Here is a 135,197-nt window from a genome sequence, read left to right as displayed (position 1 = left end):
GTATTTATAGACAAAGGATTTACCAAACAAAGCCTAGATTACCTCTTTTGATGTACTACACCCATATTTTACATCACTTTTTTTTTTTTTTTTTTTTTTTTGGGGGGGGGGGGGGTGGGGGTATTCCACATGCAGTGTGTGTGCTTTTCAGGATGACATTTTGTTTTTTAACAACAAAATAAATATAAAAATATTAAAAAATAATTCAAAAACTATTTTTAGATTTGCAATTTAAAAATAAAAACCATAATTGTAAGACTTAATGGTCTCATAAGAATTGTTTGGGCCTATTGGGTCCGTGCAGAGACGATAAACCTTAGCCTGTACTATTTTCTTTAAAAAAAATTGCTATCTAGGCAGACTAGGCTGCATGAATTTGGGACTCTAGGTTTAAATGATTAGAAATACTACGCATAACCTGTTACATTTGGTGGATAAGGTTCTCTTTCATTTATTTTTTTTATTTTTATTTTTTAATAATATGTTATTTTAAACTATTTCCATAATTATTGATTTTTTAATCTATAACTTTAACTTTCTTCCTACAAATTTTGGCCATTTTTCTAATGTAACCATTATGAAATTATAAATTTACCCTACAAAATTTAAAATTAAAAACAAAAGAAAAAAAGGGTTGGCACTGGATGAACAAACGCAAGGTCGTAGAACAAAGAGCATTTGAGTTAGTGTGACTCATAACATCAGCTTAGTCATTGTCGTAAAACAAAGAGCATTTGAGTTAGAAACATTAAATTCATGCGAGATTTTAGAACAGCCAGTGCTTATGTTAGTACATTTTTAAATGTGCAGGCCAGTATTTTTTCTGGTTCTTGTCACGGAGTAAGTAATGTGGGCTCTATTCATCCTGTAATAGGCTATGATACCATGAAGAAATTCATGGGCTTAACTCATCTCATAAAACCGGTTCAATAAAAGAGGGTTGTCAATTCCTTATAAACATACCCAAGATCTTGTCCACAGGCAATGTGAGATCATTTCTCAACAAATGATTGTATTATATCATTACTCTTGTATATAATGTTTATGCTTTGGAGCTATATATAGTGTTTTATTATGTGATGTTATAGTTTGTTAGACCAAGGTCCGGCCTAGTAGAAGAATCGCCGACCCTAAAACATCCTACATTGTAGAAGGCCCAAATCGTTCGCAAGGCCTAGGACGCACACGACTTAAGAACCCTATCCACGGTATAAGTCGGCCCAGGGACCCAAAGATGTGAGTCCAGACGGCCCAAAGCCGCTCGTGCCTACATCCGCCTCAAACAGTGGAACACCGATGTTTAGGTTCGCATATCAGGCCCGTCGCTTTGGCGAGCCTTGAAGCCTTCAACCAAAAATCCAATTCCAGCATCACCATCTTAAGACGGGGTCGTTAAGTGAGGTTCGCTCAACCTCGATAAAAGAGAAAGTAAACGTCTAATCAAAATAAAGGGGTCGTCACGTCAGACGAATTCCGTCACGTCCCTGTCCTGCCATACTCAAAAGGGTCGCAGTGGTACGAGAGTCAGGCGGACCTAACCTGCTCGCCCAGCTTTTGATCCTCAGACGACATGTGTCGTGCTCCGAAGTAGTTGTGGCGCGAATCTCGAGAAAGAGAGATATAAGTAGGAAAAAAAAATTTAAATGAAAGAGAGGAAGAATTGTAAGAAAAAAAAATAAAAAATAAAAATAAAAGAGAGTTTTTCTTGAGTATGTTGGTGGATTTTGTATAATTCTCCGGTGAGATTTGAGTGAGTGGCTGGCAAACTGTGTGAACATAATTCATAAAATATATATATATAGGGGATGCATTACAACCTTTCTTTTAGGTTGTCCAAATTTCTTTCAAATTCGGACAACTTAATTTGAGGAGATTCAAATCCATTTGTTGTGTCATAATATATTTTCTTTAATTTTGACCTAGACACTACCACGAGCCCCATCGATTTGTCATTCGACTCATTCTCATAATATATTTTCTTTAATTTTGACCAAGACACTACCACAAGCCCCATAAATTTCTGTCCATCCATTTGTGATTTGTCATTCTTGATTTCCAACTCATGCGTCATGTTTGGTACACAGGAAGGGACCCAAATGGAAAAGTTATTAAGTGCTTTTATTGCACACTATTATGGGAATAACAGATAACTATTCTCCTAAAATGAAAAATATCTATTAATTTCTTTAAAAAATAAGAATAATATTTATTCTTGAAGGAATAAATTAATATATTTTCCAAAACACTAATTATTGTTTTTTAAATCATAATAATAATAATAAAACTCTGTCCCCATCCCTTTGGGTGGTTGACCAACTTCGGTGTTCTCTTAACGTGGATGACAACCCGGTCCACCCCCAAGGTGGTCAGCTAGGCAACCATGGCCATGGGATGATATTTTTAAAAAAAAAAAAAAAAATCTTTGGTTGTAAATTATTTTTAAAAATATATATTTTTAGAGTTATGATATTTTAAGAAATTCCTTACGATATCACCAAATAAAAGAATAGAAATAAATAATCATTCAATTAATTAATCCAACTTTCGATATTTTTAATAATCCTCATTTCTATTCTCTATGGAATTTACCTTCCAATGTACTAATTCTATATCAACAGAAGTAGAAAGAAAATTGGTTGTAGCACTCTAGGAAAGACCGGAGAAAACGACGTAGGATTGTCGGCAGTGAGTTGGCGCAAAACATAGAGCTCCAGCATCTTTTTTTTTTTTTTTTTTTTTTTTACGCTAATAATGGCTTCTTTAATTAAACACAACTACCAACCATTAATGGACTGCTAAAATACGTAGCTCAATTGATACATCTTAAAATTTTAAAGGACATATCCTCAAGAGGTAGTTCAATTGGCTGAGATCACGCTTAATGAAGTGAAGGTCATTAGTTCGAATTTCCTTTCCCCTCTTGTGCAGACATGTAAAAATAAAAAATAAATGACATGACATCATAAATAAAATAAAATATTAATCATCAAATAAAAGGCCTCATAAGTCATAATGGCATTACTTATTTGTTTTGGTCATTAATGGCATTAATTAAAGTATGGTTCCGCCCATTGCTTTTTGAGGTGTAAAATTGTTATTTCACTTTTTTGCAGATAATTTTACTCCTCAAATATAAAGGATCGACTCATCTCTATTTCAATGAGGATATATATATTTCCGATATGGACCTAAAAGAAGATGGTGTTGAAAATATTGTTCATTATGAAATCATTTAAAAAAAAAAATTTATAGGGCCTACGAAAAAAAAAAAAAAAAAGGGAAAAAAAAATATACAACTTGTGTCAATGGCCCAACAGGGAAATTGATAGAATTAATAGTTTGTACTTTGTAGGAGACATTAACAATGAAGTTGCAATTTGTACCTTCTTTTTCTTCTTTAATTTCGAATTTGACGTTGCCAACTTGCCACAAGCCTCATCCATTCGTCTTTCTGGATCTCCAACATAAACCATGAAAAATAATAACTATTCTAAAATCCTCCAGCATGGATTTTTTTTGTTTTTTTGTTTTTTTTTTTAGGCTGATAATGGCTTTCATGAAAGATACCTCCCAACTGTGAATAAGCTGCCTATTAGAGGTGGGCCGATTAACCGGTTATCGATTATTGGCCGTGTATCGGTTTCGATCGAACTGATATTAACCGTAACCGATATACTGATATCCTTATCAGTTAAATTTTTTATACCGGTATGCTTATCGGTTCGGTTCGATCCGGTTAGAAATTTCATATTGGTTAACCGTTTAACCGATATAAACCGTTAAGTAGGGATGCCAAAACGACATAGTTTTGAGATTATATATATACCTATGTAACCTTATTTTAATTTGAGATTAGGTAGGTTTGATTTTTTTTTTTTAGTGATAGCATTGGACGAGATTTCTTTGCCTTTGGTGAAAGCATTTTTCATTAACTAGTTTTGTTTGTCTAATTAGCATTCATTATGTTAATTAGTCCATTTGCTTTGGAAAAATGTATTTTATAATATATAAAAAAAAAAATTAGGTGGATCAATATAAAAAAGCTTCAATTTGTCCGAACAAAAAGTATTTATGCCCTAAGACAACTCATTTTTAATAAGTTATTTTAGTCCAACAAAAAGTATTTGAGCTCTCAAAAGTAAAAAAAAAAAAAACTCATTTTTTGCCCAACAAAATAAAAGAATATAAAGCCCACGGTTAAATCGGTTAATCGGTTTAAATGAACCATTTAACCGTGTACCGTTATAACCAATAATTTCGGTTAAAATTCTTATTGGTTCAGTATCGGTTAATAAACCGTTTAACCGAAAATTATTGGTTAATAATCGATAAGAGCCAAAACCAGACCGTTTTGACCGATACCCTGGCCTATTGCCTATTAAATACGTTTAAGGATATTGATGCAATATTAGTATGAAGAGGCACATGTATTTTTCTTTTTCTTTTTTTTTTTTTTAAAAAAAAAAAAACTTATTTCATGCATTTAGCTAAATATGTTTATCCTTCTCAAATTTGACTATAACAATCCCAACCCAAGGATTATGATAATCTTATGTCTGTATTCGAGCCGAGTCGAGTCGAGCTTTAAAATTTTAAGACTGGCTCATTTATGAAGATGCTTATTTGAGCCGAGTCAGGCTCAACTCAAACTCGAGCTAAGTTATTGAACTCTTTAATGTATGATCCGCGTAGAGTGTAAGCCTGAATTTTAAAACATCTAAACATTAATTATCTATAGCATAAATATAAATATTAATTAATTTATATTACATATATTACTAATATACATACTTAAATTTCTATAACTAATTTTCAGTTTTATACACACACACACATATATATATATATATATATATATATATATATATGAACAAGTTAACGAATTGGGCAAACTAACCGATCGAGCTTTAATTTAGCTGAGCTAGAGAGCCCTTATCGAGTTTTCTTGAGCGAGTCGGGTTTGTATCATTTACTAATTAAGCAGGTTTCTACCATATCAAGCTCAAGTTCGAGTCGAATTAAACTAAGCGGATTGTCGAATGAACTCGTTTATTTACGGCCCCTAATCGTCTATAATGTTTTTTTGGCCATTATTTATATCAATTGACTTGAAACATACTACCTATTAAAGGAGTGGCATGTTGTTCGTATAATTTTCTAATATTACAAGAGTTGATTATTATCTGCCGGAGTATTACAACTTACAAGAACAGCTCTGTGTTGGTTCCATACCTGTCAGAAGAAAAATATCTGGCGACAACTACACACCGCCATTAAAGCAATCAATGCCACGCAGTCTACTGGTCATCGAAAAATTCTAATCATTTCAAAATCAGAAGGATTTTGAAATGGAGATATCCTTTTCCATCGTTTCGGGTGACACCAATTGCAATTTAATGGCCCATCAAAACTCCCACCGGTCACGGAAGCCTCCCGTCCCCTCTCAACCCCTACAAATACGCTGGAGCCTCTACAACTACTGAGCAAAACACAATATGGTATCTTCCAAAGAGGAAAGCCCGGTCTACGGGGTTCGCCTTTCCTCCGTTGGTCCGAGCCGGTGGACGGGGTCCGGCGTGGTTCACGAGCTGAGTGGCATGGACTTGGCCATGAAGCTCCACTATCTCAAATTGGTCTACTTCTTCAGCAGCCATGCAGCTGAAGGTGTAACCGTGGTGCGTTTGAAGGAAACCATATTCGAGTGGCTCAATCACAACTACTACACTAGTGGGCGCGTGTGGAGATCGGAGGAGTCTGGCCGGCCCTACATCAAGTGCAATGACTGTGGCTCCAGGTTCATCGAGGCCCAATGTGACAAAACCGTTGACCAATGGCTGGAGACCAAGGATTGGTCTCGCGACAACCTGCTTGTGTCCCAACAAGTCATTGGCCCTCAACTCTCTTTCTCTCCCCCACTTCTCATACAGGTACTATTTTCGCAAATTTTCCTTTGAAAAACGATGAAGAAAACTACTAATCATATATATTTACCATTTTGTTTTGCGCAGGTGACCCAATTCAAATGTGGGGGGATGTCACTGGGCCTCAGCTGGGCACATATCCTTGGAGATGCATTCTGTCTTTCAGATTTTATAAACGGATGGGGCCGGATCCTGGCTGGTATTCGGGCCAACAGCCCATCCAACTTTCACAAACCAGACCCACAGATTGAGAGACCCAAAAACCCGCCACCGCTTTCCGTGAAGCAGGTCGACCCGGTTGGAGACCATTGGATAACTGCCAATAACTGCAAAATGGACACATTTTCATTCCATGTAACCGCCAGCCAGTTAGCCATCCTTCAATCAAGCCCAAACCAAACGGACGAAATTCCAATATTTGAATCTCTTTGTGGCGTTATTTGGCAATGCTTTGCCAAAGTTAGAGAGGGGAAGGGTGAACCAAAAACGGTGACAATATGCAGAAAAGATCCGACCAGACCCACCAATGGGATTGTAACAAACAGTCAAATTATAAGCTCGATTAAGGCGGATTTTTCTGTAATGGAGACAAGCCCAAAGAAATTGGCAAAGTGGATACTTAATCAAGCTGTGGATGAAAGAAGGCAGATTGAAGAATTGGTGGAGAGCGATGGTGGGGTTTCAGATTTCATTGTATATGGAGCAAATTTGACGTTTGTGGACTTGGAAGAGGCTGAGTTTTACGGGCTGGAGTTGAATGGGCATAAACCGGATTGGGTGAGTTTCAGTGTACAAGGCGTGGGAGACGAAGGAGCTGTTTTGGTGTTCCCAGGGCGAACAGCTTGTGGCGAAGCAAGGGTCGTCACAATAATTCTTCCAGAAAATGAGGCATGGAAGCTGAAATCTGAGCTGGTGAAGAACGGGCTACTGTCTATTGTTTGAGGGTAATCTTGGTTAAGTGTGTGTTTATGTAAAATATCAAATCTTCTACAAAGTGACAGCTATTAAAATTGTGTAAACAAATCAAATTTAGACTTGAGTGTATTATTATATATTAATAATACTCTTTTCTAATCTTTGAAGGAATTAACTTCCAATGTTGTACCAATTATTTATTTATTTATTATTATTATTATTTGAGTACAATGAACAAAGAAACAACAACAAACGAAAAAGAAAAAATTAAAAAAGCCTAGTCTAAAGAACTGAAAGAAGGGGGTCGTTCCACCGACAACATGAATCGAGTTGAGAGGAGGGGGATAAAGGAAAAGTCAGAAAAAGATATGACTGCAACTCAGTGTGTCGCATAATAGGGGCATAATGTTGCACTTCTCTTAATTAATTAATCTTTGTAGCTGTCTAAAAACAAGAAGCTGAGATAACATCAGAAGTATAAAAAATAACAGAGAAAATCTTCCTGTCCTAGAAAAATGCCAGATGCTAGGGTGTAGTAAAGCCAACATACCAATTCTAGGACAGAAATTTCTGAAATTTTTTTTCTAACCTACTTTAATAAGTATCAAGTATATCTCTCATATGAGGTAGCACTTGTAGTTTTCACCGTATAGACTCTTTATGTGCAGCTCTCAACGAATAGGTGCTCCTATGATCATGTCTAGGTAAAATAGCTATAATTGGTCTCCCCGGCCTACCTTTTTTAAATAGAAAATATATATATATCATCTCTCACATATTTTTTTAATATTTTTAATAATCATTTATTGTCATTCTATTAAGTTAATAACCCAAGCGTCATTCTACTACAAATGTTCTCCAACTTCCACAAAAGACGGAGAAAACGATGCTGGTAGAGGTATAGCATGCTTTCTTTCTTGTTTTTTTTTAGCTGATAATCAAGTGGCTTCCTTAGAGCACTAGGAGCAACTTCCATTTGATCTTCCCTAAGTTTATGGAACATAACTACTTTTTGCTTCTTTATCAAAATACATTTCCCAATAGCTTACATTACTTTTCCGTATATCATTAAAATATTATTTATTTACAAAATATAAGTTTTTTACATACCCTCACATTTTTTACAAAAGTTCAACACAATCTTCAATGAAAAACAAAAATTTGAAAGAGGGGAGAGGAAAGAGAAATGTTTATATTAAAATAATATATAGAGAACTACTTTTGGTTCCCTACACATTGGGAAACACCATAGCTACCCAACGGTAGTGGTTAAATTTAAGGAAACTGATGTAGGCGAATTTTTGTTTTTTGAAATTTTTCTTAAATATAAGGAAGGAAATGTGCTATAGGACACCAATTGCTAGTGTTCTAAAAACAACTCCCAACCGTTAGCGTCTACCTAATAAATATGTTTGAAGTCGTCGATGTAATTTTTAGTTGATTTGGAAAGATATTGCAACAGATAGGTACTTCTACTAAAACAAAATTAATTTCATGCATTTATTATTCTGGTTAATGCTTTAAATGTGCTATTAAATATGTTTGTGCCTCCTCAAATTTTCCCATAACTAAGGGAATAGGATGCTATTCAGTTTAAAATGGATAAGGGGATATCCAGTTTATGGTTAAAATTTTTTAGAAGAAATCCTATAGTCACAAATTGGACACATGTCTTATTAACAAAAAATCATAATAAGCCACCCCCAATGGCATGCCAGGGGTGGCCAGACCACCCCATGTGGTGGTCCGGCCACTCCTAAGGGCCAACCCATTATTATTATTTTAATTTGACCCTTGGAGGTGGTCGGATCACCCTCGTTGGGCCTGGGGTTGGCTGGCCACCTATATATATATTTTTTATTATTTTAGTTTTTATTTATTTTTTAAGTATTAATTAATATTTTTTTATTTTTTTTATTAGTAGGACACGTGATACATTTGTGGCGCTAGGATTTCCTTAATCAACATTATGATTGCCTTACAACAACAGCTCTCTTTTCTTTTGTTTTGGTCCTAGGAGATGTAATAAAGCGTACATATATAATGATCAATTGCTATCAGATTAAATATGTTGGTGCGCGATTAGGATTTTTTACAGTTTTTTTTTAAAAAAAAAAAAAAATTGTAATTTCTAAATTACCTAAATTCAGATCTTTCGCTGCATCTAATGATTCAAAAAAAAAGCTAATTAAAAATGTGTTATTAAGAAAAAAAAATTGTTTCTAAACTTTTAAAGAGACGTTTTTCTTTAAAAATGAAAAAAAGCGTCAACTTTTTGCTTAAAACTTTCTATAACATAAAGGGCAAGAAGCAATATATTCAATTCTCATTGCTAATCTGGCACTTTTCTAATAAATAGTATTTTTCAAGCTATTTTATGCAATAAACGACTTGAATTTACGTAATTTTAAAAGTAAATTTTTTTTAAGGATTTTATGTTTGGTGGCTTCCTTCTTAAAATATAGGGATAAACACAAAACTAGTCTATATGATTAATCTAAATTACAACACCCTCGCTATAGTATTAAAATGAACTTAGATGTCATAGGGAATGTCCAAAAAAAAAAAAAAAAGTTAGTCCTTAGAGTCAAATTATGTTAAAACATTTCACGGATTCTGTTAGATGTCATTTTGAAATAATGCCTAAAATTTTAGAAATGATATTTAGTAGACTCTTGTACAATTATGAGAATGTGACAGTGAATATCAGTCATTAATTTTTATTTTTACAAGTCCTTGTTAATCCAAATGTTAATTTTCTCTCTCACACTAATAAAATTGTATAGCAATAGTATAAAAGTCTACTAAATAACATTCATAGTAAAATTTAGATCAACTAGTCCTGAATCCTCTGTATTTCCTTTGAAATTGAGAGGAGTTGGTCCCTTATTTTGCAATAATAGAATGATTATTACACCCTTTTTTTTTTTAAACCATTCTACTCTTTTAAAAAGGAGGACCCACTCCGCTCCGTTTCAATTGAAATGAAAAGGATCCTTCTCCGGTGTAGAAATGCAATAAATATGTGCCCAATCGTGTTGCGTACAGGTGCCGACCAATTGCAATACAACCCGCAATAAAAAATAGAAAGATTTTGAAATGGAGATATCCTTTTCCATCGTTTCGGGTGACACCAATTGCAATTTAATGGCCCATCAAAACTCCCACCGGTCACGGAAGCCTCCCGTCCCCTCTCAACCCCTACAAATACGCTGGAGCCTCTACAACTACTGAGCAAAACACAATATGGTATCTTCCAAAGAGGAAAGCCCGGTCTACGGGGTTCGCCTTTCCTCCGTTGGTCCGAGCCGGTGGACGGGGTCCGGCGTGGTTCACGAGCTGAGTGGCATGGACTTGGCCATGAAGCTCCACTATCTCAAATTGGTCTACTTCTTCAGCAGCCATGCAGCTGAAGGTGTAACCGTGGTGCGTTTGAAGGAAACCATATTCGAGTGGCTCAATCACAACTACTACACTAGTGGGCGCGTGTGGAGATCGGAGGAGTCTGGCCGGCCCTACATCAAGTGCAATGACTGTGGCTCCAGGTTCATCGAGGCCCAATGTGACAAAACCGTTGACCAATGGCTGGAGACCAAGGAATGGTCTCTTGACAACCTGCTTGTGTCCCAACAAGTCATTGGCCCTCAACTCTCTTTCTCTCCCCCACTTCTCATACAGGTACTATTTTCGCAAATTTTCCTTTGAAAAACGATGGAGAAAACTACTAATCATATATATTTACCATTTTGTTTTGCGCAGGTGACCCAGTTCAAATGTGGGGGGATGTCACTGGGCCTGAGCTGGGCACATATCCTTGGAGATGCATTCTGTCTTTCAGATTTTATAAACGGATGGGGCCGGATCTTGGCTGGTATTCGGCCCAACAGCCCATCCAAATTTCACAAACCAGACCCACAGATTGAGAGACCCAAACACCCGCCACCGCTTTCCGTGAAGCAGGTCGACCCGGTTGGAGACCATTGGATAACTGCCGATAACTGCAAAATGGACACATGTTCATTCCATGTAACCGCCAGCCAGTTAGCCATCCTTCAATCAAGCCCAAACCAAACGGACGAAATTCCAATATTTGAATCGCTTTGTGGCGTTATTTGGCAATGCTTTGCCAAAGTTAGAGAGGGGAAGGGTGAACCAAAAACGGTGACAATATGCAGAAAAGATCCGACCAGACCCACCAACGGGATTGTAACAAACACTCAAATTATAAGCTCGATTAAGGCGGATTTTTCTGTAATGGAGACAAGCCCAAAGAAATTGGCAAAGTGGATACTTAATCAAGCTGTGGATGAAAGAGGGCAGATTGAAGAATTGGTGGAGAGCGATGGTGGGGTTTCAGATTTCATTGTATATGGAGCAAATTTGACGTTTGTGGACTTGGAAGAGGCTGAGTTTTACGGGCTGGAGTTGAATGGGCATAAACCGGATTGGGTGAGTTTCAGTGTACAAGGCGTGGGAGACGAAGGAGCTGTTTTGGTGTTCCCAGGGCGAAAAGATTGTGGCGAAGCAAGGGTCGTCACAATAATTCTTCCAGAAAATGAGGCATGGAAGCTGAAATCTGAGCTGGTGAAGAACGGGCTACTGTCTATTGTTTGAGGGTAATCTTGGTTAAGTGTGTGTTTGTGTAAAATATCAAATCTTTTACAAAGTGACAGCTATTAAAATTGTGTAAACAAATAAAATTTAGACTTGAGTGTATTATATATTAATAATACTCTTTTCTAATCTTTTAAGGAATTAACTTCCAATGTTGTACCAATTATTTATTTATTTATTATTGTTATTATTATTATTTGAGTACAATGAACAAAGAAACAACAACAAACGAAAAAGAAAAAATTAAAAAAGCCTAGTCTAAAGAACTGAAAAAAGGGGGTCGTTCCACCGACAACATGAATCGAGTTGAGAGGAGGGGGATAAAGGAAAAGGCAGAAAAATATATATATGACTGCAACTCATAGTGTCGCATAATAGGGGCATAATGTTGCACTTCTCTTAATTAATCTTTCTAGCTGTCTAAAAACAAGAAGCTAGATAACATTATAAGTATAAAAAATAGGAAAATGTTAAGGTCACAACATAAATCTAATTTATGGTCAACTTCTCTTCTACGCGTCATTTTATAAAAATAAAAAAAATTGATAGAGAAGATTTTGGGATTTTGAAAATTTGGGAAAAAAAGACAATTTGTTTGGTTTAAAATTCAAATTTTTTTTACACGTAGGAGAGAAGTTGGCCATAAGTTGGGTTTGTGCTGTGTCCGTATCAAACCTCTAAAAAATAACATAGAAAATCTTCCTGTCCTAGAAAAATGCTAGATGCTAGGGTGTAGTAAAGCCAACATACCAGTTCTAGGACAGAAATTTTTGAAATTTTTTTTTTCTAACCTACTTTAATAAGTATCAAGTATATCTCTAACATGAGGGAGCACCTGTAGTTTTCACCGTCTAGGCCCCTTCTGTGCGGCTCTTAACAAATAGGTGCTACTATGATCATGCCCAGGTAAAATAGCTACAATTGGTCTCACCGGCCTACTTTTTTTGAATATATATATATATATATCATCTCTCACATATTTTATATATATATATCTCTCACATATTTTTTTAATATTTTTAATAATCATTTATTGTCATTATATTAAGTTAATAACCCAAGAGTCATTCTACTACAAATGTTCTCCAACTTCCACAAAAGACGGAGAAAACAATGCTGGTAGAGGTCTAGCATGCTTTCTTTCTTGTTTTTTTTTTTACGCTGATAATCAAGTGGCTTCCTTAGAGCACTAGGAGCAACTTCCATTTGATCTTCTCTAAGTTTAGGGAACATAACTACTTTTTGCTTATTTGTCAAAATATATTTTATAGTAGTTTACATTACTTTTCTCTATACCATTCAAATATTATTTATTTATAAAATATAAGTTTTCTAGATACCCTCACATTTTTTACAAAATTTCAACATAATCCTTAATGAAAGACAAAAAGATGAAAGAGGAGATAGATGAAAGAGAAATGTTTATACTAAAATAATGTATAGGAAATCAAAGGTTCCCTATACATTATTTTAATATAAACATTTCTATTTCGTCTCTTCTTTTATCTTTTTGTCTATACATTGGGAAACACCGTAGCTACCCAACGGTAGTGATTAAATTTAAGGAAACTGATATTGGTGAATTTTTGTAATTTTTTTTTGAAATTTTTCTTAAATATAAGGAAGAAAATGTGCTATAAAATGCCTGCTGCTAGTGCTAGTGTTCTAATTAAAAACAACTCCCAACCGTAAACGTCCACCTAATGTCCACCTAATAAATATGTTTGAAGAAGTCGATGTAATTTTTAGTTGATTTGGAAAGTTATTGCAACAGATAGGTACTTTTACTAAAACACAATTAATTTCATGCATTTATTATTCTGGTTAATGCTTTAAATGTGCTATTAAATATGTTTGCGCCTCCTCAATTTTTTCAATAACTAAGAGTATAGGATTTTCTCTAGTTCAAAATGAATCGGAGAATATCTAGTTCATGACAAGAATTTCTGAGAAAAAATTATAGAGTCATAAATATGACACATATCCCATTAACAAAAAATCATAATAAGCCATCATCAATGGCTTATTATGATTACCTTACAACAATAGCTCTTTTTTCTTTGTTTTGGTCCCAGGAGATGTAACTTAGGAGTAATTTTAGATGGTTTATTTGTGTCACATTAAGAATGATGTAGCTATTAAAATCACACTTTAATCAAAATTCAATAATGATCAATCACAAGCCCAATGAGAATTTTAATAGCCACATCATTCTTAGTAGGCCATTTAAAATTACTCGCAACTCAGCATATATATATAATGATCAATCGCTGTCAGATTAAATATGTTGGTGTGCAATTAGGATTTTTTACAGTTTTTTTTTTAATATATATATATATATTGTAATTTCTAAATTACCTAAATTTAGATCTTTCGTTGCATCCAATGATTCGAAAAAAAAAAAAAAGCCAATTAAAAATGTGTTATTAAGAAAAGAAAAAAAAAATTGTTTCTTCACTTTTAAAGAGACGCTTTTCTTTAAAAATAAAAAAAGTGTTAAAACTTTCTATAACATAAAGGGCAAGAAGCAATATATTCAATTCTCATTGCTAATATGTCACTTTTCTAATAAATAGTATTTTTCAAGCTATTTTATGCAATAAACGACTTGAATTTATGTAATTTTAAAAGCAAAATTTTTTTAAGGATTTTATGTTTGGTGGCTTCCTTCTTAAAATATAGGGATAAACACAAAACTAGTCTATATGATTAATCTAAATTACAACTCGCCCACTATAGTATTAAAATGAACTTAGATGTCATAGGGAATGTCTTTAAAAAAAAAAAAGTTAGTCCTTAGAGAAAAATTATGTTAAAACATTTCACGGATTCCGTTAGGTGTCATTTTGAAATAATGCCTAAAATTTGAGAAATAATATTTAGTAAACTTTCGTACAATTATGATAATGTGACAGTGAATATCGGCCATTGATTTTTATTTTTACAAGTTCTTATTGATCGAAATGTTAATTTTCACTCTCACACCAATAAAATTGTATAGCAAAAGTATAAAAATCTACTAAATAATATTCATCATAAAATTTAGACCAATTGGGCCTGGATCCTCTTTATTTCCTTTGAAATGGAGAGGTACTGGTCCTTATTTTACAAACAATTTCTTTTTTTTGGACCATTGTACTCTTTTAAAAAGGAGGACCAGCTCCGCTCTGTTTCAATTGAAATAGAAAGGATCCTTCTCCGATGTAGAAATGCAATAAATATGTGCCAATCGTGTTGGGTACAGGTACCGACCAATTGCAATAAAACCCGCAATAAAGGCCCATAAAAACTCCCACCGGTCATGCAAATATCAAATTTCTCTTGCCCGCTCAACCCCTCTACATATATGCTACAGAGATCTTCATCGACAGCTGAGACACACAGCAGAAGCCAAACCATGGTATCTACCAAAGAAGAAGACCTGATCTATGGCGTTCGCCATACCTCCGTTGGACCGAGCCGATCGACGGGGTCCGGCGTGGTTCATGTGCTAAGTGGCATGGACTTGGCCATGAAGCTCCACTATCTCAAAGGGGTCTACTTCTTCAACAGCCACGCAGTTGAAGGACTAACCGTGGTGCGCTTGAAGGAAACCATGTTCGAGTGGCTTAATCACTACTACTACACCAGTGGCCGGCTCTGGAGATCGGTGGAGTCTGGCCGGCCGTACATCAAGTGCAATGACTGTGGGTCCAGGTTCATCGAGGCCCAATGTGACAAAACGGTTGAGGAATGGCTGGAGACGAGGGATTGGTCCCTTGAAAAGCTGCTTGTGTCCCAACAAGTAATCGGACCTGAACTCTCATTCTCTCCCCCACTTCTAATGCAGGTACTATTTAGTATTTTCGCAAATTTTACTTTGAAAAACATAAACTACTTTTTAGATTCCATTTGTTTGAAAAATATCTTTCGTATATTCGGGTGTTCGGTGCCGTGTAAAACAATAATCAATGAAAAATATTTTTCATTTGAACAATTTTTGTTTTTTTTTTTAAAAAAAGATTTTGAAAATGGTTTCCATTTTTTAAAATCGTAAACTATTTTTCGAGTTTGAGCATCCCATTCTCAAATCAACGGACTCTACCAAGACCCGCTTGGGACCTACCGCGACTCACTCAAGACCTGTTTGGGACTCGCCTGGGACTTGCCCAGGACCCGACATCGGACAACGTTTTGGACAAAAAACATTTTCTTGAAAAGTGTTTTCTTAGAAAAGATATTCTAGTATTTGGCATGTACAATAAATAGGGCGGGGTTCTAGTCAGGTCGGAAAATGTTTTCAGTATATAGAAAACATTTTCCTATATTTAATGTGTATACAAAATCATATTAAACTCTAAATTATAAATCTCTTTTGGGTCTTGGTGAGGTCCTGGATGGATCCTGGTGAGTCCTGATCGAGTCTCAGGCAAGTCACTATGGGTCCCGGCGAGACTCGTTTAGGACACTTCTAAGACTTGGTTCGAATATTTTTGTAATTTTGAGTTTAATATGATTTAATGAAATTAGACTATACATATTGGCACGATATGTATAGTCTAATTTTTCGTATGCGACAAATACCATAAAATGTTTTTCAGAAAAATTCTTTTCTAAGAAAATATTTTCTGTATTTTTCAACGAAAGGCATCTTACGTCGAAACAAATGGAGGCTTAGTATACAAATCATATTTACCATTTTGTTTTGCACAGGTGACCCAGTTCAAATGTGGGGGGATGTCACTGGGCCTGAGCTGGGCACATATCCTTGGAGATGCATTCTGTCTTTCAGATTTTATAAACGGATGGGGCCGGATCTTGGCTGGTATTCGGCCCAACAGCCCATCCAAATTTCACAAACCAGACCCACAGATTGAGAGACCCAAACACCCGCCACCGCTTTCCGTGAAGCAGGTCGACCCGGTTGGAGACCATTGGATAACTGCCGATAACTGCAAAATGGACACATTTTCATTCCATGTAACCGCCAGCCAGTTGGCCATCCTTCAATCAAGCCCAAACCAAACGGACGAAATTCCAATATTTGAATCTCTTTGTGGCGTTATTTGGCAATGCTTTGCCAAAGTTAGAGAGGGGAAGGGTGAACCAAAAACGGTGACAATATGCAGAAAAGATCCGACCAGACCCACCAATGGGATTGTAACAAACAGTCAAATTATAAGCTCGATTAAGGCGGATTTTTCTGTAATGGAGACAAGCCCAAAGAAATTGGCAAAGTGGATACTTAATCAAGCTGTGGATGAAAGAAGGCAGATTGAAGAATTGGTGGAGAGCGATGGTGGGGTTTCAGATTTCATTGTATATGGAGCAAATTTGACGTTTGTGGACTTGGAAGAGGCTGAGTTTTACGGGCTGGAGTTGAATGGGCATAAACCGGATTCGGTGAGTTTCAGTGTACAAGGCGTGGGAGACGAAGGAGCTGTTTTGGTGCTCCCAGGCCCAAAAGATTGTGGCGAAGGAAGGGTCGTCACAATAATTCTTTCGGAAAATGAAGTCCGGGAGCTGAAATCTGAGCTGGGGAAGAATGGTCTACTGTTTGAGGGTAATCTGTAGAGAATGGTATTTCAGTAATTTGCAGGTTTCGGGGAGGGATAGGAAATTCAGTAATGGGCCTTTATCCTTGGGCTACTTCAGTCTGTATCCAGAATTGTTTGTATAATTAAATCCACACACATATTATCTTGCCAACTCTCCAACCACCAAGAGAGTGCCCCACCAAATGCTTTCTTATGAGTCCTAACACACTTCATTTCACATCTGCCGACTGCAACTTCCAAGAGCCAAGTCAATTTCTAAAAGGCTGACAAGTTTCCTTCAAGTTGTTGGACGACATGGATCGATATCTCCTTCCACTACTTTAAATTAAATGGTTTATAAAGAATTACGGTTTCATACGAGAATCTCATACTTTAAATAATTAAAGAGAATCTCTTCTTACGGTGCAGTAGAAAAATGAGCTTCTAGATATTACGGTGCAGTAAAAAAGAAAAGAAAAAAAAGTACAAAATTAAATGGTAGAAGACGAAAGAGAGTTTTTCAGCCAAAGATATACTGCCAAACTAATGATTTGACAAGTAATAATAATAGACAGATAGGATAAGGATCCACAGGGACAAACATAGAGCACAAAACGCAGAGACATCAGTAACTTGATTCAGACTTTGGGTACCCAAGTTGCCCAAACCAGACAAATACATGTACCTCAAGGAATGAGTCAAGAAGATCATCCTCATCCTAGTATCAAGCTTTGGTTTTAAAATGATTTTGAGTCAAAACGGATTAAAAGCTTGGTTTTTTTAAATGGTAATTATCATGTTTAAATTAGGTAATTTAATATTTATCATTTTAATATTATCTACAAGAACCTTTTGCAAGCTGACATAAAGCATTTACTATAAAAGAGCTAAATATTATTTTTATTTAAAATGACTCTTCAAATTTATAAAAAACTTTCTACATTGGATTAGCAAAAAAAGAAAAAAACTAAATCTAACAGCACTTTTCAATGAAACTATTTTATTTTTTATTGTTTCACTCATCTGTTTTTTTTTTTTTTTTTTTTTTTTCTCAAATATTTTCTCACTTTTCAAGGAGTGATTGGTTGTTTTTTGTGTTTTTTTTCATGGAAATGGTTTTTTGAATTAAAATTAATAAAAAATTTAAAATGAAATATTATTTTAATAGAATAAATAGAAATATAGCTAATCGGATGTAGATGCATTTAAAAATTTATTAGCTAAACTAGATAAAAGTGAGTTTGAAGAGCCATTTTACATAAAAAATTGGTTCCTCCATTGTGAATGCTCTTAGCAAATAAAACATCTTCAACCTGACCTCAATTATTAGGGGTGGATGCCGGTCGATTTTTGGCCTTTTCGACAACCAGACCCGACCAGACCCCAATGGGTTTAAAAAACCCTACCGGAAAACCGGGGATTTGCCCACTCCTAACAATTATTTTGTCCTTTCTTCTCTTGTATAAATGGAAGACAATAAACTAGATCGAATTAAATAACAAAAACAGATTATCATTCATTAAAGTGTTGCTCACGTGACGAAGAGTTATTCAAGTCCAATTATATTGCCATTTGCATACGATATGACAGCTCAAACGTAGGCCATGTAAATCTTTTTCTTTTTTTTTTTTTTGGTAAAGTCCACATACCCCCCTCAAACTACCACTCAATTGATAATGTCCCCCCTAAACTTTCAATTGTGACAATGTCCCTCCCAAAGTACCCAAACATTGTCAATGTCCCCCCCAAGACTAGCCATAGGACAAAAATGCTCCTATAGATTTCTCATTAAGACAAAAATACCCCTATAAAGTCAAAAAAAAAATTGATTTGTTAATAAACAAAAAATTTTAATTGAAAGATAATATTTAAAAAAAAAAAACAATTTTTTTTAAACAAAATTTTTTATTTTTTTTTAAACGGAAATTTTTATTCTTAAAAAAAAAAAACTAATTTTTTTATTTAGTTTTAAAAAACAAAAAATTTCATTTTATTAAACGAAAATTTTATTTTTTTAAACGTAAATTTTTATTTAAATAAAATTATAAAACAAAAATTTTTTAAAAAAAAAAAACGAAAAATTTCAATTTTTATAAAAAAAAAAAAAAAATCGAAATTCTTTTAATTTTTTTCTTATAAAATTGATTTTTAAAAAAAAAAAAAAAAAATTGGCCATCGTTTGGATTTTTTTTTTTCTTTTTTTTTTTTGGTTAGTTTTAGGTTTAATTTTTCTAGAAGTTTTAGTTTTTTTTTTTTCTTTTTTTTTTTTAAATTTTACTAAGGGTAATTTTGTCATTGGGGGGAACATTGACAATTTTTGATAATTTGGGGGGGACATTGTCACAATTGAAAGTTTGGGAGAGACATTGTCAATTGAGTGGTAGTTTGAGGGGGTTAAGTGGACTTTCCCTTTTTTTTTTTCTTTTTCTTTTTAAGGTGTAGGCCATGTAAATCAAATTGGTAGGACTTGACTTTTTTGAAATTGTGTGTGAAAACAAAACCTATGTACGTAGAAAAAAAAAACAGTTGGCCATTTTGAGAGAAAAAAGTAAAAAAAAAAGTATTTTGAATTTTTTTTATCAAGCATGTAAACTTTTTATTTGGCACAATTTTTGAAGTATTTAAAATACTTTTTATCTTCCATTCCAAACATGCTCTTATCTTAGCTTTCAGGACGAGAATGATAAATTTTTGCTTTCAGAGCCAAGGAATAAGAGTTACTTATACATTTGTATGAGTCTGTCTGGTGCACATTTGTTATCTAAACTGAAATCTAGTCATGAGATAATAGATTATTAGATTCTGGATTGTTATACGTTATCTTTGACGCTTGTAATCTTGTAGTTTCGGCTATGACTGTCTCAGAGGTTTGCTCTGTATTATATGAGTTTTATGCTCGTGTTATCAATTAATGAGACTATATATTTTCCTTTAAAAATGACTAGTATTGTTGTTAATTTTTTTTTAAGTAATCAAAGTTATATTAAAAAGCAAAAAAAGAGGAGTTCCATAGAATATACAAGTAGCTAAAGGAGAAGCATTGTCGTTAATTATACAAGGTTAAGTGTCAAATTCAACCCTACAAACACATAAACCAAAGGGAATTTTAAAGAAAAAGAAGAAAAATTGTTATACCTAATTAACTATTTGGTTGGCATAATCAAGGAGGTAATTGGATGATTACCCAAATGACAACTTTGAATTTCCGTGTGCTCCATAAGGTTAGAAGAAAATATATATATATACATACACAGAAAAACCAAGAGAAAGCAGAGCAGCTATATATATTTATTTATAATTCGTTGGCTGATTCATCCCTTCGCCTGCGCATTCGAGCTCCCCAGGACAGATTTCCTCTTGCAATATCCTTGTTCATGCTTTTTCTCTTCAGCTCTGACAGCTGAGATTGCCATCGGTTCTTCCACTCGCCTCTCTCTTCCATGCCCTGATCACCATGAAAAAAGCCATCAAAGATTTGCAAATCTTCGATTCCAGAGCAAAGGCCAGAACCATACTACATATTTATACCATTTCTTTAAATAAAGTAAATCAAATAACTAGAATAAAGTACATCAGAATCCAGAGAATACGCACACAATCATCCATGGCGTCCTAATTTTTTTATTATTTTTGTAATATTAAATCCCTGGGTAGTCCAACAGAGAGAGCAGGGAAGAAAAAAAGTTTTTAAAATACACACAAGAAAAGAAAAAAAACAAAAAACAAAAAACAAAATTAACGCCTGAAGATCTAACTCATAATAAATGATGATATGCACTGAAATCAAGATTACCATGAATGCAAAAGCAGAGTTCCCAAATTTGCCAAAAGTCCAGACCCCATCGAAATCCGTACAGAGATACAGATTAACAAAACAGATTATATACCCAATTATTAAAATATCAATATAGCAATTTCCCCAGAAAGTAAAACAATTAAAACAACGGCTCAGACACCCACATCGATTCAGAACAAAAATGGTCAAATCCCTAGATTCCCACTAAAGAATCAACACAGAAAAAAAAAATAAACAAACAAAAAATCATCTTTATTATTATTTTTTTTCTAAAAAATTAAACCAATTAAACAAAATCTCGAAAACCCACATCAATTCAGGCAAGAATTTACACAGAAGAAAAAGCCAGCATAACAAAAATTGGAAAATACCAAATATCCTGAAGAAAAAAAAAAAAATCCCACAGAAAACACAAACCTCGTCGCTCTGGTAGCGTCTTCGAGCCGAGAACGCGAGCTGGAGACCCTTGGCCATGTCTCGATCATAGAGAGCTCTGCTTCTGGGATCCGACAAGATCTCGTAGGCCTCCTGGACCAGGATAAACCGCTTGGTGTACTCCTCGACCCGACCAGGCGGCGACACGTCCGGGTGGTATTTACGGGCGAGCTGCTTGTACGCCTGCTTGATTTCCACCAAGGATCCGGACTCGGGTATGCCCAGCAGCTCGTAGAAGCTCGACCCGGCGGCGGCCTCTTCGGTCACGAACCCATCGTTGATGGTGGCCCTGGCCTTGGCCCTGAGCGACCCAGGACGTCCCCGGGGCGATGATACGAGTTTGACGGGGAAGAAATACGTGGAGGAGAATGGTAAGCGTGTTTTCGGGTCGGATATGGATATGGGTGTGGGTATTGGAGCCAATCCACAGCAACGCATCTCTTCGCTTTTCTGTATTTCTGTGTGTGTGTTGAGACGATGGGTTCTCTTTCGTATTGTTTTGCCTCTTCTTTATATGTTTACCACCGAATTATTTTCTTTTTCTTTTTCTTTTATTTTATTTTAATTTTTGTGTTGGGTAAAGTTGGGGGCAGAGAAGTGGGGACAGGAAGTCGCTTTATGGGGCAGCCGGAAACGAAAGGCATTTATACTGTGTTTGTTTGTAAATTAACCATCACAAGTATGAGATTCCAATGATTTCTAATAAGGGTTAAATACTCTATATCTCACAGGTTTTTTAACTTTATTTTTTCTTTCTTGAGATTTCATTTTTATTACAGGAGATCCCTATAGTTTTGATAAGTGATCAAATTAGTCTATTCGTTAGTTAACCGTTAGGATTGACACGTAGACCAATCAGATGTCGACACGTGGCACATATTTAATTTAAAAAAATTTTAAAAAAAAAATTAAATATGTGCCACGTGTCGACGTCTGATTGGTCCACGTGTCGATGTCTGATTGGTCCACGTGTCAGTCCTAACGGTCAACTAACGGATGGACTAACTTGGTCACTTATCAAAACCACAGAGACCTCCTGTGATAAAAATGAAACCACAAGAGGAAAAAAAATAAAGTTGGAAAACCTTAGAGGGGTATGGAGTATTTAACCCTTCTAATTCACTGGATTCTATCAACTTTTAATTTATCTTTTTTATTCCCATTAACATGATAAAATTGAATTATCTTATCCTTCTTTTGTAACGGTTTTATAACAATTTGAATTGATTGTTTATGATACCTAATTTCGTGCTATTGAACCAAGCGATGAGTCTCCTGCAAAACAAAGATGTACCTTTCACTTTTAGAGATTATCTTCTATTTGAAGCTTTTTAAAGACACTTTGGGCTTTTGGAAAAAATATACTCTTGTTTAAATTGGGCCTTCAGCTTTGAGCCCTAACCCTTTTTTTTAAAAAAAAAAAAACTAAGGATATAGGCTTATAGCTAAATGAATAAATATGAAATTAGGGTTTTAATGAAGTCAAGATGTTTAATTATGTCTCGAATACAAGCTGAGATTAAACTCATCATCGAACTAGATTACATGATCAATCTAATTGATTTGTTTTTCCAAATTACTTCGAACGTATTTGCGAGTTTGTACGATTTACTTACTTAATCTCGAGTATATATAATTAAAAATAGGATTTTCTCTCATCTTTTAAATGACTATAAAATTTATATGAGTTTACATGAATTGATCGGAATTAAGGTATTTGTTTAAACTTGATTGGTGCTCTTAAAATAATAATCTCTAATGGCAATTAAGGGTTAAAATCATCTCTTAAAGTTGTTAGCAAATTGCCTTTTCAAGTCTTCAAGAAGACAAATAGGATTAAATAATTCATGCGCAAAAAGGCATTTTGCCATTTTAATAATCTTCTTTCTTTGGTCCGAGGAGGTGGTGGGTCTCTTGGTTGATGGTAGCCCATCATCTACCCCAACAAATTAAAGAATAAATAAGAATTAGAATGATAATCCATCATGCTTTTTGTTGGTTAAACTACTCATACTTGTTGATTAGTATGGCGGCTTAGAAGTAGTAGGAAAAGGATGTTCTTCAATTCATTGTTAATTAGCTTTTTTTATGCCGCCGGAACACTTGTTGTGGGAAAAGGGTGTTCTTTATTTCAAGTTGGTATATATATATATTATTTATTTATTAGGTATGGATTAGGATCTCTTACAATTTTAAAGAAATAGTAGATTATTAAATTATGCTATTTTGGTCGTTTTTAGGCATCGAAATGCTTGAAAAATACTATCTATTAAAATTGTGGTATATTTCAGTTGAAAATTGAGTATATTTTCTTCACGTTTTTGCTCTCTATGCTATAAAAAAGCTTTAAGCAAAAAATTGTCTTTTTATTTTACGAAGAAGACGCGTCTCTACAAAAGTGTAGATGAAGCATTCTAGGAAGAAAATTCTTTTTGGTTACCTCTAGAACATGCCACATTTTCAATAAGTAGTATTTTTCAAACGTTTCGATGTCTAAAAATATCTAAATTATGTAATTCAAAAATAAAAAAATTGTAAGAAATCCTAATCCTCCTTAGCTTACCAAACTTATCATATTTTCTATACAAACGGACACCCATGAAGCAATTATATTGATGTCATAAAATAGAGACCTAGTCCTATCATACACTTTTTAGGGTAGGTATAGGCTTCTAAGGTCGAACCATCCCAAATCTCTGTTTCTCGTTCCCTACTTCTGCTCTTTCTTAAATTAGTTTAATATTTTAACATGGTATCATACCAATTTTTTATTGCATTATTTAAGGTGTTTGAAAACCATTACTATGTTGTTTTTCTTAAATTTCATGTGCTTTTGTGCTTGTTAGAACATTCCCAGCATACTCCTTATAAAAGAGTCTATTTTTTAAGTTTAGGAAATATGTCCAAAAAATCGCAAAAAAATTCAACGGCAGACTCCCTAAATGAACCTTAAACATTATGATTGCTACAGTGGAACCCAATGTTTCGGGTTCCACTATTGCAATCCTTATGATTATTAAAATAAAAACATGATTCTTTCTCTTCTTTTCTCTCTCTTCTCTCCTCTTATGTCTCATAATTATCTCTCATCTGTTCTATCATATATATATATATATATATAATATAAAAAAATAAATAAATATTTTAATGGTATAGAGAATGATTAAGGAAAGCTATTGGGGTATATTTTAACATAGAGAAGCAAAAAATAGTTTAAGGCCTCGTTTGGTTCGCGGAATGTCTAGTCCATTGAAAAATGATTAGCTACTACTTGGAATAGAAGAGTATGGAATAGATTAGTTATTCATATTCCATTGTTTGGTTGTAATGCTGGAATAGACTTGCTAATCATATTCTTTCGTTTGGTACAATGCAATATGTTGGTGAATAGAATGATATTGTGATCAAATTTCATAAAATACCTTATAATACAAATACAATTTATATTATTAAGAACTTTCATTTTTTTTAAAAAAAAATATATATATATAAACAACTTTACTATAATTTCTTTTTCTTTTTTGTTTTTAATTATGTCAAGTATGTGGCTTTTTTTTTTTTTTTTTTGCAATTATGCTACAAAATTATTTATATAAAAAAAATATATAGTTGGAGAAAAAAGAATCAAACTCAATCTTGAAACCAAAAAAAATATAGTTGGAGAATGTACAGATTATATATTTGTATTTTATAAAAACCTTGCAGATTTTGTTTCTCCGTCAAAGAAAAAAAAAAACTGAGAAGAAAGAGATACGGAGAAACATAATAATAATTTAAAAAAGATACATAAATAAAAAAAATAGAGAAACAGAGAGAAGAAAATCAGAGAGAAACGGTACAGAGAATCAAAAGAAATAAAAAAACAGAATTAACCAAAAAAAAAAAAAAAAGAGAGAGAGAGAGAAACGGTACAGAGAAGGGAGACGGCATAGAGAAAAAAAAAAATTGTTTGCACTTGCAGAAAAACTGTACCAAAAGAAAGAAAATAGAAAGAGAGATAGAAAAATAGAGAAAACAAAATATAGAGACAGAGAAAAGATAAACGGAGATATATATATATATATAGAGAGAGAGAGAGAGAGAGAGAGAGAAATTTAATCCTACAAATGGGGTTTTTTGTAATAATTTATACAATTAATTTAATCTCACAGAAAATGATTAGCTAAACCACTCATTTTTAGTGGCTTAGCTAACCCTGTGTGTATGAGATTAGTAGTCAAATGAGAATAGGTTATTCTCAGGAATAGAGTATTACCAAACAAAGGACTAGATATACTTAGTGTTAGCTAATCCAATTCAAAAGCTTATTCCAGAAACCAAATAGGGCTTAAACCTTAAATATAAAAAAACAACAAAAAAACTTCTGAAAATACTCTTAAGATACAAAAACTACACCTACAAGTTCCACAAGCCCTTGTCTACACGTTGTTGGCCTAGCGAAGATATTTTAAGCTCAAACCGACCCTCATGTGCCCCTAAAAGATTTGCCTGTCTGTCGGACCCTCATGAGTCATGTGCCCCTAAAAGATTTGCCTCTATGGTCCACGCACGCACCTCTGGAAACCCTTTACACGTCATCGCCATTAGTCGTTTTTGGCGGTATCAACCCTAGAAAGTAGAAACAAGCATCATTTGAAATAGTAAAAGGAAACTTGTACAGCCGTCAAAGCTTAATCCAATGAACGACAAAAGTTACAAAAGGATAAAAAAACTTGTCGGAACAAATTAACTTACTTACTGTCAACAAACTTAATTTACAGTTTTTTGCAATGATTAAACAATTCAAAAAACAGTGATTAGTAAAGTGAAAGGGAAATCTGAAGCTGCTCCAACTTAAAAAAAAAAAAAAAATAATAATAATAATAATAATAATAAGACAATTTTACATCAGGGTTGAGTGATTTTGATTAAAGATAATATTATATACTCCAAACTTGCTTTACAGTTTACACAAATGAAAAGAAAAGAAAAAAAAAAGAAGTCAAATAACTTTTGAAAACTTTTTAATTTACACCAATAACATAAAACCTTGTCAAATCAAAATAATAATAATAATAATAATAATAATAATAATTATGCATGCATGTGATGTCACCAATCATCAGTTCATTGAACAAACCCAAGGAATTAAGAATTTGAGTCCTAGTTGTATTGCATTAGAGCATTCCCAGCAGCTACCCGGTCATATTCCCTAAATTTAAGGACCCAAACTACTTTTTGCTTCCCTATGTCAATTTACACCTCAATAGCTTCCTTAAATGCTTCCCTATACCATTAAAATATTATTTTTTTATTTTACTTTTTTTTATATTTTATTCCTATAATTTATACTTTCTCTCTCTCCCTCATATTTTCTTCTTCTTTCTTCCGACAGTACCCATTTCTTCTTCTCTGTGATTTTGCCATTTTCTTCTCAAATGGTTCAAGTTGTGGCTTCTATTTCTTCTTCGATTTGCGTCTACGATTTCTTCTCCGAATTCTTCTCCGATCTGCGATTTCTTCTCCGATTTGCGTCAAGTTTGAGGACTCGGAGTGGTACGTTTATGGATGGAAATCTGATCGTGAACAAGGATGGGGTTCAGATCGTCTCTCAGACCGAAATTGAAGCAATAAAATTTGATGGTTTCAGTCTCTGATTTGCGATTTGCAATTTCTCCTCTGATTCACCATGTTCATTCCTTCTCTTCTCCTCTGAAACCTCAAGAAATTCTCCACCTTCTTTGATGTTGTTGCTGGCCATTGGAAATGATTTGACAAAATCAGAGGTCTTTTGAGATTAAGCTTGCAAAGTGGGTCAGGAAAGGCCTCTCTTCTCCTTCTGCGTTTGCTTGAACGGAGAAGAAGAAAAGAAAATGCTGGGGAAAGAAGGGGAAGACGAAGAGAGGAGAGAGGAGAGAGAGCATCAGTTTTATCAATATAATAATCATATGGATTGCTACAGTTGAACCCAAAACATTGGGTTCAACTGTAGCAGCTGATGGTTTAAGGAACCATATAGGGAATCTGCTGTAGGACGTTTTTTGTGATTTTTTGGACATATTCCCTAAACATAAGGAACAGACCCCCTTATAGGGAGTCTGCTGAGAATGCTCTTACTTGTTTCTGCCCCCCCTCATAGAGTATCAATATACACCACTATATATATATATATATATTTTTTTTAAAAAAAAAAAAAAATCATTTTTATCTGCTCATTCATCTACCTGGATAGCTTAATTTAATGATGAAATTGTTTCATTAGTTGTTTTATTAGTAGTTCAATTTATTATTTATTTTATTGTTTTATTAATTATTGTTATGTGGGTAGCCAGGGTAGGACTCTTAGAGTTAACTGTGAGTGTGAAATATGAATAGATTTAATTATATTAGTAGTTGAGTTATAGTCCACGTTGAAGTTTGTTTCTCAACTGACTCTTTTATTGTTATTCAAGTGTTATATTGTTATAGAGTAAGAATCAATTAAGTAAATTATTCAAACATGGAATTTGTAAGAGTTGAGAGCACGCACCTCTAATTGCTTATAGAAGATTTAGGATTCTTCAAAAATTCTATCAGATCTCTCATTTGTGTATCCTACGTACATAATAATTTTTAATTTTTGTTTGAGAAAAAATAATAATAAAATAAAGAAGAGATGAGAAGAAATTGTTACCAAACGGGCACCAGTAGCAATTATTTTAATTACAATCCAAATTCGTACAATAGTATTCCTTATTAAAATCCATGATATATATTTGTTAGGGTTTCCATTGTTCTTGCAAAATGCTGGAGCTGCATGCATAGAATTACTCGCATAGAATTTTGGTGTTATTGAATTATTGGAAATACGTAAGTCGGTGGGGAATCTCACATTGAACACGCGTGCATGTTGAGCTATTAATTAAGCAATATAAACAATTAAGAGATTTGATGTTCTGAATCTTCTTGGGATGTCAGATGTAAATCACGACAATGACTCTTTGAAATTAATAAAAACAGGAGAATATATATATATATATATATATATATATATAGAATAACTTCTATAGGGTCGTGACACAAATTAAGGCTTTTGTGCCCTCCAATAAGAAGACGACACATCAGCGTGGAACACTGTAACAAAAATATGGTGTTCCACCTAATCTTTTTTCTAGAATACTTAAAACAAAACACCTTTTAGAATAACCTTTTCATATTTTTGTCAAAAACCGCTCCAGCCACCAACCTGCCACCAGAGACGCCGCCGGCCGGTACAAAAAAAGCCGGAGATGACGGATATAACCCCTACAGAAAACGCCGGGTAAAAACCAAGCTCCTCCTCCCTCTCTTCGGCGCCCCTCTCTCTCACCGGCGGCAGTAGAGAATTTTTTTTTTTTTCTACTGCCTTTTTTCACTGCTGCAGGGCAACAGAAATTTTTTTTTTTCTCTGTTCTCTATTGCCCGGCAGCAGAGAACAGAGAAAAAAAAAAAATTTGCCACGAGAAAATATTTTTTCTCTGTTCTCTGTTGCCCGGCATTTTTCTCTATTGCCCGACAGCAGAGAAAAAATATTTTCTCTGTTGCCCGACAGCAGAGAAAAAATATTTTCTCTGTTGCCCGGCGGCAGAGAACAAAATTTTTCTCTGCTGCCGGACAACAGAGAAAAAAAAAAAATTATGTTGCCCGGCAGCAGTGAAAAAAGGCAGCAGAGAAAAAAATTCTCTACTACCGCTGGTGAGAGAGAGGGGCACCGGAGAGAGGGAGGAGGAGCTTGGTTCTTACCCGGCGTTTTTTGTAGGGGTTATATCCGTCATCTCCGGCTTTTTTTGTACCGGCCGGCGTCGTCTCCGGCAGCGTCTCCGGGGACGTCTTTGGTGGCAGGTTGGTGGCTGGAGCTGTTTTAGAGAAAAATATGAAAAGGTTATTCTAGAAGGTGTTGTGTTTTAAGTATTCTAAAAAAAAGATTAGGTAGAACACCATATTTTTGTTACAGTGTTCCACGCTGATGTGTCGCCTTCTTATTGGAGGGCACAAAGGCCTTGGTTTGTGCCATGACCCTATAGAAGTTATTCTCATATATATATATATATATATATATATATATATATATTGTAATTAAATAAAATAAGATATCATAATTAAATAATTATGAAAAAGACATTCTTGGAGAGGAAGATTGTTGCACATCAACACCATCTGTCTAAATTAATATATATATATATATATTAAGTAATAGAGAATCAGTCAACCTTTTTTGTATGCTAAACAAATCATAATGTCCCTCGTGCTTGCAAAGGGCCAACTGGCATATAGATAGAAATTAGAATCAAGTGTTGTCTCTAATACAGAAGGGGGCCCTAAGAAAAGGAATAAATTCGTTTCTAATTGCAGTTTAATATCTAATTAATTATGCCTATAAACAAATAACTATTTTCAAATATCTTAATTTCATCTTGATCAACATAAGGGACACGTCACACAAAACAAGTTAAGAGCCCATCTATTACGATTAGTAAAACTCATTTTACAGTTTTCAATAGAAATTTGACACATTAGGTAAAAACACTAAATACAATGAAAATGAAAACAATATATCTTGCCTCCGAACCCTCAACATTGGAGTCTCCAAAACCAACAAAAACAATGGTTTTACTAATAGATATTTTGTCAAAAGAAATCAAAATATTTAATGTAAAGAGTTATATTATTTTTTGGTATTTTAAGCTTTACTTTTTATTGAAAAAAACAAAACAAAACACTCTATTTACACTGCGACATGATCGGCAGTGATTGAAGTTATTCTCCAACAAAATTATGTTCGGTGTTAACATGCTTATTATAATATGTTGGGCTCCTGATAAAGTAGACGGTAATTCAGCTTGAACGGTGCTTATATGATTATATAACCGACTGTTGATGGGGAGATGAAGTGGTCGGTTATGGTCCAGACGGCCGGCGTTGAACTTCATCAATAAAGTTGTGGACTCCATTGTTGTTGTTATGCTTTCTAAATTCTGATTGGTGCTGCATGCACAGCTTATCCAACTCCACAAACACCCTAATAAAATCAGCATATTACTCGATTGAAAACATAAAAATTTAAAATGGGCAAAAAAAATTGATTCGATTGGTCGGTATATGGACCTACAAAAACCTCAAGCTTCCTTCTAGAGAGAAAATATACAAGAGAAAGAGAATAAGTATAACAGTACACCAATAAGAATATAAGATCAAGTGAAGGAGAATTTAAAGAGAGTTTTGTTAGGGTTGGAATTGCAATAATGGGTGATATCCAAATGTGCCTAGCATTAAGTTGATGATTATTGATGTGAAGATTTTCTTCCTAAGTTTGTCGGGAAAGGACTGCATAGCTTGAGCATTCTGTTGGCTAAGCTAGCAGAGGAAAAATCTTAAATGTTATCTTTGGGTGATGGTACATTCGAATCCTAGTAGCTAACCGAGTTGTGGGCCATCGAATCCCTATGATGTCGGCCGGATGAACCCATGATTCTTTATACTTTGAGTCTTTGAGAACTTAAGAGGGCATTATATTTTATATTGAAAAAGAAAGGGAACATCTTGACCAAAAGACCAAAAGGCCAATTATAAGATTAGGGCCAAATAATCCCGAAAATGACGCTCATAGAAAGTAACATCTTAGACCCAAAAATAATAAGATTAGTACGGACACTTTATTAAAATAATAATAATAATAATAAGCTAATTAAAATCAAGATATTTTATATTAACAGTAATAATATTAAGATATTTTATGTGGGTGATCCTCATGGGAAGAGAAAGACCAAAATAGGTCGTGTTTAAGACAAAAAAAATATATTATAAGATTATGGATAAGAATAATTTATAATTCTTTGAATATATATATATATATATATATATATATATATATATTTCAAATTTAACAAGTGCATCAACTACTTGCTCAAAACCCCACCTTCTTAGAGAGTGACGAGGTCCACGAAGGCACTTTTCAGTAACTTTTTTATTTTGCAAGTTCTACCAAGTATAAAAAGTAAAATTTGAACTAGTGACTTTTATTTTGTGAGGCACTACTGAATGAGCTTACTTTGCTCTTGAGACAACATCCAAAATGTAAAATATATTTAAATCCAAGTTATTATACCTTATATCTTTTTCTTTAAGACTAGTAAAGACACAGGAATCAGGATAAATGTAGTTAATCAAGGGTTTCTTGTTATTAAATAGGTTCATCATCACCTCACAAATTATTATTATTAAGTTCATATCCGATTAACGGCGACTGTAAGTCAACAAAAACGTTAATCAATTGATGGGATAAAATATCTTCCCCCTCCACTTTTCTACAAAATCCAAATTGAGACAATGAAAAAAGTGAGATTAGATATTAATCAATTACCACGTGATGGATAAAATATCTTCACCCTCCACTTTTCTACAAAATCCCAATTGAGACAAATGAAAAGGGTGAGATTAGACATTCAACCAACAAATTAAACTTGTTCGCCTTTTCATAAGCAACATGTACTACACGTTTCTTCTCTTTTTTTTTTTTCTTGCCACTTCGGTTTACTGGTTAAGCGTCTGTAAAACTTCAAGTCAACATCAAACCCCTTGACAGCTCGCAACCATAGATCTCAAGAAATGCACTCTACCGCCCCCCCCCCCCCCCCCCCCCCCCCCCCCAAAAAAAAAAAGAAAAAAAAGGTCAATAATTTGCAATATATTATTATTATTATTATTATTATTATATTGTACGTAACAAAATAACGTCTCCTTTCATCAATTATATAAGATCTTTTGACCCATTAAAAAAATGTATAAGATCTTGTGAATAAATCCTGGATACACAAACACCTTAAATAAATAAAATGTTCAAGATAGGACCAACAATAGAAGTAAAGATTTCAAATTATTACACTTTTGATCATAAAAAGCTTTTATGGGTAAACCCAAAAAAGTAAATAAAAATAATATAAATCACAGTTATTGATTGTATCGTCCTAATAATACTACTACGTATTTACCATTACGTATCTCATATTGTATCCTACAATACACTTGCACATCTAAAATACACCTATAATATAGGAACACATCGTGTATTGCAAGAAACTAACAATGATCATTTGATTTAGTTTAACAATCCTGATTTAACCTAAACGCCCAAAAAAGAAATAAGTACAAATTACATACATTTACAAGATAAAGCATGCTATTGGTGTGCTAATCTCCCCAGTGCTAAACGCCCAAAAAACATATGGTAAGGATTTTAAGATAATATGAAAACAAAACAAAAAGGAAAAGACGAAACCTAGGAAAATCAGGAAGATACTTTTTGATATCCACTTCACGCATAATTCATCCCAGAGTCGAGCCCCAAAGTATGCAGCTCTTAAACCATCCTATCCATTGCTTTACCATACTGGGGGCAAAAAGGAAGAGAGAGAGAGAGAGAGAGAGAGAGAGAGAGAAGACAAGCAAAAGACACAGGAATTGCCGCTCTAACAAGCAAATGCATATAAAAATAAAAAAGGCATCAGCACCTAAGAAATAACCATATGCACAAGCACAACTGAAGCTTCTATAAAGAAAACCGAACACAACCCAGCAGCTGCATGAAAACTTACCTGATAAAAATCAACATTCGCATTTCACCACAAGTTTTAAGCAAACACTGTAAAGTGAGCCTGGCAATCTGCTATACTGATCACAGGAATTTTGATGCAATTCATCCAGCAACATCTGGTTTTGGTCGACCTTAAGAGTACCTTTACCTAACCAAGACATCTTCTCCGGAAGGGAAAAAAGAAAAAGAAAAAGAAAAAGAAAAGAAAAGGAGAGAGAGAGAGAGAGTGAGAGAGAAAGAGAAAGAGAAAAATGAAGAAAGATGAGGCAAGGAGTAAGACACCAGGATTGTAACATACTTATAAAAAGTATTGGCAAACGGTATCAGAGAAACGTGTTTATTCCATACTACATTAACCAACACTCCCATAAACTTTCAAAACTTGCATGGAAGCTTAACTACATAAGCTCGCCATTGTTGAACAATCTAAATCTATGACGACTGCATACCTTCATTTACATCAGAGAAAATCAATCCTGTCAAACTGAATGTCAGAAAGCTCCAATGAAAAATCACCATGATACCTGCATGTTCCCAGAATACGCCCAAAAAGAAGGGAAAAAAAAAAAGAAAAAAAGAGTTCTGAATAATTACAGTCCCGCCACACCATGAAAAGTATATGAAAGTGGACTATTATCAGCCACATCAAAGAGCAAGTTTTCACCCAAAAAGAGAGAAAGAAAAAGGGAAAGAGTCAACAAATAGAGATTGCCAAAAACAATGTAGACCTAAGAGACAAACTTGCAAAATGACAATAATCCATTAAATCGAAAAATTCACCACAGAGTTATAGAAATAATAGTCCAACATACATCAAGCAGTAAAAGAAGCTTGCTACAAACATTGCATGGCCGCTTGGATGAAAGCATGACACTTCTTGAAACAATTAAACCACAGCAAGACCAGCTTCAGGACTATAGTTCCGGTCTATTACACAAGGACCTGCAAACAAGAAACAAACACAGAAAGCGTGTTTATAAAGAACCACCAACCGGCAGAAATTTCCAAGCACCAAAGAAACACTAAGCAATCTTTCATGGAAACAAGCTTCTCAGATTAGACTGAGCTTTTGCCCAAGAAATTGCACCCATCACTCAGCATGGAAAGTCTTAAATCAAAAGCAATTCCAGGGCCCGTGTTAAACTTTTAGCATCAGTTTATATCTTCTGCACTGGAAACCATCTCTGCCTCAGGTGAGACAGAGCTTCTCTGGTGAGCCTTCAGCACTGGGGAAATTGAAAACCCGGCTCCATTCATCAACTCCGATTCATCATTAATGCATTCCAGGTTCTGGATTGAGCCAGTTCTGTCACTACTGTAGACGTTTGTTGGCTTCTCGCAATTATTTTGATATCTCATTCCTGTAAACCAGAAAAGGAAATATATTGAGATACTTTCAGTCATTAACACTGAAAAATCAAATTTTCATGTTTAAAGATATTACTAGCTGCACCTAGCTCTGAATGCATAGTAGTAGACACTTCATGTTCCCTTAGCTCCCCTGCAACCAAGGAAACTCTATAACTTTCCAACATTGAACCTCCTCTACCGTTAACATTTGTCAAATGCGTGCTTTTCAGATCCTGGTCATCTTCCACTGTCATACTTTCCATTGATTCCTTCGAGTTACAATCCTCGTGTTTTGCGATTAGCATCCCATTGTCATTCATTCTCGTTGAATCCTTCAAACTGGAATCTGGTTCCTTTTCAGCATCTTCATTAGGCTCTAAAATTTCACCACTGTTTTGATCCCTTCCATCATCTGAATGAAACTTCCCTTCAGCAGATTCTGACCTGGATTGCCTCAAGTGTTTTGATTTATTTTCCTCCAAACTTACTGGCGACAAACTACTGCCTCTATAATGTTTGTGCTCTGCTGATCTTGACCTGGATCGTGATCTCTCACGATGCTTTGATTTTTCAGGTCTACTCCCATCTGCTCTATCATGCGACCGATGCTTCCTTTCAGCAGAATTTGACCTAGAGCGCCTCCTATGTTTTGATTTACTATCACGTAAACCTTTTGGGGATGACCTGCTTCCTCTAGGATGATTAGCCTCTACAGATGCAGACCTTGACCGTCTTCTATCACGATGCTTTGATTTTCTGTCCCTGCTTTCATCTGCTTTCCCCTTGGAGTATCGCTTACCTTCTACAGATCTTGATCTGGACCGCCTTCTTTCACGATGTTTAGATTTTTCATCTCTTGTTTCATTCACTTTCCCATCAGAGTGGTGCTTACCTTCCAAAGACCTTGACCTAGACCGCCTTCTATTACGATGTTTTGGTTTATCATCTCTGGATTCGTCCAACTTCTCACTGGAGCGATGTTTAACTTCTAAAGACTGAGACCTGGACCGCCTTCTGTGCTTATATTTGCTTTCATCCAAACTTCTTGGGGATGACCTACTGCTTTTATGATGCTTACCTTCTGCAGATACTGACCTCGACCGCCCTCTGTCACGATGCTTTGATTTTTCATCTCGAGACTCATCTGTTTTGTCGGCAGACTGATGCTTACTTTCAGCAGATTTCGATCTAGACCGTTTTCTGTGTTTTGATTTGTTTTCATCATCAATTCTTGGAGATGACCTACCTCCTCTGCGTTGAGTGGGTGATCTTGAACGGGCATTAGATGATTTCCTTGATCTATGCAGTGAACTTTCTTGGTTACGTTTTGGTGAGACTGAATCATCTCGATATGATTTTCTTGTTAGAGGGCTAACACTTCTCCTATTTCTCCTTAAAGCAGATGAATGACGATCATGTGATCTTTCAGAATCCCTATGTGATCTTGCTGAATCTTGCCTTCTAGTTCTCTCACTACCATCTCGGATGTCTCTATATGACCGCCTTTCATCGTCATAGCTGAAATGATGGCGAGATCTCACTGGAGATCTGGATCTATGATCCCTTGGGTGGCGGAATGGAGGTGAGTAAGAACGAGACCTCCGCCTTCGTCGAAAATTGATTGGTGATCTAGACTTGGACCTTGACTTTGCACGAGAAGTGGATGGTGATCTGTAAATTGGAGTAATTAGTTCAACAACTTAATTATATCAAAATATTTATGTAAAACATGCCCTTCTGAGTTAAATAAAACAATATAAAATCGTTGGACAATAATACTCGGCGACTATGTGATACAATTCCAGCCCTAGAGGCACATCTAAGTAATCAATGTGTGATGCCAAGAAATTTCCTTCACCCATCTATTCCCTTTTACTTTTCTGCACTTGAACCAATTCAATCAACAACCAGACCTTAATTAAGCTCCCAACCCTTAATAAACCATACTGTTCTGTCTTTTCTGCAGAATAAATTAAAAGGCACAAGCCTTTGTCAAGATCTACCAGATAATAGTTCTACAGAATCCTATGATATTAACTAGAAAGTTTGGACAAGTACATGAGAAGACTGAGCCCAAAGAAGCCATAACATGTTCTGCTTGACTAGCTTCACTAAAACTATAATTCGCCAGAAAACTCCACTAATTAGATGCAAAATAAATAAATCCTTGATCAAGTACATTAATCTTTTGGGGAACATTAATAATAATATTAATAACCTCATGTGCATACCAGGATGACAATTCCCCAGCTTGAACTAGACCTTCTCTTAAAGCCACTTGTTCTCAAAGACAAAAATTTCATTTACAACCCTAACCCATCGCAACCTTGATTAGTATCCAAAATGCTATTAAACAACAAATTCCCCATTAGACCATACTAAAACTTAAATTTCCATCTACCATCAATTTCAAACCCTTCACTTTGTTGCATTGTTACAAACTATAATCCATGTCTTTCTTAATGTTTCACCCTAAAAACCTAGGGTTCAGGAAAATATCTGAAATCCAAAATTTCTGTAATGTAAATTCAAAAGTTCCTGCAACCTTTCAATCATCAAAATTAATCCTTTACCATTGCTCTTCAATAGATAACCCTAAAGCCTCCATCATCCTTCAAAAGACCAATATTAAAAAGCATTCGAACATAGTCCCCCCCCCCTCCCCAGAGTAATTTTAGAAGTCACTCTGGTGTCTCTCTAAGAATGAGGTGGCTTTTAAAATCACCAATTGATCAAAATTCAATAATGATCAATCGCAAGCCCAATGGTAATTTTAGAAGCCACATCATTTTTGGAGTGACTTCTAGCATTACTCCCCCCCCCCCCCTCACAAAAAAAAAAACAATAAACAAAACAAAACAAATACATTATTGTCATACTCGGTTTGGGGCTGAAGAAATCCATACCATATCAATCCAAGAATCCTACCCAAACTCAAGCCATCTGCTGAAGAAATTTTAATTCGCAACTGTAACCCAGCTCACAAACAAAACAGATTGGGCACAGAATAAGTAAGAAGGTCAAACTTGACGCTAGTTGGCAGGTTGGATCAGAAAAGGCCACTATAGAATATGCATTGAGACCATTAGAATGGTTTTGCTAGTTAGGTTAGCATAGACAAATATAGTAGAAAATAAAACAATAAAACAGTTTCACAAATACATTTACCTGAAACTAATGTTAGTTCCAATAAAAAATGCATCATAAAGAAGATAAATTAAAGTCTAACCGATCATGTATAGATCAATCTTGACCAAATGAAGATATTACCAGCTGGTTTTCTCAATTATTTCTGCTAGAAACTAAAATTCCATTAATGAAATATCACACTACCAACTTCAAATCAGCAATATCATGTATGCAATCTAAAGACCCATACCCCAATAATGTGAGGATACAAGTAAGTTCTAACAAACCTAGCTTTCCAACTCATTTAAAAAGCATAATCCAGCTACCCCTCAAAAAATGAAAAAGTCAATTTGGTAAAATCTTTGCATCCTGACAAACCTATGTATGACGTATCCAACACAATCGTTTTTCAAAATGCAAGCTCAAAAATTCAGTATCACAAAATTCATGAACCTATTATGAACTTACTGCAGTATTTCAAGAAGTTTCATGATTTCCAAATCAGATATTAGAAAAGGCAGTTGACACAATATATAACAAGTGATATACTTCTCACATAAATTTGAAAAATGTAACGCACCTTGATTTTCTGTCTGTTTCCTTCTCTTCAGTTACAAGTCCATCAGCTTTTAATTTCTTGCTTATTTCTGCAGCTCTGGCTGCAGCTAACTCTGTTGCAGACTTCATTGTGGCAGCTCGGTTTGCCGCCTGCTGAGCATTCATAGTTTGTTGCATAAGCAAAGCCTGCTGGAATTGCATCTGCTGCATGGCAACAGCTTGCTGCATCATCATGGGCAGAGAAGATGACGCCAGTGGAGAATTCAAAATAGCTGGTTTTTGAGGAAGAGATTTTGCCATTTCAACATTCAAAGGGCGACCTCCGACATCCATATTATTCATTGCCAAAGCTGCAGTTGCTTCTTCAGGTTTTGAGTATTCTATGTAAGCAAAATGCTTTGAATCAGTAATTGTACATTCAAGAACAGTCCCACAAAAGCTGAAGAGTTGTTTAAGTTGTTCCACTGTGAGAAGTGGGCTAAGGTTGCTAACTTGAAGTGTTTTCTTCAGTGCCTCAGCCTTCCCAGCTTTATCAGGTGAACCTGATAAGCACAATATTCAATCAAAAGAAGAAGAAGAGGATAATGGTGGTGATAATAATGATGCTATTATAAAAACCAGAAACAAGAGAAAACACATTCTAAAACAAGGGTAAAGTAGAAGGAGCACGAGATGAAAGAAAGTAGCCAAATTTAAACAATATGGTAGAAGAAGGACCAGGTAACAAGAGATAATGATACCAGATGACTCTTTGGCTGACTGCGATTGTGCTTGCACTTGAGCTGCATGGGCTTGAAGAGCTTGGGCAGCAACAATTGCCTGAGCAGCAGCCATTGCAGCTGCAGACGGTGCCATGGGAACTTGACTGACAGTCCCCATCGATGTCGTTGCAGCTAATGCAGTCATTAGCAAATTGTGAGGTGGGTGGTTCAACTTACAATCAGTTTTGGCACACCGACCATTAAGGTATTCTCGACAAACTTCCCCGAGAGATGCACCAATTCCAGGCAAAATAGCACCCCCTGAGGCACCAGGTACTATGCCTGGAATCATTCCCAATAATCCTGGGAACGCCCCCGAGACAGACCCTGAATAATTTGGCATATTGGGCATGGTTTGATTAACTAGATTTGGGAATGTAGAGGCAGGAGCCAAACCCAGCAGTCCTCCAGTGCTAGAACCTGTACGACAACAAATCAATTTTTAGAAGTTAGCCACTTGGGAAGATGACTAGTAAGTAAATCTATATGTAAAGTAAATAGGTTTGATATGTAGCTAACAGAGCATAGAGCAATGCCATTATTAGGAAGTTAAAGACAACAATTTTCCTCATTTTATGCTCTTTCTTAGGGGTGAAATTTAATACCGCCGCTAACCGCTATAACCGTTAACCGCCTAACCGCCTAACCGCTTTGAAAGCGGTTAGTAAAAACCGCTAACCACCTAGGCAGTTGCGGTTAGCGGTTAGTGGGTTTTGGAAATCCGCTAACCGCTTTTTTTTTTAAATATAATATATATTTATATTATATATATATAATAACAATAAGTCGTGAGTTTATGAACTTTTTTTTGTTGATTGAAATGGGCCTCAAGCTTCAAGTTTAACCATGTTGGTTTTTTTGGTTGCTTGCGAGTTTATGAACTTATTTGTGTTTTATTTTATTTATATGTGCAAGTTTATGAGTTTATGAACTTGTTTGAGTTTATGTATAAGACTACAAGTGAAGTGATGATTTTGTTGTAATTTTATTTGTATATTATATGATGTGTAGATTTTGTAGAAGGTGGCCAACAAGATTTTGGTATATAACAATTTTTAATGCTAAAATGGCCATGAAAATGAAAATGAACAAAAAAAAAAGAAGTTTAAAATGAACAAAAAAAAAGTTTAAAGTGAGCCCAAAACCGGTCCAAAACCGGCCCAAAATCAGTCCAAAGAAAAAAGCCCAAAAAAAAGCCCAAAAAAGCGGTTAGAAAAAAGCGGTTATCCCAAAGCGGTTAACCGCTAACCAGGCGGTTGCAGTTAGCGGTTTTAGCCACTAACCGCAACCGCTATTTCACCCCTACTCTTTCTAGTTAGGTGATTCATTTTATATACTTCTTGTGTACTTAGGGGCGCCTTACGCTTTCAATGAGATTGGTTTATTAATTATTAAAAAAACAAATTCCTCATTTTAAAATCGTTAACCATCTATCAAGAAGCATTCCACCTCTTCCCCTCTCTGCAGGAGCTCCCTTTTCTGTGATTTAAGGATATTTAGCCTTCAAACTTTTGTTTAGTTACTCTTGTGCTTAAAAACAATTGCTTTAGTATGTTCATTTGAGTAATAAACTACAGATTACTCACAGCATTCTATACACTCACAATTAGGTGATGCATAATGTGTAATTTAATCATACAAATCGGATTTGAGTTAATAACATTCAAAATAATTCACAAACTCAGGTTATGCACGACAAAGAAAGTATTCACATATAAATACGGTAAATTATAAACATGAGTACCTGCACTGAAGAACACTGGGAACGGGCTACCCATGATGGGTTTCCCATTGCACTCAACATTCACCATATAATTCCCTCTCTTTGGCACCACATAAGAAACCGTATACGTCCCATCACTCATATCCTTCACAATCCCTTCTTGCTCCGATCCTCCAACACCCACTCCGGGTGACACCTTCACCTTAATCTGTGCACCTCCATTGGACACCTTCCTCCCATCTGCATCTTTCGTTACCACCATAAATGAAGATGGGGCACACGCCGTGCCACCCGCTATGCCAGCCCCAGCTGCTGTGCACTTTGCAGGGTCCACCGGCCCAATCGGCTTGTTTGCCAAGTCCTCAGCTTCTTCGGATTCACTATCAGACAAAGCCGGTTCTTTTTCACGATTTTTCTCTACATCTTTGAATGTGGCTTCGAAAGCAGCTTTTGCAGCTGCGGCTTTCTCAGCTTCACTCTTGAGCTTCGCCTCTTCTGCTTGCTTCATCCATATAGGCTTAGCAAGCGCAGTATTCCGATCCGCCATTAAACCTCAACTTCCACGCACTACTGGAACTCACACAAACCCTTAAACTTTTCAATACTCAGAATGCCAAAACCCTAATATAGTCAATCAATCAACCAAAACCTCCATTAATACCGTTCTTCGAATCAAAGCCTTCAAAACCCTAAAACTATACCAAAAAAGAAGAAGAAATTTCTCAGAATCAACGCACAATAATCAAAATTCAGAGCAGATCCAACAAAATTACGAGGCATTATTACAAACATTTGCGTCCTAAAAGAACTTCAGAAAACCTAGCTTACAGATCCCTGTTTGGTCACCGAAAATTTTGCGGAAGATGAAGAAACAAATATTCAATTTTAGATTCTAGGAAGTAACTGACAAATCATAGAGTAGTTTCCAAATTATTGTGAGAGAATAAAAACCGACGGGGTTGGGTTTTTCTTTATGAGTTTTCTTAGATTTCCTCAGCAACCAAACGAGGGACAATGAAATTTGTTTAGAATCTGTTTGATAAATTTGCTCATAGAGAGATAACGCAGAGAATATATGATGCGAAGAATAAAACAAGTGGAAAGATAACGTAAATACCTGCTGCGGTCTCTGACTGCGAAGTTTGGGTCTGGGGTCTGTTGGTAGGTCGCGACTGGGTTTGGGGATTATATTGGATTTGGGATATTGCGTTTTGCAAGTTGGGGGAAGGGAAAAAGAGAAAATTGTAAAAGGCTTTGCAAAAAGAAATTCACGTGACTGCAAAATCAGTGTCTAATTAGGGCACAATAATTGAAATTTAATAAAATAGAATTATAAATTATTTGAACAAATGTAATTACATACAAAACCCATAATCCATCTGTACTGGTACACTGAAGAGGAAGTTGATAATCTTTCTGATAATCTAAATTAATTATAATCTAAGCGCAGAGTTCAGCAATTTTAACTCTTTTAACTGCCATTCTGTTTTACATATTATTAAACCATTTTTAGAAAACAAATTGTTAAATTGGTCGTGTGATTTGATGTTGTGACAAGCAAATCGTTGTCATCTCAAAATCAAATTATCTTTGTTGTTTCAAAAAAATCCGTATTATAAATTCACACTCAAATAGAATATGATAAAAATAAAAATTGGTGTGAGGGTGGTCGAACATCCCTATAAGTCGGTTTTGGGGTGGTTGATCCACCCCAAAAGGTATTGAGGGTGGTTGGTGTTGGAAATTGCATTTAATTAATCAAGCCATGAATCCCATATGTGTCAAATGGTTGGTGGAGTTTCACCAACCAAGTCGTCAAAGGAATAGTGAAAGGTTATTGCACCAACCAAGCTGTCGAAGGAATAGTGCATGGTTGTTGCACCAACCATGGACTTTCATGTTTTCTCACCAACCCTTCTATATCTATATAAGGAGCATCAAGCTTCAATGTTTAATTGTGCTAAGACAAGAAGAATATAGAGAGAGAAAAAGAAGGAAAGGTTGAGAAAAAAAAGATATAGAGAGATAAGTCTAGTGTTAGGCATATAAGAATTGCAAATCACAACATATAAGAGTTTTGTGTAATCTCTTTCTAAAATATCTCTTGTAAAGTCTCCCCGTTATTTTATCCTAAAGTAGTGAAATCTCTGCAACTTGGTGGATGTACGCAGTATTGGCCGAACCACGTATAAATTTCTTGTCTTGTGTATGTTTGTGCGTGTTTATAGTATTAATAAAAAATACACGTGCATGTTCTGTCTAGGAAATATTGGATTTTAAGTGAGACCGGTGTGACTCCTCCAATCTTACCTGGGAACGTACCGAGCTGTATCTTTGGTAAAATACTATTTACCGTACTTATGTGTTGTTGTTTTCTTGACAGATTTGATCCAAAAATCCTAGAGAGGAATTAGCGGCGCCTAATTTCCTAACAATTGGTCACCTCTAAAACGGGTAAAGTTAGTAGCCAACTACTCTTAAACCAATTATTTTCATTTTTAGTTTTTTTTTTTAAAGGTAAAATTACAAATTCATAAACTTTATATGAAAATTTGACATAATTTGTTCGGATAAATCCTTTTGTTACAAGGCATACCACATAGAATTATAAGTTCATTTTGAAACTATAGGAATTTATTTGTTACAAACTTACAATGTCAAACAATAGGATGACCTAGGTCCTTGGCAAGGTACAATCAACTAGTAGTTATAAGAAGTGTCTGGGGTTTTTGGCTGTAGTTGGCAAATAAAAAACTCCAACCTTGAAAAGCATAAAGGATTGGATTTGGAGCAAACTTAATGGCTACAAGGAAACAAATTTGTCACAAGCACCAAAATATATTATACTCAAAACAATAATCCCAAGTTATTATAATATGAATAATGTTATTTAGTAGACTTTCATACTACTATTATACAATTATGATGATGTGTCAATTAAAAACAACCTTTAGATCAACAATGTATTGTAAAAATAAAAATCAAAAGATAATATTCACTACAACATTATTATAGTTGTATAATAGTCGTATGCGAGTCTAATAAATTAGAACATATAGTACAAGTGTGTTTCAATTGTTAAAATCTATATGTAAGGATATTAACTCAATGATGCTTGTATTATGACGGGGACACAAGGAAATTGAGTCAAAAGTAGCTTGGACGAGTTGGGCTAAATTGGGACGACTCTTAAAATATTTAGGGGGGTTGGGATTTTGAGAATTGTAATGTTTTTAATAAAACTCTGTTGGTAAAGTAAGAGCATTTTGAAATTGGGTTAAGAGGTTTAAAAATTAATTTTAGTGCATAAAAATGTTGTACCAAGCAAAAAAGGGTATATTTGTAAAAAACTTAAAAATATTTTTTGTTTTGTTTTTGTTTGTTGTTTTTTGTTTTGTTTTTCTTTTTTCTTTTTTTTGCTCTCAAACAGCTTGAAAATAATGTTTTTTCTATAGACAAAAGCTGTATTTCTCAATACAATCTCAAGCAAGCTTTAAGAATGAAGGTTGTTCCAAAAGCCGGACACATGGGTGGCATTGGACCATTGGTTTTCTTGCTTACCATTTTTACACAAAGAAAATGCAAGCATTTATTTTCAGGACCTCACACGCAACGACATCCATTTATACCATTCAAAGGAAAAAGACATTGTTCAACTAATTTTCTAACTATTGTAATTGAGGAGTGCTAGGCTTATAAACAAATTTTACAGAAAAAATTGTACAAATTGATGTGACACAACATGATTAGATTTTTCAAAATTTGAACTTATCTTATATCCAATCATGTTGTACTATATCAGTTTGTAAATTTTTTTTTGTAAAATTTGTTTGTAAGCCTAGCATTCCTCATTGTAATTATTTATGCGTTTTAGTTTGTTTTGGGTATGCTGTTGAGGAGCTCACCCTATTTTCGATTTTAGCATCACTAATTTATTATTTCTTTCTGATCATAAGTAGAAAAGATCATCCCCTATAACCCTTTTTCTTATTCAGTTAAAAACAAAGAAAGGGAAAAAGACATTAATGGGTACACAAGCCATATCCATGTGCTATTAGAAAAAAAAAAAAAAAAAAGAAAAAAAGAAGAAGAAGAAGCCATATCCATGTGCTATTAGAAAAAAAAAAGAAAAAAAGAAGAAGAAGAAGCCATATCCATGTGCTTTTTGGCATCTAGCTATGGAGGTGATGAACATGCCATATTTGATGGCTTTTCTATACTTGCTTAGACTTTAAAAAGCGGATGGATATTTTTGTTATAAAGTTTTTTCCTTTCTTCTAAAGTTATAGTAAGTAAGAATATTATAATTAATATACGGGTTGTCACTTGTCAATAATAAATCTCATGCGAAATTTTACATTAATCCTTATCAAAATCTAAAATCTCTAGAGTTACACATGATGTAATTCTTTACACTAAACCAACAATTTCGATTAGATTAATATTTGTAAGTCCTTATTGGATTATATCTTCTCCATATATTTATCAGGTGTGATGAAATTCATGTTAATCCGATCTCATTTACCCCGTCAATCCGAAACTCATTTTTTTACTAGATTTTAAAATAATCAAAAACTTTTAACTATCTTTTAGAATTTAATAGTAATTTTCACTGTCGTAGTATATGCACTTGGCAGTGTGAGAGTAAAAGTATGTTTGTAACATTTCTCATAATCTAAAGGCGAGTTCCATGAAAATATTCATATTATTGGTAATTACCCAATATCCATCTCTTTTATTATTAAATATCCTCGATCTCGTGCATGTAACTTTTCCCTTATTTGCTTTAAAAAAAAAAAGAAAAAAGAAAAATTCCTCTAGTTTTGTGCAAAAATAAACGTGAACATTGTCCTCAGCAAAATTTATTTTTGCAACAAGAAAATGTCACATGAGACAAGCCGAACACCATAATTAAATGAAAGTTACAAGAAAGAATAATGTCATTCCTCTTGATCAGGGACATTTAGGATGGTTAATGGGCCTATCCTCTATAATAGTGTTTTTTAAATTTCCTTGAGCAATTAGAATTTAAGTGGACATAACGGGAAATATGTAAAAAGAACATGCACCGGCAACATTAATTAATGTAAGGCTTGAAGGGAGAAGGCGGGATATTCGGAGGCCATCTTAAAGTTTTGTTATGTTTTTCATTCGTTTCTGATACGCAATGTAACGGACTTTTAACGTTGTATCTATCCGCCTCCGATCTCAAACACCCTCTCTCTCTCTCTCTCTCTCTCTCTCTCTCTCTGTGTCTCTCTCCCCATGAACATATAACCTAAAACCTATCAAACATCATCAACTAGCATCGTCATCGGATTTAAACCAGTTGATTTTTTTTGTTTGTTAAATGAATTAGACCAACCAAACCAATCGATTCTTGAAATGATCATGGAGATGGGATTTTAGCCCCATTCCCGTTTTGCAGTGTGCCAAGAAGGTATAGTTCTGGATTCAATTTCTATGTTTCTTTCATTTATTTTTTCGTTCAATTTTTTTTGTTGGGCTATATATGTAAACAAAAAAAAAAAAAAAAACAATTGAGCCAACAGATTCTTTACGTGTAGCGGGTTGACATCTGGGAACAAGGGTAGTACTATGTTAAAAAACCCTCCTGAGTCGTGGCGTGTGATATATATATATATATATATGCACCTATGTATTTGTGTATCATGTGTTTGTCTTTGTGTCTTTTTGGGATTGTGTTGGTGATTGGCTTTATCGGATTTGACAGGGATTACTTGGATTGGATATCTTGGCCCTGCAAGATTTATTTTTTCGTCTATTATCTTTTCTGATCAATGGGGATATCATCCGACAATGTCCATGGACTTGTTTTGGCCGTCTCATCAAGCATTTTTATTGGGTCTAGCTTCATTATCAAGAAGAAAGGTCTTAAAAAAGCTGGGACTACAGGAACTAGAGCAGGTTCAATATCCCTTTCCTTCTTTTTCAATTTTGTTTCTTTTTGTTATTTTTAATGTATTTATAGATTACCCAAAAAGCAAAAACAAATATATATATATATGCATGTGTGCATGTGTATATGTAATTTCCTATATATGTTCTTCGCATGTAAGTTTGTTTTGTATATGCAGACAATTGAATAAGTAGCATTTTGCTGACAATGATAGATTTTCTTTTTACTGTATTGTGATCAGGATCGGGAGGGTACACGTACTTGTATGAACCTTGGTGGTGGGTTGGAATGATAACAAGTAAGTAATTCGTAAACTTCAATCTGAATGATCTTTTGTAATTTTCTCTCAATCAAAAAAATCAGCCTCGTAGCTTTCTGTTTATTCTTTTTCTATGAAGCCAAATTGTTTCATGTTTAGTGTTTGAATACTTCACGAATATGGGTACCAAATATTTGCAACTCTATATTAGCAGGCGTTCTCAATGACATTCATATAGAACCTGTCACCAGATAGAGCTGATTTTGGTGAACAGAGTTGTGTGCAACTAAGCTCAAGTAGTTTAGATTTGGGTCTCTTCTTGTTTTGTCTTTTTCATTGTAATGGTTTTAAGGTGTTACTAACTATATATACTTCAGAAGTCCTAAGTTGTTATCAAGCTTTTAGATCCAAGAGGGGCTTGATGTGATGCTTTAACTTAGAGGTGACAATTTGTGTTTGCGTGTTAAGGTATAACTATAAAATTATGTAGGCCAGGCCGAATTAATTAAACCAGTTAGTCTCCTTAACCCTAATACAACCTACTTAAATGGCGTGTGACCCAACTTGACTCGCAGCAGTTTATTAACTCATTTTCATTCATTTTGGTTACTCTTGTTGGGGCTGTCACTGCATCTACATATTTTTTTTTTCTAAAAAAAAAAAATTTTGAATTTGTTTTTTTTATTAAGGATATATATATATATATATATATATATATATATATATATATATATATATATATATATTTATTTATTTATTTGGGGGACATTGATACATTATTTAGCTTGAGGACATTGCAAATTGTGTTAGTTTGAAGGGAGTAAGTGTAATTTTTCAAACAAAAAAGAAGCTTTCTAAAAACTTATGTATTCTCAATATTTAGAGTTAAATTGAGATTCAATGGCTTGAGTGGTTGAAGCAAGGCAGATTGGAATCAAATGTATTCTTTGAATCATTTTGCTCTTGATCTCTGGATGGTCTGCTTTGTAGTAAGGCAACTAAGTAGGGGATTTTTTTTTTTTTCAAGTGGTTGTTGTTCCTCATTTTTGTGGAATATGAGACAAATAGCAAACATGTCTTGATAAAACCTATCCTGTTTCACTCCTATGAAAGAGAAGAACTGTGATGTCAGTGTTTGGATCTGCATTAGGGTGATACTTGTGACTTGTGAGGGGCTTGTCTGATGTGTCACTAGACATGAACCTTGCATAATGATAAGGATTTCAACTTAGTGGATGGCTATTTTATTTTTGCCCTTCTTTTTCACAATGAGCGGGCAAGTCTTGATGAAGTCTGATTTTTCATACTGAGTTTTCACACATTATTAATGAGGATTTTTTGGGAGCTACAGGAAGCAGCCAATCTATGCTGAAGATATAATCTCCTGAGATTAAGAATTTGAGAGCATTGGTGCAGTATGTTTTAGTAAAGCGCAGGGACTATGCAGGGAAAAAAGGAAAAATTAAAAATAGAATAATCTGTGTAGAGCTTCAAGGGAATATAATAACTTGCTAGGTGTTCTTTTGAATAATCTCTTGATTGCTTTCAAAAAATGCCACTTGCTATCCAGAAAGGCACATCCCTGGATTATATGCCTGTGCTAGCTGCTATGATCTGTCTGCAGCATATCACCATCAGGGTCTTACAAAATCATACAGTTTTGTGCTCATTTATTATTCTCTCCTGTTGCTTTTAGCTTGTGGGGTTCCCTGAGGAAATTATTTCTTTGGAGTTGCTACATTGTAATGATGAATTTAACTCTCTTACAGTGATTATTGGGGAGATAGCGAATTTTGCTGCTTATGCATATGCGCCTGCAATTCTTGTAACCCCCTTGGGAGCTTTAAGTATTATTTTCAGGTGGGTCTTAATTTTGAATTGCATTTAGTAGATTTAAGAGAGGATTTTGATATTCTTTTCATATAAATAACACTAAGAAAATGTCACTATTCAGTGCAGTGCTAGCTCATTTTATTTTAGAGGAGAAATTGCATGTCTTTGGAGTGCTGGGATGTGTTCTCTGTGTGGTTGGCTCTGTAAGTATTGTCTTGCATGCTCCTCAGGAGAAAAATATTCATTCTGTTAAGGAAGTGTGGCATCTCGCTACAGAGCCAGGTATTTGAGAATAACTAATCTTTTTGTTGCTTGGTTTTATATTCTGTTTGGAGTTTTCTGGTTATTTTGTCCGTGTAATGTGCATAATTTTTTTTTTTTTAAATGAGCTGTGAATAACTAACTAAAATAAACGGAAGATTAGAAAAATGCAAGCGTCGTCGTGGGTAAAGAAAAATAAAATATGAAACTTGGCTAAGAAGAGGAAAGAAGCACACCCATGAATCTTGTTCTTAAGAGTGCCTGGAGGCACCTTCTCAAAACCAATCCAAGCTCTATTCATCTTTTAGAAAAATATAGCAAACCCCATTTATCAAAATCTAACAAAAACGATTCTAATAAATGAAGATGCATACAAATTTCTTCCAAACTAATCTAGATGATTTTTTTCTGACCCAGTTTTTAGAAGTGTCAAGTATTTCTTAGCATGTGAAAAGCACATGTTTTGTTAAATACGTAACACTTTTAGAAACTAGACAAGAATCAGCCACGCAACAAAACACAAACTCCATGAGTTTCCATTTATGTTTTGATTTTGTAATCTCACTTCTTGTCTATATATTGCATGTTATAAGTAAAATGCAATTGTGCGGAAAACTAATTCAAGAAAATACCTTTATTTCTATAAGATGTTATAGTATGTCGAGGGGTTGATCTTGATGAGCTCAAATAAAACAGTATTACATAATCATTTGTCTGTACATTATTCTCTGTTGTCGTGACTCCACTGGGTTCACCAAACATGTTTTTGTTATTTACAGGATTCATTGTTTACACTTGCTTGGTCGTGATTCTGGTTGGTGTTCTCATTTTTCGGTATGTCCCACGCTATGGGCAAACACATATGGTGGTGTACATTGGAATTTGTTCTCTCATGGGCTCTCTCACGGTCTGTTTATTATTATCTTACAAAGTTTTTGTACAAATTATAACTTTGACTCTGCTCCCTGTAGTTCTGACTTTGTTCCTTTTTCATTTGTAGGTTATGTGTGTCAAGGCAGTGGGGATCGCTTTGAAGCTTACATTTTCAGGAATGAATCAATTTACTTACTTCCAGACATGGTTTTTCACTGTGGTTGTGGTAGCGTGTTGCCTTCTGCAGATCAACTACTTGAACATGGTAACCTTTCCAATTTTATTTGTCAAAGGCATATGCATTAGACCTCCAAAAATTGGAAAATATAGTAGGAAAAATGCTATTAAAATTGTCCTGTTCTTATTTGTTTCAATTAGTACTATAATAATTGCATTGTCCTTATTTATTTCAATTGATGAAATTTAGTCAATCTTGTTAGAGTCTGTTTGAGATTGCATTTGAGAAAAGAGTTTTTAAGTCTAAAAGTGCTTTTCGGCAAAAGCTTCATTTTTAAGCTTTTGCCAAAAGTGGATTTTGGCAATTTTTAGGCTTTTTGGACACTTACAAGCGCTTTCAGTATTTTTTTATCAAACGAGTATTGTTTTATTCAAGCGGACTTTTTGAGTGTTAAACACACTTTTAAGCCCCTCAAACGCACACCCAAACAGACCCTTTGTATTCTTTCATAGAAAAAAAAAAAACCAAAAGGAACATTTCTTAACTAGTTTACATGTGCTGTTGTGCATCGTCTTCTTCCAATGAGAGGGGGACCAATCTTGCCTTTAGTTATGTTTCTTGTCTCCTAAGTTCTTAGTAAGCAACTCATGTAAGCTGTGTTTTTTAGGCAAGTGGCATAGCAGGTACCCGACCCAAATTTTCATGATACTTTTACTTCAGTCTTGGGATTTTGAAGATAATCTGCTTATATGATAAGCAGTGCTTATGTTATCAACCAAATCAAATTATCTCTTTTACACTCAACTATGCATTTCTCATTCCATTTTGTATTGTGGAGGGTTTTGTATCGCTGGTTGTTGATAAGTTGTGTGAAGTTTTACATTATAAAGTACCATCAAGAATTGGAAGATTAATAATTTTGTGTGAGATGTGCAGCCTTTAATCTACTTCAAGTTCTCTAATTATGGTATCAGGAGAATGCTTAATCTATAATCTGGATCCTTCTTTGCAGGCTCTGGATACCTTTAACACTGCCGTCGTATCTCCTGTTTACTATGTCATGTTCACATCGCTCACCATATTTGCGAGCATGATCATGTTTAAGGTGATTTAATACACATCTTTCATTCTTCTTTGGAATGCTTTACTTTTCTTCAAGTCAGATGAATTCCACTATCCTTACATGTCGTAGACTTACCACTTTGTCATGAATTGGGCTTGAAATTAATGACCAAATGGGGTAGGAAGGAACAGGGAGACGAGAAATGAAAATGCAGCCTGAAAGAGGATTTGGCAGTGGCCCAATATGCCACATGGTGGCATAGAATTTTGCACTTCTGTTAATTTTTCTAACTTCTTAGGAGGAAGATGAATGGATTGTTGAGATAATATCCTAGATGATGGGAGAGATCTGCCAATCTTGGGTGATGTAAAGTTAATCAATAGTTGGGTGTATATATATATGGGGTCAGAAGTATATTAGTCAACTGAATTTTGTATGCTTGTTACTGCATCATAATCTGGTCTCTCCTCTGTTTTCCTTGCAACTTGCAGGATTGGGACTCACAAAATGCATCACAGATTGCAACTGAATTGTGTGGCTTTGTAACGATATTATCAGGGACATTTCTCCTTCACAAAACCAAGGATATGGGAAATAGCAAAACTTTGGAATCCCCTGTTTTTGCAAGCCCAAGCATCCGCAGTTCAAACTCAATTTCAGGATAGAAACATATGTATGAGGTTTAGGCAACACTATGGTCGTCTCTTAGCTATAACCCCCCGGGGTAAAAAGTACTTCTGAAATTGACACAAGTTTGATGTGATGCACACATGGGAGATTGAGGGTAGAACATAAATTTGTAAAGCTTGTGACTTGGCAAAGTGGGTTGTTTTTTATTTTGGGGTTGGGGGGGTGAGGAAGATTTTGTCAATTTAAAGATTTTGGGATTTGTTCTGAAATTTGTAGGAATTCTGCCATAGGTAGTTATTTATTTATTTATTTATTGTTGTTGCACAGAGTTTTAGCATGTGAATATGTTGAGCAACTATTGTTATTCAAGTGGCGCTTTGTACTCACCATATTTGCTATTATACAATACTCTGTGTGGTGGTGGGGGTGTTTAAGATGATTTTCAGGCACAAGCTTATGGTGGACTTCATCCCCAATCGCTCGACTGCTGTATTTGTGGCAAAAAATAACGTTCATTTGAAAACACTTTTTAGAGAAAAGACGAAAGTAATTTTAAGTGTTTTGGGAATGTTTTGATTTGTTTATTAATACTTTCACTAAGCTATCATAAAAGGTGTTGTCAAACGAGCCCATGACAAAGGAAACGAAGGGCTATAATACAAACAACGAGAAAATGTTTGCTGCTAAAGTGCAAGAGAAATATCACTAGCAAACGAATAAAAATTTATCAACAACAAAATTTCTTCTCTTGATGTGTTGAATAAAATACATTAGCAATGAAACAAACTTGTCTTCAAAGGCTGTAACATTAACAAATAAACTAAAAGTTTCACATTTTCACACTTTCCCTTTTTGGCAATGTACATTATTGTTCATGGCCAAAAGGTAAGTTTAAGCTACAAACCGCAATTCATTGTTAATAAACTTGTTACAACTAAAGTTTAGACTAGGCTTGGCATATATATACCATACGGCTTCAGCCTAATCCTTTTCTTCACATATTTATTTAGAGCGTGGAGGGGTAATCCGACCACCACCCTCTTTGGCAGGGACGGAACTGGGGGTGGCCAGTGTAGGATTGTTTTATTTTTTTGTTGTTGTGGCTATTGGCTCCTACCCGCTAACTGTTGGCCTCCGAAATATGGCTTCGTCCCTGCTCTCTGGGATTAGTGTGGCTGGTCGGCTTCTTTTCCCACTTATTTTATAACTCCATGACATGCCGACACAACCATAAGCTTGGCCCCCACCCCACCCCCCAAAAGTTTCCTTTCCTATGGAAACTGTTTACTTGGAAAAAAAAAAGAATAAAAAAAAGGTAAAAACCGTGAACAGCAGGATTCGAACCTGCGCGGGCAAAGCCCACATGATTTCTAGTCATGCCCGATAACCACTCCGGCATGCTCACTGGATGACCGACGTTTTATTTAAATTAATAATAGTTCCATTTTAAAACTCACACACCATCTTTTGGACCAACAAAAACATTTTTCGTGGCCACCTATATTTCCTCCTCCGGAAGATCCCATAAAAATTCCCAACATTTGCACTTGCTGGTTTAAGCCTAACCCATTAACCGAACACAAGAAAAAGCCCAACTGTTCCAACTCCTAACTACTAGTAGGAACAATTCACTCAGATTTTTTTTATTTTTCTTTTTTCTTTTGCTATAAAATCCAGTTTTCCTCTTTCTTTCTCTTTCTCTCTCTCAATTTTCCCGAGAAAATCCCCCTCCGGAGCTTCCACCGGTCTCTATCCAACCCACCCATCACCTCAAGGTAAGTAAGCCCTTTTCTTCATTTTGCTTCTCAATTTTGTTATTTTCGTCATCTGGATTCTGGGTGCGCTTCTTAAATGCCACACAATTCCCTATGCTGTGATAATAGTACTAGTAGTAGGAATCTAATTTTGGGAAGAATTAGGGGTACTCAACTATTGGTATCCAAATGATGACTCCTCCAAGAAGAAAGAAATGGACTGAGGCAGAGGAGAAAACCCTAATCCTAAAGTACGGCGAAATGGTCTCCGAGGGGACCCTTGCCAAGATGAAAACCCGTGAGAAGAAGTTCAAACCCATTGCTTGTTATGTCAATTCGGTGCACCATGCTCGCGATCCTATCACGTATCCTTGGCAATGGACATGGAAGGACGTGTCCACCAAGGTCCAGAACATGAGGCACCAGTACTTGCTTGTCAAGCAAAAGATCAAGAAGCCTGACTTGGATAATTCCGGCGGCGAGGAGTGTAATAATAGGGAGGAGTTTGATTGGATAGAGGGGCTTACGCATTGGTCAAATTTTTTGAGGTATAAAGAGGTTTTTGGGGATGTGGCGGTTGGGACTGGTAATAGTAATGATTTGGTGTCGGTTATGAATGGTGAGAATGGTGGAGGTTATGTGGGGAGGGGGATGGATATGGTGGTGTTTGGGGAAATGGGTAATGATGGGAATGGGGACTTTGCAGTGGCGGGGATTAATGGGGTTGAGAATGGGGTTATGGCTTTGGGGTTTGAGTATGAAGGGGAGGAAGCTGAGGAGAATTATTATGGGAACGATCGGATGAGGGAGGGGAGGGATGCTGGTTTTTCTTATGGAGTGGAAATGAATGGGTCTAATTCGAAGAAGAAGAGGAAGGTGTTGAAGGGGTTGGAGAAGAAGGCATGGGGGTTTCTTGCAAACCAGTTGGGGCAGTTGAGGGAATTGGAGGCTCGGTTTGAGCAGCATGAGGTGGAGAGAGAGCAGGAGAGGCAGAGGAGAGAGAACGTTCGGGTGGAGATTGAGAAAGAATGGGAATGGAAATGGGAAGAGAGGGAAAAGGAGAGGGAAGAGCAGGAGAAGGCTAGGGAGAAGTTGAGGAAGCAGAGGATTCAAGAATGGGAAGCTATGGAGAGGGAGAGTGAGGAGAGGGAGAGAAGAAGAAGAGAGGAAGAGTTGCTTCATGAGAGAGAATGGCAGGATAGGATGAATAGGAGAAGGTCGGAATGGAAGAAGAGGATTGATGAGATGCTGAGTCAGCACCGGGCAGAAATGGGCCAAATTCAGACCCGAATTCTTCATGAGCAACAGAACCTTACTAGCCAGTTGCTTGGGATTGTCTCTCAATGGACTGCTCACCCGGCTGGGCTTTCTGATCATACTAGCGCTAGCAACCATTATCTTTCACAAATGATGCAGAATTTGCACCATGTGAATGGTATGGTTCATGGTGATACTAGGGTTGAGGGAGATAATCAAGATGATCAATTCATTGTTGATGCTTAAGGTGTTGTTTGAAAGAATATTTTCTGCTTGCTAGGCTGAAGTTATGAGAGGTTTTGCCTGAGTGATTATGGTTATGGGAAGCAGTGTAAAGGTCAGAGAATTGTTGAATTCTAATGTGTACTTTCTTCAATTAGTTACTGTTGTATACTGATCTATGTACTTTGGATTCTAGTCAATAAGGACATAAATTTATCTATTTATATTTTTTATGTAACTATATTTTGTTTTAGTAAAAAAAATCTTTTTGATATAATCCGGTGCCAAAATGGGTACAGGTTCAGATGGTTGTTGAATGTATTCTAAGGTTAGTGGATTTTGACTATTATATAGTTTTTTGTTAGTTTCTAAATTACACACATATGCAGTGGAACTCCAACTCACCCTTTACTTCTTTATGGGGAAGTGTCATTTGAGTCAGAACTCATTGGCTTGAATGTTACTTGTATAGTCAAAGCTATAACTCTCAACCTCAACTCATGTAAACTTTAATCTTAATTAAATCAGAGTCAGTTATAGTCGAATAAGGCTCATATTTGCCCTAATGATCTATCTATTGTTTTTCACTTTTTGCTGGGTGTTTGTCCTATTCAGATGTGTAGATACATTTGTGGACATGCTTATCACTAGGCTTTCAATATGTAAATTTACCTGGCAGTATATTCTTAGATATATGCGTGAAGGGTGTTGTTGCATTACTTCGGCAGAGAACACAGCCAATTTAACATGTAAATGCATTGTGGGAATGAATTGCTTTGTAAAGGTAATCATGGCATTCCACCTGCACTGTGAGTGTCTGCTTGTGCGAGCAAAGGGACCAGTTAGCGTTATTACGGTTTGTATCACTGAGTTGGGTAGCAATAGTCTCTATATCTCTTCCCTACCAGGCCAGGTTGAACCAGGCACCACTTGGAATGGGGATGGCACAGCCCACCCACATCATTTGATGAAAGTGACTCAATTAAACTGGTGAGGTAACACCTCTAACTTATATGATGAGGTGAAAGCTATGGACTTATATCATCAAGTTTCAAATACAATTTATTTCCTTTTTCTCTTTTGCGATATGGCCTCATGCTTTTGTACATCAGTTAAGCATTTTTTTTTTCTTTCTTTTCTTGTTGGACTCACTTGCACATACAAAATTTTATGTTAAAATTCGATGCCGTGTGAATCTTTATGTTTTTTTTTGTGATTAGACTCGAATATGAATCATGGTGTCTGCTTCATGACGTTGCAAATTGCTTCCTCTAGAAGAATTTTATCTTGCAATTTAAACAAAAAAAACCTGGATTGAACAGAACAAACACTCAGTTGTGTGCGCATAGAAGAGTGCTTCAACATGTATAAAGCTCTTAAAGAACATATTACTTTGCACCTAGATAAAATTCGAACCTTATGATTAAATCTACTGCAATATGTAGTGCTCTGTGCAAATGTTTGGTTATTTCATTGAAATAGTTATATGCAGTAATTTTTGTCTGCACTAGTGTGTGCAGGCGGATCCTTAGTACTTAGTACTCTATTAACACTTGACTCCATAAGGTACTCCTATCACCTGAGCAAATTTGAACTCTAGCCCTCAGTTTTTCGTTAACGAATCTGCTTCTGTACACATGTTAAGGTGTTTTGTTTTTCTTATTGTTTTCTTTTTGAATTCTTTTTGTTTTTTTTTCATTCTCTTGTTTTTGTTTAGGGAGGGGTGATACTCTGCCGGACACACATTACAAATATTGATTTTGACTCACTATGGTGTGGAATTTTGTGTTGTAGCAGTTCTAGAAGAATTTTTTTTGTAAGCTACATATTTATGAGGACAGAAGTATGCTGGATTCCGCACACCAATACTGATGTTGAACTCATTACAATGTGGCGTTAGGAGTAAAGCTGTTGTTGCAGAAGAATTTCATATTCAGCAAAGACTGATCAAAAGGCTTATGCTGGATACACTTATACATGCACGTATTGATAAGTGTGGTATGGAAGCACTTTCTTTACGAGCTATACAACAGGCAACCGACAACCGTTTCTGAACACCCACACGCATGCACGGGCACATGCATGTAATGGCATACACAGTCAAGTTTCTTTACAGTTAAAGAGTTCTAAAAGCACAAGTTACAGGTAACCTACATTAGGATCCAGCTTTTCTAGTTGCTCTGCTTTTGGTTCTGTTGTTGCAAAATATGTTGAATTCAAATTTTTTTTTTTTTTTTTGTGAATTCATAACGTGTATCTCCAAAAAGAGTACACAGGAGAATAATTTGATCAAATCCCTGTGCCATCTACTTTTTCCAACCCCTGTTTGTCAATCAAAAGCCATTTGGATATATTGGGTTACAGTACTGTACATCCCTGGGAAGACAGGAGTCGGTGTCTTCAATACGTACTTTCTCATCCACTCTCCAATATATACTTTTCAGCTGATTTAAACTTTTTACATTACCTCCAGGCATTGCTGGGTCATCAATAATTCCATTACATGGTGTCAGAAATTGTTTAGGTAAGCTCATTTCATCTTGGTCTACCGTTTGTATGAGAATCTTGAGGTCATTTTCTAGTTTTAATGGGGCAGATCAATCAGCTATGGGCCGCACCTCATGAAGCACATGTCACTAATTCAAATCTTTCATTACCCTTCCCTTTAAGGCCAATTACTTACTTACAAAAGAGAAAAGAAGATGTTTTCGAACTTCTTGGTGTCATAAATGTCATTGTCTACATTATGTCATGCACCAAAAAGCAACCTTCTGAGTTTACTGTTATAGTCACGCACAACGTTTGTAATTGTGACTTGAAAAATTATTTATTGTTTGCGCGGAGCGGTTTTTTGCACGTGAACTTTGTTATAAGAGCATTCCTAGCAGCTTTTTCGTCATTTTTTCCAAGTTCAGAAAACCAAACTACTTTTTACTTCCTTATCTACATACATTCCACAATAACTTTTCTTTATCATTCTCTATATCATTAAAATATCATTTTTATTTTTACTTTTTTTTTTTTCTCTTCATGTATTTTCTCTTCTTTGTCTCTCTCATCGTCTCATCTTCTCCAAGCTCCCCTCTCCATTGGAAAACACAATAAAATAGAACATCCAACCAAACAAACCAATTTCTATAAAAATCAAGCTTCAAGCCCCAGATCTAACTCTAATACAGGTCTCCAGTCTCTCTCGGAGTAAGCTCCCTTCTGTCAATAAAGAAGTGAGGAATCTCTTAGAATCTCGCTCGGTGAAGGCAGGCTTCTTTAGCACAGGCAACTACAGAAAGAAGCCCTATTGCTGAACTCGAAAAGAGGCTTTCTCGATGAACTCCTTCCTTTCCTGCGCAAGCGAAGCGTCATAAACTCATTGCTTGGTTTTTAAGAGATAGTTAGGAAAGGAGCTAGCATAGTTTCAGTTCCAGGGGTCGTAGAATAAAGAGAATGATTGTGGTTTAGGGGAGACGAAATTTCTATAAATCAAAATCAAGGTTCAACGGGTGGTCCTTCCCCCTTTTGGGTTTACTCCATCATCTTCTTTGGTCTTCTTATTTGATCTCTGTTTCTCTCCCACACTGTCTTGTCTCTTTCTAGCGGTCCTCTCTTCCATGTCTTCTCTCTTTAGCAAGCAAGCAAGCAAGTTGAGGTAGCTCTTCACCTCATGCCTTGGAACCAATCACATCTACGATCCAAAAAAGAAGACCTAGTTGATATAATTTATTCAAAAAGTTTAAATCAAAGCTGTATAGTTAGAGAGTGCAGTGAAGCAGTGACGAACGTGGAACACTGCGGAGGTTGAGATTCTCAAGCTTAAGATTGAGATGGTGAATGGAGGTCCTAGCTGCGAAGGAGCGAGAGATCCAGAGATTGTTGTCTAGATGAAGAGGAATGGACGGAAAAGAAGAAGAACGAATGAAAAAGAACAATGGAGATAACACTGCACAAAAAGATGTGAGAGGAGAGAGATTACCTCTCCTTTTTTTTCTTTTTTCTTTTTTCATTTTAATAATCACAAGGATTGCTACAGTAAAATTTACTGTAGCAATCATAATGTTTATGGCTGATTTAAGGAGTCTACTGTGTGTGATTTTTTGACATTTTTCCTAAACTTAGAAAAGGAAACCTCATATAAAGAGCCTGCTACGAATGCTCTTGCATATTCAATCACTTGATCATCTCCCATAGTAAATTTGAAGAGAATCTTTAATCCACATCCCATTTGATTTTATATTTAGAATTGATTCATCAAGATTGAGCTCTTAAATTTTGATTTGATGAAGCAGAGAGCTCAAATGTTAGTGGAAACTATTCCCTTCCTTTTGAGCTAACAAGTTCTTGGGTTTATAATTAATTTAGGAAAATTAAATGCTAAAAGATATACCGCAAAGCATGGGATTCATGCCTCAGATATTGATTGGACTAGTACTACGGATTGAAAGCACCATTTAAGAAACTCAAAAAATAATTAGTGACAGTAAAACTTTGGTCAATCAACTGTGCCAAATATTCTTGTCTAACCTTAATAACGATATATTTTTGGCAACTGCTTCACCAGTTATTTTGTTAGAATTTCATCAAAGTAATAAGTTAATTTCAAATTTATACGCACAACATAAAAATCCTGAGTTCTTGACATTTTTGAATGATAATCGAGAATCATAGCAGTCGTTTTTCTGAACCATCTGAATGAAGTTCTAAGCGCATTTGTTCTACAAGTATCTTTTCAACAGCATCGACAAAGGTGGACACATCCTGCCGTAATTGTATGGTTAAGGAGTTCGCCACTTCCTAATGGATCAAAATTAAGCAACCAAAAAAGGGTTAAAATCAATTAGAAAATTAATCAAGCACATGTAGAATCAATCAGATTCAGATTCAGATTCATAGGTCCAAACAAAAAAGAAAAGTTGTTATGGTCTTCATAAGGTTTCTTTCACCATTTACAAATGTATCATCTCCACCACAATTGTCAAATTTGCTCTTGATTTTCAAAATAAAGGGTAAAGATGAGACGTCATGAATGGATTTGAAAGAAACCTTGTAAAATTAACTCTTTTTTTTTTTTTTTTTTTTGATAAGTAATAATGTTATAAAAAAAGTGCAGAGGAGCACAACCCATATACACGGGAAGTATAAAAAGAGAGCGCCTAAGAGGGAGAGAAATGAAAGAGGAAGTCAGAGAAACTAATCACTAAAAGAGCTAGCCAAACGGCCGTCCAAGAGTAAAGAGTAAAGAAGAAAAGATGAGTCAGTTCCTCTATAGTCCTAGTAGAGTTCTCAAAACATCTAGCATTTCTTTCAATCCATATACACCACATAAGACACAGAGGGGTCATCTTCCACACTACCGTGCTTCGAGCACGTCCTCCCGACCACCAGCAATCGAACAAATCCCTCTTTGCAAGGCATGACCCAATGCAACCCAAACTGACTAAAAATAGTATGCCAAAGAGTACTTGCAATTTCACAGTGGAGAAGAAGATGATCTACTGACTCTCCTATCTTCTTGCACATACAACACCACTCCACCACCACAAGGTTCCTCTTACGCAGATTATCTTGAGTCAAAATTTTGCCTAGAGCCGTGGTCCACCCGAAAAGAGCCACTCGCAAAGGCACCTTTGTGCACCAAATACTGTTCCAAGGAAACACCTCATGGTCAAAATTGGACAAGACCTTGAAGAGGGACTTAACCTCGAACTTGCCTTTCTTAGACAAGGACCAGCGAACACGATCCATAGTACCTCTAGAGATCTTGTAAGAGTACAACTGATCAAAAAAATGAGAAACCAAATCCATCTCCCAGTCTTGAACGGGCCATACAAAAATGACATTCCACTCCACAACCCCATTCCTCCAAGTAAAATTATCCTTCACTTAAGCTTCTTTGTGTCTAGCGATACTGAACAAGGACGGGAACCTCTTGACTCATTAATATTAGACAAAGAGCCTAATTCCCTTCCAGGTATAGAAGAATAGCCTCACAAAAACCGTTTGAAATCATGTGATATTGAGTTTTGCTAAAATCGAAAGGTAAAAAATGTATAGAAAAAAAAATACCTCATAGAAGTTCCCCCACATTAGTGCGTGTCAACTAAGGGCCTTTTACTCCGTATATACACTTCTATATACATACATAAATGTCGATATATTCATATAGTCATGTACAAAAATATAAATACAAAGATATATCTACGTAAAAACATATTGTTTTGCTTCGTTTTTTTTTTTTTTTTTATCGTCTTCACTTTCTTTTCTCTTCTCTGCAATTTGGCACTATCAAACAGACTATTTAATCATCTATCTTACAGCCAAGATGCCACCTAGCATTTTGATTTTGCCTCTGCTCCATAGATATGGTCTTATTAAAAGAAAAATGTGAAAAGAGGTATGAGTTAATGATACAAAGCCTCCAGGAATGTCTATGCTTGTCTTAGAAGCCTAAACGACGGTAATTGCTCTTTCCAGAAACCATGGGCAGGCTTGTGTCTTTCAAAATGTGCCTACTTTATACTAATGAAGTCATTTTCCTATTGTAGGGACAAATCCTCTTAGAGTTCAAAATTTTGAAACTAGGGGAACTTTCTTTCATCCGAAAGCTATAATGTAAAGCTTAAAAAAATCAATATGTGGAAGCAAAACAAAAACAAAGAAAAAATAACACTTACCTCGACTTTGCAAAGAAAAGTTAAGGAAATCTCCTTTGAATGATCTGAGCTCTTGAGAGATATCAGCTTCAACGGAGAACTTAATACTGGCCAACCTTGAGGGATCTGTATAAATGCATCAACTCCCCCAACCATATGAGCTACTATATTCTCAACTCTATCCAAGTACTCAAATGAGTGTCTGCAACAGGAACTACATTTGTTTAAAACTCCATATGACAAAGATGGTATGGTATAGTCTACTGAAAATTGATCAAATAATTTTACCTTTTCTACAAATGACAAAATATCAGAACATCAGAACTACAGACTTGTGATAGGTAACAGTCTCACCTTGATTTATTTGCACTCTTTACCACAAGTCGCCTTAGAGTGCAGAGAGTAATTCTATCTTGTGTTTTTGTTAGAAACCACTGCAATGAAGACTTACTGCAGAGTAGAATCCATGAATCAAATCAGAAAAAATGCTGATTGGTTTTGTTTCACCAAGTAACATCTCATGTTTATGAAAAGTAATGCAGTTTGTGGGACAGTAAACCATTCAGAAAGCCTTTGCAGAAAGAGATCTTGCTAATAACAAACAATAGATAAAAGAAACAGAGCATCATCTGTAAAATTGATATTATCAAGTAAGGTCAAACTTTGACATTTTGTGGTTACAGGAGATGAACTTGACGTGAGTTAAAGTTTTGAGATACTGAAGCTTTTAATTGCTAGAAGGATAATAGTCTCCGAAGTATGGCTTCTGAAGATTCAGGCACTAGCTGACACCAGTTAAGCAAAACCGTTATCACCATAAACATGGGACTCAAATTACTGTCCTACAAACCATAATTTGAGATTGCTGGATCAAAAATGTGGTGAACTTGAGTCCCAATAAGCTCGTTTGAAAAATTAGCTTCTCTTTCTTCCCTTGTTTAGCCCTTTTTGAAAGGTGATGAAAACATTACTTATATTAGGTAGATTATAAAACTTTGGGCAAAGCTAGGCAAAAACATTAAGACCACTTTATCATATTCTGACTTCTTTTTTTGATGGGTAATGAGTCGTTTTAATTAATAAGAGGAGAATGGTCAAGTACACCAGAACAACTACTAAAGAATTAGAAGGAAACTTCACAAAATTGTCATTGACAAGAAAGAAGCATATGAATTGTGAAAGATGCCTGAAGAGATAATCTGTCATGAATTCAAAAATTAATGACTTCAGCAGACATAAGACATGATAAAAAAAGCAAGTTAGTATGCAAACCATAGAAGACTGCAATGAACGAAAATAAGTTTCCAGTTCCAGTTTTGTCAGACTGGGAGTTTAGTTTAATCCACAATTATCTTCGATCATAACATTGATTGCTCATTTACAGAATGAGGATTTCCAGTGTATGTGCTCCAAAATTTGTTTACATTAATCAGACTAAGGAGAGACACACTGCAGCATGATTTAGAATCCAAATAGCTAGAAAAGGTTAAGACAATTAACAAGAGTGCAGTTTTACAATAACGGTTAAGAGATATGGTACAAGTTGAAAAACACCCTAAGTTAACCCATAGTAACCAACTTTGTTAATTTAACTAAGCGAGAGTCAGAAAATGCATTGCCATTACAAGAATAACGCAACATCTAATCTATATGGCTTTAAGTATTCTAACTGACATCTCTACAGAAAGTAAGATACAATTAGTATACTTTCATACTCTTGGAATGAGGTTTTCATCCCAAAAACAATCATTCTCTATAGAATCGGTCCCCTGACCCCAAAAAACTGATATTTAGCTAGTTTTGGATATGTGAACCTAAAAAAGATGAAGCATAAGGTCTAAATAGGCGATTCTCTTGCATATTTCTTGTGCACCTGAGTTGCGTTTTGCGCTCTTAATGATATTTAAAACTTAAAAGAGAAATACCGAATACAAACCTGAGAGACTTTGCAGCATCAAGAATGTCAGTTATGTATACATCATTCGGAAATATCTGGACAAAAATACTAAGAGCATTAATTAACCGACATAAACAGAATGAAGTTTGTTTTTTGATAAGTAATAATGCATTAAAGAGCGCAGAGGGGCGCAACTCAAGTACACAGGGAGTATACAAGAGAGCGACTAAGTAGGGGAGAAAAAACAAGAGAACATAAAAAGAAAATCAGGAAAATTGATCTCTAAAGGAGCAAGCCAGCCTATAGTCCATGTGAATAAGGTGTACAAAAATAAATGTATAAGGTACTATCCACTAAACAGAATGAAGTTTGTGACTGGTGCTGAATTGATATACAATTTTTTTTTTTTTTTTTTACCCAAAAAAAAAAAAAAAACTACTTATTAACCATAGGAAGTGGTAACTAAGAAACAAAATCATGGATAATGCGTCATAGAAACAAATTGTGAGAACCTACACTTGAAATCCTGGGCCGCTAAGGGCAACTCTTATTACTAAGAAAATCAAGTTACAGTGTGTGCAAAAATTAAGAGAGCACAATATTTAAAGGATAATGCGTAATGGCAATTTAAGAAGTAAGAGACTTATAGACACAAAAATTTGATCCATAGTCTGATACCTCCACACTCTTTAGCTCCATAGTCCCCTCCCGAACTCCTATTAGTAACTCATGATTCATTTCAGATGGTTCAATGATGTTTTCAGTAGTATGTTGATACAAAAGGCCTTCTAATTTTGGGATGTATGTCCGCAATGACAACCTAATGCAGTTTTCAGTGAATGCAATGACCTTTAGACCTGTCAACACATCCTCAATCTGTTCTACGGCATCAAACCTAAAACAATTGACAGAACAAGCATATATAAGGCATGTGTATAAGATAAAATGCAAGCAAAAAAAAAAATTGTGAGCCCACAGTGGCCGAATTACCATCTGTACATATAATCAAGATCCTGCAAAGACTTTAAATTCTTTTTCTTCCTCTCAATCTGATCTTCGAGTTCTAATAGCTGCAAGGTAAAAACAAATCTCTTTATATGGCATTAATGGCCACAAGGTCAACAGATGATTAGTGAAGTATGACATATATGAAAAATAGAATGCTCCAATTTTTTGTGTATTAGCACACACTATTTTCACACCATTGCATGCAAAAACTAATGAGATATGTTAAAGCAAATTACGATTACAGATCATACAGAAACCATGAAGTTTGGAATTTGAATGAATGGGATTGTGAACTCTCAACTAAAAGATACAAATCCAAATTACAATAACTGCCAAAAAGTAAACACTATCAAATAAAATGATTCAGTGAATGAAACCTCAAACTTGTGATCCACACAATCATTCCTCAAATTTAACTGATCTTCTGCAGATGAAGGGCAAATAACAGCTTTAGTTTTCTTCAGTCCCTACAAAATGGCACAGAAAATAAGATGTTAAGGGTTCAAATAGCTTAAAGAGCTTAACACAAAAGTATAATGAGATGACTAGAATTAAAATTTTGACACACCCATTTAAGATGTTTACTCACATTGTCAATGTTATAATGAAAAATTATGTCTATTCTCTCTCTCTTAGTGGGTTTACACTTTTCTTCCCTTTTCTCATTTGAAGGAAGAAAAAATTTGTTAATCCCTCCAAAAACTATGATATCCTGAATTGTGAAGGCGTTCTCTTAAGTCTCATATTGGATGGGTGGATTGTCAAGGCGTAACATGGGCATGTACTAAATCTCATATTGGTTGTGTACTAGGTAGAACTGGGATATATAAGTTATTCCATGTAGCTCCAGTGATGACTACATTGACTAGTACATTTTAGGTATCACACAGATGTAGCTAGCACTTCCCTAAGTCATGACAAAAACCTAATGACATTGCTTCAGAAAATATGCCCATCAATAAAGAGCAATTTACACATTACCAGATTAAATCTATTTTTTAAACATGCATACTATGTTCTAAGAAATTTATGATAATAAGCATATGTAATGACTATTGGCGAGAGTTTTTAGTTGATGAAATCTAGCATAACATTTAAAATCAATATCAGTGAGAACTCTTTTTGATAAGTAACATCAGTGGGCACGTTCTTAACAAGATAAATACCAGATTATAATAAGAACAGAAACTGTCCGTCTCTGTTGATATGCAATGTCAGGGATTCCCAACAAACTCGACTCAAATCAGCTAAACAAAGCCATACTCCCAACAATCTGGGTCAGCTTCTGTTCTGATGCCACTCAATCTAGGACCATACTTTCAGTTAAACGATGGATCAGCATGACTTCCTCTTACCACCAAAGAAGTCCAAACTAGAAGTTCTAAAAATTTATCTATTTTAAAGAACTGACCTGTGATGCTATAAAATCTAAAGCATATTCCAACCCTTCAAGATCTGTCTCCAATCGATTAGAATCTGCAAACAGAAGAAAACAAACTTAATCAGCAAAAAAGGAAGTGTACGCACATGTTTGTGTAAAATGTCAGTGCTACTCTTACCTTCCACATTAGTTCTAGTAAGAATCTCAATCTCATTGGAGAACTCAGTACTTTCGGCCTCCACCATGTTAAGCTCCTCTTTTAGACATGCCAAGTATGCATCTATATTAAAATCGATCCAATTCAGAACCAAGAGAAAGTAAGAGAAATAGACAACGGGCAAAATGAATAAGAACCCAAAGAACTTATCCTACATTTGGTTGCTCAAGAAAATAATTTTTTTTTTTTTTTTTTTTGATAAATAATGAACCCAATTGACTGATTTTGAAAACAAATGCTCAAGAAAATAAAATCCATATATCATAATCTCCATACCCTTTTATTTTCCAGAAATGCTTATACCTGACACAATTGCACAATAAATTTTACAATCTAGGATTATCCTAGGTCACACAATTGCACAATAAATTTTACAACCTTGGATTAACCTAGATCGTCTTCTTTTGTTAGCCATAGTAGAACCCAAAACACAAGGCTCTCTAAGGTACCATTTCATATAAAATTTTCCTTTCGCAGCGCATTTTCTCATTTGTTGGCGCAGGCCTTCACTTGATTTTCAGAAAACTAGCTCACTGAGTATATATCTTTCGATCATTTTATTTCTTTTTTAACCTTATAAAATCCAGAAAATCTGTTCTAAAAAGTGCATCAAAAACGAATCCAAGCAATTACATTTATCATTCAAAGTTAAGGACAATTAGACACTACTAGTCTACTACCGCTTGAAAATAACTTCAAAAAAAAAAAAAAAATTTAAAAAAACAAAATCAATTTTTTCTTAAAGTGCTTGTACATTATATTATAGGAAGACTTACCCAAGTCGTCAACCCCTAAGGAACTAACATCGGAGCGCTCTGACACAATTTGCTTCACTCTGCTCTGCATAAATCAACAAGCTCAAACTAACAACGTCAATATATTCTAATATAAGAAATGGACGAAAATGTAGGAGGCACTTTCAGCAGTACCTCGAGATCGAGAGCGCAGTCTGTCAGTAATTTCTCCGAATCTGAAGGGCTTAGTTCGGTAATATTGTCTCCGCTGCATGTGTGGATATCTGCGAGCTCTCTTATTCGACTGAAAACCAAAAACCAAAGAAAAAAAAAGACATTAAAAAGATGCAAAAACAAAAAAAAATACACACTATACGCAGAGAGAGAGGAGAGAGAGAGAAAGAGACCTGTGAATGGCATGGAGGTCGAGGGGCTCTGAAGAGAGATTGGTTTCCATTGGTTCTGCCATTTTGTTTTCTCTGTCGCACTGAAATGCCTGAAACTCCCGCCCTAAGCTGCACGAGGACTACGGGATTCACAACGTTTTGTTTTGAGGGAATTTCAAAATGAAGTTAATGGGCTCAAATCCGCACGGATTGGCCCACAAGAAAGAGGGATGGCTAGGCCCATAAACTGAAACTACGCTCTTTTCTCACCGTCTGTTCTTTCGGCCGAATGCATGGGGAGGGTCGTCTCGTGTTACTTAGGACAGGAAGAGGCTGAAGACCAATCACAATTGTTTATGTATTTTAGAATATATATTTTTTTTTTTATGTAAAATGATTAATTTTTTTTTTTAAATAACTTTTTTATCCAGTTTTCTGGACCAAATATATTTTGCATTTCATCAAAAGTATTTATCCAAATATATTTTGCATTTCTTCCACCCTTTTTCAAAGAACTAAAGAAGGTGAATGAATAAAGCTTTGGCTGTCATCCCTATAAATAATTTTATTTTACAAGATAGCTAGAAAAAAATTTAAAAAAATTTACTGTTAACATAAAAAATATATTTCCATGGGCAAAATGTTCTCAAGACAATTTCCGGAAAGCTTCTCAAGAATTTTCAAAGCATTTCGTGAATGAATCTTCAACCAAAAAGCCTTAGATTTTTTAACCTCCTTCTAATGTCTATAGAGAAAGTACTGAATAATTTCTTGATCTTGGGGAAGCGTATTGTTAATGAGAATTTATTGGGTTAGCTTGAACTTGGGGTGCAAAGTCAACTAGGATGAGTTCCGTCCCCTTGTGTATTTTCAAAATTATTATGGCTTTTAAAATTACCATTATATTTGTATTAGATTATTATTACATTTTAATCTAGTAGTGATTTTAAAAGTCACATTAGTTTTGGGAGGGATATAGTGAAAACATAGGGGTGACATTTAATATTTACTAAAATCCTCCTAGACCATTTTGGCCTAAAACCTTTACCAAACCTAAACCATAATATTGTCCCATTGAAAGTCAGATCAAAATATGGATTTAGCAAAGAGAATGATTTACCAGCACCTCATTTGCCTAGTAACCAGCTAGGAGTACTCCACAAGGGCTCTAAGTGGTGGCACATCCAATTTCAAAGCATCACCACACCTTTTTCTTCAATAAAGGTTGAACTCCCTTACATGATCGATCTTTTTCAATCTGAGGGTTCAGAATTTTTCTCAAATATTCTAAGATTGTACATCTGAAACTTTCTAAGGATGTTCAGAGCCTGCCTTATGTTTCCAACTGATTTATTCTAGTAAAACCATGAAGATGCCAATATTGCTCTCTGAAGCACTGCCTCTGCAACCAAAGCTTTACACTAATTCCATAACATACAGAAATCAACTTGGCTTTTGAACCGAACAGGCAGGATCAAACAGATATTCTCAACATTTAAGAGTGTTGTTCTAACTTCTAAATACGGTATAACCCAAGCCAACAATCTATAGTACCTAATGCTTCATTACCTTAAAACACATCCAACTTCCGCAGAATGACCTGCCATGCTCTGCAAAATTTCTTGTGTGACTAAGATAAACACAAGGTATATATAGCATGTTAGAGAACCGTGACAAAACCCAAAAACAAACAAGCCCTAGACTTTGTTAAAGCAACAAACAGGAACATCACATGCTAATCCTGCGCATATTAATCAGGAACATCACATGCTAATCCTGCGCATATTAATTAATGTCATGTCTGTTAACGACTTTGTTTTATGTCTTTTGTTTTCTGTTTTGAAATCAAAGACATTAACAACTCAAAAACACAAAAACTGTTCGCATTTATCCATCATAAGTTCATAACACTTTTTCAAACCAGAAACAAAACAACCCCCAATCACATTAACAAACATACAATAGCCACTGATTTTAAATATAGGAATTTCATAAATCAGGTTGATTTTACAACTAGATGCTTAGGCTTGCAACCTAAGAATCAGGAAGCATTGTTTTTAATCTCATTAGGACTTGGTGCAAAGTGAAGAACCAGCCTTGAGCCCCAAACCAGGACCAGCTGGATCTGTAGACCATTATATCCACTAGCAAGATCCAAAAACGAGTAATCTTGACAGGTTCACAATCACAGCTGCCCATAACTGAACCCATTGGTGAACCCTAGCCATCTGCATGAAGATAAAATAAAATAAAATTAGGTGCATTCATAAATCAAACTTTCTTCCCATCAACAGATGTTAAGCATATCCAATATGCATGTATAGACACATGCACACACGCAGAGGCAGAGTGATGCCAGAGGGAAATCTTTGAAGATGTACAAAGCCAATATGAGATTCCCAAATAGATTCCAAATTAGATCCTATGTAATTAAAAACCCTACAGCAGAGCAATTAACAAGAACTCAGAGAAAATACATACAGTTTGCTATCACGCAGTATAAAGTTCAATTAACTGGCAGTTGGAAGGTAGACCCTGAAGATGTCTCGCTTTCTAAGTTTATGCCTACAGGTAGGGCATTTGTGCTGAGTAGCTATTGCCACCTCAATGCATTTCTTACAGAAGATGTGACCACATTTTGTCGATGTCTCTTCAATCAACTGGCCCATGCAGATCGCACAACTGAAGATAGGTCTTTCATGCTGGGGTTCAGAATGAGGCATGGGAACATCACTTTTCTGCCATCAAAAACTGCAAGGGTTAGTTTTAACGTTATGATTGCAATATTGCTTGTACACTTGCTAGTATTAGAAACATCCAGAATCTGACGCTAAGACTTCTAACTAACCCTTCACAACCAATGCTTAGCAAGTTATTCATGACTGGTCAGATGATTCAGGCTAAGAATCCAAACTAAACTTAAGGCCATCATGCATAATTTAATACTTAAGAATGAATGGTCCTACTTATCAAAAAAAAAAAAAACTTATCAAAAAGAATGAATGGTCCGGAAGAGTATCACTTGGAATACATGTGCCTGAATAATGGGGCATTATTCAACACATTTGACAGCATTTTTAAGTTTCACTAGGAGTTGGCCCTCAAAAATGATCTTCATACAGAATATCATACCCCACCCAGGCAACCAGTTCACAGAGATCGATGGCATGAAAATGTTGTTTACACATGCATGTGAGCTACATAAAGAAAAACAACTTTAACATCAACTAGCTTGATGCCTAACAAACCTTGTACACTACCTGATAAAGTATACTTGTGTACCTGATCAGCGATTGCTAGTAACATTTTTCTCTCATTTTCAATTTCCTTTTTGAGTTGTCCAGTGTTTCTAAAAATCACTAAGGGTTAACAGATGATATGGAATGGAGAAGGACAGTCATTTTTTAAATGTTTGGACACACATCATGGAGTCCAAATAAAAAATGAGTGGAATGGAGAAGAATGGTCATTTTTTAAATGTTTGGATACAAATCATGGAGTCCACATAAACATTAATCATATTTTAGATGAAGAGAAATCTGCTGAAAACAATAAATATAAGCCAAATGAATCTAAATAAGGGGTGAAAATATGAGGCATCAAACAGCAGAAAGGAAGAAACACATTGACCTACACTATCCTTTTTCTTCAATTATAAAAAATTCTCCTTCTTTTTTATTTTCAGGCCACTCTATTCTGAAGAGGCGGGCACTCTCTAGCGTTCATTAGCCAATATAATAATAGGTCTAATCTCATAGTACCTCTGAATGCACACACATGTACATATTCATGCATGAATATAATAGGAAAAAATCAACTGATAAGTCAAACGTGAAGAGAAGTCAGACCCGTGTTTTGACAATTTTAATTAAAACTTATGCTAATTGTACAATTTCAAAGTTTCAACTCATATAAGGGAAAAATAAATACTGAAGAGCATATCAGTATATCATGACAAAGACCAACAAAAAGGGCAGATCCCAAAAGGGAAAAAGAAAAAGAAAGAAACATATAGAGATAAATAACAGCATAATCAAGCAAAAATCAATATCATAGCAAAAAAATTGCTACAGTACTGACCTTGATTTTGTCAGTGACTTCCGCGTTCATGTAAAGTTCCCAGTTAAGAACTGCCTTGCCTCGTTGATTTCTGTGCTTGATGTGGCTAAGAGCGACTAATTCTGTCCATTTACAAATTAGAAATTATTTCAGTGCACTTCTGATAACAAGAAACAACATATAAAATGCATTTCTGACACATGCACCTGTCACTTTTTTCACAGAAAGGAAGTGGAGAACAACACATTCCAAGGTACATTTCGATATATTGGAAAAGATGTGAAGAATAGTAGACTACTAAAAAAAAGGACCAAGAAATGCATTATAGTTTGTATGGCAGAAAGAAACCAAGATTCAAGTAGTCATGAATTTTTAAGGAACTGATTACAGCAGAGCACCATTTGAGAACTTATAAAAAGAGGAGTGGGAGGGCAGCTAAAAAAACAAGCTCCTAATAAATTATCAAATGGAGGCAAAAATTGACAGCGATATGTTAATTTCACTGCTACTCATGTTGCCCTTGCTACTATGCACCCACAACAAAATAACAAGATTCTGAAAGAATAATAATGTCAGGATGAGCAATGTGTAAGCACAAGTCAAACATGTGATGTGACTGACATTCAGTATAAACTTTGTGGCAATGGCATGTAAGCAATCATGGTGCTCGTGTGTGTGTGTGTGTGTGTGTGTGTGAGAGAGAGAGAGAGAGAGAGAGAGAGAGAGAGCATTCTAACAATGTAAACATTCATGTACGCAGTTTATCAGTCAAGCATAGAGCTACTAAGATATAGTGTGGACACTGAAACACTAACTAGAATTTAGAGTTGTGAAGTTGAACAATAATGGAAGGACAAGCTACAGTTATTATGGATAAATTGCTCAAAGTTAATTTCATGCATTCAGAGTTCCTTTTATTACATTATTTAGTAGGTTGAGACTTTTGGGAGTTTGAAGTTGAAGTCAATTGCTCAAAGTTGATATCCAATGCTTTCTGAGTCTCACAGAAAACTAACATTAAAAGGATATTTGATTCTCACCAAAATAAATGTTTTCAAGCAAATGCCTCAATCAAATAAAATGACAAGGAAAAAAAAGAAAAGAAACAGCCCTATAGAGAGAAAAACTCGGCAATCATTGCATCTCAAGAATAAGGAATACACACATTTTTTTATTTTTTGATAAGTAAGGAATACACACACATTTAACACAAGCATATAGGGGAAAAAGAGCCAATTGACCTGAAACATGACTGCATGCTTCTGCAGGTTCATGGAGCCTATCTATAACTCCACAGCTTCTCTGAGAACGGTTTCTTTGAGAATTGTTCTTTGCCTAACAACAGGAGAAACCCATTTAGAACATTTCAGTTAAAAAACATGTAAGTTCACATGAAATGGTAGATATCATAAATACTATAATACATACTTCCGCAAATTTCCTTGGGGAGATCACAACAACTTCTTCATCAATGAACTCGGCATTAAGCAGAGCTTCTCTTTGTGAGTGTTCATTCTCTCGAGGTCGTACATCTCGAAGATCAATTAGAGCTGTGTTCTCCTCAGGAGGCGGATAATTAAGGTCCAAGTCTAATACCATCGTTCTCCTCTTAGAGTCTCTTGTCCCTTCGGGACATGCACTTGATCCATTTAAGCTCATGCTAAGAATCATAATTGCTGGTTTCTAAAGTCTTGTGACCCTAAACATCCAGAGACATTTATAGCTTATTAAGGAAGGAATCATATATCTGATTTCTTTCAAGAATCTATAATTTAGGACAGCCTATTTAACCACCCAATTTACTGAGAATTTGATCGAAAAGACGACATACCTATTGCTTCAAGAAAAAACACACACACACACGCACTCACACGCACTCGACGCAATGTTTGGATATTGTTCTTGAAAACTCAAAAACAAAATATGCAAAAAGATAAGAACACGTTTGGTGGGTAATCTCATTAATAGAAACTCTTCCAATAAATATTAATTACAATGCATTATTCTCACAATAAATATAAATAATCGTGTTTTACGAGAAGAATGGCCAAAGAACTAATAAATGTTGTTCGTATTTATTTCACACTTTTCGAAAACACACATAAAGGGCCTGTTTGGGAGTGCGATTTCAATAAGTGCGATTTTAAAAATTGCGTTTTTAAAAATTACGTTTTTAAAATCGCTACTTTTTAAAATTACACAGGCGTTTGGTAAAACATACTAAAAAGTACTTTTTTTATCAATTGAGTGTTTGGATAACATTAGCATATAATTGAGGTTTCATGACCAAATTACCAATAAGGATAAACAAGACAAAGAGGATGAAGAAAAAAAGAAAAGAGAAAAGAAGGGTTTTAATATATTTTAGGTGGGTATTCTTGATATTTTTTTCATTCCCGTTCTAAAAAAGGTAACTATTACGTCAAATATCTTTTTAATAGAAATTGTAATTTTGTTTTAAATTCGCACTTTTTCAAATAAGCACCCTCTAATCAGCTTATGGAAATCGCAGATTTTTTTGCCATTTTAAAATTTGCGTTTTTAAAATCGCAATCCCAAACACCCTAAAGTTGCGATTTGGTTTAAAATCGCATATTATTTTTTTGAAAACGCACTCCCAAACGCACCCAAAATCCAAACCGAAAATGATCCTTAAACTAATTGATTCTCCATCTAACGAAGAACTAGAGAAGAATTCTTCAGACCTGGTTCAGCCAAACCAAACGGGCTGTAAGGTTTCAACCAAAAATGAATATGCGAGAAAGATGGGAGAAAAACAAAGTAGCACAAGAAATCAAATTGGAAATTAATCGATTCGTACACACACGGCACACCCATGTTCAAATGCTAAGAATGAATACCCAATAACGAAATTCTTCTGATAATCCAACAAACAAAAGAATGAAGAAAAAAAAAAAAAAAAAAAAACCAATAAGCCTTAACCAATCAAACATAAATTTTCATTGACTTACACATACCCAATACATACATAGACAGGAGAGGATCATACCTGTGGATATAAAATCAGAATCTGCGGTGAGATTCAAAGAATAGATAATAGAGTTGACAACTATCTTATCGAAGAAGAGAAAAGGAGAAGATAAGAACAAGGAGGCTCTTCTCTGCCTTTCCATATATATGCGTACGCGTTTAGAATACAATTGCAGCCCAAAGTCTTCCTTTATGGTTTCCTCGTCATTTTCCAGAAAATTTAATAGTATTGCTGCCGTTTCAATGTCTTCGAGCGTGCTCTCATTTTCACATTTTGGCCTGCCCCTCTCTCTCTCTCTCTCTCTCTCTCTCTCTCCCGCTCTAACAAGGCATGCTGGCTGGCTACGACTTCTTTATGAGAGCCCTTTAAACATGGACCGGACACGGGTTGTTGTGCAAAATAATTTTCTTGACCGAATTGCATCGTTGTTTTTGTTTTCTTGTTTTTCTCTTTGATGGTAGATAAAACTTTCTTAAGATAACCTAAACGATTACGTCACCGACAATGGTTTAGATGTCTAATAAAAAATTTCAAAACCAGTCGGACATGTATTATGGCATAAGTTCAACTATTATCATAGATAATCATTGGCATAAGCTTAATTAATATTATGGTCCGTTTAAATTTACGATTTAAATACGTGATTTTTAAAAGCACAATTAAGCATTTAGCAAAATTATGGTTTGACTTTTAAAATCGTAATTTAAGCTTTAAAATTTTGCGTTTTCAAAAAAACACTCCCTTACTTGCGATTTGGTTTAAAATCATACCTTTTATATATGAAATTGTAATGTCAAATGCACTCTTAGTCACTTTGAATTTCATTGTGAATGTTTGCTTAGCCGGGCCCCTCTTGCCATTTATTCTTATGTCATGTTGCATGGATTTTTAATTGTATCAATCAACTCATTTGTGTTTCTCTCCCTCTTTTAAATCAAATTATGTCCAATTTCTGTCAAAATTATGGGTTATGTAGTTATTTTTGGTATGTGTGGTAATATCCATTATTAAATGGCTAATTTGGGTTAAAAAAATATTGTAGGTAGTACTTATATACATCTAATAAACGAAAAGATACTACTTCGTCCATGTTGTGTTCATAAATTAACCGTGATCTAGGTTAATGCCTTTCAAAATGTGACATCGATCCCATATGAATTTTGAATATTATTTTAAAAAATTGAATAAACCATTGAAAACATAAAAAAAGATTAAAAATAAAAAGAAAAAAGAAAAGAATCCCAAAGACACCGGGGTGCACTGCCGGCCACTCTTGGAGCAAGCCATCCTTAGAGGTGACTGGGGACTTTGGGAGTGGCCCATGACTGGCCACCCCTAGCTCATGGGGCGGCCGGTCATAGATTAAAAAAGATTAAAAATAAAAGTTTTTTTTTTTTTAAAAGACACTAGGGTGCATTGCCAGCCACTCGCGGAGTGAGCCACCCTTAGTGGTGACTGGGGACTTTGGGAGTGGCTCATGACCGGCCACCCCTAGCTCATGGGGTGGCCGGTCATAGATTAAAAAAAATTAAAAATAAAGTTTTTATTTTATTTTATTTTATTTTTATTTTTTAAAAATAATATTAATAAAATATATGAGACATATGTCAATTATTGATAGGCTTAATATGACAAGCCGTTCAAATATTGGACATAACATGAACAAAATGACCATCTCTACTTTTAGGCTCAAGACAAAGGCCGCTTAATATTAGGTCATACCATAAGAGAGCTAAAAGGCATTTAACCTTAAAATTATTAACAAAACTATGGTCATGTGTACACACTGCACGACTACCTCAGACTTTTCAAAAAAATAGAAGAAGTTACAGCACCTGCATCATATATTGTCCTTTCCCTTCAAAATATATCGCGTGCCTTTCACGTGTCTGCTTAAAACCTTGGCGCGCATGTCCCCAAAAAAAAATTGCTTTAGGGTTTATCACTTTTTTCTGAGTCCCACCCATTTTCCCCCCAAAACCCTATCACCCCGCAACAGTAACACGCCCAAGTCCAACCACAGCAAATGCCACCTCTATGAGACCCTCCCAATTCTTCTCTGTCTCAGACGTCCCTTCTTCTCCCATGGCTTTCTCTTCCGGATTTCGCTTTTCCACATTGCTGCTCCGCCACCGCCCTTCTCTCCTCCTCGCCCCCACGCGCCTCTCCTCCGGCATCCGCCACTCCCTCTCTGACCTCCGCTTTCTCTCCAGCAAACGTGGATCTTCCTCTCGGTATCAGGCCCTCCGGCCGGCGGTGGTGAGAGCGAGGCGAAGGGACGAGACGGAGAAGGAGGATGGCGACGACGGGCAAGATGGGAACGGCAGCTTGTTGGTCAAGGGCATAGTTGGACGCGACGGCGGTGGCGATGGTGGCAGAGTCGTGCCCTCCGAGCTCCACAAGGAGGCCACCGAGGCCTACATGGCCTACGCCATGTCGGTGCTCCTCGGCCGGGCTTTGCCCGATGTTCGCGACGGTCTCAAGCCCGTCCACCGCCGAATCCTGTGAGCTTCTGCTTTCTTTGTTGGTGCTGTTTGGTTGGTGTGGAAGTGTAGGAAATGAGGGGAAAGCAAACTTTAGAGCCCTTGCAACTTCGTTAGTAGATAATGCAAACTATGTATAGTGGCAGCTTTATCTTTCAACTTTTTTTTTTTTTTTTTCTGTCAATTTGTTTATGTTGTGATTAACTTATCAAAAAATCTTTCATCTTTTTATTTTTCGTCTGCATTTTCAAATTTTTAACGTTTTCTAAACTGAAGTAGAGTTAAACAAAATTTCAATTGAATGTCCTTTTGGTGGAAAAATGTGAACAAAATAAAAACGATTGAGGTTTTGCTTCGTGGGCCTGGAATAGTGGAAAATGTAAGAAGCTAAGCTGGTATCTTATGATGATTCGTTGATGTAGTTATGTATTCATTTATCTGATGACTAGGACGGTATACATCTGTGCTTATATATAAATGTACGTGTATATATAGTTGTATTTATTATGAATGAATTTATCTATGTGTTTTCACGTATCACATGTGAATTCAATACGAATATATATCACAAGTCAATTTTTTTGTAAGGTTTGTAATTGACTTGTTCTCTCTCAAATTTATGGCCACAGATTTGCAATGCACGAATTGGGCCTTTCATCACGAAAACCATTCAAGAAATGTGCTAGAGTTGTTGGAGAGGTTAAAATTTGACTATAATGCTCTGTTTCATTTTATTTGGCTTAAAAGTATCGATATCGTGGCTTTGGCCTTTTGTCTATCCATTTCTGCATAATTTGATGTTTAAAATTTATAGTTATTTGTTGCAGGTTCTTGGCAAATTTCACCCACATGGAGACAATGCTGTATATGATTCCTTAGTGCGAATGGCACAGGTAATAGTGGAATTGTAATTTGTTCATGGAGAGGTACAGAGGAGTTGATTTGTCCATTGCTAATCAAGGCCTGTCTGTCTAGCACTGAATGCCTATGTTATGTTTGTGTCCAATTGTTTGTTCACTTATATAAATTAGCGTCATAGAGAAGTGGAAAGAGAATGGTTAGTCCTTTGGCCAAAAAATATATTTAGATTGTCCTTCAATTACCCTTTTTACTGATTTATATAATTACCCCACCAAAGGCAACGAAGGTACAATCTTCTACACAATAACACTCCGAGTATTGCCGGCAGTCCACCAACAAGCATACAAGTGAACTACTCGTCTAAGCATATAACCTAAGAGAACCCAAATTGATTGAAGAAAACATTCCACAAGCCTCCAACATCTTCCACAACGCCTATGAGGACTAATTTTGATTTAGCCAGGTTAATTTCAATTCTGATACAACTTCAAAGCATAAGAAAAGGCAGCATAAATTATGGAGATGATCAGGATTAGCCGCACAAAATATCATTGTGTCATCTGCAAATAAGAGAAGAGACGCAGGTAACTCAAATTTATCCCTAGATCCTATTGAAAAGCCTGATTAAAGCCCCCTATCCATTGTGACAGACAACATTCTAGTCAACACTTCCATGATAACAACATACATAAGAGGGGATAAAGGATCCTCTACCTCAAGCCTCGAGAACTATCAAAGAAGCCAAAAGGAATATGTTAATCAAATTAGATAATCCAGCCGTAAAGATGCAATGAGCGATCCAACCATGTCATCTGCCCTTGAAACCACATCTCAATAGATATAACCGGAATTCCCAATTAACACAGTCCTAAGCCTTCTCTAAGTTGAGTTTACAGAGCACCGTGGGAACCCTTGATATAATTTTACTATTGAGACATTCCATTTGTGATAAGGACAGAGTCTAAAATCTGTCTACCCTTGATAAAAGCATTGTGGGACCTGGATATAACCTTTTCCAGCTTTGGGGATTGGAATGTGGAAGTACCTTAAATTAGGAAACATGATCCAGTTTGCGGTTTGTAGAGTGGGTACAGGAGTCTGGTAATTCTGGACTTACCTCTTTGCTTATCTTTACACAATCTAGACATACTTTTCCGGAGTCTTTGGGTTGAGGGTGTTTTTGTTGTTGCTTGGGTTTTGGGCTTGTGGGAGCTCCTTGTGTATATGACTTGTGTACTTAGGGACGCCTTATGCTTTTTCAATAAAAAGTTTTCATTACTTATAAAAAAAAAAAACTTTTCTGGAGGCTTTGTTCCTTCTTAATTCAAGATGTTTTTCAAAATATATAGACTTTTTTGAAATCTTGGCTAGGTTTTATGCTACTTCGTAATCTTTTTGAAAATTATGGGCTTCACATGAAGAGGCTCACCTGGCAGGATGAATCTAGTTTTCTTGTCGTGTTGCACTGTTTTTTAAGGAAAAAGAAAAAATCTGGTGTCATGTTTGCAAATTTATCAGGATAAATGGGCATTTATGTATGCAACGTGTTTGGCTTTCTCTTTATTGGCAGGATGGCACCTTTAGTGTCTTTATGCAGAATGCATCCAAATGCTGATTAGACATGATCTAAGTAGTTGCATCCTAAGGTTGTCGCATTATACCTTTTTAGTGTCTTGTTTCATGTCAAAAGTCTGTAGGCAAAAGCCATGTCATTGATCCTAAAAGGTACAGTAGCTAAAAATATTGGATTCCTATATACTTGATTTATTTCAGTTTAGGCTCTTTTTGTTTAAAGAAAACTAACTTGTAGGACAACATTTTCCCACATTATCCTGTGCTTGACACAACATAGGACAATCAGTCAAAAGCGAGAATGTTTTGCGAGTCAATGGAATAAAGGTTTATTACCCTGTGTTGGTGCCACCTAAGTGGGGTTTGGGAGGGGTGGGCTCTACCCTGCTGCAATTTTTGCTGCATTAAGTTGTTACTCTGAAGACTTGGATCACCATTAGTTGCCCCTGTTGGTCGTTGGCTGACCCATGCTGGTTGTTGACCATTCCCCACCGACCATGGGCCATTGCCATTGTCAACTATCCTTGTTATTTACTGCTACTGTGGTCGCCAGATATCACAAAAAAAGGGTTCATCCTAGCATGTCAAATATCCAAAATTTAAAAGGGGAAAAACGCTTACGGGTAGAAGAACCACTCCAATCCATCCCAAACTTGGTGGTTAAACTCTATTGCAGTGACGATACTGTATGGGAGGTCCTAAAAAAAAGCTCAACACTTGGATGATAAAGCTAAAATGCTTAACACCTCTCATTCTTATTATTTTTCAATATGAAGATAAAAGAATTGAAAATTAAAAAGGCTGTCTTATTCACAACCCCAATTATCAAACTCGTTCTCTCCCATTTCACACCTCATAACTTACTTATTCTTATAGAGAAGCACTTTCACATATTCTTAACCCCAGCGAGAAAAGATGTTTTTAGGTTAAATATTTTCACTAAAAATGTTCTCGTATTGTCTAAAGAGTTTTATTCTTTTTTAGAGTTACAACAAAGCATGCCAGATAGGGGCTTTTTATATAAAACTTACGGTAAATAATGTCTTCTGGGTGCTGTCTGCCTCTATCTTTTTCCTTACCCCCGCGTGCCTTTGTTGTATGTGTGTTAAAAATATGAACATTGTATAGGAAAATCTATGTACTTAATTTTGAATTATTACCATGTTCTCATATTCAAGTGACTCATGCTGTCTAGATGCTGCTAGTTTTGCTCTTCCATTCCGATTTATGGTTTTTTTATTTGGGTATAGTAGGTAGTTATTTACTTTCTGTTCTTCTGAAATTTCTAGTAATCTTTCTTAATGGCGTTTCTTCCAGGATTTCTCCTTACGGTCTCCACTAATCAATGGTCATGGGAATTTTGGTTCGATTGACGCAGATCCCCCTGCTGCCATGCGTTACACAGAGTGCAGATTGCAAGTATGTTCAAATACTTTGTTTCTCTTGAAGATGCCATCTTGTGTTTATAAGCCATCCATGCATGAGTACTGGTTCTGCTTTAGAAAAATCTTATTGTTGTGAATATGAGGCTGGTGGTTATTAGTTGACGGACACTATTTAGCAAAATCTTGACAACTGACGTATGAAAAGAGGAAAGGGCCCTAGGAATCAGTAGCTGTAATGAATAGGTTAGCAATCAATTTGCACAATCAATGTGTCAAAATTTGGGGACCACTTGTACTAGTTCAACAATTTACATGAGCAATGGCATTAGTTTTCCTAAAGATTGTCCGAGGACATCAAAGTGTCTTCTCTAATCCTTATAATAGATCATGAACAAGAAAAGAATCATTGGTAGTTGCGCTATTCCTGTCAACACTTGTCTCTTGTAAAAGAGGGAGGTAGATGGTGCAAGGACCTCTATACCTCTGTCTTAAGAAATAGGGAAAATATCAAGATACCTCTGTTCTTAGTGATTGCGATAGTTATTGTTCGTACATGAGATGATTGTTTGTGTTGGTGCCGGCGTGTGTGAATCCTTGAATTGCATGATTGTGGCTGCCATTAATGAAAGGTAGCTGCAGAACCCTAGTTCCCTGTGTTGAACTGGAAGAGAAAATCAATATTTGGTTAAAGGCTCAAACAGTCTCTTGTCTGGGTTAAGGCTATCCAAAGTTCGGTATAATTTCAACTTTGGATCCACGACTATTCCAGTAAGTTGGGTCCATTTTGATCCATCAAACTTCGTTGGGGTCCATCAAACCGGGTCAACCCAAAGCCTAACCAACTTTGAGTCAGCTTCCGGTTTTGCTGGTTTAGTTTTTTTTTGCTGGTTCTGTTTCAAGTTCTCGTTGGTTCAGTGCCAGTTTTGTCCAAATTTTTGCATGTTTGGGCCAATTAAAATTCACTTCCCTTTCGTGTCGCATAGTTTCAGTTGATCTAGGTTTTCTTCCAGCAGGTTTTGCTTATACCAGGTTAGTTTTGTGTTGATGTTGCTCTAGTATGGATTAGATGGTATTTTTTTAGTTTTTCCAGTGCATGCTAAGATTTGAAGCTCTTTGTTTTAGATATCGTTTTTGAATATTGTCCTGTATTTGCTTTGGCAATTTAAATAGGCTTGATATCCTTCTGCCTTCTTAATTGAAATTTCTATATACTCTCCTAGATGCTAGCAATGGCCTTATCTCTGTGTTGAATGCTACATTAAAGTTCATTTCTCGTTGATCGTGTTCTAGAATCATGATGTCTGTGCCAAATTCTTGATTAATTATGTGCAATGTTAATGTTAATGTGTTAGCCTCTGGCAGTTGTAACAGTTCTATAGTGCATTAGATAGTTTGATTATGTCCCATTTTCACGATTTATTTTAAATTGTAAAGAAAACATGCATCTTAGAGGATAGTCATTTACTCAGGTTTATTTTTGCAGGCACTCACAGAAGCAATGTTATTGGCGGATTTAGAACAAGATACAGTTAGTGCTGTTCCTTACTTTTTGTTGTCATCTTCATGCTTTAATTTCATCATCAATGTGATTTTGCATCACACGCTTCATTGTTTGCAGGTTGATTTTGTACCAAACTTTGATAATTCACAAAAAGAACCTTCACTTCTACCCTCTCGGCTTCCAACTTTATTGTTAAATGGTTCTTCTGGGATTGCGGTGACTTCATCTTTTTTATTTTTTATTTTTTTATTCTTTTAAATTTTTTATGCTGCTGTTTTGTGAACAATAGTGTATTCTTTATGCTCAAATCTGATATTCTTTTTCAGGTCGGCATGGCAACCAACATTCCTCCTCATAATCTTGGGGAGTTGGTAGATGTTCTCTGTGCTTTGATTCATAATCCTGAAGCTACAGTTAGTAACCGAACTTTCAGTCCTTGTTCACATTTAATTAGAATACATGATATAAGTTTGAAACTCTCTAACCTATCAAAAAAAAAAAAAGTTTGAAACTCTCTCTTTCTCTCTCTCTCTCTCTCTCTCTTTTTAATAATTTTTTTACGCATACATGTCTTAGTATTGTTGTGTGAATGCCCCTGCTAGTTAGCTGGTTCCTTTTGTATACTTCTTGTACTTAGGGGCGCCTTACGCTTTTAATGACATTGGTTTATTACAAAAAAAAAAAAAAAGTATTGTGTTGAGAAATACTTAGCTGTACGTGTTGTATCCCTTGGCACTTGTTTGAAGGAAGTATACAAGACAACCTAGAGGATATACGTGTGTGTGTGTGTGTGTGTTGGGGGGAGGAATGTTCCTGCTTTTAATCATCTTACAGTGTGCTTGGAATGAGTTTAAGGCCAATCTTTTCAAATGCAATATTTAAGGTCTAAAATTTAAAAAATATTCTGGAGTATTCATTTCGCTTTTGGAATTTGAAGTAACTCTAGCTTAGTTCATTGGTATAACTCTCTATAAATTTGAATTGCGATTTCATTTCAATATTGACTAGGATTGCTATTGATGAGAAAACTAAGGGTATGTTTGTACGCGGAATGTCTATTCCATAGGAAAGTGAATAGTGGAATGTTAGTTTTAATGATTTTCTTGGTGATTAGTTTTAATGATTTTCTTGTACTTTTTTCTACTCCTAATTAGGCTTTCTCTTGTATACTTTCTGTATGTTTGGGCCGCGCTTTTCGCCTTTAATGATATTTCAATGACTTATTCCTCAATTTAAGTAATAATTATTTTCCTGGAAATGGCTATTCCAAGTGTTAGAGTATATGATAAGGATTCTATCCTTATCCAAGGTTATTCTATTCCTACTTCTTTAATTCTTAATAAAAGCTATTCCTTTTTCCTAATGGAATAGCCATTCTGGGTACCAAACGTACCCTAATCATATAGTTGGACAGTTGGACTGTAACTTATCATCAACATCTTCTCTTGATATATGATCCTGAATTTTAAATAACCAATTGACATGCACTTTCTTCCTATGTGCACTATAATTTGATTGGTTTTGTGAGTGGCTAATGAGATTCACATTGCCCTTCAAAATTGTATGAGTTCTAACTAGCAAGTGGAAGAGTAACATGTACGGGCAATGGGGTTTCTTGATGGGAGACTGAGAGTATGACTACAAAGATTAGCAGAATGCAAGTTTGGTTGAAGAGGAAGATATAAATTCCAAAAAGAAATAATAGAGGATAGGATGAGAAAGCTTGGGAACAAGGTGGCGGTATCTTTTAGTGACAGGAAGGTAGAATTATTTGAGATGGAAAATTAATGGATGATGAAAAATATTATTTTCATGATGAGATGGATATGAGGCAAGAGAGAAAGGTTTTGATTCAATGTGTGCTTTCAATAGGTTTTGGGTACAAAGAATTGAGAACTAGATGTAAGATATTCTTCTTTTTCTCTTTTTTTCTTTCTTGGTGTTTTCTTTGCATACTACCAATGTCCTAGAGTTGTGTTTTCTTTCTTTTCTTCTCTCTCTCTCTCTCTTTTCTCAACAAATTCATTGCTTATAGAAAAGAATGAAATGATGAGACATTCTGATTGTGCCAGGATGATTTGGCCATGTTGTACAAAAGCCAATGATGGGTTTGGCTAAGAAGACTTTTAGTTTGAGGCAGTACAACAATGCCGTGAAAGCCAAGGGGGAAAAAAAGAATTACCAGTCAAGGCTATGACAAAATATGATGACCTGTGGTTTGATAAATCTTCTGGCCTGAGTTGTCTGAACTATTTGGTGTTAAACATTGTTGAAACTCAGCTTATTTGCTTGTTCTTTTGGAACTTCAGGTTGTAATTTTTGAGGGAATTGTAGACTTCACATGTCTTCTAAGTTCTCTCTTTTCTAATAAAATATTAATTTACCTATTAAAAGAAGAAAAACGCAGCATGATTTTGGTAGCCTACAAATTATTGAATTTGTGAGCATGCCATGTTGAAACATGCATGTGTTGAAAGGCAGCAACTGGAAAAGTCAAATTAATTTTTTTTTTTGCCAAGGGGCAATTAACTAGCTTTTCTTGGCATTGAAAAGATAATCTGTTAGTCAAATATCTTTCATTTGCCGAACTAGCTAGATCAAAATAGAGCTGATTTTACCGCAATTTGGTTGTCGTCATTGCTTTGGTTAAGTTAGAACTGATTACATTGTTATTGAAACTGGAACAAATGCATTAACTTGAGTTCTCTAATTTTTTTTTCTTTGTGTTAGCTGCAAGAATTGTTGGAATACATGCCTGGACCTGACTTTCCAACTGGGGGAATAATTATGGGAAACATTGGGTAAGTATAATTCTATTTTTCCTCTGTACGAACACAAGTGATATGCATTAAGATAGAATGTGTCTCTGCTCGTCTTCTCTACAAACTTTAGTGGGGATTACTCTCTCTCTCTTTCCTCTCCCAGTTGTTTTTGCCCCCCGATTTTTTCTAATCTTGTCTAATCCTGCAACGTAAGTTTGCAGAATTTGTCTTAGCTATGTTATATTTGAGTGATTTGAGGACTAATGACTTACAATTGATGTTGGGTTCTGGTGTTGTGTATTCTGTTATATGCTGTTGGGAGACAATACCTCTATTTGCGACCACTCTAAAAACAGGCTTGCTTGACGCGATGTTGAGGTCCATAAAAGACTTGAGTTTGTGTCCCTTAATACTAATTGGTTTAAGGTGGAATGGCAACTCACAGTCCGACAATTGGTATCAGAGCTAGGAACTTATGGAATCGAGTCACAGGAGCATCATCATGAGGGAGAGATTGTTGGGACACAATACTGCTCCCTGTGACCGCTCTAAAAACAAGCTTGTTTTGCGCGATGTTGAGGTCCATAAAAGACTCGAGTTTGTCTCCCTTAACACCAATTGGTTTTAGGTGGAATGGCAACTCATGGTCCGACATATGCATCCATTCTATTGATTGCGATGGTTACACTGTAGTTTGTATGGACGGGGTGGTCAGTGACACCTGTATTCTGTTTTGCTTTCGTTCTTTTGGCTAGAGTCTTCTAGAGTTGTATCATTTGTTTTTTTTTTTTGTTTTGTAAAATTGCTTAGCTTTCCATATGGCTTAATGCTTATTTTAACGTATCCAACTATTTTTGGTGAATGATCTTTTTTTTTTTTTTTTTGTCAAGCATCTTAGAGGCATACAGAACTGGACGTGGACGTATTATAGTGAGAGGGAAAACTGATGTTGAATTGCTTGATCCTAAAACAAAACGAACTGCTATTATTATAAAAGAGGTGATGATCTTGGTCTGCTTTATAGGATTTTGCATGACGTATACACTCATTGTCATCTTGTCATTAAAAAGTTGAACTGGTTGTTTCATTGTCTGTTTTTAATGAAACAGATACCCTATCAGACCAACAAAGCTACCCTGGTAGAGAAGATAGCTGAACTTGTGGAAAACAAGGTAATGCAGTTAGGAAAACTACAATTTGTCTGTCTATCAAATGCAGCATGTGATTGATGATTTTTTTTTTTTTCCCTTTCCTTTTCTTTTTTAAAGGCAATTGACAACCATTCTCTAGTTTTTAGACTATTTGTTTTAGGTTCCACATGGCTTTGTTTGGAACTTGGGTCTAGATGGATATGGAAGGTTAATCCTTTCTTTGACATCTTCAGTTTGGCTCAATTTTCCATTTCAAATATTTTTTCTACTCACTGTACTATTAGCATACCTTACTACAGCTTTACATGTATCAGAATGATGTTTTCTGGGAGAACAATGTCTTTGTTTAATAAGCCATTCATTTTTTTTTAGTTCCAATAAACTTGTGGTGTTCTGTGTGCTATCTATAATTTGCACTCTGAAATAGTCTTTGGACTATTAGATCAGATCAAACTCATACAACTAGTGACAACGTTGAGGATGAAGATAAGGAAGATAAACATCAAGTGTCAATAGAAGAATACTCGTGATAGAACTCTAATATTCAGCTACAGTATTTATCTTGTATTGCTATGATAGAGATTAAGTTAGATATGATATGTTTCTTGTAATTGAGATAAACTCAAGAATGATTATCAATACAAACACTGCCATACCAGTTGAGGTAGGCAGCATTACAAACAATTCTATTTTATCCTATATGGACCAAATGGCATCTCCATGTATCATCAATTTTGGGTGAAGGGTGAATTCACGAGCTCAATCCTGTACAAATTCTGAGTTGTATCTACCTAGAAAAAATGTAATAATTCCATTATAACCTTTCAAGTCATAGTTGATGGAACAAGATAATCTTCTTAATTCTCTATTTTCTTTATTAACAAGGCCAACTTTTTTTGGGAGTGACTCGCTTCAATGGTCGTAAACAAGGCCATAATCTTCTTTTCAAAACCCTCAACATGAAAGCCCCACAATATGACGAATTTCCTTCACTGTATGCAATACTCAGACTAAAGACTTTGTCCTGCACTTTTCTTATTAGCAAACGTGGGGTAGGAGTTCAACGGAATGGGCTCCTCCTCAGAGAACACTTCCATATACAAGCAAGATGCGATTACATTAACAAGAGAATCGCTCCTGTCCCCGCCACTGACATTACATCCATTCATCTCAGCAGAAACAATACCTTTCCCCTTATCTACACTAGCACTGCCCTCTGCAAGTCCTGAGAGGAGGATGGTGGTGAGGAGAGAAAATAATCCAGCAAAGAAACCCGCTTCCCTCCTTTAGCAACAAAAGCCCACTCTAATGTTACAGAAGTTTTGAAGACTGCAAAAGGATGGTTGTGAAACTAAAGTCATTCTCCTTCAATACTCTTTTCTACTAGACAACGACTTAAGACTATCTTAATTTGCTTGGTTTTCATGATTTTCTTGACCTTTTTTTTTTTTGTTCCTAACTAGGTGTATGTCTTATATACTTCGTGTGTACATGGGTTACACATTTTGCACTTTTTAATGATATTTTGATACTTAATCAAAAATTATATTTTTATACTTAGCATAGAAAAATCCAATTTTTTATTTTTATTTTTTATTATTATTATTTATATATTTTTTTTGTTATTGAACTCCAACTTTTAAACTAAGTACAATATCATTCCATTTTTTAATTCTTTTTTTTTGGGCTTGTAAAATAATTTTGTATAAGTGTTTGTTTTTTCAACTATTAAATGTGACATGAGTAAACTTTGGTGTTGTTGCTTTCTCTTGGATTGTCTTCTTTGTAATTTATCTCTAATTGCCTTCAATATTTCTGATATATAGATTGTTCAGTGTTTTTTTTGGTGACGAGGAATCCCTTGCGGGTAAACTCCCGTCACTTGAGCAGGCCCAATCCAAGTACTGTGTCCAAGGATTTGAAAACATGCCAATAGTGTAGGGAGCATACCTACTTGCCTATTTGGTTGGCCCTGTGGGCCAGCATGTTTATTTTTGCTTATTTGTTGCGTTTTGGAATTGGCTATGTTGTTTGCCTGCAATTTTTTCACGTAATAATTTTAATTGGTTCCCAGTTGTAATTAGTTTTCTTTTAAACAGAGTTTAGACGGCATTAGTGATATTCGGGATGAAAGTGATCGATCTGGAATGCGTGTAGTCATCGAGGTTTGTAGAATGTCAAGTGCTGAGATTTTCTGAATATTTACTAGTTGTTGAGGACAATTATTTCGAACAACTCAAATAGGATGGTAAGATCTATTAGTTAAAAACATTCTACTTATTGGATCATGACTCATTAAATCTGTTTTTCAGCTAAAAAGGGGATCTGAACCGTTGCTTGTCCTTAATAATCTTTGCCGCCTCACTTCTCTTCAGTCTAGTTTCAGCTGCAATATGGTAGGGTGAGTATTTTCTCCCCTCACTACAAAATATTGATTGGAATTAAAGGTTTTTCTTTTCTGTTACGCGTCTATTAAGTGAAGCAAATCTGATACTACTCTTCAGTTTTCGATTTATGAATAAAACTTGATTTTACTTGTCCTTTGTATTAAACTTGAGCTTTGTGTACTGGGCCCTCAAAAATTCAATATATTGGCTGGAAATGAGTGCTTTTAATGGGTGTTATGACTTCAGAACTGAATATAACATAGATGAGGTGGAAGTATTTTTTTTCTTCATTGGATCAAAGAATTACAGGTACAAGATGTATGATAGACACACGATATTGTTTATGAACAAGAGCTGTGTGTTGAATCTAAGCACAAAATGTGGCCATTTTGGTGTATTGTTAAGAATTCCTTTTACTGCATTTGAAAATATTAAAGAAGAAATGCCACAGAAAATGTGTGAATCGTGGACAGCCTTTGAGAAATCATTTGAGAATAAGGGCCAAAAGAGTCATTGCTTTGCGGGGGTGTATGGACCCAACAGAGTCATTGCTAGGCGTTTTCTTTGGGAGGAGTTGGCAGGGGTCATGAGCTGTTGGGACGTGCCGTGGTGTATCGGCGGGGATTTCAATGTCACCCTTCATCCTAGTGAAAGGTCGAGGGGAGCTCATTCGCGGTCGGCAATGAGGGATTTTGGTGATTTCATATCGGATCAGGGTCTCATGGATCTCCCCTTAGTGGGGGGGATTTCTACTTGTCTAATAACAACTCTTGGTCTAGGATTGACCGCTTTCTTGTCTCCCCGGAGTGGGAAGCCCGCCATCCAGATTTGCGTCAGAAGAAGATGCTACGGGCCTGCTCCGATCATGCCCCTATTATATTGGACTGTAATTCTCATGCGGGAGGTAAAAGGCCTTTCAAATTCGAGAACATGTGGCTCAAAGAGGAGGGTTTTGTGGACAAAGTGCGCAGTTGGTGGGATTCGTATCATTTCCAGGGCACGCCGAGCTTCATTATTTCCAAGAAGTTGCAAGCACTAAAGGGGGACATTAGGAGATGGAATGCTCAAGAGTTCGGCAATGTGGGGGCTAGTATTAAGGCTCGTATGGAAGATATCAAAGCTTTGGATAGGGTGGAGGAAGAGAGAGGTTTATCCACGGAGGAGATCGAGAAGAGAAGGATGCTTGCTAGGGAGTTAGAAGTTTCCCTCCTTCAAGAAGAAATCAGCTGGAGGCAAAAATCTAGAATCCGTTGGTTGAAAGAGGGTGACAAGTGTACCAAATTCTTCCATCGGATTGCTAATGCCAATAGAAGACAGAACTATATTGAGTCTCTGATCATTCATGGCACTGCTATCTCTGATCAAGAGGCTATTAGCAGTCACATTACTCGATTTTATAAGACGCTCTTCACAGAGACTCTTAGTTGGAGACCGAGGTTGGATAATCTTCATCTCGATATGTTGGAAGGGGAAGAGTCTTCTAGTCTGGAAGTTCCTTTTGAGGAAAGGGAGGTGTGGGAGGTGGTCAAAAAGATGGATAGGGATAAGGCCCCAGGCCCGGATGGTTTTTCTATGGCTTTCTTTCAGGACTGCTGGGAGGTGATCAAAAAGGACATCATGGCTGTTTTTGTGGAGTTCTATGATCGAGGCAAGTTCGAAAAAAGTCTCAATGCTACATTCATTGCTCTTATTCCGAAGTCGCATGGGGCATCCGATCTGAAGGACTTCCGTCCTATTAGCCTTGTGGGGGGGATTTATAAGATTATTGCGAAGGTGTTAGCCAATAGAATGAAGGGAGTCATGAACCGGGTCATTTCCAATCCGCAAAATGCGTTCGTCAAAGGAAGACAGATTTTGGATTCGGTGCTTATTGCCAATGAATGCCTGGACAGCCGGATTAGATCTGGGGATCCCGGCCTCTTGTGTAAGTTGGATATGGAGAAGTCTTACGATCACTTGAATTGGAAGTTTCTACTCTACCTTTTAAAAAGGTGCGGTTTTGGTGAGAAATGGTGCTCTTGGATTGAACATTGTATCTCGTCGGTGAGGTTCTCGGTGTTGATCAATGGTTCACCCTCCGGTTTCTTTGGGAGTTCGCGTGGGGTTAGACAAGGCAACCCTCTTTCGCCTTTCTTGTTCATCATGGCCATGGAGGCTTTCAGTAGGATGATTAATGTCTCTATCAGTAGAGGTTTCATCAATGGTTTCTATGTGGGTGCCAGGGACATTGGGCGGGTTTCTGTCTCCCATCTTCTATTTGCTGATGATACGTTGGTGTTTTGTGGGGCATCATCTGAAAATGTCAGATTTATTAAAGCTCTCATTATTGGTTTCGAGGCGGTCTCAGGGTTAAAAGTTAATCGGGCCAAGTCTGTTTTGGTTCCAGTCGGAGATTCGGTGGAGACGGTTGAGTTGGCTGGTGTTTTGGGTTGTGGTACTAGTTCTTTGCCCTTGAAGTACCTGGGTCTTCCGCTAGGGGCGTCCTTCAAGCAGTTGGCTATTTGGGATGACATGTTGGAGAAAATTGCTCGAAGGTTGGCCCCTTGGAAGCGTTCTTATTTGTCTAAGGGGGCAAGGCTCACTCTCATCAAGAGCACTCTATCCAATCTCCCCACCTATCTTTTGTCTCTCTTTCCCATTCCCATTTCCGTGGTGAATCGTATTGAGAAGATTCAACGGGATTTTTTATGGGGGGGGGTTCAAGGATGAGACTAAGTTCCATTTGGTAAGTTGGCATGAGGTGTGTTCTCCAATTGCTGAGGGAGGGCTAGGGATTCGGAGTTTGCATCTTTTCAATCAAGCTCTCTTGGGGAAATGGTTATGGAGATTTGCAAATGAGGAAGAAGCTTGGTGGAGAAGTATTTTGGTGGCTAAGTATGGGGTGGTTTGGGGGGGTTGGCGCACTAAAGTTCCTCGTGGAACGCATGGGGTGGGGTTATGGAAACACATTTGTGGAGTTTGGAGGTCGTTTCGGGGTCACTTCAGATTAGATCCTGGTGTGGGAGGGAAGGTCAAATTTTGGGCGGATTGGTGGTGTGGTGAGACGTCTCTCAAGGATGTCTTCCCGGGTCTTTTTAATATTGCTTGCAATAAGGACGCTTCCATTGCGGATATCCGAGAGTGTGTAAATGGGATGGTTCACTGGAATGTTACTTTCACCCGCAGTATTCATGATTGGGAGGAGATGGCCTTAGCCTCTTTCTTCTCGCTCTTGTACTCGTCTTTGATTAGGGGGGAAGGGGTGGACCGGATGTGGTGGATTCACTCAAGTAAAGGGAAGTTTGAGGTCCGCTCTTTCTATAGGATGCTTGCCCTTAAGGTTCCTAATCACTTTCCGTGGAAAAGTATTTGGCGTACCAAGGCTCCTTTGAGAGTAGCGTTTTTTGCATGGGCGGCTGCCCTTGGGAAACCTCTCACGTTGGATAATGTTCGGAAGAGAGGCATCGTTGTGATTAATCGATGTTATATGTGTGAGGTGGATGGGGAGTCCGTGGATCATCTTTTTCTTCATTGTGTAGTCGCACGGAAGTTGTGGGATGTTATCTTTTCTCGCTTTAACATGTGTTGGGTTATGCCTAGAAGTGTAAAAGAGATGTTCGCTAGTTGGTGGGCGGGTGGGAGAACGAGTAGTGCGGTGGTTTGGAAGATGGCTCCCCTTTGTCTCCTTTGGTGCCTCTGGAAGGAAAGGAATGCGAGATGCTTCGAAGATGCGTTGAGGAATCTAGAGGACCTCATTCATTTCTTTTTGTACACTTTATTCACATGGACTTCAGGCTGGCTTGCTCCTTTAGTGATCAACTTTTCTGATTTTCTCCTTATATTCTCTTCTTCTATCTCCCCTACTTAGTCGCTCTCTTGTATACTCCCTATGTACTTGGGTTGCGCCCCTCTGCGCTCTTTTAATGCATTATTACTTATCAAAAAGGGCCAAAAGAACTGAGGTAGGCAATCAAAGAATTCTTTTACAGGATATGGAAACAAATATCTAGACCCATTGCAATAGTATAACTGAAAAATTAGAAATTCCACTATTTAGACATATTCAATATGTATCAATTGCATGATACATCTATCCCATTTTTATTTTATTTGCCTAAGATATTAATGGAGGATGGGGGTTTCCTTGTCTTGATGATTAAATGTAGAAGATTGCTAATTACTTACGTATGCAGAAGTCACTGAACATCCATGAAAGCAGAAAAGAAACAATCATTCTGACTTCTAGCTGAAATAATTATGCAGAAAATATTTGAAACCTAGCAACTAAACAATGGAACCTCGTTATTGACCATAGTAATATTTCAAGGAGCCTCTTAATAGGCAGCACAATATCTAGCAAATTCCAGGATTTTCAAAATCTCGTGTTGTTTTTGGTCAGGTTTGCAATTCATAGTACTTTTTGTTAATGGAATGGTTTATCCAACATCTAGAATGGGAGATAAGTCTTCCTAGCAACTTTTTAAAAGTGTTGTCTGGATCCTGTTTAGGCCAGAGGCATTCAGTGAGTGTGGGCCCCATCTAAATTGGCATATGTTTGGTGTCTTCCCGTTGCTTAGTTTCTGGTATGCTTTGGGTAGTTGTTTGCTGTGAAGCAGTTTTCCTAATCGTGGGTGTTGTCTTACATAATAATTTTGATGGTTTAATATCTTAGAGTCAAAGATGGGCAATACGCAACCACTATGTTGTTTGTCATGCAAGACCCTAGTTTAAGAGTTGTATCCTTCTTATTTGTCATGCAGCAAGCTAGCATCCTCCAAGAGCCAGAAAAGGAAGTCTGGGATGACGAAAAAAGTGGTGTTATATTTTTTTAATTATTTGGAATCTCTTGTGGAAGTGCTTGCAACAATGATTTTTAATTTCTTATGATGTATCTTTGGACTTCTGTTGTCAATGACTTCACAGTTTTCCTGTTGCTATTTGGGCATGCACCTGTCTGCATGCATGTGGTGTACTGGTGTGTGTCAATGTGTCTGTGGAAAATCAAATAAACTTGTAGTATGAACTATGGCTTGGAGAGATGTACATATTTCACCCTTCTCAAGATGGTTATGTGCTAGTACATACACTTTTGTTTTTGGATTTGAACAATTGATTTGGTTGCCTTGCAGTTTCTTATGTGTTCTGTTAGAAGAGTTATTAGGGTTAGTAAGTCATTAGGGTTTGAGGGTAGTTTGGTCAATATGATATTTCCCTAATCCTATATATTAGGGTGTTTGTATTAGGTTAAGAATAAGCTGAATAATACAGTAGCCTCCTTTTCTCCCTCTAATCTTCTTGCTACAATCCTATTAATATGGTATTAGAGCCTTAGGGTTTAGTTCCTTGTTCCTTTGTTTGTAGTCTTAGTTTTCCACTGTTGTTTGTTTTGTTTTGGTGAGTGTTCTTCTGGTGGCAGTACCGCCCATGTTGGCTTAGAGTCCACACGGGCAGTGCCTTGAAAGATGTTGTCCATGGTTGAGTTTGAAAAGAAAAAAAAAAGTTTGCCGTGTGTTTTTACGTGGTTTTTGTGGTGTGTCCTACTAGTTTTCTAAGTTTCTAGTATTTTTTGTGATGTTTGGTGCTATTTGTGGTGGCCGGCATGGTTTGTGGTGGTTGGTGTAAGGTGGCTGGCATGTTGCAATGGCCATCGAAAAAAAAAAAAAAAAAAAATTCTGTTAGTGTTGGCGTGGTCTATGCTGTTGAAAAGTTGCTCTGTGGTCGTCGATTGATTTTGTGGCTGTTGTGTTTGGAGTCGCCAGTGTGTTCTGTCTATCTCCGGCGAAGGTTCTTGTTTGATTTTTCAGCAGTATTTCAACTTGGTTTTGGTGTCTCAAGCATGTTCTGCCTGTATCCTGCGAGTTCCGGCAAGACTCGTTAGTTGATCACATGAAATGTGATCGTTGTTAGTTGTCGAGATCCGATTGGCCTTGGTGTTTTGCGGTGAGATCCGATTGGCTATGGTGTTTTGCGGTGGTTTTCAACCCGTTGTTGTCTAGCGAGATTATACCGGCCTTGGTGTTTTGCGGTGAGATCCGACTGGCCTTGGTGTTTTGCAATGGGTTCCGACCAGTCCTTGTTGTTTTCCGGTGAGATCCTATCGGCTGATCGCCTGTTGCAGTTTCTGACGAGTTTTCAATTGGCATTGAAATTTTAGCAAATTTTCTTGTTATTTTTATGGGTCTTTGTATTGTGTGCTCCAAGCTGTTCCAACTTGAGGGAGAGTGTTAGAGTATGTTTTTATGTGTTTTTCATTTGCTTGTTTCTTCCAAGCTGGATTTATATGATCCAGCATGAGGGGGAGTGTTAGAAGAGTTATTAGGGTTAGTAAGTCATTAGAGTTTGATGGTAGTTTCGTCATTATTATTATTTTTTTTTGATAAGTAATATTTTATATCAAAAGCGCAGAGGGGCGCAACCCTAGTACATAGGAAGTATACAAGGGAAACGACTAACTAGAAGAAGAGAAAAGAACAAGAAAATCAAGAAAGCTAATAACTAAAGGAGCGAGCCAAGCCGCTGTCCATGAGTAGAGGGTATGGAAAAAGAAGGCCGTGAGTTCCTCCAAGGATCGCTCAGAATCCTGAAAGCATCTCTCATTCCTTTCTAACCATAGGCACCACACAATGCATTGAGGAACCATTTTCCAAACAACGCCACTCGGAAGGTGAATATGGCTAAATCAGCCTTGGTTCCGGTAGGTGAGGTGGCTACCGGTAGGTTAGGTGAGGTGGCTAAATCAGCCTTGGTTCCACCCCACTCGGAACCAAACTTTGCATCCACTACAATTCTCCACCAAGCCTCTCTCTCATGCACATAACGCCATAGCCATTTCCCTAATAGGGCTTGATTAAAGACTCTCAATTTCCTGATCCCTAAACCACCTTTAGAGATCGGAGAGCATACCTTGTCCCACTTGACCAAATGGTACTTGAACTCTTCGTTGAGACCACCCCAAAGAAAGTCACGTTGAAGCTTCTCAATTCGCTTGGCCACTGAAGCAGGTATAGGAAAGAGAGATAATAAATAAGTAGGAAGGTTAGAGAGTGTGCTCTTGATTAAAGTGACCCTTCCTCCCTTAGAAAGGTATAACCTTTTCCAACTGGCCAACTTACGCTCAACTTTTTCCAACGTATCATCCCAAATGTTTTTGGCCTTAAACCGGGCGCCCAAAGGAAGCCCTAGATATTTCAAAGGCAGGGACGCTATACCACAGCCCAAAACCCCTGCCAATTCTTCCATAATAGCCACCTCACCTACCGGAACCAAGGCTGATTTAGCCATATTCACCTTCATACCTGAGACAGCTTCAAAACAAATGAGAAGAGCTTTAATAGAGCGAATTTGGTCCCTATTTGCCCCACAAAATACCAACGTGTCATCTGCAAATAAAAGATGAGAGATGGTGACCCTCTCAGGCAAATTGGCTCCCACAGAAAAGCCCGAGATACGTCCATTATCAATGGCGGCAGCAATCATCCTGCTAAACACCTCCATAATAATGACAAACAAGAAGGGAGACAATGGATCCCCCTGCCTTACCCCTCGAGAACTTCTGAAGAACCCTGAGGGAGTACCATTGATCAATACAGAAAAGCGTGCAGTCGAAATACATCGTTCAATCCATGAACACCATTTCTCCCCGAAACCACATCGCCTGAGAAGATACAATAGAAACTTCCAATTTATATGATCATAAGCCTTCTCCATATCCAATTTACAAAGCAGCCCTGGTTCCCCTGAATTGATTCGGCTATCCAAACATTCACTTGCAATAAGGACCGAATCCGTAATTTGCCTGCCCTTCACAAAAGCATTTTGAGGCTTTGAAATCACCCTATCCACAACCCTCCTCATCCTATTAGCGAGAACTTTAGCAATAATCTTGTAAGTCCCGCTTATAAGACTTATAGGACGGAACTCCTTAAACTCGGAAGCCCCGGGCACCTTTGGAATGAGAGAAATGAAAGTAGCATTAAGACTTTTTTCAAACTTACCACGAGTATGAAAGTCTGAAAATACCGCCATAATGTCTTCCTTAATCACCTCCCAGCACTCTTGAAAGAAAGCCATAGAGAAACCATCCGGACCTGGTGCCTTATCTCTGTCCATGCCTTTAACCACCTCCAAAACCTCCTTTTCATCAAAAGGAACTTCTAGCTGGTTGGCCTCATCCGCATTCAACATATCAAAAGCAAGATTGTCCACCCTAGGCCTCCAATCACAACGTTCCGAAAATAAGGACTCGTAAAATTGCACCGCCTGATCCTTGATGAGGTCTTGGTTAGAGGAAAGAGATCCATTAATGGCTATGGACTCAATGGAGTTGCATCTACGATTAGAATTGGCGATCCGATGAAAGAACTTAGTGCACTTGTCCCCCTCTTTGAGCCACCGAATCCTGGATTTTTGTCTCCAACTAATTTCTTCTTGTAAAAGAGAGATCTCCAATTCCCTAATAACCACCCTTTTTCTTTCCTTCTCTTCTTCATCTAATTCCCTCTCCTCCTCCAATCTGTCCATGTTCTTCAATTCTTCCGCTTTCTCTAAGCATCTTGCACTTACATTACCAAATTCCATCTCATTCCATCTTTTAATGTCCTCCTTTAACGCCTTAAGCTTTTTGGCCAATATAAAACTTGGAGAGCCAAAAAAACTATAAGACGACCACCAAGCCCGTACCCTATCGACAAAACCAACATTTTTCAGCCACATGTTTTCGAATTTAAAAGGCCTCTTACCCCTAATCATGGCGTCACAATCAAGCAAAATGGGGAAATGATCCGAACATAGTCTAAGCAACCTCTTCTGTAACACACCAGGATATTTGATTTCTCATTCTGGAGAGACTAGGAAACGATCAATCCTAGACCGTGAGTAAGAATTAGACCAAGTGAATGTACCTCCAGCCAAGGGAAGATCCATGAGCCCCTGCTCAGAAATGAAATCCGAAAAATCCGACATTGCTCGTGTGAGACGTGCTCCCCCCGCCCTTTCACTAGGAAAGTGAGTGACGTTGAAATCACCACCAATACACCACGGCACCTCCCACCAACTGATGAGACCAGCTAACTCTTCCCATAAACGATGTCTAATGGAATCGAAATTCGGACCGTAAACCCCCGCAAAGGCCCAAACAAAATCATCCTCCACATTCTTGAACGAGCAGGCTGCAACAAATTCCCCCACACAAACCTCAAGCTTCGTGACCACCCTTCTATCCCACATCAATAAGATTCCACCCGAAGCTCCTCTAGCTGCCACAAAGCACCAGTCTGCATACGCACATCCCCACAAATTTCTCACAAAACTCCTGGAAATATACTCCATTTTTGTCTCCTGAAGGCACACAATGTCTGCCTTCCATTGTCTGAGCATGTTTTTCACCCTCAAACACTTATTGCCCTCATTGAGCCCCCTCACATTCCAAGAGATTATCCTAGGCTTCATGGATAATCTCTTTGTGCCCTTCCCTTCACCCTAGCCCTGCAACTATTACCATCATAATTGATAGAACTTACCAAATTATTAAGTTCCCTTGAGCCTTTTTTTCCCCCATTTGAGATCATTCCTGCTCCTTTCCCTTCATTTTCTGCAATAATAGTCGCAAACAACTCCAAAAGCTTCCCTTCAAACCCATCGCATGAGATACCCACAACATGACTAAATTCCTCCACCATTTTCAAGACCTTGTCAGTGGGTTGATTCCCCTTTTTTCCTTTAAGTCCCAATGTTGGACAGCTTAGAAGCGGACTGTGATCCTCCCCTTCGAAAATTGCCAACTCCCATCCTGCCAGTTTCGTCATTATGATATTTCCCTAATCCTATATATTAGGATGTTTCTATTAGGTTAAGAATAAGCTGAATAATACAGTAGCCTTCTCTTCTCCCTTTAATCTTCCTACTACAAATCTATTAACATGTGCAATTGTTGATCTTTACAAACTTACACCTGATATATCTACAGAAAAGTTGAGGGGGAAAGTAAATTTTGTGCATCTAGTGTTGAAATATGTTTAAAAGAAGGTAGTCCAAAACCAGCTAATGTAAGTAGAGAAAAACCAATTGGTGCCAACAACAGACCTGCAATAAGACTCCGGCCTTGAAGAAGATAAAAGAAGATATTGAGTGTTTTAAACCACAGAAAGATTGCTTTCTCTTTGCACATGTTTCTTGATTTGCTGCTTACTAATTTTTTCTATAATTTATTTGTACTGATTTCTGCTTATTGTGCATTTCTGCTCAAATGATATGTCATAATACATTGTTTGGATTTGCATGATGTTTAACTTTTTCACAGAATTCTTGATGGACAACCGAAGCTGATGGGTCTGAAGGAACTACTGCAAGCATTCTTAGATTTTAGATGCTCTGTTGTCGAGAGACGCGCTAGGTTTAAGCTTTCACAAGCACAGGAAAGAAGACATATTGTCGAGGTATGCTGGACTTGTCTTACTACATCGTTGCTTAAATTATCTTGCCAACAAATAATGTGTTTGGGCTTGTCTGTGTGCGAGCTGTCCGTGCCTGCTTGTGTGCATGCATGTGTGTGTTTTAGCCTTAAAAGGAATGAGAGCATGAGATGACTTATTCTTATTTTTTCAGACTGCATTTGAAATGAATCTACCTCTTTATTATGTCTATGTTGTGAATCTCATTGACTTTATTTGTGCTGTTTACTGGCTCCATTTACCAAGTACTTTGTGTGTGTGTGTATCAGTGTGCCTTGAGAACAGTTGAGAACTTGAGATGATTTCATTATTTTTCATGTTGCATATTAATGAATGGATCTATTCATTATTTATATCTTACAAACGCCTGTTACTAAATTTTTTTCATGTCATGGTACCAGTCTACCCAAATTATATGGTCCTTCAAATTTGAAGTATCTGAAATTGACTGGGGAACAAACATATATATTTTTTTCCTCGTTGCATATTAATGAATGGATCTATTCATTATTTATATCTTACAAACGTCTGTTACTAAATTTTTTTCATGTCATGGCACCAGTCTACCTAAATTATATTGTCCTTCAAATTTTAAGTATCTGAAATTGACTGGGGAACAAACATATATATATTTTTCCAGGGCAGCTGGGAACCAAAAATTACTTTATAGGTAATGAATTTGCCTTTCATCAATTGTTTCAGTTATTAAGATTTTTTTTTTTTTAATTGTGTATACTTAGGGTATTGTCGTGGGGCTTGATAATTTGGATGGAGTTATTCATATAATAAGGCAAGCTTCAAGCAATGCAATTGCATCTGCTGGTTTAAGAAATGGTGAGTTTAGTTTCTCTTTTTCCTCATTCTTGATCTTGCCCTTCTGATTTTAGCTTTCCTCCCCCGCTCCTGTTTCGGTGAGTGCAACTTAATTATAATTAAATTCAGTTTATGCCTCATTAAGTAATCAATGTCTTCTCCAGACTTCCATTTGCTGATATACTATATAACTGAAAAGGCAGAAAAACTGAGTCTATGATAATTTTGCATTATTAACTAGAATGTCTTTTCTTGACAGTTCTTTCCCATTATCTTGCTATAGTCCATGTAGCCAAAGGCTTAGCTGGGCTCTTCCTTAAGTGCTTGGTGGAGGCAACACATCAAACCATGCCTCAAGACCCTTGAGGCTGTCTTGAGGCATGGCAAATGCTAGAGTTGTTTAAGCATAACAAGTGTAGCAATTTTTCAATATTTTTGGGATAGTTATTCTTTTCGTGCCCCAATGAACTTTATAGTTTTGAGATACCTATAAAGGTGTATAGCAATATAAGGAATAAATGGTCAAAGGATCAAAGTAAACCTATAGGAGAATTTCCAAGGTTTGCTTTTTAAGCCATGACGAGATTCAAGTAAAACTTGGTGCTTCCTACAAATTTTATAGATCATGTTCTGGGCTTTGCATTCTGAAATGCCAAGTTAAGGGCTAAAAAATGGTAGAGTTCATGAATGGACTGTGAAAGTCCTATCAATGGTGATTTTAATGCTAAAATAATGATAGCTTTGGTTGCTAATGTTAAAGTAACTCATGAGCGTACGAAAAGTTCCGTAGCGAGCTTCCAAGCATCAAGCTTATGCATGTTAGCTTGATTTGCCTGTCAGTTGTATCATTTAACAGATACTATCTTTAAGTTTGTTTTCGTACTATTTTCTTTCTTTGTTTTCTCCTATTCACTCAGAGTCTATCCTTTACATGGTGCAGAATATAATCTATCTGAGAAACAAGCGGAAGCTATACTGGACATTAGTCTAAGAAGACTCAACCTTCTTGAGGTGCTTTGTGGTTCTGCTAGTTATTAATTTCTTTCCTTTTTGCTAGAGTTTTATCAAATCTCTTTATGATTGGACAGCTTCTGGAACTTTTAAATTTTAGGAGTTTCTATTTTTCTTATTTCTATGGGTGTACCGCTTTTATACAATCCGTGTACTAGGTTGCACCCCTCTGGTGATTTTTTCTAAGATAATCTAACTACTTTTTCGCTGAACAAGATTTCTTAGGTTGTTTAATATTATAATTATTATAATTACAGTGGTATTTTGCTTTAATTATTACATAAAATCGTTACAGATATTTATTCTCCTTATTGTGCAGAGAAAAAAGTTCGTTGATGAAAGTAAATCCTTGATGGACCAAATATCTGAATTAGAGAAACTTTTATCAAGCAGGAAGCACATATTACAGGTAGACATTATAATAAAGGCCAAGTCATATTCTGTTTTATGTAGAAGAGTACGTATGCTATCAAATGTAAATGCTAGGTTATTTGTATGTATCTCTTACTTTTGGTGATTCTGGGTCTTCGCCCAAGTTTATAACTCTGGCACTGGGTCACATTTCTCTGCGCCACTTTGTGTTGTTCTAGTTAATGAGCTTCAAACTTAACCTAAATTGTATGTGCTCTAACATTGCAATTTTTACATTTCATCTTTGTCTGCCAACGATATGTACAATTTCTTGTCATTATTTTGATACCATGTGCTTTGATTAGTCACCATCTAGATTTTCGATGGCTTTTAGTTTTTGTGGTTACAAGTCTGTTGAAATAGACCCTTTGCTTTGTGTGTGTCATCTGCTTTTGGGTATCTAGTTTCTTCCTATTGTTATATTGTTATCATGTTTATTTTCCTTCTTTCGATTTGGCAAGGACAATGTCTTTCTAACAAAGAGCTTACACAATGTATTTATTTTGCTCCTCTAATTGCTCATTATGTTCTCTCTCTCTCTCTCTCTCTCTCTCTGCTGTTTTCATCTGTCCAAGCTCTTTTTTTTTTTTTTTTTTCCTGCTTGCTTTTACGAATTTTGGCTATATTCTATTGAAAATTCAGTCCCTCCACCTGCCCCTTCTTTCTTTTGTTTTATATATGATGGGCATTGCAATCTCTTTTATCATTAGCTAGGAAGCAGTGGTTATAAGCTAGTGTTATGTTGGTATAGATATATAATGCGTCAGTCATGCCAATTTGAGAGATATACTAACAGTACAAACACAGCAGAACATATCCCATAGTTCAACCCATGTAACCTCGTTACTTTGAACTCTTTCTCTTTTGCATATGTATTACTAAAATGGGTAAAAGTACATATTTGGTTAATGATATGCCATTGACAGTGTTCATGTATGCTTTGATTGGTGTGGAACAAACATTGGAAACTTGAAATTGAACATTTGTTTCTAGAAATACTTGGGCGGTGGTGTAATATTATAAAATAAATACTACCAAAGAAATAAATATTTTTCTGAGATCTATACATATAGTTGTCTACAACTTATTCTTGAGTTGATGATATGTGGTACTGCTGTGTTTATTTTTTATTTTTTTATTTTTTTTTCTCGGATACATCAGAGCATTCAATTTGAAATCCAAAGGTTAAATTTCAAAGTGACAACAATGGATGTGCATAACATGCTAACTAATTGTCAATGAAGTTGAAGAGCTAAAGAGAACCTTCAGTTACGAGATCAGGAGCCTAAGAAAATCTCGAGCAAGCATGCCCATCCCATAGAACTAAATATTCTTTTTTTTTTTTCCCCCTCTTCTTCCCTAACAGCTTGGTGATGTTTCTACTTATGTATTAGTGTTGTTTGGATATGCTTGAGTCAATTGTTACAATTGCTATAATAAAAACTGTGACCCATTTTGAAATACTTTACTGACCCCCCCTTCCTGTCCCCATGTTTTCTTATTAATATCAGGTAATAGAGCAAGAAGCAAATGAACTGAAAAACAAGTTTTTCAGTGCAAGGCGTTCGATGTTGGAGGATACTGATAATGGCCAACTTGAGGACATCGATGTTATTCCGAATGAAGAAATGCTTTTGGTACATAAGAACATTATTCTCATGAAGCCAATTCTTTTGTTTTGGAAATAGATTTGTCTCATTTTATCATATATTTTTCAGGTGCTTAGTGAGAAAGGTTATGTTAAGCGGATGAAACCTAACACCTTTAATCTTCAAAATCGTGGAACAATTGGTAAATCCATTGGAAAGCTAAGGGTAAATGATGCAATGTCAGACTTTATTGTTTGTCATGCTCATGACCATATCCTATATTTCAGGTACTAATTTTTGATAAGTAATTCAATATCAGTAAATAGAACAGTGGGGCGGAACCCTAGTACACAGGAAGTATACAAGATAACCTCCTAATCAGTGAGAAAAAGGTGAGATGTTAGCTGGTTCAATTGTCCTGAAGCAGTTTCAGGAGTTTATGTAAGATAAATCAAGATTATGTGAAGATATGCAGTTGCCTTTAGCTTGGAGTTTATCCCTGATTACTATAATGACTCCTTACAATGTCCCTCCATAAGCTTGTATCTTCAGAGCAAATATTAGTTCTCCCTTCTGCTTTCAAGTTAAAGATAGTAAGCTGGTTAAAACATATTGTTCAGACTTGGGGACTTGCTTTTTAGATCATTGCTAATTTATGATAAATGTTGTCATCTGACTCCAGATACTCTGATCCTGATTGTTGCCCCGCTTATTTATTCCATTCTCCATTAGGATTGCAAATCTTTATTGCATTTGCACCTCATGTGGTGACTTTTAGATATAGGAAGCATTACATGAATTTCTTTTTGCAGTGATAAGGGAATAGTGTACTCAGCTCGTGCATATAAAATTCCGGAATGCACCCGGAATGCTGCTGGCACACCACTTGTTCAGGTATTCACATTATCGGTCTCCCTTTTATTAGTGATTCTTTCTGGTAATTGCTAAATGCCTCTTTTTTTTTTCTTTTTTTTTTTGTGGGGCAGATCTTATCTTTAACTGATGGTCAGAGGATAACATCTGTTATTCCTGTTAGTGATTTTACTGGGGATCAATTTTTACTGATGCTTACAATGAATGGCTACATCAAGAAAGTATCTTTGAATTCTTTCTCATCCATCAGGTCAACAGGAATCATAGCAATTCAGTTGGTTTGTTCTCTTCTTTTATGCTTTATTCTTGCATGTTGGTCAACAATTCCTTATGTGATTTTATTTCCAGGCCTCATACATTAACTTGACAGGTTCCTGGTGACGAGCTAAAGTGGGTTCGTTGTTGTACAAACGATGACCTTGTTGCCATGGCTTCGCAGAATGGAATGGTCACGCTAAGTTCTTGTGAGATTGTATGTTATTTTACATTGCCTTCTCTTTTAATTATAAGCTGGAAATCTGTTCAAACTAATATTGTATTTGGAACGACCTCTATCATCATCATTATTATTATTGTTGTTGTTGTTGTTATTTCTTACTCTCTTGCCGTGCTAGTGCTTTTGTGGCCTATATACAGTTAAATCTTTGCCTCACACCAGGAAATATTATTAAATTTGAAATACTGTAATATTTAAAATATTATCCCTGTTTTGAAGCTTTAGGCGTGATCCATTTCTTGGTTGGTTTAAGTTCTAGGAGCTTTTTTGATTTATTTCAGGGATCCTTCGTGTGTACTTCCCATGTACTTAACTAATGTTTATATAATAGAAGTGAATAACTATTAACTAAGTCTATTCCCGCATTTAATTAATTCTTTAGTTTTAATAGCGAGTGTTTGACTGTCTTGAATTGATTCATTATTGTTTGCATATTAAGACATCTTCAGACGCAGCAAGAAGAGTAGATAACTATTCTAGTCCATGCTCGATAATGCAAAAAGGAATCACTTTTCTAGTTGGTCCATGCAATACAGAGGTAGGTTCAGCCATAAAGAAACAGAAAACATGCTAATGATCATGATGTGTTCACAGTCAATACATGAAGACACCACAGGTTTGTTTTAAGTGACCATGAGATACTAGGGGTGCAAATTCAGGATAACTTAAAGACACCACAGGTCTGATTTCTGATAATAAGTCGGAAAAGCTGCATAGCATGACTCTTAAATTCTATCTGTAATAGCCCACAGCAACCCTGAATTGTAGCTATTGATCACACCAATCCTTTTTAGTGTAAACCTCGCAAGCTCATTAAAATTCACATGAATTATGAAAGATCTGAAACAATGCCATAGATTATAGAAATAAGATTTAGACAGCTATCCAAGTGGGCTAGCTGAGCTTTCTGGGTCTTGGATTGCTGTTTTGGAAGCTCCTGCTTCTCGTCATGGTAGAGAAGAACTCAAGTGTTATGCTGCTCATCCTTGTTTATTTAATAAATTTCTTGATGGGAATAAATTACAGGAACTTCACTGAATTTCTTGTTGCAAGTCTCTTCCTGCGATTTTTTTAGTCATATCATAACATAGATCATGATTCTTATTGCTATTATGCGTCCCTGATACTGTTCTTCAATTCCTTTTCTGCATATTTATACTTCTCACAATTCACTAGTGTATCCTTTAACTTCCGTTTTTGTTGCTCAGATTCGAGCGCAAGGCAGAAATACAAGGGGTGCAGTGGCCATGAGACTAAAAGGAGAAGATAAGATGGCAAGCATGGACATTATACCAGCAGCTATACGGAAAGACTTGGAAGTGGTGTCAGAAGCTAACCCAAGAAGGTAATTAGTTATCGTTATTCTGGATATTTGTTATCTGTAATTTACTAATTTGTAATTAGCATCATGTAAGAATTAAGTGTTGGTAGATCAGTTAGACTTGACAATTAAGGATTGGGCATTTTATCTTATACTTCTAATAATGTATTTCCACAGTGCTAAACGCCTCAAAGGCCCATGGCTGTTGTTTGTTTCCGAAAGCGGTTTTGGGAAGCGAGTGCCCTTGAGCAGCTTCCGTTCATCAGCTTTGAATAGAGTTGGTTTAATAGGATACAAGGTATCTGGAATATAATATTATCTTCCTGATTCAAACGTAAGACTTTTTAGTTCAAGTGCCATAGTAGCTTCTCTTATGGCCTTTCCGCTGCCCTGATTTCAGTTTTCAGCAGAGGACCGCTTGGCAGCAGTCTTTGTGGTTGGATTTTCCTTGTCAGGTAATGTTATTGGTATTCCTTGAAGCTAATCTTCTGGTATCTATGTTTATTTTTCGTCACGCTTTGTAATGAAGCTCCATATATTATATACATTTTATCATTATAAATTAGCAGAAGATGGAGAAAGTGATGAACAAGTGGTTCTAGTTAGCCAAAGTGGTACAGCCAACAGATTTAAGGTTCGGGATGTTTCAATACAGTCTCGGTATGCAAGGTACATATGTTGTAAGATTTATTGTATTCTGAAATACATATGCTTTGAAAAACTTGTCTGCCTTTACAGAAATGGGAAATTACTTTTATTAATGATGTGTCACTGCAAGTTCACCCCTCCCCACTAAAACCATTTTCTTACCTAAATTTATATGGGTGGTGTCCTTTTTCTGTTTTCCAATGACATAACACATTTTATGTGCTTCAAGAGGAAATTAAGAAAATTTCTCTGACAAGTCCCCCCTTCTATCCCTTGTGCTGAAACCAATAATTTTGTATTTTTGTTGTGACATGCTGTCCATATATCTCCCTAAATGGACTTCAACTTTAAGCTCAATTTAGTTGTTTGAAACAATTAGGATGATAATTACGAAGCTTTACCTTTTGTTATTTAGTATTTTTGTAGTGGAAGTACTAAGATGTGATCCACTTCGGATATATGGTCAACAAATCCTTATTTTGTGTATCAAGTAGTTAATTATTGCCATGATCATGACTTAGATTTCTTAAAACAAATATATTCTGCAGGGGAGTAATCTTGATGCGGCTGGATTATGCTGGAAAGATCCACTCTGCATCATTAATCTCAGCAACAGAAGCTGAGGCTGATCAGGAAGAATTTGAAGAAGCTGCAGTCCATGCTTAAGGATAACTGGGAGAATCTCTGCTAATTCTAATGGCAGCTAAGCTCTCATGTAAATGACCTGTGCAAGTAAAATGTTGTTTATGTCGCAATACCATCATTGGTAGTAGAACAATTTTGTACATGCTGTAATTTTTTTGTACCATTTCCGTTAATGACAATGTAGTTTCTCAATTGCTCAAGTTGGGTGAAATTTCAATTTCATTTGTGCAAGAATGGATGATCCAATTTCTCTCTCAAGGGTCAGCTTGATATTCTATATTTAAATTAAATGATTTAGATTTTGTTATCTCAATGACCACCATCTGATACAATCTTTTGGTGGCAATTACTCTAGAATGTGTTATTCTAGAGTAATAATTGGGTTTCATTGTATCGAGAATAATTTTATACAATCCTCTTAACACGGTAAGAAAAATGAAAAAAATATATTCTAAAGAAATTGTTGTTGCTAATTGCTATCGAGCCTTGAAGTTTGAATTTTTGCCTTAATAATTTTCCCTTTTTAATTTGAACTACTTCTCAACATATAAGATTGGTGAAGTTTTAAATAAATTTTATCCATAAGGTTTTTCAATTTAAATTCAAATGTTTAAATAAATTTCAGACTCTCTGTTACTAATTTTTGTTTAATTGGACGGAAATTATGCCAAGTGCGTCTTACATAAAATTTTGATACCCTCTATTCTAATTTTGCCATAATTAAAACATATGAAATTACATAATTATTTTTATTAAAACCTATAAAATTGAAGGTAATTATGTAATTTTATAGGTTTTAATGAGAGCAAAATTGAAATAGAGGGCATCAAAATCTCACGTGGGATGATTTCTGTCTAATTAGACGGAAATTAATAACGGTGAGTCTGAATTGAAAATTTTAAAAATATTAGGGGGTACATTGCCAATTTTTAAATATTAGGGTTCAAATTAAAAAATGCCTGAAATTTCAGGGGTAAAGTGAATTTAACCTTAAATAAAAATTAATTTTATCTAATTAATGATCAATTTATGAAAAAAGTATAAACAGTACCTGAGAAATAAATAAACTGATTGAACAAACAACTTGTGAATAAGTTCAAATTCGCTCGAAAAATAAATGGGCAAACATATAATCTACTCAATAATTACTCAAAATAAAATTAAACAAAACAAACTTGAATATTCAATATTCCATAGCAGATAGCACTCAATTTGATCATAGCATTCAAGAGGGAAAAGGGTGCGCTTTTAAAGAACAAGGTCCCGGTTCACCAACCGAACAATTTTTTCCTTTCTATATTCCGAACGGATAGCGATACCGTCGCACTCAAACTATAATGTCTTAACTACCATTGCTTCTTACACGCTAGTCTCCAAGCTCTCTCTCTCTCTCTCTCTCTCTCTCTCTCTCTCTGTTCCACTATGCGATTATCGCTCTACAGAAATGGGTGCGAGAAGAGCTTTGCTTCAGTGTCTGTTATCGCTGTTTTTGATAATTGAGGTTGCAGTGGCCACGGCCAACTTCTTCAAGCCATTCAACGTGAGCTATGACCACAGGGCGCTCATCATCGACGGCGAGCGCCGGATGCTCATCTCCGCAGGAATTCACTACCCCCGTGCCACTGCTGAGGTTATTCAATTATCCTCCTGCCTCTCTTATGGTTTCGAATTTCATTACTATCCATGCTCTGTTTTTTTTTTTTTTTTTTTTTTTTTGCTTCATTAGACAACATTTTTTTTTTCTCCTGAATTAAGCATGATGTGACTGTGTTTGGCTATCAAGAACAAGAAACTTTTTATCTTGGATCATAGTGTTTGATCCCATGGAAAACAATAAACTTAGCCAACAGAATCTCAGGCAAGAGACACCTGCTAAGGGAAATTGAGCTTATACAACCATTGCGGCTCACACATTTATCCAACCTTAGGGCGGTCAAAGCTTTAGCCAAGCCCACACATTGGTTGGGCTAGATTTTTTCCAACCTACCTTCTTTACAGCCCAAATCTAGTGTTAATTTAATCTCCAATGGTTGTGCTGTAATCATTCTTTTTCTCGATTCTTTCATTTGTTGTAGTTATAATGTTTGTGTGTGTGTGTGTTGATTTTTTTTTTTTTTTTTTTCCTTTAGTTATTTTAAAATCCCCTGATTTGATTATAATGCTTCTGGAATGTATGTAAACCATTTTTTTTAAAAAAAAAGCAGCTCCTTAAGCTTAGCTTAACATGGTTGCTTTCTGAGATAGGCACTTATTTCTTTCACATGATGTCAGATGTGGCCTGATATAATTGCAAAGAGCAAGGAAGGGGGAGCAGATGTGATCCAAACTTATGTGTTCTGGAATGCGCATGAGCCAGTGAGAGGACAGGTGCAATAAATTTTTTTTCACAGCTGGTCTGGGTTGATACCCTTGTGAGGTTATCTTGACATGATATATTTGATTTTCAAAATTTTGATTTTCTTCTGGACTGCTTGTTCAGTATTACTTTGAGGGGAGATATGATCTCGTCAAGTTTGTGAAGCTAGTGGGATCGAGTGGACTCTATCTCCATCTTCGCATAGGACCTTATGTTTGCGCTGAGTGGAATTTTGGGTCTAACATTCTCTCCCCTATATTTATAAGTTATTTTTTCTACTTACAGTACTAGTTTCCTTTTCTGCTTAGAACTCAGTTTATGAAATATGATGCTCCTTCATTCTGTCAAATTCGATCACAATGCTACATGATCGACAAAAGTTTTAGTTCTGTTATGGAGTGGATCAACTATGTATATGCTCCAATTAAATGCTTCGTTATTCTTTCCAGCATTTGCTAGGGGCTAGGTGTTATTGGTGTATGTAATAAAAATGTAGGATTTGTTGTTGAGCACGGAAAACCATTTTTCTCTACCCCTTATACATTTTTTTTTTTTTCATAAGTAAAAGAGATTATTGATAAAACTGAACTACTTTCTGTATAAGGGTGTATTAAACATAATTTAGGTTGTTTATTATCTGAGAGTATAATGGGGTATTTGGGAATAAAAAATTCATTAAACTGTAGTCATTTTGAATTATTTGATTTATTAGATCTACACCCATAAAAGAAATGAAACTCTAATGGATTGGTATCAAAGGGCATTATCTAAATGAACTACTAAGAGATGGCATGCCAAATTGCAACAGCTAAAAACATTTGAGTTCAAGAAAAGAAAAATTTAGACTACTCAACGGAGTTAGACGAATCCTATTGGAACTATTAAAACGCACAACTTACTCCAATGTTATTGAAGTGCTTCCAATTTCATCATTAGTAAAGAACGTTAGCAGATAAGTTGAATTTTCTTACTAAAAAATTCTAAATTAAAATTATAATTGATTTTAATGGCCAGAGGGATTGAAGACTAGGTAGAAGGAAATTATAAAACTGAACTACTTTCTGTAGTGTGCTTTGATCGACTTTCATGTTTTGAGATGGAAAAACGTGGAAGCTCTATCAATGAGTTAGGTTCTAGATATTGGGACTCGAAAAAAACTGTAGTTTGATTTTTGTTTGTCATCAGTACCTTCAGAAAGAGTATTTGTATATTGGTTGTTAAAAATAAAAGTTGTGAAAAGAAGGTTTAAAACAGTTGAAATTTCCATCACCACTGGACAAAAGTTTCTGTGGGAAAATGAAGCAATGTTTTCATGTGGGTTAATATGTGCTTCAGCCTTCAGGGAAGAGACTTTTAGCTTGAAGCTTTGAACGAAAAGTGAATGTTTAGTGGAGTACTAAGAAGAAATCTTACTGTATATATATATTTTTTTATTTTCTCAGTCTAACTTATTGGTTGATGCTATTCTCTTGATGAGACTGATGGATATTTCTTGTGAAATGTCTTGTTTAACAATTTTCATCTGATTTTAACTGTTAATCTTATAGGGGTTTCCCAGTGTGGCTGCGTGATGTTCCTGGTATAGAATTTCGAACAGACAATGTTCCTTTCAAGGTACAATGTTCCTTTGAGCATCAATACATGTGAATTTATTTGCTTGTTCTCAAAAATTATGGAATGTATTTATTTTTATTTTTATTTTCTACGATTTAGTTGGATTTTTACTATATGTACAATGATTGAAAACTGAGATCAATGCTAAACACGTGAGTACCAATCCAATAGGAGTAACAGGTTAGAGTAGGCACACTTGAGACATCATCTTTTCTGACAATTGATGATGCCAACTCTTCTTTTCTTTTCTTCTACTGCCCTCTTTTGTAAACTACTGTACCTTAACCCGTATTTCCGATAGCATGGGTGACAACGTTGGTGTTTAGTTCCCTCTGCAACACCTTTAACTGTCTTTCCCTGTTCTCACGCTCTCTTCCTCTCTCTCAAACCTTGGCTGAGGGGATGTGCAAATGCTTCCAAGGCAAAGAAATGAAATTTCATTTTGTCTTGTTGGTATGGTCCATCCAAAGATGGAAATCGTGCAGGACAAAAAGTTTGGAAATGCAAAGAGAGTGGTTTTAAGTTAACATTTCATGGATATTTAGGATACAATATATATTCCATATCTATGAAAGATAACAAGCATATAAAATGACCATTGATTATGTAATGAGGCATGCCACTTGCACAAATTTTAGGTTATTCTTTGCAATTAACTTGGACTAATTTACTTTGTGACTTTTTTTTTTTTTTAATAAGTACTTTGTGACTTCTATCTTAAATAGAAAACCAGAGCAATACATTAGTAATTAAAATTTTTTAAATGAAAGCGTGGTTGTTGTGAAATACACCATAACACTTCTGTAAAACCTTTGTTTTCATGGAGCGTTGGTTGGTGGAAGCTGTAGTTGTTTGAATGTTTCATCAGGTTTTTGTTTGAGTTCACCAAGAAAAAGAAAAAAAAGAGAGAAAGAGGTTTAAAGTGTTTTTACATGTTCGTTTTTCTCCCGCTTCAATTTGTGTTGGGTTATGCCTAGAAGTGTCAAGGATTTGTTTGCCAGTTGGTGGTCGGGTGGGAGATCTAGTTGTGCCGTGGTGTGGAAGATGGCTCCCCTTTGTCTTTTATGGTGCCTGTGGTTGGAGAGAAATGCGAGATGCTTCGAGGATTTGTCGAGGACTCTTGAGGACCTTGTTCATTTCTTTTTGTACACTCTTTTCTCTTGGACTGCAGGCTGGCTTGCTCCTATTGTGATTAATTTTCCTGATTTCCTCTCTATGTTCTCTTCTTCTCTCTCCCCTGCTTAGTCGCTCTCTTGTATACTCCCTGTGTACTTGGGTTGCGCCCCTCTGCGCTCTTTAATGCATTATTACTTATCAAAAAAAAAAAAAAAGTGTTTTTACATGTTCGTATAATTTCAACTTTAAGGTTCTCTCTCATAATGGTGATACTTCATTCTTGGTTTTTGAGATATTATGTATCTACATGGACTAGAAGTATAAATGCAATCTGCATTCTATAAGTTACTAGCCAGCTCATTTTGTTCAACAGCAAATTCTGTTTCTTGGTCACCCTGTATAAATATTTCCTCTTTCCATCCAGCTTAAGTTTTAAGGTAATTCTTCACCACTGTATTTGCACTTCCTTTCTTCTTTTTCTCTCAGAAATCGTCTCTTGTTCAGTTGTTTCAATGTTCCTCTGGAAGTGCTTTATATCAAAGAGGTTGCTCCCTGAATCTTGCTTAGGTGTTGGGTGGGGTTTGTTTAGTAGTATAATTTACTCATGTTAACAAGTGAACTTTTCATTATTGTTTTAAGCATTAGCTGTAGATTTGAATTTTAAATTTATTGTGGTGGTTATTATTAACGTCTTAATCCATATTTCATCTTTTCCAGGACGAGATGCAACGGTTTGTTAAAAAGATTGTGGAACTGATGCGAGAGGAAATGCTATTTTCTTGGCAAGGTGGTCCAATCATTATGTTGCAGGTTGTAACAGAATTTTGAAGTTTGATTTGAGTGTAACGTGGATTAGATGGTTAGTTTAATTCCAGTTAGTTGGTAGTTTTTTTTTTTTTGATAAGTAATAAGAATGTTTTATTAAAAAGCGTAAGGCGCTCCAAAAGTACATTGGATATATACAAGGGGAACACCTAACTGGAAAAGGAGAAGCGGGAAAGAAAATCCGCATAGCTAATAGACATAGGGGAAAGGTAAGCCACAGTCCACAAATACAAGGAATACAACAAGGAGGCTAAAATTTCATCCATAGAGCTTTCCAAATCCTTGAAATACCTATTGTTTCTCTCCCTCCAAATCGTCCAAAAAATACAAATAGGCACCATTTTCCAAACCACCGCACTCCTAGTCCTTCCAGTGGAACACCAGCAAGCGCACAAGTCCAAAACACTACTAGGTATGACCCAAGACAGACCAAGCCTGCTAAGGATGTTACTCCACAGAGAATGGGCGACCTCGCAATGAAGGAGTAAATGATCTCCAGAGCTGGGAGTTGATATCAGTTATCGCATTCCTAATCTGCCCAATTCCTGCAATGGGACCACTTTCCTTTTTCTTTTTTTGCCTGGAATCCTGCAATTGGGACTTGTTATTGAGAAAGTAATCTCATTTTAGGAGGAATGTGGTTTCCCCAAATCGTGGATATCTAATTTCTCCTATGCATGAACTTCTCATTTCTGTTTCTTTTTGAATTACATATGAGGAAGAGCTTTGTCCATGCTTTCCAAACAGTAGGACTTTTGCACATATCCAATAAATATCAGGGTCCAAGACTTTTGGGAAACAATTCTGACTACAACCCACTCAGTTCCATGCCTCTACAAATTGGAATCAAAACCACCCAATATGGTTATTTATTTTGATTCTAAATTACCTTCCCCTTCCTGTTACAGAAACATCTCACTTCTGTTTCTCTATCCGCTTCTTGGTATATATGCAGATAGTATATTTATGTTAAATCAGCTTTTCAGTGGTCAACTTTATTTTTATTATTATGGGCGTACTATATACTTATCTTTTTTTCTTTAATGAGGCTGTTTTCCCTTCCTATACAGTTTCTAACTAGATATGCCAATACTGGAATGAATTTTTATCAGATTGAAAATGAATATGGAGATGTAGAAAGCTCGTATGGCCAGAAGGGGAAGGAATATGTTAAATGGGCTGCTCGGATGGCTCTAGGTCTTGGTGCTGGTGTTCCATGGGTCATGTGCAAGCAAACAGATGCTCCAGATAATATTGTAAAGCTCTTAGTCTATATATTGCTTGCTTAACTTTCTTACAACTAGCACTTATGTTAGATAGCACTGAAGACTGTATTATCTGTATATGCTACAATTGAAAATCAAGAAGGGCTGATGGTTAGGTTTTATCATTAGAATGAATAGCATTTCATAGAAAATTGTACTATTTAACGCTCTGAGATTTAGAATGGTTGAAATGCCTGTCATTTATAGTTCTTTTGTTCTCCTTCACAGATAAATGCCTGCAATGGATACTATTGCGATGGTTTCAAGACGAATTCCAATAATACACCAGTACTTTGGACGGAGGACTGGGATGGATGGTATGATGATGCCTTATTGTTTCTTTGGTTCTTTAGAGCCTTGAAGATTCTGGATCTTTTAAAAAATTTGAACAATTTCGAATCTCAAATCTGAGAATTTATTCTCAAAATCATTTACTTACAAATTTCTGCGCTCTTTGTATGCATTACATTACTTATAAAAAAAAAAATTCATCTCTATTTTTTTTTTTTTTTTTTTTTCTTTTTCTTGTTACTAGATATTTTTCTTTCATCACTAAGGTGTGTTCAATGAATGCATGTTTGCGGTTTAATACAAGTAGTGGTATTTAGGTGCTATCATTTTAAGGGTTTGTTTATAGTGTTTTATTTTCTACAAATTTATGAGTGGATTTATTTCTTTTTTCTGTTGATATTTTGAAGGTATACAAAATGGGGTGGACGATTGCCACATAGACCTGCTGAAGACCTTGCATTTGCAGTTGCACGCTTTTTTCAACGTGGAGGGAGCTTTCAGAACTACTATATGGTATGATATTATAAGTAAATAGGATGCTTATTTTGATCAGCCAAAACATGTGTGGCAAAATATAATTCTATTAAAAAGTTCATTAGAACATTCAAATCTAAATCTTCTTTACATGTGCTTCTCTTTTGGTGTCAAATTATGCGGTTTCAAAGTCCTTTTAGGCTTCCTTGATCATGATTGAAATGTTCGATTTCCACCTGTGCCAAAGTCAATTTCTTTTTCCATTCATGTTTTAATCAAGTTTCTGTAAACCTTCACATATTTCCCAAAGCTTTGGTGAAAAAGTCTAAATTGTAAGCTTCAATGAGCAAATAGATTGGGGAATGGCTAGTGCCAAGAAAGAATGACTATGAAAGATCTATAGGGATGGGGTAGAGTCTGATATTGTATACTTACCATTGGCCACTGAAGTAAAATTAAAAATAAAAATGAAACTGATAACTTCTCAAGTTCTCCTTGATATTGATAGTTTTTGTTATGCATATTATTTAGCTTGCAGAATGGTCAAATGCTACATCTTGACAAGCTTGTTGCATGGTTGCAGTATTTTGGTGGAACAAACTTCAACCGAACTTCTGGTGGCCCATTCTATATTACTAGCTATGATTATGATGCTCCAATTGATGAATATGGTAGGTGAAACTGGGCCTAAATAACAGAATTTGTTCCTCTGTTGGCAATCTTTATTGAGTGAGGCATAAGTAAGCTGCCTCTATAAACATACATCTTTAATTTGAAAAATAAAATAAGAACTCAAAGAAACGTAATTAACAAATGTCTTTTTTGTTTCTTCATTAGGTCTGCTGAGTGAGCCTAAATGGGGGCATCTGAAAGATCTGCACTCTGCTATAAAGCTTTGTGAAGCTGCTCTAGTTGCTGCTGATTCACCTCAGTATATAAAATTGGGACCAAAGCAGGAGGTTTATTTTATGCCTTAACTTCTAAGTTAGCCATGGTTAATTGCTCAAGTATTGATTAACTAATTCCTTGGAATGATATTTCCTCAATCCAATTTATTAAAAGAGATACGTATATGTGTGAGTGGATCACTTTTTTGCAACCTGTGATGGTTATTTTTGCTTAAACTTGAGATCATTTTGACTTGACCCGTGTATAGAAAGTTCTAGAGTGGAACTAAATCTAGGGCAGTATACTACATCTCAACGACCAAAGTTTGAAAAGCAAATCCATCTAATTTTATGCAACCGATAGCGACTGTTCTAGATGTGATTTTTTTTTTCTTATGTGTTTTGATTTTGACTTTTACGTTATAGTTCCATCTTTTTTATTTTTTAACTCAGCTTTTCTTTTCTTTCCTTTCTTTAAGTGATTTTTGTCAATGTTTTATGCAAAAAATCAGAGACGACTGAGCTTTTATGGTGCTATATCAAACCAATGATTATGGGAAGTTTTTGGATATAGCAAGGTATGGCAGTGGAAGGAATAATGGGTAGAGAAGAACAGGGCGGGAAAGTTTTTGGGCTAGCATTCAAAGACCTTCTCGGCCCTTCCCAAGGAAATCCCAGTGCAAGCATTCTACAGGTGTTCATTTTCAGTCCTGGAATGAACTCCATGACCCTACATCAAGGGTGAGGATTACAGCCTCCCCTTGGTTATGAAGGGGGCTGGAACAAGCATGGGAATACTAGCCTTGCAGTTCTTATGCTCTTGCCGTGAAATGTTGACATCGAGGAGAAGGTTTGATTGGGGGGCCAGGCCAGGTGTTTGTGGGTCATGTTATGAGAGAGGAGAGGGAGACGGGGGGGGGGGGGGGGGGCGCTGTCAGTGTGGCCAAATCAGGAGACATGTTAGGGTCCAAACTGTGTGGGACAGCGAGTGATGGTGAACAGAGATCAATGGCGAGGGGTGTGGTGGGAATGTGGGAACAGGAAGGAAATTCTAGGCGTACATGATGGAAAGATGATCACATTTTCAAAAACCATTTAATCATTACATTGGCTGAGAAAGAAAACCAGGAACAAAATTAAAACCCATTTTGGGCCCCAGACAAAAACATCCACTTGTGCTTAGTATCACATTTTCAAAAACCATTTAATCATTACATTGGCTGAGAAAGAAAACCAGGAACAAAATTAAAACCCATTTTGGGCCCCAGACAAAAACATCCACTTGTGCTTAGTGATGCTTCTAACGAGACGAACATTTTCAGTAGTACAACTTTAAATTATTGTGTTTCTCCGAACATTTTAATGTTCTGTTTCAGTTCTCTTTTGAAATTAACATAGCTTGTACCACTAATTTCAGGCACATGTGTACCATGTAGACCTTCAAACTGGAGGCCTGAAGTATGAAAGTCAAAGCAGGTGCTCCGCATTTCTTGCAAACATTGATGAGCGTAAAGCAGCTGCTGTAACATTTCATGGTCAAACATATAATTTACCACCATGGTCGGTCAGTATATTACCAGACTGCAGGAACACGGTGTTCAATACTGCCAAGGTTTGGATTTAGTATGGTGGACATTGTATCGAATGGTGACTGAGGCATTAGATACTTGTTGAAGTTACACTCATATGCAATTGCCCAACCTTTTTGGACACTCGTAAACCATACAATTTCTTCTCTTTTTTTTTTTTTTTTTTCTTCCTGTTTGAATATAAGAATGTTAAATTGTTGTTCTGTGACACACTATGAAATTAGTCCTCAATTTTTTATACGTTTGCTTATGAACCATCTATATATAATGAATTTTTTAACTTTGAATGGTCAGTATCTAACTCTACATGGTTCTTTCATATGCTCCTGTACAGTTCACTCGTGGAGTTATGATACATGCTCCATGAAGCACATAAAGGACTCTATAGTCATTTTTTCTTGTTCTCTTGGGTGCTGCAATGTCCGATTTTCCATTTATCGTTTCAATCTGCAACATGTCAAAAAACACACTTTCTTTCCCTCTGGATTTTGCTTTAACATTGACTTAGTGAATTCTTGTGAAGGTTACCACTGTCTTCTATTTCTTATTAGCCTTAGAAACTCTATTTTCCCTTTACAGAGGGAAAATAGGGAAAACTCTAGAAACTCTAGGGAAAATTCTATTCCCGTTTAGGTATTGAATGTGTATCTTTGTTGTAAGTTTATTAAGGAGCTCAACTGAATTTTCTGACTAATCATTTAAAATAAGGATATTGAATTGCCAGTTCATTATGCATCACTTATCATGAAATACATGTCTTGATAGCTGGCAGAAAGTTGCTTTTATTTTCTTATCATGTATTGCATGGGAATGGGGATGCTTACATATGAGTCACATGTTCTACCATTTCCTTTATTATTTTCAACATTAGCAACGAATCTTCAACTTTCTTTAAAGCTGCACAAATACATGATGCAAAAATGTCATCCTGCTAAAGATTTTAAGTATAGGCATATCTTTCTTTCTGAGTATTTTGAATCAACATGAGAATCTTAATTTTTTTTTAAAAAAATACATGACCTCATAAAACTGCAACAGAAAGATGAGATGGTTCCTTTCTCGGACATCTTGTGCAACAGTTCTAGAACGGAGCTGAACATTTTGAACACTTGCTTCCAAAGTATACATATTATCATGTGAACATGAATTGTTGCATCTGTCCATTCCAGTCAGATATGCATTTTGTAGAAACTTTAGCTGTACCCTTGTGTTTGCTCTCTCTTTTGTTTCCCTCCTCAAAATTTTGTCGATATTTAATCTTAGATTATGGATGTTCATTGTTTCATATTGTAATGAAAATGGTAAGAAGGTCTAAGTCACGATTTCAAATGCTCTTTGTTTTGCCTGTTGGACTTATTATGGATATGTGTGAGATCTTAGTATCCTAATGGATGTCTGAGGCCAATTACATGTTTGTACAGGTAGCAGCACAAACTTCCATTAAAATGGTGGACTTTGAATTGCCTCTTTTCTCAAATATTTCTGTGCACCAACAATTCATGGTTCATAATGAAGTTTCCTATATCTCAAAATCCTGGATGACTGTAAAAGAGCCAATCGGTGTTTGGAGTGAGAGCGCTTTTACTGTCCAAGGTATATTGGAGCATTTAAATGTGACAAAGGACTATTCTGATTATCTATGGTATATAACCAGGTAATCACCTAGTCTTGAAGATAGCAGTGGTAGGATCAGATAGCGCGTAGGAGAACAATTTTATGTGGCTTGACTGTGTTTGACTTATACTCGACATACTAGGTTCTAAAATATATCAATTCAACTTATTTCAGTTGAATTTTCTCAACATAGGAAATGCTAAATATCTGATGACACATGAGGCTCGCATCAATGCTTACAAACATCTTTTTTTGACTTTTTAACCATTCTTTTTTTAAAAATAAAAAAAAATAAAAACTTTGTCATTAACTCAATTAACATTCCCCTGTTTGGTAGAAGACAAAAAAATAATACTGACCTATCGAGGAATAAAGAGATAGAAATAATTTCTTCAGAGCCTGCTCTATTGGACAACTAACTCTCTGGACAAAACACATTTAAAGCATATTCGCTTCATTTTCATTTTCTTTAGCCTGAGAGGGTGCAGGCTTCCCGCGTAGGCAGATTAGCTATTTCCTTGTTGGCTAAGGCCAAGGGACAGTGCATTTGCTCTGAAGTGGTGGGTTTGTTTCTTTCTGTTTTGGATAACTAGGCCCATATGGCTGTGTGCCATGGGGCCTTACGACCTCATGAATGATTCAAACGTGCCATTTTTTTTTTTTTTTTTTTTTTTCATTTTTCATATCACAAAGTATTTGTAGAATGAGAATATATGTTATAATGTGCTTCTAGTCACGATCCAGTCATCATTTTAAAGTGATTTTAAGTAACTTGTTTGTTGCAAATTATGGACATTCATTTCTTTATTACTTGTCTTTAATTTGGAGCATGCCTATAAAGATTTCTCATTTAACTATCTTATGCACTCTTTTTACCTATCAATTTACACCGACTCTTTATTAATAAAATTAAGTAGTTTGATCAGTCATTCTTTGATTTTCACTCAATCTTTGTTAACACCTATTTGATTTAATGTGCAATGTAGAATATATGTTTCTGATGATGACATCTCATTCTGGGAGGAAAAGGAAGTTAGACCAACACTTACAATTGATAGCATGCGTGATGTGTTGCGCACATTCATTAATGGCCAGCTTATAGGTAATTAGGCTTTGTCGCCAGAACCTTTCTTCCTCTTATCTTGATCTACTTTTTCACAAGGTTATATTTTTGTTGTACATTTTGCTTTAGGTTGACTCAAATTGTATACTGAGAACTGTTGACGTTTTATATGTTGATCGATATCAACAATGACATAATTAGCCAAATGCATAATTAGTATAAGAAAATGACCCAAATTGTGTAGGTTATGTCAAATTATTTGTCATGTCTAGGTCACAACATGTTTGTCATATGTTATTACCCAAATAGCAGCAAGGAACGTCTATGGAAGAAAAGGAAAATTGCTGGAAGTACTAAATTGGTCGATGTATTTTAATTATTAAATGAAGCTTTAAATAAGATCTCACACATATCCATAATTCAGTCTCTTTTTACATTGGCATAGAAAGATCAAATTTTTCCAAAAACAAAATGAAAAAGAGAATCATAAACATCCTAAATATTGATTAGCATATGAGTATCACTATTTCTACAGTATTATCAACAATAAATTGATAGTTTCAGTTGACAATTTAAGCGGTTGGATATATGTGGATACTATCAACATCTCAAGATATACATGATTCCCTTTCACTAACCAAGATTAATGACCATACGCCACCATATATTTGCAGCGCATTATCTATAAGATTAAGTGAAGGGGTCTAATCAGACCTTTAGACTGGTATCGACCATTTGAGAAATTCCGGAAATAGGCCATCTGTTGCTCCGCTCAATGAAATAATTGGCATATTCTCTCATCCTTTATGCTTATGAATCAAAGGACCTTCTGGCTTTTTGTTTATAACTTTATTTCCAATCTGATATGTAGAAATCAATCTAGAACCCATGGAAACCTGTCACTAACAATTAACTGATTTTTTATTTTATTTTTTTCGTATGCATTGCTTCTATTATTTTCTCTAACATGTACAGTACTTTGTCTTTCGAAAGTGAAGGCAGTGTGGTTGGTCATTGGGTGAAGGTGGTCCAGCCTGTTCAGTTTCTCCAAGGATACAATGATTTAGTGTTGTTATCTCAGACAGTGGGTTTACAGGTAAAAGTTCATTTTGTTTCAAGTCAAGATTTGAATGTCTTCTCATAGTCTTTTAATCCTAGAGTAATAGTTGTTATTCCTGCCTTTTAGATATAATGGTTAACTTTTTAGAGGAAAAGGAGATGTTCGCCATGTGGGCTTTGGACTGAAATTAAAAGAAAAAAGTTTCTATATTTTTGTCTTCTTCAAGTTTTATTCTTTCCTGGGTCAGTTTGGCTCTCTCTCTCTCTCTCTCTCTTAGTGATAATTTTCTATTCTAGCACAATATATTTGGTTCTATTCTTATCAAAAAAAAAAAAAATTTGGTTCTATCCGTTTCTCTTCCTCCATTCCTTCTTCCAAAATTCTAAATTTTTGCCTAAGATTCTGAAAATCTTTTAATAATTTGAGTAAACTTCACCAAACACTCCCAATGCTTAGGCCGTTTTTGGTTTTGCCCACTGTGCTTTAAAATGAAGGTTTAACCCCCTGTAGTAAGGGCCACTTAACAGAGATCCCCTTCATGAAGGTTTGTATCCAATTCAGTCAAAACAGGAAATATGTTGCAGTGATTCCTAGTATCACATGGGAGTTATTTTTCTGGAAATAATGATAATAAGAATAATGAAAAAATTAATAAGAAAAAATAGAAACACTTCCCCAATAAAAAAACCAAAAATAAAACAAAAGAAAGCAAATAAAAACAAAATTAAAGAGCACAACCTTGGAGTTCCATCCACGGCTGTGGGCTTAAGCTCCATGAACGTGGAGTTTGATGAGGTCCAGGGCCATGGAACTTGGAACTTGGAGCTCCATTGCCATAGCCATGGAGTCTCCTTGGCTGTGGGTCTCTATAGTAATGGAGGAGACCCATGGCAATGGAGTTCTCTCCATGGCTACTAGCCTCCACTGCCATGGAGTTCTCCCCATGGCCATTGGTCTCCATTGCCATAGAATCTCCATGGCCGTGACCATGAAGGTTTCATGTCTATTGAGATTGGATGAACCATGGTTGTGGGTCTCCATGGCCATGGCTCACCTAGCCACAGAGACCCTCGGCCATAGGGTTCCACCCATGGTCGTCGCTCCATGACTGTTGGGCTTTATTATTATCATTTATTTTTACTTCTATTTATGTTTGTAATACTTCTGGGAAAGCATTTTCATATGTTGAATAAGTTAAAGCATGGAGGGCAAAACCAAAAAGGGTCCAATCATGGGGGGGTTTGGGCAATTTTACCTATTTTTAAATGTAGCATTTGTAAGGGGGAAGTCGATGTAAACCAACTAATCTCCAATGGACTGATATTTCATGATGTATTTATTTTTTGATTTTTGATTATGAACTCTGTATTCTTGCTGTTGGATATGAGAAGATTCTTGCCTTGGTTTCTTTGTGAAAAGTCTACTACACAGTTATGCTAACTTTTATCTGTTGTAATGTTTCTCATTGGGCCTGTTTTTTCTTCTAGGTTGATTGTTGACTTGTTTTTCTTCGTAATTAGCTATTTATTTCTGTGTCACCAAAGAGAATAGTTTTACTTAGTGTATGTACTCTGTCATCTAATTTGAAATAATTATACAGAACTATGGTGCCTTCCTTGAGAAAGATGGGGCAGGGTTTAGAGGCCAAATCAAGCTTACTGGATTTAGGAATGGGGATATTGACCTCTCAAAGTTGTCATGGACCTACCAGGTATCTATTAAAAAATTTCAGCTCCGCATTCTTAGCTTCAACTTGGCTGTAATTTAAATTTGAAAATGCAACTTCTTTTAAAAGAGAGAGAGTTGAAACTACAATCATATGTTTGTCACTGCTGTCCAAATCATGAATTGAGACTTTTTATATATTTGACAGTACACTTCACTAATATTGTATCTCCTGGTCTCTTTATTATTACCTTGATCTTATTAGATTCTACACTTGAACTGACCTTCTAGAGGTAGAAAATATCAAGGTGGATAATGAATTGTTTTCATTTGGATTATAGGTTGGGCTTAAGGGTGAATTCTCGAATATATACACCATGGAGGAAAATGAAAAGTCAGGTTGGAGTGATTTAAATCTTGATGCTATTCCGGCCACATTTACCTGGTACAAGGTAAATTTTTCCCTTTAAGAGAAAAATCTGTAGAGATCATTATGTGCGATTTCATTGCTAAGTAGATATGATGGCAGTAATCTCATCTTATCTTTGAGCACAACTCTCATATGATGATTATTAGTTGAGTTTGCCTTAAAAGCATAATCTTCAGATTCAAATGTCTGTCTCGATGACAATGGATTTTTTTTTTTTTTTTCTGTTTTCGTACCTTTAGGGTTTTATTTAATTCTTCTTTTTTTCTTTTTTTTTTTTCATGTAGAAATAAATATTTGGATTTCATGGGATCTATATTCTATTGAGACCAAGTTTACATAGATATAATTACATTGTGCTTATGGCCCTAAAAATCAAATTAATTTGAATAATTCTTGAGCATTTATAACACAGTATGCATCCTTTTGGTACGATAACTGTGAATGACTTTTTTCATGTTGAAGTTAAGGATATTAATACAACCGGTTCTACTATCGGTTCTTGAAAAGAGGCAAAAAGAAAAGGTTTTGGGATGGGAACAAGACGCAAGTTAGTTCATGTTGAAGGTTATGGGATGGGAACAAGACCCGTATTAATCACCACTTCCTCAAAGAACTTATGCATCTTAGGGTGTGTGTGTGTGTCTTTTTTTTTTGGGATAAAATACACTTTGGCCTGATCAAGTTTAAGTTTGTTGTCAATTTGGTCAATGAAATATGATTTTGGTCCTTGAAGTTTGTTTTGTTGTCAGTGTAACCCTCCGTCCAAGTCCATTAACCTTGCTCCCATAAATGATAGGCGACATGTGGGTGAGTTGAAAACAACACCATTTTAGTGAAAAATCTATGTAAAGGATAAAATACAAAGAAACTCGAGATTTTTTTTAAAAAAAAAAAATTCCCACTTTTATTTTTATTTGATTTTATTAAGATTTTTTTTACTGAAATTTCAGCTCATGTGAATACCACATGATGTTTAATAGAGCAAGGTTAACGGATTTGGATGGAAGGGACCAAATTAGCCAAATTCAAACTTCAGGAACCAAATTGACAACAAACTGAAACTTGAAGAGATGAAAATGGATTTGAGCCTCTTTTTTTTTTGGGGGGGGGGGGGGGGGTTTAGTTACACTTTTCCCCCTGGTAGTTTAGGAACCAAATTGACAACAAACCTAAACTCATCAACCTTGATAACGGTGCGTTTCAATTCAACAAGGGGTAAATTTCTCAACAACAAAAAAATCTGTGTCATGTGCCGCTCACTTGCCATGTTTTCTGTTCATACTAACGCCCAAATCTGACTCAGGGGGCTACCTGGAACAAAATGGTAGCTTGGAAGAGCAAATTGTAGTTTAGGTGTAAGTGAAAATGTGGTGATAGTTTTTGGGGGCAAAGTGTAATTAATCCTTTTTTGTTTCCTCCCATATTCTTGCCATACAATTACAAACAATTAATCAATTATCTTTATTGCCTCCAACCCCGCCCTCCTCTTTTCTTTTCACCCTCTTGTCTATTGACTACAAGAATCTTAATTCTTATGGTGTTTTCTCAAGATTGAGATAAAAGTTCTTGTATCTTCCCTCCCTCAAGCTTATGTTATTGACAGCTTTGGTAGAGAAGTAATCTTGAATTCTGGATAGCCAATTTACATGATGTTTAAAACAAAATTACAAACTCAGTTCTACAGTCTACATATCTTTTTTCTGCAAATTTATATCGTTCAGTCACTCCTAGTATATAATCTTTGAATTTCTTAGTGATTCCATTGCCTGTCTTATTGCAGTTATCTAATTATGAAATCTCTTGTTCATTACTTAGAGAAATATTTATTCACAAACACCTTTTCCTTGATTTAATCAGACTTACTTCAATGCCCCTGATGGCACGGAACCAGTTGCTCTTGATTTGGGAAGCATGGGAAAGGGGCAAGCATGGGTCAATGGTCACCACATAGGAAGATACTGGACTCTGGTTGCTCCAAAAGATGGATGCCAAAAATGTGATTATCGCGGGCCATACAACTCAAATAAGTGTAGAACAAACTGTGGCAATCCTACTCAAACCTGGTACACTTCTATCTCAAAATAAAATGAAATTACAAAGAACTAGATAAAGATATGTCTTGCTAGATTGGAAAATATATGAGCTCCGTATTAGAGGCTTATTATGGACAAGTCAATCTATATAACAGTTGAAATAGTATAAGTCAGAGAGAGAAAAGTAAGAAATGAAAAGAGAAAGATGGCTTGTCTGGAAAAGAAAACTCTCAAAAAATTAAGGTTCTCCTCCTGCTTGTGTATTATTTGTAAGTCTCAAATAGTACAAGTAATCCAAACATTACAACATCACATTCAACTAGTAAGCAGCATCTCTCTATTTTTTTTTTTAGCTTCCAAATGACTTGTCGTTTGACCCGTTGCATAACAAATTGCTGTCTTGTTCAGCGCTGTGCTACCTATGGTTTTGGATCATGCTGCATGACCTGTTGTTTGCCATCAACACCCTAAAAAATTTGGCGTTTTTTGTCCCAATCAAAAAACACTGCTCTGCTGTTGGAGACCACACTGCTGCCATTGAGATTTCCTTGTTTCTTCAAAAAAAAAAAAAAAAAAAAAACTAGAAACAACTGAATAAACCAACAAACCATCTTTATCAACTTGATTCAAATAAACTACCACCCAAATCTCTCTTTGAAGCCGTGGATCTACCCTTCTTCAGTTGCATTTGACAAACAACACCCCCCCCCCCCCCAAAAAAAAAAAAAACCATGGTTGAGAGAAGCATCTTGCACCGATTGAAATTTTTTTTTTGCTTTTCCATGCTGATGTCAGCATCCATACAGACGAGGCCAACGAATGTTCAAGTTTCCCTAGGTCTTTCTTAATTGCTTGGAATCAATTTGCTTTGACACCAAGTTAAAATAGTATTACAAGAGAGAAAGACTGTTTGTCTGATAAAGAGAACTCTCAAAAATTAGGGTTCTCCTCCTGCTCATGTATTATTCATAATAGTTTCACACAGTAAAAGTACATAAATATCATATGATATTATAATCATAAAAATAACACATCAACAGTAACATCTGTCCGTCTTACTTGAATAACAAGACCGTACGTTGCATAATCTGAGATTGATTCAACATCTTAATGCCAATTACCTGATGGCTACTTTTGGGCAATCTCCAGGTACCACATACCCCGGTCATGGCTGCATGCATCTGATAATTTACTTGTCATCTTTGAAGAAACTGGAGGGAATCCATTCGATATTTCACTGAAGTTACATTCCATCCGAATCATCTGTGGTCAAGTGTCGGAGTCACACTATCCACCTCTCTGGAAATGGTCCCAGCCAGATTTTACCGATGGAAGTATATTAATTAATGATACAGCACCAGAACTTCACTTGCGGTGTGATGATGAGCATGTAATTGCCTCCATAGAATTCGCTAGCTATGGAACTCCTCAAGGTAGCTGCCAAAAGTTTTCTAGAGGCAACTGCCATGCTCCCAATTCATTTTCCGTAGTCTCCGAGGTATTTTTTAATCTTTTGCTTGACAATTAGTGCTGCAGTCATTATGTCTGAAATGCATATGCACATGGCATCTGCTTCATGATAAAGGTTTTGACTCTATGCTACGAGTTTGAAGTTGTAAGCCCTTCCCTGCTCTGTTCCTGCTTATCAGCAGTAGCCACTAAATTCAGTCTCAAAAGCCCCTCTTAGTTTCATGTTTTAACATGGGAGGTTTGAAGCAAATGTGATTACTGTCATTCAGTTATTTAGTGTGAAATCCAGCCTTTCTTAAAGAGCTTTATTCATTATTTGTGTTTAAGATTCAGTTGGTGATTTACACAGAAACATGCTCATATGCTCATAAATTTGTTAGGCAGATCTTAAACCATTGTTTGTAACCTTTTTGTTTGGAGGATTTTTGGTAATGTTGTCACTAGAAACATTAATTGATTTGGACCGCTAGAGAAAAAAGATTGATTGGATTCTGTGTGACTGGATCCTTGGTTTTGTATATTTGGGGCGTGTATCTTCTAAAATCATTGTGATTGCCAATATTAATCACAGCCCACAACACTGCACAAAGTGAAACTAATGTGAGGGGCTAAATGCCGTTTTACTGTGATGTGGCGACAGCTTTGTGTACAAGAAGAAAAATAAATAGAATACTCAATCATATGGCAACAATTTATCCAGTTGCAGCTTATACAGAACAAAAAGATTTGATATGCATATCTAGCCTAGCTGTAAGTGGCTTGGGTTGGACCAGCCTACTTGAAATGTTCTTGCACCTTTTGATCCTATGCATTATTTGTGTTTTTTAAACCTCCAATTTCAACATTTTCCTCTATTACAGGCTTGCTTGGGAAGAAAGAGCTGTTTTGTTGGAATTTCAAACACCGTATTTGGTGGCGACCCGTGCCATAGCGTTGTCAAGACTTTGGCTGTTGAGGCAAGATGCGTGTCATCATCAAATACTCTTGGTGCCTCTCAGCTTTGAAGTACCAAGCAGGAGCAACAAAGAACGAGTTAATTCCATCATTTTAATATGCTTTTTGGCTGGAATTTGTTCGTTCAGATTCCCCAGTTCTGGGGCTTGTATGTATATTAGTTGAGATCAAGCCTTATCTAATGGCCTGTGCCTGTAAAATAAGAAGCCTCCAACAACAAAACATTCCAATTCTTCATTCTCGTGTCTTCATAATTATAAGAGTTTGATGAATGGTGACATTATCTTCATCATCGTCTTTGATGATAATCTGTAATATCCCCTAAATGAAAAATATATACCTATTAATCGAACCTACTAAATGATGCAACAATATTTCTTGGGTGTTTTAACTACAAAAACTTATTTAGGATTGCGTTTGGAAGCTTAAAAAGTATTCTTAATACTTTAAAAGCTTGTTTTTCTAAAAATTTCTTTCTGACTTTAAAACTCTATTTCTCAACGCAATTCTATATATGTTATAAATCTGGGACCGCAGTGTTTAAAGTCAGATTTCAAAGCTGACCATTTTGAACAATAAAAATGGAGGAATGTGATGCAGACTACTCTATTTTCTTCCTTTATACCGCCCTTTTTTGTCAATGCTACCTTCACCTTTTTGCGACTATGGGTGCATTCAGCTGCTCCAGCTCTCTGTCCCTTTCTCAAGCCATTGCTGAAGGGATATGAGCATGAATTGTAGGCAAAAATAATTGAAATGAATAATTAAGGAGCAATGATTCCAAAAATGAAATGAAAATCTTCTCTCCAACCAAGGACTTCATGTACAATATATTTCAAAGTTATTAAAAATATTAATTAAATAATCAAACTTATCTTTTCATATAACTATATAAGTTGAAGTTACTAAAATATTAATTAAATGATTAAATTTATTTTTAAACATCAGTTTAAGTTTTTGAGGTAAGTGATTATTTAATACGGTGTTAAAATAGAGATCCTAGATTCAAACATAAACTCGACAATTTGCCTCTCCCTAGTTAAAAAAGAGTTTGAACCCATAAGTAAGGAGTATCAAAATACTAATTAAATTATTAAATACATCTTTTTCTATCAACTTAAACTTTTGATCAAAAGTTTATAGTAATAGTTTTGCCCTGCTAGAAGATGTTCTAGCCGCATGCTCACAAGTTTCCTAATATGATTCCCAATTATAAAGGTTTCATGTTAACCAGAATCTGCTAGTCATATATCATGTCAAGAGCTAGCAATTCTGTGAATACCGTGCAAGCATTGAATTGGTGAGAGTTAAATCACTACTTATCTTAAAAACTTAAAGTAATAGGAAATAATGAATTTAATCATTTAATTAATACTTTAACTATAAATAACCTTAGAGAAACAATGTAGATGATGAGGCTATAACATAAATCCAAATCTATTTTTGGCAGCACATAAAATAAAAACCAATATATTAAATTACAAAAAGGCTGTTTAAGAAATGTTGACATATTTTTGTCCCAGTTGAAAGCTATTATTAGGCATGAGAATATTAACCAACTTGTGATCAATAGCCTTAAGGCTTCAAGGACATCTGCACACAGTTAAAATGATGTCAAATTATGCAATTAAATTAATTGATTTATCACATCTGCATGCGCTTATAAGGCCTGTCAGGGTTTCCCAGAAAAATCAAACTCAAGAGGTAAATTTCTTGTAAATTTTAATTTATGTTATTCCACTCCGGATTTAGCTTAGGTGCTGTAAAAGAATTAGTTTTTTTTTTTTTTTACAGCACCAAAGCCAAATCCGCTCCAGAGTGCTTCACAATCATGATTACATCTTTCCAGCTTTTTTTCCCCTTCAGATATGGAAATAAAAAGGTAAGAGGAAGATAAGAAACTATTGAAGTAGACATCAGCATGATAGGCAGTTTAAAAACCAAGTATGACTAAACATACAAGGCAAAGAGAACATGCAGTCACACAGGATGAAGGGCAAAGACATGATGAGTGGTGTCCCCCAGCCAACACCTTTTTTGGGGTTATGAGATGTTTTCCCCTCAAAACCTCATTTTTCTTCAGGTCAAATACAGTTACAAGTGAAAGAATGCACTTACTAAAGATGCTTCTCTATACGTAAAAAGTCATCCGAACCATATAAAATATACACCACAGACACTTTCTATTCATCCACTGACAACAAATATCATTTTCTGCTCCATGGAAAGCAGAAACAGCCCTGTAAAAAAGGAGAGGGAGAGAAGGTTAAGAAACTTTTGCCACCTAACAAACTTGATGAGCTACAAATACAGAATTCAATTCCCCGTAATTGTTGCAGCTGACAAATAAATCAAGCATGCCTCACTCAGTAACAGGCTGCAGGCTATATATATCAACAGAAAAGAAGCGCATACCTTGGAATTTTCATTACCAGATTGCTTGTGACCATTTGAATAAGGAGTGTCACCCGCCGTAGCTGGTACCTTTCCTGCCTCAACTTGCTTCTCCTCTCGCACTCTGTTAAAAATGGCCGTGTAACCTTCAGATGATGCAGGGTTGCTCTCATCCCAATCACCGAACTTTGGAACAGCAGCGCTGTGATCAGGCTGCCACATCAGAACCATAATTATACTCCTTCAAATGAAGCTGTATAAGAACTATATTGGTCTCTGCTAACAATTAAAGCAAAAATAAAGATAAAGACAAACATGTATATGTTCTTGTCCCAACATCCTTAAAAAAATAATAATAATAAAATAAAAAAACTTAAAAATATGTAGAATGTGCAAAGAGGAAAAAGTAGGGAAAATCAAGAGTCAAAATTGCTACAATAAAGAATAATTGGAGATTCCATGAAGAGACAGGATGCCACTGGGTCTAGGAATTTGTTAATATGAACCCTTTTGATAGAATTTGATAAGCTTCTTTAAAAATAGCCAGTGACTTCAATCCAGCCTCCTACGTTTAATTCTTTCTCAAGTTATCATTTGATTCTAACAAAATGCAAGCAAGAATATTTGGAACTTAAAATCTTAACACTTGTCTGCGTTGGAGTGGCCAATTTGAGATTCCGAGTTTCGCCTTTCCTTTTCCAATGACTCCAGCAACCAAAAAGAGAAATAGAAGATCTATACGATATTACTTCACCGAAAGCAATCCATAGGAGATATAAATAACTATTTACTAAGAAAATATAGATCGTTGTGGCCAGTGCTCATGCAATTTTGGGAATGTAGAAAAGGACGAATCAAGAGAAGAAATTACAGTATCATCGCCTCGAGTAACTGATCTTAGTCGAGATCTTCCAGGAGTCAAGGGAGCTAAGCTATGGCTACTACCTTGAGACGAACCCTTCCTTTCCCACGAGGGAGAAGAGACGTCACTGCTTTTCCCTCCAACCCTTGCCTGGCTATGTGGGTGCAGAGGTGAGTGTTCAATGCTGCGATCAGACCCTACACTCTGCCTCATAGCCCTTCTATGGATATCGCCACTGCTCGAGCCACCATGATGGTGAAGAGGTGAATCAGATGAGACTCTCTGACCAACAGTATCATGGTGCAAAGGTGACTCAGAAGATCTCCTTGGGTGACCAACTTCCCGGCTCAAATGCTGCTCATGCTTTGACCTTAATGCTTCTGAACCTTTAGGTGCCTCCGCTTCAGCCTTATTGCTACCGGGCTTGTCTTGAGGGTCCTTTGGATTTGCTGTTCCACTACTTTTACCCTTCCTCACATTATCAAAATGGGCTGTGTATTGGACTTCATCCTGCCACTTACCAAACTCTGGCACATGCGAGTTTTGCTGCAAAGATAAGGAGAAAAAACAAATATTTTAAACACACCCAGATAATCTACACACAAAAGATATACGAACAAACAAGAGTTTGGTGATTTCTACCAGGCCCATGCTTTGTCTTGAGCCACAGAAAGTAAATGTGGACAATATTCCAAAACCCTTACTCTTGTGTTTAGAGATTAAAGATAAATAAATAAAGAGATGAATACATAAAAAAATATTTAGTGAAGACATGATCTGCTTCTTTGACATGAAGGAAAACATTCCTTATTGAAGTTACCTTTCACACATTGGGCTAGATATACACACATCTCTTAAATAAAATACTGTAATAATATTGATCCATTCTCATTCAACAGCAATGCTAGATTTGTTTTCTTGAATATATGATCCTTTGAGATAAAGAGCCAATCTATGCAAAGAATAGCAATAGACTACCTAGATTTTAGGGTTTTAGAGAGGAGAATTGGAGAAGAAAATGGGTGGGTAGAATCTCTGTTCTACCCTCTTACTAGTGCAAGATATATAGGTAACATAATAGATTGATATATTCTCAGGGGGTAAACTTTTACAATTATGCCATCTAACAGACTAAATCTAACCAGTTTCAAATATTAGCAAACCTTTAACTCAGCCGTAGAAATGTCACTTCGTGATATTTGTTATTATAACCAAAAATATCTAATGACACAATGATAAGTTTACTAAAAAGTTAAATTTTCAACCTGCATGAAGTTATTATATTGAATGCCCAGAGGTAGTTTAATCAAAGTAAATCAAGTAAATCAAAAACCAATAAAAGTGCATTCAGAGAACATACCTTTACACCATCTAAGTGACACAAACACTTCTAGAGTGGAAACGTTTTCATATTTCTCCGACACTGTTTGTGAATGTCTGATATGCTTTAAATTTTTACAACCATCCAGATACTTGTCGTTTCCAGTGTGTGTGCATGCTCACATGTTATGGTCCATAAAGAATATTTCAAAGTGTGGTGATATGCTATGGCATCATTGAGTTAGTGAAGAGCCAAAGTATATGAAATCCTCTTCTTTCTGCCTGTTAATGAATTCATCATATCCTATCGCGTCAATAGAATATGGTCATACATTTTCAATATAAGTAGCCTAAAATGCAAAATAAGTGTATGTCAGATACACCCAACAATTCTTTCCCTTGCATCATCATGACTAGGCTAAGGATCTTATAATACCAGGGGAGACTAATCATAAATCATCCATCACAAGTGGAACCATGGAGCATATAATAACTACAAAGGTGCAATAAATTGATAAATAATCTACCAATTCCCATGAACCATTTCACAAATCATGCATGTTCTCCAATGTGACAAACTAACTAAACACTGCCATCCATGCAATAAACATCACCTTACTGGGCCTAGCTGAGCACCATGCCTTCTCATAGGGTTAAAACACTATTCTCCAAATACATGAAGAATCACATTAAAAAGTGGAAGATTTCCTTTGCTATCTGACAAGTATGACCCATCTTTCAATCATTTTTACCAACTAGGGGTCTATTAAGAGTTCAACCAAGGTTGCCAACTCTTGTACATCAGGATTCTTTCCAAAACAGAAACCGGCATCCGTCAATACCCACAAAATGAAATACAGAAGCTAACTAATATCATAGGCAAGGACGATCAAAATGATAAAACTTCTAAAATTGTCAAAACTCACACCAAAAGCACTTCAATATTTGATTACGATTCTCCATCTTCCATCTTCCAATACAAACCTTCACACCATCGACAACAAATTTGAGATGGTTTAGAAAAAATCCTAGATGGACACATAAATTGATATTAGGAACAAATATCTTTTGAAAATTTAATTGTCAACCCTGTTTGACTATTAATTAAATAATTAAATTCATCATTTTCCTATCAGCTTAGGCTTTTGTTAATTGGTGATTTAACAAAATATCAGAGCAAAGGTCATTAGTTTGAACCTTGTCTCTGTCATTCATCACCAATTTCAATTAAATATTATACGTGTTGGACCTCACTTATTAAGGAGTTTGGGCCCATACATGAGATGGAATGTTAGCATATTAATTAAACAATTAAATTCACAATTTCTTATTAGTTTAAGCTTTTGGTATAAGTGATGTTTTAATAGTTCTCCAACCTTAACAACTTTCACCCAATTGTTACAAAAGTTGCATTCTGCATGGAGCTATAAAAGTGGCTTCTTTTTTCGATAACTACAGCAAAACTGGCTAAAGGCAGAAAACCAACGTAAAATTTGTTCCACCTACTTCATAATAACCCAAACCTTGAAATAAAATCAATACTTACCATTTACCCTACTACAACTTGCATATTTTATTAACCTAATATTAATGCACAATCCAAAGAATGATTCAAAACACCCAAATTTCGCTTAAGGCATCAAAGGCTCAAGTATATGCAGATCAAAATAGTAAGTGCATAGTCACTTTACTGAGTATGCAAGACAAGTAGGCCTACCTTCTCTCTTGAGAACCTTCTAAAATGTATCACAACGTTATGCTTTGATATCTGGACATCAAAGAACTTTGTTGCACTAACCTATACACTTTCAGGTGTGCTAGTTATTATACAATATTTGTCACGATCCCAGTATCACATGTGTCTGCCCGAGTTTGTGGGCTTTTCTGTCATATTCAATTTAGCACCCTACCACTCCATTCAACACCTCAGTTAGTAGGAAGGCTACAGGTACTACCAATAATAATTACAAAAGATTTCATAGAATGAGAGAGATAATCATACAGAACAATTGAATAGAGAGTGAGGAAAAAATCATAAATATTGCAGTATAATATTTTTCTTAGAACTCAATGAAGGATCATCAACTAATCCAGAAGGCCAAATAATTCAAAGAATTTATAATCTAGTTATCAAACTTCTAATGTCAAATACATCAGTATGCTGAAGACCCTTATATATGAGTGAATTGTGATTCACGTACAGATGTCCATCCATTTAGTAATGCATCATGTCTGTTGTAAACTTCTCACACAAATTAAACTCAAACATCATTACATTAGACAATTACCCAAATACCAATCAGCCTAATTTCGACCTCAGACACAAATCAAATGCAAACCAGAAATCTACAATCATGGCCAATAGAAACTTTACCCAGCTTGGATTCTAAGACTATTTAAACCAAATATCAATTTCAGAGATCCTAAAGAACTATAACCCAGAATGATGAACAGAACTCATGTGATCAATCTAAAAACTTAAATCCTAAACTGAACTTCCCCAAAATACTCTAACCCCTCGCTCGATAAGCAAACCAATCCAAACGACACCCATGACCCAATCATCTTCCTTTTTTCTATATTATTCTAATCCCATAAAAGACTCACAAAAAAGAGACAAAAGACCCATCTGAAATCCTAGACCAAACCTTCCAACACAGCAACAGAATGATATCCACAAAACCCAAAACCCCATCTCCCAAAAATTATACGATGCCATTTTTCTCTAATAGAAAAACACATCAAAGGATAGAGTCAAAATGATTGCCATAAAAAGAAAGGTACAAATGCATAAAACTCAAAACCCATCAAGAAAAGTAAAAGTGAATTTACAAGAAACAGAAAGAAGATCAAACAAACTCACTGCCATTCGACTTGAAGCAAGCTCTTTCTAGAAAATTTCAAAGAAGAATAGAACTTCCCAACGGGCTCAATCAAATCGGAACTTCCTTCTCTGGCCAACTTCCCAAATCCAGCAAAACGTAACCAGAAAAGTTATTGCATAAAAGCCAAAAATGTACAGCCAAATAAAAATAAGAAAGGAAAAATAAAATCCGAAAAGAAAAATAAAATAACAACCCCAGTAACCGTTGACTAGCGTCACAAACAATGGTTGACCTCCGAGTTCTCTTTCTACGGTGTAATTTTCACTCTGTTTTTATATCTTTATTTTATTTTATTTTTTAATTGGGAGAGAACAAGTCCATGGTTTCAACATGGGTTGAACATGTCTGAGACAGGAAGTGGGTGAGTGGGCAGCCGCCACTAAAAAACATGTTCGAAGATTTCAGTTACGTTTGTTAACAATTTCTACAACGAGTAAAAGTAGTTATTATATTATCCAAATCCGTAGATTTACTAGTGTACCGTGTGTACGTGTTTATAGTACTGGGCCAGTGTCGTAGGCTCCAATAGAAAAGAAAAAAAGAAAAAAATGTACTGCTGACGTCGATTCAATAATATATTTACTTTTTTTTTTTTGTTCAAGTTGATTGGAAGACTTCCTTTTTACTAATTTCTTTTATTAAATTGACATTTATTCTCAAATTCTCAGATGTATTTTTAAAAATATATTTGAGAATTTTAATACTATGTAAAATATACGTGAGAATTACATGCCGGAGGAAGCGTCAATTTAATAGACTTAAGTTTTTTTTATTTAGAAAAAACAAAAAAAAGTGAGGGGAGGAGAGGGAAAGAATTT

At 35.9% G+C, this 135,197-nt stretch overlaps 12 protein-coding genes and 1 non-coding gene across 17 annotated transcripts; 7 read left to right on the top strand and 6 right to left on the bottom strand.

Annotated features, from left to right (window-relative positions):
- Window positions 1-5,432: 5,432 nt before the first annotated feature.
- Window positions 5,433-6,879, top strand: LOC132179211 (protein ECERIFERUM 26-like). The gene is given in 3 exon segments (XM_059591879.2): window positions 5,433-5,927; window positions 6,009-6,851; window positions 6,853-6,879. Coding segments are annotated over 3 exon segments (1,302 nt in total). The 5' UTR covers window positions 5,433-5,495.
- Window positions 6,880-10,017: 3,138 nt separating this feature from the next.
- On the top strand, window positions 10,018-11,466 carry LOC132179140 (protein ECERIFERUM 26-like). Its single transcript, XM_059591787.2, is given in 3 exon segments — window positions 10,018-10,514; window positions 10,596-11,438; window positions 11,440-11,466. Coding segments are annotated over 3 exon segments (1,302 nt in total). The 5' UTR covers window positions 10,018-10,082.
- Window positions 11,467-14,670: 3,204 nt separating this feature from the next.
- LOC132177847 (protein ECERIFERUM 26-like) lies at window positions 14,671-17,138 on the top strand. Its single transcript, XM_059590319.2, has 2 exons — window positions 14,671-15,279; window positions 16,143-17,138. Exons 1-2 carry the CDS (start codon window positions 14,752-14,754, stop codon window positions 17,001-17,003), a joined length of 1,389 nt encoding a protein of 462 aa, XP_059446302.2. The 5' UTR covers window positions 14,671-14,751; the 3' UTR covers window positions 17,004-17,138.
- A 2,855-nt stretch (window positions 17,139-19,993) lies between these two features.
- Window positions 19,994-21,699, bottom strand: LOC132179780 (chaperone protein dnaJ 20, chloroplastic). The gene is made up of 2 exons (XM_059592551.2): window positions 21,180-21,699; window positions 19,994-20,411 (listed from the first exon to the last, which is right to left on the bottom strand). Exons 1-2 carry the CDS (start codon window positions 21,633-21,635, stop codon window positions 20,259-20,261), a joined length of 609 nt encoding a protein of 202 aa, XP_059448534.2. The 5' UTR covers window positions 21,636-21,699; the 3' UTR covers window positions 19,994-20,258.
- Window positions 21,700-32,258: 10,559 nt separating this feature from the next.
- LOC132179779 (RNA recognition motif (RRM)-containing protein) lies at window positions 32,259-41,533 on the bottom strand. Of its 4 annotated transcripts, none has more exons than XR_009439968.2 (8): window positions 41,423-41,533; window positions 40,327-41,000; window positions 38,562-39,002; window positions 37,844-38,363; window positions 34,238-35,805; window positions 33,597-34,145; window positions 33,234-33,308; window positions 32,259-32,945 (listed from the first exon to the last, which is right to left on the bottom strand). XR_009439968.2 is itself a non-coding variant. In XM_059592550.2 (6 exons), exons 2-6 carry the CDS (start codon window positions 40,850-40,852, stop codon window positions 33,937-33,939), a joined length of 3,264 nt encoding a protein of 1,087 aa, XP_059448533.2. In that variant the 5' UTR covers window positions 40,853-41,000; window positions 41,423-41,533; the 3' UTR covers window positions 33,514-33,936. The 4 variants fall into 4 exon arrangements, 1 of the variants encoding a protein (XP_059448533.2); XR_009439969.2 differs by having other exon boundaries at window positions 40,327-40,994; window positions 41,423-41,522; XR_009439970.2 differs by having other exon boundaries at window positions 40,327-40,926; window positions 41,423-41,522.
- A 4,075-nt stretch (window positions 41,534-45,608) lies between these two features.
- Window positions 45,609-51,510, top strand: LOC132179058 (putative magnesium transporter NIPA2). Its single transcript, XM_059591684.2, has 9 exons — window positions 45,609-45,745; window positions 46,040-46,233; window positions 46,467-46,523; window positions 48,254-48,344; window positions 48,439-48,599; window positions 49,358-49,485; window positions 49,579-49,716; window positions 50,642-50,734; window positions 51,184-51,510. Exons 2-9 carry the CDS (start codon window positions 46,107-46,109, stop codon window positions 51,355-51,357), a joined length of 969 nt encoding a protein of 322 aa, XP_059447667.1. The 5' UTR covers window positions 45,609-45,745; window positions 46,040-46,106; the 3' UTR covers window positions 51,358-51,510.
- A 1,135-nt stretch (window positions 51,511-52,645) lies between these two features.
- TRNAS-AGA (transfer RNA serine (anticodon AGA)) lies at window positions 52,646-52,727 on the bottom strand. Its single transcript has one exon. It is a non-coding gene; the product is annotated as a tRNA-Ser (tRNA).
- A 127-nt stretch (window positions 52,728-52,854) lies between these two features.
- Window positions 52,855-54,796, top strand: LOC148586578 (uncharacterized). Its single transcript, XM_088516096.1, has one exon. The coding sequence runs from the start codon at window positions 53,266-53,268 to the stop codon at window positions 54,577-54,579; it is 1,314 nt and encodes a 437-aa protein (XP_088372222.1). The 5' UTR covers window positions 52,855-53,265; the 3' UTR covers window positions 54,580-54,796.
- A 4,263-nt stretch (window positions 54,797-59,059) lies between these two features.
- LOC132179053 (reverse transcriptase-like protein) lies at window positions 59,060-66,976 on the bottom strand. The gene is made up of 12 exons (XM_059591673.2): window positions 66,847-66,976; window positions 66,635-66,743; window positions 66,482-66,545; window positions 65,667-65,768; window positions 65,519-65,583; window positions 64,485-64,574; window positions 64,090-64,169; window positions 63,778-63,994; window positions 63,139-63,194; window positions 61,557-61,652; window positions 61,224-61,404; window positions 59,060-59,343 (listed from the first exon to the last, which is right to left on the bottom strand). Exons 1-12 carry the CDS (start codon window positions 66,906-66,908, stop codon window positions 59,212-59,214), a joined length of 1,254 nt encoding a protein of 417 aa, XP_059447656.2. The 5' UTR covers window positions 66,909-66,976; the 3' UTR covers window positions 59,060-59,211.
- Window positions 66,977-68,684: 1,708 nt separating this feature from the next.
- LOC132178604 (E3 ubiquitin-protein ligase BRE1) lies at window positions 68,685-74,271 on the bottom strand. Its single transcript, XM_059591063.2, has 6 exons — window positions 73,895-74,271; window positions 72,313-72,583; window positions 72,126-72,219; window positions 70,906-71,006; window positions 69,307-69,563; window positions 68,685-69,053 (listed from the first exon to the last, which is right to left on the bottom strand). Exons 2-5 carry the CDS (start codon window positions 72,553-72,555, stop codon window positions 69,336-69,338), a joined length of 666 nt encoding a protein of 221 aa, XP_059447046.2. The 5' UTR covers window positions 72,556-72,583; window positions 73,895-74,271; the 3' UTR covers window positions 68,685-69,053; window positions 69,307-69,335.
- Window positions 74,272-75,738: 1,467 nt separating this feature from the next.
- On the top strand, window positions 75,739-106,429 carry GYRA (DNA GYRASE A). Its single transcript, XM_059589697.2, has 26 exons — window positions 75,739-76,380; window positions 76,989-77,058; window positions 77,187-77,252; window positions 80,110-80,211; window positions 81,661-81,705; window positions 81,796-81,894; window positions 82,005-82,091; window positions 84,409-84,479; window positions 85,331-85,439; window positions 85,550-85,612; window positions 87,691-87,756; window positions 87,904-87,992; window positions 98,255-98,390; window positions 99,146-99,239; window positions 100,159-100,229; window positions 100,549-100,638; window positions 102,152-102,277; window positions 102,359-102,516; window positions 103,042-103,123; window positions 103,216-103,380; window positions 103,473-103,574; window positions 104,807-104,943; window positions 105,097-105,217; window positions 105,320-105,374; window positions 105,489-105,588; window positions 106,116-106,429. Exons 1-26 carry the CDS (start codon window positions 75,914-75,916, stop codon window positions 106,231-106,233), a joined length of 2,889 nt encoding a protein of 962 aa, XP_059445680.1. The 5' UTR covers window positions 75,739-75,913; the 3' UTR covers window positions 106,234-106,429.
- A 1,064-nt stretch (window positions 106,430-107,493) lies between these two features.
- On the top strand, window positions 107,494-127,207 carry BGAL9 (beta galactosidase 9). The gene is made up of 19 exons (XM_059589698.2): window positions 107,494-107,842; window positions 108,484-108,579; window positions 108,692-108,804; window positions 110,116-110,182; window positions 112,016-112,108; window positions 113,236-113,379; window positions 113,617-113,705; window positions 114,087-114,192; window positions 114,737-114,824; window positions 114,991-115,112; window positions 116,458-116,652; window positions 118,051-118,283; window positions 119,230-119,345; window positions 120,305-120,402; window positions 121,967-122,077; window positions 122,373-122,483; window positions 124,319-124,524; window positions 125,644-125,992; window positions 126,825-127,207. Exons 1-19 carry the CDS (start codon window positions 107,657-107,659, stop codon window positions 126,966-126,968), a joined length of 2,667 nt encoding a protein of 888 aa, XP_059445681.1. The 5' UTR covers window positions 107,494-107,656; the 3' UTR covers window positions 126,969-127,207.
- Window positions 127,208-128,822: 1,615 nt separating this feature from the next.
- On the bottom strand, window positions 128,823-134,718 carry LOC132179688 (RPM1-interacting protein 4). Of its 2 annotated transcripts, XM_059592444.2 has the most exons (5): window positions 134,573-134,718; window positions 134,358-134,455; window positions 130,184-130,720; window positions 129,351-129,525; window positions 128,823-129,158 (listed from the first exon to the last, which is right to left on the bottom strand). In XM_059592444.2, exons 2-5 carry the CDS (start codon window positions 134,361-134,363, stop codon window positions 129,106-129,108), a joined length of 771 nt encoding a protein of 256 aa, XP_059448427.2. In that variant the 5' UTR covers window positions 134,364-134,455; window positions 134,573-134,718; the 3' UTR covers window positions 128,823-129,105. The 2 variants fall into 2 exon arrangements, with proteins under 2 accessions (XP_059448427.2, XP_059448428.2); XM_059592445.2 differs by lacking the exon at window positions 134,573-134,718 and having other exon boundaries at window positions 129,334-129,525; window positions 134,358-134,555.
- Window positions 134,719-135,197: the final 479 nt, after the last annotated feature.

Source organism: Corylus avellana, chromosome 4, assembly GCF_965113065.1.
Source record: "Corylus avellana chromosome 4, dhCorAvel1.hap1.2, whole genome shotgun sequence".
NCBI lineage: Eukaryota > Viridiplantae > Streptophyta > Magnoliopsida > Fagales > Betulaceae > Corylus > Corylus avellana.
The sequence above is the reverse complement of the archived record's forward strand: the minus strand, read 5'-3'. Positions and strand labels throughout refer to the sequence as shown.

Coding starts and splice junctions, on each gene's coding strand:
- LOC132179688 (XM_059592444.2), bottom strand. Junction 129,526..130,183: donor TTACTCGAGGCGATGATACT/GTAATTTCTTCT, acceptor CTGATGTGGCAG/CCTGATCACAGCGCTGCTGT. Junction 129,159..129,350: donor AAATGGTCACAAGCAATCTG/GTAATGAAAATT, acceptor CCTTTTTTACAG/GGCTGTTTCTGCTTTCCATG.
- LOC132177847 (XM_059590319.2), top strand. CDS start 14,752: ATGCAAATATCAAATTTCTCTTGCCCGCTCAACCCCTCTACATATATG. Junction 15,280..16,142: donor CTCCCCCACTTCTAATGCAG/GTACTATTTAGT, acceptor TGTTTTGCACAG/GTGACCCAGTTCAAATGTGG.
- LOC132179053 (XM_059591673.2), bottom strand. CDS start 66,908: ATGGCAGAACCAATGGAAACCAATCTCTCTTCAGAGCCCCTCGACCTC. Junction 66,744..66,846: donor GACCTCCATGCCATTCACAG/GTCTCTTTCTCT, acceptor TTTGGTTTTCAG/TCGAATAAGAGAGCTCGCAG. Junction 64,575..65,518: donor TAGATTTTATAGCATCACAG/GTCAGTTCTTTA, acceptor GCCATTTTGTAG/GGACTGAAGAAAACTAAAGC.
- LOC132179058 (XM_059591684.2), top strand. CDS start 46,107: ATGGGGATATCATCCGACAATGTCCATGGACTTGTTTTGGCCGTCTCA. Junction 46,234..46,466: donor GACTACAGGAACTAGAGCAG/GTTCAATATCCC, acceptor TATTGTGATCAG/GATCGGGAGGGTACACGTAC. Junction 46,524..48,253: donor GTGGGTTGGAATGATAACAA/GTAAGTAATTCG, acceptor ACTCTCTTACAG/TGATTATTGGGGAGATAGCG.
- LOC132179779 (XM_059592550.2), bottom strand. CDS start 40,852: ATGGCGGATCGGAATACTGCGCTTGCTAAGCCTATATGGATGAAGCAA. Junction 39,003..40,326: donor CCCAGTGTTCTTCAGTGCAG/GTACTCATGTTT, acceptor GTTGTCGTACAG/GTTCTAGCACTGGAGGACTG. Junction 38,364..38,561: donor GTCAGCCAAAGAGTCATCTG/GTATCATTATCT, acceptor TGTGCTTATCAG/GTTCACCTGATAAAGCTGGG.
- LOC148586578 (XM_088516096.1), top strand. CDS start 53,266: ATGATGACTCCTCCAAGAAGAAAGAAATGGACTGAGGCAGAGGAGAAA.
- LOC132178604 (XM_059591063.2), bottom strand. CDS start 72,555: ATGATTCTTAGCATGAGCTTAAATGGATCAAGTGCATGTCCCGAAGGG. Junction 72,220..72,312: donor CCCCAAGGAAATTTGCGGAA/GTATGTATTATA, acceptor TCCTGTTGTTAG/GCAAAGAACAATTCTCAAAG. Junction 71,007..72,125: donor AGCATGCAGTCATGTTTCAG/GTCAATTGGCTC, acceptor GTAAATGGACAG/AATTAGTCGCTCTTAGCCAC.
- BGAL9 (XM_059589698.2), top strand. CDS start 107,657: ATGGGTGCGAGAAGAGCTTTGCTTCAGTGTCTGTTATCGCTGTTTTTG. Junction 112,109..113,235: donor GTCCAATCATTATGTTGCAG/GTTGTAACAGAA, acceptor AATTTTTATCAG/ATTGAAAATGAATATGGAGA. Junction 114,825..114,990: donor TGCTCCAATTGATGAATATG/GTAGGTGAAACT, acceptor TTTCTTCATTAG/GTCTGCTGAGTGAGCCTAAA.
- GYRA (XM_059589697.2), top strand. CDS start 75,914: ATGAGACCCTCCCAATTCTTCTCTGTCTCAGACGTCCCTTCTTCTCCC. Junction 85,440..85,549: donor CTGCTATTATTATAAAAGAG/GTGATGATCTTG, acceptor TTAATGAAACAG/ATACCCTATCAGACCAACAA. Junction 102,517..103,041: donor GACCATATCCTATATTTCAG/GTACTAATTTTT, acceptor TTCTTTTTGCAG/TGATAAGGGAATAGTGTACT.
- LOC132179780 (XM_059592551.2), bottom strand. CDS start 21,635: ATGCGTTGCTGTGGATTGGCTCCAATACCCACACCCATATCCATATCC. Junction 20,412..21,179: donor GACGCTACCAGAGCGACGAG/GTTTGTGTTTTC, acceptor CATGGTGATCAG/GGCATGGAAGAGAGAGGCGA.